The sequence below is a fragment of the Bidens hawaiensis genome, unplaced genomic scaffold (assembly GCF_021521415.1).
Source record: "Bidens hawaiensis isolate Kalapana, Puna unplaced genomic scaffold, B.hawaiensis_p1.1 tig00040113_1, whole genome shotgun sequence".
NCBI lineage: Eukaryota > Viridiplantae > Streptophyta > Magnoliopsida > Asterales > Asteraceae > Bidens > Bidens hawaiensis.
Genome location: NW_027505649.1, coordinates 13,081 through 149,215, shown reverse-complemented (window position 1 = coordinate 149,215; position 136,135 = coordinate 13,081). Strand labels below are relative to the sequence as shown.

Below are 136,135 nucleotides of genomic sequence, written 5' to 3'. Positions count from 1 at the left end.
GCACCGAGTACCTACTAAATCGTGAGTTTCATGACCCTTCTTTTCAAACTGTTTATGAACTTTTGGGGGTGAAAAACATATTTATATACGTTATCTATCTGAAAATGGTTCAGGATATAAATTATCTGAACGTTCTTATACGAAAAGTCCCTATAAACATAATAATTAACTACATGTTGATGAAAGGTGAATAGAATTATTGATGGATAAATTAGAGAAAGACAGTATGAATACCAAAACATTATGAAATTACATGTGACTATATGTCTATACGAACACGCTATGAAATGTTAAACCTAACAAATTGGGAATATCGTGGTCTATGAAAACCATGGGTATAACGCGGTCTGTGAAGGCCATGAGGCTATTATGAGCGGAAGGGGGGGGGGGGGGAGGGCCATTATAGTAACAAACTAAAGTTGAGTATGGCTTGAATGCCAAATTCTGCTGAAACTTAATAAACAAAGTTAAGTATGGCCTAAGTGCCAAGTTCTGTTGCAACTTATTAAACAAAGTTGAGTATGACCTAAGTGCCCAAGTTCTGCTACAACTTATTAAACAAAGTTGAGTATGGCCTAAGTGCCAAATTCTGCTGCAACTTAATAAGCAAAGTTGAGTATGGCCTATGAGCTAAGTTCTGCTGCAACTTAATAAGCTAAAGTTGAGTATGGCCTATGAGCCAAGTTCTGATGCAACTAATCAAACTAACTTGATTATGGTGTGTAACATCCCGGATTTTCCAAACCCGTTTTTGGTACTCATGACCCAACCCGTTTTAGGCTCGGGAATTTTAACAATAAAAAATATTCACGTTTATCGAGGAATTTCTATACAATTTATATTTATTTATTATATTTATTTAATATATATGTATATATATATATACGTTTTAAACGTTAATCCTCTAATGTTTCCATCTCAAATCTCCAAGGACTAAACTGTAAAACCCTGCATATTGTTTTATTACTCTTTGGTCGTTGATCCAAAAGCCCGTGACCCATAACTCATTAACCCGAAACCCGTGACCCATGTAGTTGCTTGAACCACAATCTTCATTCTAAACTAGGAATTGAATCGTGTTTATGATTATTATTACTATTTTAGGCCTAACCTTCATAATTAATTAGGAAACAAGATCAACTATAATACGTATTGATTCATTTGCTAAACCGACTTGACCTAGGAGCAATATTATAACTTAGGGTTCATAATAATTCAATTACTCATGTCTGCACCTCCTATATAACCTGACGACCAAAACCCCTAAACTTAATTGCATTGCTCTTGGCCGTAAAACCATGTTTGATTCCTGTCTTGCCGTCGCAAAGGGATTCGTCGTTCTCCTTGATTTCAACATTAGTCGAGATAATTAAAACATGTATCCAGTTCGTATAACATCATTTAATAATAACCCTAACATTAATTGAGTGAACACTGAACGGATTAATCGATTGTATAATCAAGGGTTTATAAACAAATTGGGTTAAATAGTTCTGTTTATATTAATTTGTTTATAGCTTTTAACCTGCTGACACACCAACGCGTATGGCTGGTGTATGTGTGCTAAACTTCTGAGCCGTGTCCACCCGGGTTCGAGTCCCAGCTAACCCGTTTTTTGGTATTTTATATTTTTTAGTTTTTTTTAAATTTGCTTTTAAATGATTTATGAAATATTATAATTAGTATTAAATATCAAATAAACGTTATTTATTTAAACCGACAACATTGAGTCGTCATTTCTTGTCAATTAATCTCATTACAAGTTTTTGTGTGTGTGTGTGTCTATATATATATATATATATATATATATATATCCTATTAATAATAAACTATCATTATTTTATTAAAACCCGACACTAATATTAAGACTTTTCGTTGTTAAAATGTTTTTATAAATTTGCTCATATTATATATATATATATTATTCGTTTTAAATGAAACCATAATAAACGTATTAAACGTATTAAAGGTGTTAATTATATTTTTACCATCGAATTTCATTAAGGATTTTAAAATATAAATTTTATGATAATTACATATTTAAACGTTTATAGTAGGTCTCATCTCATATTTATTTAAACTAATTGTACGTAAACCCGATTTTATGACAAATAACGATTTTTATAATTAAATAATAATAATAATAATAATAATAATAATAATAACAATCCATAGAGATCAATCTTTCAATCCATAACGTACCAATCATAATTGTAACTCAATCTACATCGAAATCCTAAATTCATTATACGTATCATATCATTTATAATTCGTTCATAATATTATATTATTTAATTAGGATTCTTGTCGGTAATTCTCGACGGGTGTGATTTTTACTTTCTTGTCGTAATCATTCTCGTTTGGCTTATTCGATCAGGTGAGTTTATCATTCCTCTATTTTACCAAATTTTCTAAACGTTTTAGGGAGATATGCATATCTATCCGTATTATATATATATATATGTATATATATATTCAAACAAATGCATACGTGTAATTGTGAGTGACTTAATCAAACATACATGCTACTTGCTTACTTATGTTACTATTCATTCATTCTTATATTGGGATTAATATTCAATCAATCGCATAGCAAGTGTTCCTGCTATTGACCAACGCCCGATTCGCTTGGCAACGGTCTACATACTTGTTTATGGTTTGATTATATTTGCCGCACTTATCACGTTATGCTTAGTTATATTGTTGTGTCAAAACTGGTGATATTCTCACTCAATTTTATGTTGACAAAACTCCATTTTCTACGCATATGCAGGTTGCTTGTATTGAAGATTGAAGTTGGACTCGTAGACAAGACTTTAGGATATAATCAAGTTAATCGTTATTTGAACTTATATTAATATATGTAAATTGTTAGTTATAATTGGATAATGTATGTATTATTTGAATAAAATAATCAATTAGATGTTGTTACTTTTATATTATGATAGTATCTTCGAGCTGTGAGCAATCGGATCACGCTCCGGCATTTCCGACTTAGGTTGGGGTGTGACATATGGCATGAATGCTAAGAAAATAATGTAATTGTATATATTGTGGGCGGAAGGGGGGGCCACAGTGATTGATGGTACGTGGGAACTACTATACATGTTTGTGTGTATATATATATATATAAATATGTAGGGTATGGTGTGACATCCGTGGCAACACCGAGTACACCTTAGTATTCATATAGCGAATAAGCGATTAACCGCTTATTGCGTAACGAACAAACGATTAACCGAACGGGTCTGGTTATGACCCAGATATCCTGAGGGGCCATCTATACGAGATATATGTCTATTATAAGCCAACATACTGATATTAAGGCCTTAGTATGATAGCAAACTAGTTAAACGAAAACATGCTCGTTTAACTACCCGCTATAGACTTAAACGCGAAAGATAGTTACAAACCAAGCATTGTATCATCCGTTAAGCCAAAAAAGACTTACCAAACACTTATTTGAAATGTTTTAAGCGATCCGTGAAAATATTTTCGATTTTTACAAATATATAGTATGTTTTTATAATTTTACACAAAACTAGCCGAAAAACACTCGTTTTCGCGCTGTTTAACGCACCCGATAAGTTTTTCGCGCCAAAAACCGAACCCGGACTAAATTTGGACCGGGCTTTTCGTATTTGTGCTTGAGAATTCAGAAACTTGGGCCAAAATGGGCCCAAAATGAGCCCATGGAGCTCCGGCCGCAGCGCCACCCCACCCCCCTTTGTTTTCCTTTCATATTTAAACTAGATCCAAGATATTTTTAGCCTCATTTTCTTGAAAAATCTGGACATAAGCTCTGTTCCAGCCAAAAACCTTCAAACCCTAAGGTAAACAACTTAAATAAGTAACTTTTATACTTGTTTTAAACTTGTTTAATACCATAAAAACATGTCTTGGTTACTAAAAATCATTCCTAACCGTTTAAAAATCCTAAAAATGGTCCATAAACATTTTTTGATCATACACATGGTAAGGAACCTGTTTTGATAGTTTTTTTGGCCATAAACACGGATGAAAGGGTTGAAACGGCGTTTTTATGGTTCAAAAGTTCGTTTTTGTGCACTAGCCGAAACCCTAAGTTAAGGGCTGATGTTGATGAAATATTGTTTGGTTTGTGATATAGGACTTGTACCTAGCTTGCCTAGAAGCACAAGAACCTGAAAACTTGATTAAAAAGTCAGAAACGAGCCAAACCCGCTAAGGTAATACCAAAACACTCGCTTACGGGCTATTTAGGTTAAGGTTGTGATGTGTATATTGTTAGGACTTAAAATTTTGCAGGGACATCAGGGACCATGTCAATAAGTCCCTGTTCAAATTTGGTAATTTTCTACCATCCGAGAATATTTGGCGAATTTATTACCGAATTGGGACATTTGTTTGGGAAAAATAGCTAAAATACTTCAAAAATTATGAAATTTTTCTGGGAACTCATATTTGATGTATTTTGATCACATATGAATTTTGAGATCATTTGGAGAAGTCTAAAGGTGTTTTGTACATATGCGTTCGTGCGAATCTTTATAGCCGAATTTGGGCCGAAAAGAATATTGAACAAGCTTTGTACATTCTGGAATTGATACAGATTGTTTTGGGACATGTTTGAGTATTCAGGAATTTTTGTGGAATTTTTGAAAATTGTTTGGGGTAAACGGACGATTTTCAGGCGAAATATAGCTGATAAAACGAATTTTTATAAATTAATAAATCAGTAAATAAATTCCAGAAATATTTTTATAAAAATCTACATATTTTAATTGATAAGTGGTTAAATTTTCATAATTTAATAATTAACGGTTAATTAATTATGCTAATTTAAAGATTAAACAAATTCAGTTTTTATAAAAACCGGCAAGTTCGCGACTAGCGAATCTGCGGGAATATCAAAACACCAAGAGTGATCAAAAATCATATTTTCGGATTTATTAAGTAAAAACGAACTTTTCTATGAGAAATCTAGACAATCCGGGTGGATTGTGCGCGTTTCTTCTCAAATCAAACTGAATAAACGGAAACGGGCCCGTGGCTAATCCGGGACCCCAGTATGTGATCCTTCTTTATAACTTAATCATTTTATTAACCAATACATTTACCCAAGCTTATTTTCCCATAACTATTTTCTGAACGTGTAAACGAACAACTTGGCCCAGCTGGGAAAACGGGAATCTGAGCCAAGTTCGGTTTTAAGTATTAGACATTGAACAACATCACAACCTAAGCCTATTGCCACTTTCTGGGCGTTCCAGCTATATCCAGATTAGTTATACAGCCCAGTTTAGTACTGAGATTATAATAATATTAAAATATTAATATTATTATAATATGGACTATAGGGACTAAGTGATAGCAAGGGAAACGAACCCCGTGCTGATCTCGCACTGAGTGCCTACAAAACCGTGAGTTTCATGACCCCACTCTTTAAACTATTTTACGAACTTTTGGGGTGGAAAGCATGTTTATAGACGTTATCTATCTGAAAAAGGTTCAGGATATAAAATATCTAAACATTTATATATGAAAAGTCCCTACAAACATAATGATTGACTACGTGCTGATGAAAGATGATTATTATCGTTGATTGATATATTGAGTGGAGTTAATACGAATTGCAAAACATAATGAAATTACACGTGACAGCATGTTTATACAAACACATTATGTAATGTTAAACATAACCAATTTGGGAAACAACGTGGTCTGTAATGGCCATGGGGATAACGTGGTCTGTGATGATTATGGGGCTATTGTGGGCGGAAGGGGGACCACAACAGTAATAAACTAAAGTTGAGTATGGCCTATGAGCCAAGTTCTGCTGCAACTTACTAAACTAAAGTTGAGTATGGCCTATGAGCCAAGTTCTGCTGCAACTTACTAAACTAAAGTTGAGTATGGCCTATGAGCCAAGTTCTGCTGCAACTTATAAACTAAAGTTGAGTATGGCCTATGAGCCAAGTTCTGCTGCAACTTATAAACTAAAGTTGAGTATGGCCTATGAGCCAAGTTCTGCTGCAACTTACTAAACTAAAGTTGAGTATGGCCTATGAGCCAAGTTCTGCTGCAACTTATAAACTAAAGTTGAGTATGGCCTATGAGCCAAGTTCTGCTGCAACTTACTAAACTAAAGTTGAGTATGGCCTATGAGCCAAGTTCTGCTGCAACTTATTAAACTAAAGTTGAGTATGGCCTATGAGCCAAGTTCTGCTGCAACTTATTAAACGAACTAACTTGATTATGACATGAATGTTAAGAAAATAATGTGATTATGCGTATTGTGGGCGGATGGGGAGCCACAGTATTTGGTGATACGTGATAAATACTATATGTGTATATGTGTCTATATACATGCTATGTGATTAGCCGTAGGAAATACTATGTGTAGAATATACTAATTATTTGCGTGTACACTATATAATGTTTGAGTTTACGTGGAATCATTGTGGGTGGAAGGGGGACCACAGTGGTTGATGTTAACGCGGAACCGTTGTGGGCAGAAGGGGGGCCACAGTGGTTGAGTTTATGTGGAACCGTTGTGGGAGGAAGGGGGGTCCACAGTGGTTGGTTAAACACGGAAATTGGAAACAGGTAGCACGAACAAACAATCACGATTTTACCGAAATTTCGAATTTATATTATAAACTTACATGTGTGCATATGCACACACAAGGATATGGCTGTACATATTTATACAAACGTAAATACATATTTTTACATACGCGCGTACATACAAACTATGACTGTGTGGTACGCAGAACTGATTTCGTTAAACTTATGAAACTCACCAACTATTCGTAGTTGACCTATTTTAACATGCTTTTCAGGTAATCAGATATGAGAAGTAATTTCCTGTGCGTTACGTGTCTGACTGATGATTGATGTCGTGGGCATTTGAGTTAGAAGTAAAATAATTGAAGAACCGGTTTGATTGTATCACCTAGTTTGTAAAAGAGATTAGAACGATGTAATATATTGTAAATTAGTTAATAATGTTACTTTATGAACAATGTATTTGATACCAGTTGTATCTGTTGCATTTCTGTTTTACGCTTCCGCAAATTGTGCTTAACGGGGTGTGACATAAGGTTAAAATAAAACCCACTTAAGTTATGAAAACTCTAGAAATCCATTCTCAACTAAATGTTTTTATTTAAAGTTTGAAACTTGTGGTCCACAATTAAAGTTAATAAAAAATATAAATATAAATATAACTTTTTCTCTTTCTTGAAAACATATATAAAAATTAGTAAAAAAAATATTAAAAAATAGCAAAACAATTTATTTTTAGTTTTCGATGTTTTGTATTAAATGTTATAGCATATATTACGTGTGTAAAAAAAAAAAAACAATGTTACATAGGGTTTTCACGGGTTTCACAACTTAAGTGTGTTTTCATTTTTTACTTCCCCTATACATATAGAGTGGAGTTATAATAAGAAGTGGAGTGTATCTAAAAAGTGTAAGTCTGGTGCGTTAGATTTGATGATCTGATGGTCTAGATGGAAAGTGTGTTTTGTAGGCAGTGTGTTTTTTTTTTAATTTTTGTTTTGTAACATTGTAGGGGCATATTCGTCTAGTGTGTTATATTATATATGGAAACATTATCAATCTATAATTATTATTTTTTATTTCCAATTTAAACACAACACCAAATAAATCATAAGACATATTACAGTGTGTTTTAACTTAATCCAAAATGTAATCCAACTTTAAAACACAAGACCAAGAACATCTAGAACAATAACACACTATGTTGAACATGATGAACAAAGACACAGTAAACATCATACTAATACATCAACTTTAAACACTAAAAACACCACTATCCACAATGCACGAATGATTAGGCTGGAACCCACATTCCAACATCTCATTAAACACATCCAGCCCCTCTTTTAACAACCCGACTTATACATACCCGTTAATCATAACACTCCACGACATGTTATTCCTCTTCGGCATTTCATCAAACAGTTGGCGTGCAACTTCCACTTTCCCCAACTTCACATACCCATTTATCATCGCAATCCACCTAACAACATCCTTATTCAAATTCCCATCAAACAATCTCTGACACCCAAAATAACCGTTGAACAAGATGGTGACGGTGGTAGTTAAAGATGGTGGTACCTAAGGTTGAAGACGACAATGATGATGGTAGTGGCTTTAAATCCGATTGACAGGGAGTTGAACCCGGTGGTGGGCAGTAGTGGTGACTTCCAGTGGTTGAACACGATGGTTGATGTGGATGGCTGAAGAGCGGTGGTGGCGACAATGATGATGGTAATGGGGTCAAAGTTGATTGACGATGAGTGAACCTTGTAGGTCCCCCGCGGGGTGTCGCCGATCGATACGAGATCCGCACGAGGTCTAGGAGTGCGGAATCCTCCTAGACTCGTTTATTGGTGTAAAGATGAAGAACACAAACACGTACACGAACAAATACACAAACAAATACAAGAACGAATACAAGAACGGGATAAACAAATCTGCAGATTCTTTATAATAATAATTAAACAAACACGTTACATACCGTAACATAAACAGAAACACGTCCGACCCGAGGTGAGCTCTACCTCGGGTCGTCCCTAACGACACTCTCTCTCTGTTTGTTCTCTCTCGGCACTCAAACTGTAACACACAACTCTCTGAATTACTGGATTCTTAACCTAAACAAGACACACGTATATATATATAAACTTCAGTAGGCGTCAGTAGGCGAAGTTGTTCATAACTTCGCCTATGGCGAAGTTGTGATAACTTCGCCTAAGGTGAAGTTGTCCTAACTTCGCCGTTGGCGAAGTTGTTTTAACTTCACCTATGGCGTCTCCGCTGGTCTGAATTGCATAGCGACGGTCACAAAATGCACCAACAAACCCAGCGATGGGCAGCGGTGGTGACTTTAAGTGGTTGAACGGACAATGGTGGCGGTGGATGACTGAATGCGGAAGTGGCGGCGGTGGTCGGCGGTGGTGGCCATACACCATCTTCCGGTCGCACATCACGTCCATTGTTTCTTCAGCACCGCCATCTAAATCTCATATCACATGAAGATTCCGCCATTGTGAGGCAGCGGAGGCAGACCTCCTTGGTCGGCCGGTGAAGGTGCCGCCATGAGAAGATGAAGATGAGATAGGGTGATGCTACTGGTAATAGATTTGAAGTAATCATTCTTCATATGGTGGTACTCGATTTGTAAGAATCGATCTTCAGATTATGAATGGGGTATTCATAGAGAGATAGAGAGAGAGGGATTGAATAATTCCCAGATTATGTTAATAGAATTGATTAGTTTCCAAATAAAATAGGAGTATTTTAATAATAATTAGTTTCCAAATAAAAGAAAATTTGTGACGATCATATCCCCGTGTGTTTTATTTAATCCAATTGTCAGAATCACTTCCTACTCTTCTTAGGAAATATTAACTTCTTATTGGAACCTTGCTATACACACACACACACGTACATATTATGTGAATAGGCGTAGGAGATACTATAGCATGGGAAATACTATATATATATACATTGTGTAATGATTGATTTTATGTGGAACCGTTGTGGGTGGAAGGGGGCTACAGTGGTTGATTTTATGTGGAAAATGGAGGCACGTAGTACGAACGAACAGTCATGATTTTATTGTAGATTTGAACTTATATCATAAACATACACACATACAGATGTACATATGTACAAACGTAAATATATTATTACATACGCACGTACATACAAACTATGACTGTGTTGTACGCAGAACTGATTTGTTTAAAACTTATGAAACTCACCAACTATTCGTAGTTGACTTGTTTTTAACATGCTTTTCAGGTAATTAGAAAAGCGGAGTAGATTTCTTATGTGTTACGTGTGTGGATTGTGATCGATGCTGTGAGCATTCAAGTTAAAAGTGAAGTAGTAGACGGACTAGTTTTGATTGTATCTCCTTGTTTGTAAAAGATGTTCGAACAGTGTAATATATTGTAAATTAGTTAGTAATGTTTCTTTATGAACAATGTAGTTGATACCAGTTGTGTCTGTTACATTACCGTTTTACGCTTTTGCAAATCGCTTAACGGGGTGTGACAGAAGTTGGTATCAGAGCCATTGGTTATAAAGGATTATGTTATCCTTTAGGATACCTATAATATAATTGTAGGCTTGATTATCCCTGGGAAAATTAATAATAAGTAACGATAAGTAAAAATGGCAACATACATGTTTATCTGAAATAAGGTGTATGGATATGTGTACGTACGGTACTGACGATAATATTAAATCTTATCGTAACGAATATTATATTCGATTATAATCAATATTAATTCTTATTATTATTAAAATTTTAATTTATTAAGACTAATACTATATTTTATCATAATTAATATTATACCTGGTCGTAACAAATAAAATATTTTATTTTTGCCCTAATTAATAATATTCTTTACTTTGATCAAAGCTATCGAAAAAAGTTATTTTATAACTAACTGTTGCACCGAAAGATATCGAGATCGGGTAGCTTCATAATAGATGAAGAACCAGTGTTGCCAGTAACGAGTTCAAACTGAATCTGGTGATATGACGGAACCACAAAGGGGCTTGATATGCAAGGCCCAGGAAAAAAACCGTGGGAGGTGTGACCTACATATAATCATTTCAAGAGGATATATGTAACACTTATCAGCTTGGGTCTAATCTTTATCTTATATACTCATTTCTTTGACATTAAACTAAACTGTTTTCCGGTCGTCTTTCCATTTCTGTTGTTCGAAAACAAATATTATCCCTAGGAAAATACCTAGTGATGAGTCCAATTTATTGAATTATAAATATAATAATTACCTTATTGAGTCCCCAATTCTTTAACAAACCGTGGCTACCGGTACATATAATGTACTAACGATATTTCAAAAAGAAATACTACTACTACTACTACTAATAATAATTCCCTTTACATATCACTAGTGCAACCGACTCTGATGAACCTCCCTAACTAGCAAACTCTTTAAACCATCTATTTATGAGAACCTCCAACCTCTCCTATATTTTGCTATTCCAATTAGTGTATTATAGAAGAAAAATCTCATGCTCATGAATCGATGGCGTGCCCTGACTTGAACGGGACATACTTACCCTCAACCAGTAAATTACTACTTTTATTAAACTCGGCATACTTATGGATACTGAATAACCTGGTGAAAGAATATATTCTATAGTTATAATTAACAACATCCAGAGGTCGAGTGGTGTATACAAGCGTATTCCTATTATAACACACTAATTAAATTCGTAATGGGCAGATGTCTACTTATGGGAGAGGTCGGACAAAAAGAATTGCCTAATGATGGGATCGTGCCTGAACAATTGTCGTGCGAGTTATCAACCGTTCATAATTGTTATAATGTGTACTTGGAAAGATAAGGATAGTATAGTATTGTTGTGTACAACTTCTTTTCGATACTCCATGCAAGCATCTAATAGTGTGTGCTATGCTGATATGGAGGACAATTTGGCCTTCCGTTACAATACTGACCCTTGCCAGGTTAAAATTTCTTGTCACTTGGTAGCAACTTTTGATATATATACACAGACAAAGGCCTTGTTATGCTTAATCTATATACTATTATTAGTATATAGACTCGACAACAGATGCATGTGATACATATGTGCTATTTGAAATACCGGATTACTTGTTAATGTGATTTCTTTTGTGATGAGTTATGTAGCGAACTGTTATTAATTGATGTATGATTGATTACTGTTATAGAATGGCCCCGAAGAAAGCAAACATACTATCTAAGGCAGTTGTGGCCGAGATGATTGCTCGGAAACTACAGACAGTACTTCCGACTATAGCAGCACAACCGCTGCCAGTATTAATACAACAATGAATTTGAATGAAATGCCGAACACTAATGAGGCCATGAATACTAATCCCCCGACAAATACTAATACAACTATAAATGCTCCCCTGATAAATAATAACACTGTCACAACTAATACTCCCCTGTTGAATACTAATGTTACTATCAATAATGATAATCCCCCACCGAACTTAAAGAATGGTCGTAACAATCTAAATCCCCCACAACAGGGATATCAACTTAAGAATTTCTTGTTATGTAAACCTATAGATTATAGTGGTACTGAAGGACCAAATGGACTGATTAAGTGGATCGAAAAGACTGAATCCATTATCAATATCACTAGCTGTCCACCAGATTGTGTTGTCAAATATGTTACTTTTACGTTTGTGGACCACGCCCTAATGTGGTGGAATACTGTTGTGCAATTTTGGGGACAAGAGGCAATCAACCGTATGTCTTGGGCAGAACTTAAAGATCTTATGATAAAATACTTTTGTTCGATAAATGAAATTCAAAAATTAGAACAAGAACTTTGGAATTTAGAAATGAAGGGCGTAGATCATTTGGGAACACCCACCGCTTTAATGAACTGGCCCATCTAGTGCCATGGTTAGTTACTCCAGAATCTAAATGTATCGAATGATAAATTTGGGGTTTAGCTCCCAATATAAGGAGTCTGGTTAATTCAACTAGTCACTTAACTTTCGAAAACTCCGTGTTACAAGCCGACATTGTAGCTTTTGACTTGGTTAGAAGTGGTGCGTTGAGAATGCCCGGGGAATCATCTTGTACAAAACAAACCGATTATAGAGGGAGAGTACAAGAAAGACAACCAAATAAACGTGCACGCTTTACAATGCAAAATTACGCCATGATCACTTCTGACGTGAAGCAAGAAAAGTATAGAGGGCCTCTGGCAAAATGTGGGGAATGTGGTTATCATCATGTAGCTGAATGCCGCACCAATGTGCGTCACAAATGTGGGAAGATTGAATACTATGCCCGAAATTATAGAACTGTTATGAATACTATAAACCAAACAACCCAACTCCAGGATTCACAACCACCCCGACCTCAACCAATTCGAGAACAACCAATCCACCAAAACCAACCCATATTAAACCGTTATGCATGTTATGAGTGTGGTAGTGTGGAACACATAAAGAAAGACTGCCGTAAATTGAATCCAATTGCATTGAGAAGACAAACGAAAAGACCGGCATCGACGTCCAACTCGACTAGAGGTCGCGTATTGTGATTAAATCGGATAGAGCAAGTGTAGTAACAGGTTAATTCCTAGTTCTGCCTAATATACTTTAGTTTTATTTAATACGAGCACTGATAGACGTTTCGTTCCTACAAATTCTTACTTTGGAAAATATACCGACTAGTAAAATAACAAATCATTATATTATAGAAACCAATAAAGGTATGACTATAAATAATAACCATACTATTAAAAAAAAACTGCCCTCTCAATCTAAATGACTAACTATTCCCTCTCGATGTACTCTCGATGTACTCCATTTTAATTGAGTTTAAAATGGAAGTTGTATATAAAGATAGAACTGTTATCATACCTCTCTCAGATAAAGAAGTGATCCAGTACATGGAACAAAAACCTAGTACCCTAATGCCTTTCGTATCCCCATCTTAAAGTATATATTATAACAGTTACATCAAAGATTCATGTAGATCCCAGCGGGATGAACACTTTTCCAGTATTACCTAAAATTTTATCCTCCTAACTCAAAAAGACCGAGGTTATGAGTGGAAATGAAGCAAAGTAATAGCATATACCCCTAGTGACTAAAAACGGATGAGAAGAACTATACTATCCGCGATCGGAAATATGGAACGATTGCTTTTGTACCCAAGATATGGTGGCATTACTTGCATACTACTAACGGTACAAGTTATACGAACCGCAGAAACCTATGACCTATGAGTGATTAGAAGAAGCTGACTATGAGGCAATGGAGATGGGTGGAATTGTTAAACAATTAAATCTGTGAAAACTGACGAAATACCTTACCGCAAGAACAGAAACTTGAACTTCAAGCCTTTATAACCTTAGTGACCGGGTTAAGGATGAGGAATAGCCAGTCCAGGTGTTCTATTAGACTGGGTGCTAGTGCAAGGTGTAAAGATGTAAGGGAATTTTATGGATAATCTGGTATGAAAAAGATTATAGTCGCATGTGTCGTAAAGATGTACCCTGTACAGAGTTAAGGTTAAGGACCAAAAACGTTTGGGAATGTTATAACAACCTGAAACACTCCAATGGGAGTGGGAACCAATTACAATGAACTTCTTAACATGAATTCCCAGAACATCCTGAGAACACGATGCAATTTGGATACTAATACACCAGTTGATCCAGTCCCCACACACTTCCTTTTGGTTCATAACAACTACACAACTGAAAATTTCGCCCTATGTTAACAAAATCATATCTCGACATAATGAGCTTAATTCAGATATTTCAGGTCGAGATAGTTATTCCACCTATCATCTTTGGTGGGTTGTGCGTGTAACTTTAGAACCCGAATACACTTGAACACGATCAGCCCACCTCTAACAAACAATCAAACCGAATAAACTTTTCAACATTAAAGGAAAATGGGACCGACATCATCGACTGGATCATGCACTAATAGTTATAATAATTTTATACAAGCGGCTATATACCGTATTATACGAGCAAGAATGTAAATCGCCACTTGATTAAACTGAAAATTAGCGACACCCAAAATACAAAATTCGATTCGATTTCGGGAACCATAGATAAAGCCCGTAATATTAAAAACAAACTGAAAGTCGCCTGGGGCTAACCAGAGGACTACCGATATATGTGAGAAGTTAATGATTTTTGATAGGTGTTAGTTCGAGTTAGTGAAACTGATAAGTTAACACCTACATACACGGAACTGTACGAAGTTTCCTCGAAAATTAATCCTACATCATATTGAATAAACTATCTTTAGAATCGAGTTCGATCACAATTTTTGTCCTACTAACAATTTTCTTATATATCGAAACAAACAAGTGTCTTATTGACAAGGCAAAAATCTGTATCACTTGAAAGCTTACATACAACTAAACTTTCTAAAGAAACCCGTGAAAATATTGAACGGAGAAAATCAAACAGTTACGACATAATAAAATTTCATTGATTAAAGTTCGATGGAATCCACAACGGGGAATCAAACACGTTCGGAAACAGAAGAACGAATTTCAAAGCAGATATTTATAACTTTTCCCTAAAGGGGCCTAATTGGTATATCGAAATTCAGGGACAAAATTTCTTAACTGGGGGAGAAGGCGACATTCGTGACAAAGACGGGTACACCTTAGTATTCACACATCGAATAAGCGATTAACCGCTTATTGCGTAATGACAAATGAATAACTGAGCGGGTCTGGTTATGACCTGGATAGCCCAGGGGGCCACCTATAAGTGATATACGCTTAATATAAGCCACCATATTGATATTATGGCCTTAGTACAATAGCAAACCAGTTAAACGAAGACATGCTCGTTTAACTACCCGCTATAACGTTAAATGTGAATGTTAGTTCCAAAACAAGCAGTGTATCATCCTTTAAGCCAAAAAAGACCTACAAAACACTTACTTGGAATTTTTTAAGAGATATGTGAAAATATTTTCGATTTTTACAAACAAATGGTATGTTTTTCTAGATTTACAAGAAATTAGCCGAAAAACACTCGTTTCAAGTTATTTGTCGCACCCGATATATTTTTCTCACAACCGAAACAGAAATAAACTTGGACTTAGAATTTCACATATGGGTAGGAAAAACGATAGTAATGGGCCAAAATTGGGCCCAAAGGGGGCCCAACATGCCCAGCCTGCCAAAGTTGACCAAAAACCCCTTATATATTATTATTATTTTTACTTGCTTTATATCTAAGCAACTTAGATATTTTGACCAAGTTTTTCTAGAACCTAACAAGAACCCTTGCTATTCTTTTACCCCCATCAAAACCCTAAGGTATCATAGCTATTTTAATCAATTTTGTACATGTTTAATTATGTTTGATTTCATATAAATATAGTTTAATTGCCAAAAATCATTCCTAACCATGCAAAAATCCTAAATATGGTCCAAAAATATGTTTTGATCATACACATGGTTAGGAACATAATTTGATAATTTTTTTGGCCATAAGCACGAATTAAAGGGTTTAAACGACGTTTTTACGGTTTAAAAGTTCAGTTTAAAGCCCTAACCGAAACCCTAAATTTTGAGGTTGTTTGGTTGATGGTACATGCTTTGTTTGTGATAAAGGATCCGCACCTATCTTACTTAGAAGCACACGAACGCGAAAATTGGATTACGGGTTGATTAGGATTAGATTGTGATGTGCATATTTTTAGCATGTAAAACTTTTCAGGGATATTAGGGACCATATGAATGAGTCCCTGTCCAAATTTGATAATTTATCGACCCTCCGAGAATATTTGACGAATTTATTACCAAATAGGTGTTTATTTGGGAAAAATACTTAAAATGCTTGAAAAATTATGAACTTTTGTGGGAAATTCAGATCTGGTATACTATGATCACATGTGAAATTTGGGATCATTTGGAAAATCCTAGTTATGATTTGTGGATTCGAGTTTATTTGGACTTTCATAGTCGTTTTTGGCTTGAAAAGGATATTTGGAAAGGTTGTTAGCTTTTGGAAATTTTACAGGTTGTTTTGGGAAGTATTTTTATCACTCAGGAATTTTTCCTTATTTTTCGAAAATTGTTTGGTATAAACGGTTGATTTTCGGTCTAAATATAGCATATAAAATGAACTTTTATGAATTAATAGATCAGTAAAAAATTCCATATATATTTTTATAAAAATATAAATATTTTAATTGATTAGTGTCTAAATTTTCATAATTTAATGACAAACGGATCATTAATTGTGCTAATTTGAACATTAAACAAATTCAGTTCTGATAAAAACCGCCGGGTTTGCGATTAACGAACCTGTTATAAAATCAGAACATCACGAGTGATCAAAAAGCATATCTTTGGGTTAATTAAGTAAAAATAAACTTTTTGTGAGAAATCCGGACAATTTGGATAGATTGTGCGCGTTTTTCTCCAAACCGAACTGTATAAACAGAAATGAGCCCCGTAGCGAATCCAAACCCCTAAACTGTGGTCTTTCTTTATAACTTAATCATTTTATCAACCAACAAGTTTACCTAAGTTTACATACTCATACCTGTTTTCCAGACGTGTAAACGAGCAACTTGGCCCAGCTGGTGAAACGGGGAAACCAAGCCAAGTTCGGTTTCGAATATTAGACATTGAACAACATCACAATCTAAGCCTACTAACACTTTCTGGACGTGACACATATGCCCAGATTAGTTATGCAGCCCAGTTTTGTATGAACATTATAATAATATTAAAAAATTAATATTATTATAATATTGATTATATGGACTAAGGTGCTGTTTGTTTTTTAAGAGGCAAAATATCTACAGTTTGCTGACCTTATCTGAAGGCATCTGCAACAGAAGAGGTGGACCAAATCTCTTTAGTCTGCAACAAGAAGACTTTTTGTTTTTTAACGTTTGCAGACTGCTATATTAAACGGAAAATTAAATAAACCGATATTTTTAAACTTTATTCAACAATAAACTTGTAATAATTGTACAATTTTAACAATAATCAAACAACAAACATTCAAAAATCTTCTACACACTTTAATCAACAACAACCTAGTAATAATTGGTACAATTTTAACAAAAAATCAAACAACACATTCATAAATCTAAACATTCTACAAACTTTATTCAACAACAAACTAATAATAAAACAACAATTACAATAATGGTGAATAGACTATCAAATCTTGAAGAAATAAGCATGCCAAGGTAGATGATGGTGGGGGTGTCAGCTAGGGATGGAGGTGGCGGAGCAGCGTGCGGCGCGATGATGTGGGGAGAAAGGAAGGCAGCGGCGGTCGGCTGAGGTAGGTGGAGGAGCAGCGGCGGCGGTTGGCTAGGGAGGAGCAGCGACGGCGACGGCTATTGCGGCGCCGGTGGTGGAGGTCATGGTGGTGCGGCGCGGAAATGGAGGTCGCGGTGGTGAAGTGCAGGAGATGAAGGGGAGGAGAAGGTAGAATGAAAGAGGGGCTAGGGTTTGGAATAAGATGGAAGATGTAGAAGATCTGAAAAGAGGAAGGTCCATGTCTTATAGGATAAGAGGGCGCAAAGACATTTTTTAATGAAATGTTTTCAGAAAAACAAACAGTCTACAAGCCTAAAGGTCTGCGCGTGGTCTGCGTGGCACAGACATAAGAAGCCAGGAAGATCTTTAGACAAAAAACAAACACCACCTTAGTGATAGCAAGGGAAACGAACCCCGAGCTGACATTGCACTAAGAACCTACTAAACTGTGAGTTTCATGACCCCTCTTTTCAAATTGTTTACGAACTTTTGCGGTGAAAAACATATTTATATACGTTATCTATCTGAAAACGGTTCAGGATATAAATTATCTGAACGTTCTTATACGAAAAATCCCTATAAATAATCAAATGGAAAACTTTACTAAAATACATGGTATTATTCATCAAACTTCTTGTACCCACACTCCTCAACAAAATGGGATCGTTGAGAGAAAACATGAACACTTGCTGAATGTAGCTAGGGTTTTTTTGTTTGAAAGTGGTGTTCCTTTACGTTTTTGGTCTGAATGTATTCTAGCTGCAGTCTATTTGATAAACAGGACCCCCTCGTCTGTTTAGATTGTAAGACTCCCTATGAACAACTGTTTGGTTTCAAACCCTCTTTAAATCACTTGCGGGTTTTCGGTTGTTTGTGTTTTTTGTAAAAATTTAAATGTTTCAAATAAATTTGAAAATAGATCTTCAAAATTTGTTTCTTGGGTATTCAAATAATAAAAAAGGATATAAAGTTTGGACTTTAAATAAACATCAGGTTGTTTTTTCTAGAGATGTAAATTTTATGAAAGTATTTTTCCTTTTAAAACGAGTTCTTTACATAAAAATACTGAGGTATTAAGTGATAACTCAGTATATAATCAAAATTTTTTTTTGATAAATGGTTTGATTATGACTTTATACAACCAGTAAGTGATCAAATGCCCACTGATGAGGAGGGGATCATTCATGATAGCTTGACTAATGATCAGTTGCCTAGTAGCACTACCCAGTCAAATGGTATGGTTGACACAAGTCAGCAATCATTTGAACCGGGGGGAGTTCTAGTGTGGCAGATCATAGTGTCGAGCTAGCTGATGAGCATAGCACTCCTGAGGGTGATTTTTCTAATGATAATAGTGCTGCCAAACAATCAGTTGTGAGGAGATCTACTAGAGGGTCTTATATACCAAAAAAAATTAGATGATTATATGATTATGTCATAGAAGGTAAAGTCAAGTATGGTCTAGAAAAGGTTTTGAATTATTCAAAATTATCTACTGAAAATTTTTGTTTTGTGTCTGTTTTAAATAAGACAATTGAACCTAGAACTTATAGGGAAGCCTCACTTAATAATGATCGGGCTGAAGCTATGAATGATGAAATGGTAGCTTGAATAGAAATAACACTTGGGATGTTGTAGATCTTCCCAAGGGTAGAAAACCCATTGTGTGCAAATGGGTTTATAAAATAAAATATAAGTCTACAGGTGAGATTGAGAGGTATAAAGCTAGGTTAGTAGCTAAGGGTTTTAACCAAAAAGAGGGTGTTGATTTTGATGAAACTTTTTCACTAGTAGTTAAACTAATAACTATTAGAACGGTAATTTCGTTAGCAGTTGAAAATGATTGGCTTTTGTTTCAATTAGATGTAAATAATGCGTTTCTTTATGGTGATTTGCATGAAGATGTGTAAATGATTCTTCTTGAGGGTTATTTTTCAAAAAATGATAATTGAGTTTGTAAACTTAAAAAATCACTTTATGGTTTAAAGCAAGCGCCAAGAATGTGGAATCAAAAATTAGTTGGTGCTTTACTTGACCAAGGGTTTATACAAAGTAAATGTGATTACTCCTTGTTTATAAAGTCTTGTAAAGGTGTTTTAACTATTTTACTTGTATACGTTGATGATATAGTGGTTACGGGTAATAGCTTATCTAAAATTGAAAAGGTTAAAAATGGTTTAAAGTCTTTTTTCCTTATAAAAGATTTAGGTCCTCTAAAGTATTTTTTAGGAATTGAGGTTTTAAGAACACCTTATAGAATCTGCTTGTCACAAAGAAAGTACTGTGTTGAGTTACTTGGTGAGTTTGGGTTAACTGGTAGTAAATCAGTAAACACTCCAATTGATCAGAATTATGTAGAAACAAATGTTTGTAAAAAGGACGAAACCTTATTAAGTGATATTTCGGTTTATCAAAAATTAGTTGGAAAACTTATATATTTGTCAAATACACGGCCTGACATTTCGTATAGTGTTCCGTTTTTGAGTCAATACATGCATAGCCCAACACATGCTCATTTGCAGCTTGTGTTCAGACTATTGAGGTATTTGAAAAAGGGACTTGGTAAGGGCGTGTTGATTAGTAAAGGAAATGGCTTGAATGTGTCTGCTTTTGCAGACTCGGACTGGAGTAAGTGTTTGGTTACTCGACGGTCTGTTACTGGGTTTTGCGTGTTTTTGGGTAAATCTTTAGTTTCCTGGAAAAGTAAGAAGCAGCCCACTATGTCTCGATCTTCAACTGAGGCTGAATATTGAGCTATGTGTACTGCTACTTCAAAACTTATTTGGCTGGTTAATGTGTTGAGAGAATTGGAAGTTAAAGTAGACTTGCCAATTGAGTTATATTGTGATAACTCGGTTGCTGTCTCTATAAGTGCAAATCATGTATTCCATGATAGGACTAAACATTTTGAGATAGATTTATTCTATCTTCGAGAATAAATAGCTTCCAGGATTCTGAAAGTAGTGAAAACTGGTACTAATGAACAGTTGGCGGCCATATTTACAAAAGGTCTTCTTCCAACTCAACATAATAATAAGGTTTGTTCCTCTCTTGGTTTGATTGATTTGTTTCAATAATTGAATTGAGGGGGCGTGTCAAATTTATATGTTGTCAATTCTATTATTGAATATTAATACATATTGCTTATTTGTTTGTGAGGTAAATAATTTTGTATCTGGTCACAAGACTTTGGGCTAATGGGCTGTCTTGCACATGATTAAAGATTTTGGGATTGAAGCTGTTGGACTTTTTGGAGGAGTTGGGCTGGTTGAAGTTTGTTACAATACTAGTGGTAGTGGATAGGCCTGCATATATAAACGAATTTAGGCTCATATTTGTGAAGAGATTGAGATATTTTGACAGCTTTCTTCCTTCTTTTCTTTCTGAGTTTTTAGATCTAATCTGTGTGTTAGGGTTGGATCATATTTTGAGAGGTTCTTTGATATTAGATCATTAATATTTGTAGTTGGTTTTATCGAAGGTGTAATATTTCGTTTGTGTTCGTTTCTTGGAGATTTCTTCTTTGTTCTTGGTTGTGATTAATAAAAAGTGAAGGTTAATTTCTGACATCCAATTCCAATTGTAGATCTCGAAACCGGATCCGACAACGTAGGTCCTGAAACCGGATTTGACAACGAACGGTTTTGTTCTTGATAAGTGCTCGAGACAGGTTCGGTATAAACAAACGATCGAACATATAATGTAAAGATAATATAAAGGGTAAACGATCTCGTAACTGGTACAAAAGATTCATAATATTAAAATAAACCAATCCCACCCAAGGTGAGCTCCCCTTAGGTGGTTGTTTACACACTAGAAAACACACACATAAACAAAGACAACAAGTTTCTTATAGTTTAACACATAATCTATAAGCTTTCCCGTTGAAGTTAACGCGTGTCGAAGCTCTCGTCTCGTGTCCGGACTTATCGCCGACATTAATTATTATCTTGACCGTGAATAAATAATAGGTTTCATAATTTTATATCACAAGTCACAAATATTGGCCTTATAATCACCCCCTTGACTTGTGATCTCAAAACATCGTCAAACCGTGTCTCGCATTTTCGCAAATCATCCAGATAACCGAAGCTTCTTCAATCACCCCCTCAAGGTATGATCCACCTAATTCATTCATGAAGACTTACTCGCTTCTTTATCCATCTCGGATCTTAAGCAATATAGGTTCAGAAGAGCTTGACGAAATATTGGGGACAATGATCAAATGACAAAGATTATTATTTCCGTGAATGAAATTATTTAAGTAACTCACCCCTAATAAATAAGTATCCCAGATACTCGTATCCCATATTTTCGGGTTGAGAGCTTAAACAATTTAATTCCCTATTAAATCCAACTTGTTTAAAAATTATCATCTCAATAAATAAGCATCTCGGATGCTCGTAGCCCACGTTTTCAAGATCTAATTCCAGAACGCCTTGAAAATAACATATAAACAATATTCTTTGAACACGGACCAATAATGACGAAACCCGAACAAATTTGACTTTCGTTAGTTTGGTCAACTCGAAAAATAAATGACTTACTAGGCGAAAAATATCTTGCAAATATATGGCTTGGTTCACTATTACTTGTAGTTGAATTATATTTGTTTGAACAGGCCCAAAATAAAAGATTGATCCACACTATCACTAGCCCATTCAAATTAGATATTGGACCACATTAGTTTTGATGAAGAGCCTAGCCGAAAACAAAAGACAACATAATAGGCCCATTTGAATATCCAGCACTCTTCAAACTCAAACCCTATCATTCTATTTAGCCGACACCATCATTAATCATTGATATCCATGGGGAAAATCATCACTGTCGTCGCCAACCAGATCCAACAACACCAAGTTGCCAGAAAATCGAGCTCTGACCGGCTATCCACATTCCGACGTATAAAGATGATGAGCACCTGAAAACCATGCCACAACCACCAACATTCCTGGACCATCAAAGTTCGGCCACCTTCTGCCGGAAAAACTTACTCCAACCATCACCTATTCATCACCGTCGGGCATCCATCATCCAGCACCGCTGCCTCACTCCACCATTTAAACCGCCATCACATTCTTAAATCTAAGCTCACTCGCCAAAAAAACGAGATCCGACGACCGGACACCCTCGCCGGAACAAAAAGTTATCCTGACCATCATTCATTGCTGTCACACCCCAACCTAAGGCGGAAATGCCGGGGCGTAATCCGATTGCTCACAGCTCGAAGATACCACCATAAATATAAATGACAATATCTAATTAATTATTTTGTTCAAATAATACACAAAATAATCAAATACAACCAAACAATTCAAATAAATAAATACAACAAGTCTAAATCCATATATGTCTTCATTATAATCCTAAGGTCTTTCTAAGTGTCCATCCTTCAACTCAGGCAACCTACATATGCGTAGAAAATGGAGTTTTGTCAACAAACATGTTGAGTGACTTTACCACCAAGTTTTGACACCAAAATAATGTTAATATAATAAATAAGCAAAACATAATAAATACGGTAATGAAATCAAACCATAAGAAAATAGATTTTCGACTAAACCATTGCCAAGCGAATCGGCGCTGGTAAATCAACTATGAGCAAATAAATAGAATAAGACCATTGCCAAGAGAATTGGGCTGTGATCAATAGACTGAGAACCCAATACATGGGGATATTCGGGATCTCTCCAAGCATGAATGCGCACATGAACAAGTAAGCACATAACAAGTAGATTTGAATAGTCACACATAATTACACGTTTGCTATTTTTGATATGTATGTATATATAGATATGTATGTATAGTATGATATACGCATATGTCCCCAAAAAGTTTGTAAAAATTGAGTAAAATAGGGGAATGATAAAACTCACCTTATATTAAAAGCAAGTGAGTATAATTAAGAATAAACGAGTCAACGGATAAGCGAGTCGTCCAATACGCGTCAAACGAGATAACATATAAGAACCTGAAACTTTGTGATATGAAACTATAAATAAAGACGAACTTAATGCCGCTAGAATCAATCCAACCGGATGAGTAGAACTCTAGTTATGTTGAATTAAACGTTTAAGCGAGCTGGTACTGACCAGAATCCGAACAGCGATTCGGAAGTCGGGTTTTGGTCAGTAGCCTTAAAATTTTGTTATGAGAATAAAAGTCTTCTGGACCGAACGTTGAATCTAATCAGAAGCATGAGAAAACGTAAAGTCAAACTTGTTGACTGTTTTACCCTTTAACGGGTTTTAAAGCAATTGACCAGTCAACACCCTTCAATCACTGAACACCCTTCAATCACTGAAATTGATTGAAGGTTATTGACTAGGGAATATGTATGAACGGACCTCTTCTTGTATTTCATTAGCTTGTTCTGAGATTGTTGGAATCGGGCCTATTTATGGTGGGAATTGAGGATGAAATTTTTCATTTTCCTCTTCCTCTTCAGGATCAGAGGAATCATTCATTAACATGTGAGATTGTACTAGGATACGGTGACTAGGTCCTGCTAATATTGAACATTCTGATGTGGAGATCCGAAATGCCACCTACTTGGGTCTAAATGGCAATTCTTCCAACTGGATGAATCAGTGTAAATTTCCTGTTTGAACCTACTTTGAACTTCGACTTCCTCTGTCGGGTAATGTTGTGGAATGTTTCCAACTGTATCGTCTGATATCTCGATCGGCATTTGTTGACTGCCCAGTAAGTATACTGGTTGGGTTCCATACGGTAAGTTAGGAACTATCGGCTGTCTCGGCCGAAAAAGTTGGTATAGTAACTATTGTTATTGCTGCTGGCTATATATGGCGGATCTGGAATAGGTGTTGGGTTAGATTTCCTAGCAACTCGGTGTCTATGGTGAAAGTAGTTAGCATACGACATCTGCACTTAATTAGTCTTAGGGATAGAAAAGATTACCAATCCTATCTTATCCCTATAATAATAATAATAATAATAATAATAATAATAATAATAATAATAATAATAATAATAATAATAATAATAATAATAATAATAATAATAATCTTAAGGTTAAAGCTTAGGTAATATTATCATAATACCTAATTCGCTAAAAAACCGATGACTCTGATACCAACTTGTCACACCCCAAATTTGGGCCAATAAGTGTGACCAATAGTTGGTACCTGTTTTGTAAATATATCAGAGTTTATGGGTTAATTTTAAAGGAAGACTTTAAAGTTATTATAATAATTAATTTACATTGAAAATTTACTTGGGGATTATATACCCAAGTATATGTTTACAAAATATTGTTTTTAATATTACAAGGATTTTTATAACAAAATTAAGCCATCATGCGGTGCGAACTTCTATCTTCTTGACGACTCTAATCCTTGCTAATTACATCAAACTTAGTTACATGCAATGGGGAATAAAATACGTCAGATATGTGCTGGTAAATTGTTATGACTTTAAAAGCATATAAATAACAATTATAATACAAATATAGTTTTCTTGACAAGCTCAGCAAATATATTGCTATACCCGTTATTTGTAACACTGCCCTACACACACAAGTCTCTGAGCCACATAGCCCATTCTGGAGAACTAGATATGACCGTTAGCCCGCGGCCACGTAGCCTTTGACTGTATAGGCTAAACAGTTACGTTTGGATCCAGACACATGTGTATTCAGTCTGAGTTGTTTTATTCTCTAATTTGTATTATGTGCCAGCACTTTCGGGTCACGCAAAATGTGTCTTGTCAAATCTTCGTGTCACGAAAGAAAAGATGAAATCAGAATTTTCTTTTTAAGTCCCTGAACTTTGATTATTGACATTTTTGGCAAAAACTTAAGTCGGAAATTACACAACGTCAAAAAGTAATTATATCAAGGGATGTCAAATATATGGAAAATATTTTTCCATATGCTAATAATGAAACAGAATAGGAAGAGGTCTTTATATTTCATCATAAATGGAAATATGAAGAAATAATTGAAACAAATAGCACTGGGTCATCGCTACATAATGAAGTAAATTGTGATGATTAGAAAGATGGGCTGTAGAAACAACCCAAGATGAGTTGCCACAAAATGTAGAATCTGGTGGGCCAAGTGAAGAAGAAACTATTGGCCCCAATCCAATGCGTCAAAGCCCATAAATATTTCTCAACCAGAAGGTGATTTGGGCCTCCATGAAAATTCCACTGAAAATGATGAATTAGAAAATGAAGAATCTGGGCACAACACTGATTTACCAAAGCAGAAAAGAAACAGGTCTCTTCCAAAGCATTTTCTAGATTTTGATATCCGGCTTCACCCGTCTATAGACCATGAGCAAACCATTTCCAATCAAAAGTCCTCAACGGTGCATCCCTTAGCACATTGATTTCTTATGATAATTTTACTGATACACATAAAGCATTCTTAACCGCCATTACTTCAAGTCTTGAGCCTAAACATTTTAACCAGGTCGTGCGAGACTTGAAGTGGATAGAAGCTTTGAAGAAAGAAATTCAAGCTCTTGAAACAAATGAGACTTGGACTTCAAAAATGTTGCCAAAAGGAAAGCGGGCAATAGACTCAAAGTGGGTCTACAAGATTAAATACAAATCAAATGAAGAAATTGAGAGGTATACGGCTCGACTTGTGGCAAAAGGTTTCACTCAAATGGAGGGGGTAGAATTTCACGAAACTTTCGCACCTGTTGCGAAATTGGTTACGGTTCGAATGCTCTTAACCGTGGTTGTTAAACGAGTTTGGAACATACACCAACTTGATGTCACTAACGCTTTTCTACATGGAGATTCGGACGAAGACGTTTATACGAAAATACCACAAGGTTTTGGCAAGCTTGACGATCATGAGTTTGTAAGTTAAAGAAGTCTCTTTACAATCTAAAACAAGCATCAAGAAATTGGTACCAAAAGTTTACTAGCTCTTTGGTGGGTGATGTGCTAAAAGTAATTATAAAATTATTAACTAAAATTACGCTAATCCAGACACTAAGTAATAATTCTAGACTCTTAACTTAACTAAAACTACTAACCGGCAAGTGAACCGGTCGACTCTAGTACAACTAAATAAGTCCAGATATCGAACCCACGAGACTCTTTAAATTACGTTAACTAGAAAATTAGTCTCGACTAACTGACACGACTATTTATTTATATTAATTAGGGGTTTTTTATTTAAAATACTAAATTTAAACTATTATTAAACACTAAATAAGAAACGAGTAATTTAAACAAAAGACAATTTAACTTGATTTTAATTAGATGATAGTGAAAAATCACCTAGGCTATAATCCCCTAAGTTGCAGTTATTAATTAACCGGGAAATATTTGTTTTGGAACTGGGATCGTAAAGTAGACGCTTAAAAAAACCCTGACAGGAACCCTGACCCTTCTCAAAAAGACACCTATAGGTTTCTAATAAGTTTTAACGCAAACCAGTTTAAAATATTAAGTTTCCTTACGATCACCTAATTAATTATGAACAAATTCCTTTATGTGAAATCCTACCTTGCAGTGCGGAAATCAAAGGCAGTTTAATATAAATAATTGACTCGATAGACAAAGTTAACCAATCAAACCTAGACGGACTCCATACGAAGAACTAAATCTAGCCATCTTAATCAACAAAGACCTATCAATAATCTATCACCTTATAGCTCTTTAGATTAGCAACACACTTAGGTTTATTCAATTGCTTATTATTATTCATATGGTTTTAATGCATATCAAAAACAAACTAGTCAAAAACACACAGTATATGACCTATTAGGAACCTATTATATGATAAACAATCACCAAGAAAACTATTGAATAATAAAACTCATCAAATAATCATAATCACACATATGCATCAATTCAATATAGTCAAACCTTTTCCATAGTTCATAAAGCCATAACTTAAAAAACCCCGATCAAAATCAAACTTTGACAAAGGTTCATCACACCTAGAAAGTCTATAAAGTTTAACCAAGCATTATAAAATCAAACGAAGGAAACTTAAAGAAAATCACGATGAAAAACAATAGAAACGAAAGATTGAGGGCAATAAAACCCGCAGTCTTTCTTGTTGATCAATTAGCACGTCACCGTATGATTCCGAGCCTTCCAAAAGCTTCAAAACTCCAATCTTGAACTCCAAATTTCATCCAAAACGACTAGTAGTTGTTAGGTATCTCAGATTTAAGGTTAAAAGTGTTTATATAGTGCATAAGGCCCAAAACCCTGACAAAAACGTGGAATTTTCTAGAAAATAAAGCTCTAGGCGCCGCGCGGCCAACCCAAAAGCCCCTGGTCGTGCGACGCGACATGGCCAAGATGGGGGTGGGGCGGCCGGTCCAATCCGATTCAATCCTGGTTTGTTCCGGTTCATTCCTGATCCTTCCGGTTCTCCGTTTTAGCTCATTTTAGCTTGTTCTTCGCCCTTTTTAACCAAAATCAAGTTCCGGAACCTACATTACACAAATATGTTAGTAGTATACAAACTCTAATAAAAACCAAACAAAAACTAATAAAATATTATACAAACTACACAGGGGAATTATATATATTTAGCATTATATTAGTGGGAATTGGTTTCAAATAAATACGGGCTGATCATTCTTTATTCGCTTTCTAAGAAAAGGATATTTTTGTTTCTGCACTAATCTATGTTGACGACGGCTCATCATGGGAAATAACTTGAACAACATACATGACATAAAGGCTTTTTGAGATAAAAAAAAATCAAAATTAAAGATCTTAGTTCTTTAAAGTTTTTTCTTGGGATTGAGGTTGCTAGAATTAAAGAAGGAATGGTGTTAAGTCAAAGAAATTACATGCTTGACATTTTGGAAGACGGGCATGTTGGGGTGTAGACCGAGTCCATTTCCAATGGAACAAAACTTAAAACTTGGCAAATTTGTCGAAGAACCGCGAACAGACCCTCACCAATGCCGAAGACTAGTTGACAAGCTTCTTTACTTACAAGCCACTAGACCTTACATCAATTACGCCGTAAAAGTCTTAAGTCAATTTTGAGTGACCCAAGACAATGCCACATGGAGGCAGCGAACCGAGTTCTTCGATACCTTAAAGCCACACCGGGACAAGGAATTCTCATTCCTAAAGACAGTGGAATCGGGCTCATTGCTTACGGCGACTCAGATTGGCTTGGATGTCCATTCACAAGATGATCCAAAACCGGTTGTCTTATAATGTTGGGAGGAACCCTTATCTCATGGAAATTGAAAAAGCAGTCCGTTGTGTCACAATGTTGGTTGAAGCCGAATACCGAGCAATGGCAAATGTGGTTAGTGAAATATTGTGACTAAGGTGACTGTTACATTTTCTTGATATACCTACTGCGGACCAACATCTCTATTTTGTGACAATCAAGCGGCCCGTCACATAGTCAGCAATCCCGTCTTTCACAAACGGACTAAACATGTTGAGATGGACTGTTATTTTGTCCGTGAACGTGTCGAGTCCAAAGAAATACGACCCATGAAAATTGACACCAAGACACAAATCGTTGATCTTTTGACAAAGCCCTTGGGAACACAACGACTTTGAAGCTTACTTGACAAGTTGAGTGTTCATGACCTCCACGCTCCAACTTAAGGGGGAGTAAAGAAAAAATAATCCTCGTCGTATACTATGCTGGGTATTTTGGCCGTAATCTTGCACCTCCAGTTAGCCATTTACCTTATCAGTTGGAACATTCCATATTATATTATTTTAACTTTGGCTTGATTAGAGGCCTACGTGATAGAAGATTGTATCTTGTGTTTCTTGTAACAAAAACCATTGATCCTAATGCAATATACATCTCTCGATCCAAAAGAAATTTTATATCCCAGCCACCCCAACTTGGAAATGAGATTCGTAAGGTAAAGACTTATAAGTCTTCTAGCAAACAAATCCGCAAGTAGATCCGAAGTAGATCTGAAGTGAGACAAGATAATTAAACCGTCTTGAAGCTTCTCGGGTTTACTTTGTTCATGAAAAACATGAATTTTAGCAAGGTGAATAGCAACTTGACAATCACATTTAAATGGAAAAGGAGTATGTCCTTGGAAAATAGACGAGTTAACCAACCTAACTCCTCTGCGTTCTAAGCTTCAGCAGAACTAAGTGAAATAGTGGCTTGTTTCTTGGACTTTGAAGTACGTAATATGACTGCTTCCCACAGAAATGAAATAACCATTAAGACCGTTCGCATCAGTTCAGGAAATGTTTTCCACAAACAGCCTAGTTAGCATGCCACATCAGCTTTTCATTCATTCTTTCCACAAACACTTTTTACCTGCAACAATAACATATCCATTCTTCATACAAACATCCTCATAATTTCCACATCACCAATAACTTTATATTTTTAATCTTATTATTTATATGAAATTTATTTAACAAATAATTATAAAATAAATATAAATACAAATAAAATTGCATTAAATTAAATAAAAAATACCAAGAATACAATAAAATAAAAAATACAATATGAAGTCGACAAAAATATAACTAATGGTTATTCACCCAAATATGCTCCACTAGATCGTTACGTATTGCTTGGTGGCCTCTTGGTTACGTAAACTATGAAACCTTTGCATACGTGTTTAAAATTATGGTGGTGCTCCTTGGTGGTAGATAATTGGTTCAGGATCATTCTCGTTGCTTTCTCAGTTAATTACAGCACGGCCTTCATCCTCTATTATCATATTATGTAGTATAACGCATGCATGCATCATTCTCGTTGCTTTCCCAGATAATTCTCCAATTTTTTTGTTCCAGCTCGTAGAATTTCTCGATTTTATTATCAAACTGCTCAATCACCTTCTTCTTTTCCCGATTAGTCTCTGCTATTTCTTCAACAAGACTTAACTTTATTGCTTCGTAATCACATGAACTCGTGGCCTTACCCTTTTGCTTGGCCTTTAATTTGGCCTTGTCTCTCCCCATTGGACGAGAGGGTGGAACTTGTTCTTCTGGAATATCATCGTTCTCGCTATTAAGTGAAATTCCAAATTCAGGAGTACTGCCAAAGTTGGCATCCGAAGCAGAACTAGTGTATTCATATGTGAAGGGTTGTTTTTTCTTATTGGTAGGATCTTGAATAAAATTCGTCCTAGCTTGATGTATATAGTCTTCCTCTGACCAACCACTTCATATGTTAACTTATTGTCTTATTGTGATTTAATTAACTTGTTTTTGTAAATTATTCTAAATTCAAGTTCAAGAAAAAGAAAAAAGATGAAAAAGAAATGGACCCACTAACTATCATTCTTCATCATCCATCATAAAGGATTCTCAAAGATGGATTACTTCCACCTCAACCTCCACAACACTTGTCTTCTCCATCCTTTTCACAAATTTCCTCCACATAAGCCATGGATACCCTTGATGTGGAAGGTCTAATAGATCATCGGGTATTAGTGTTGAAAAGAATTTAAAAGGAAAAGATTATGGGATCAATCAACCATCATAGCCGAGGCATAATCAATGCTCATTTACAGCGAATCACTAGCCCATAATTATCTATCATTTCCTTTGTTATGTCTTGTAATTTACTATAAATTTATTGTTTCTATTTATTGTAAAATAACACAAAATAGATCAATAGCAAAAGAATTCTCTAATCATCATTGTGAAACAGTTAGGGCATGAAAACTAATCAGAATCGCAATAAGCTGTGACAGTTAAATCCGGCTTGCTATTGAGAAACAATCCCTGTAAAGAAGTACCCCTTAATTCACATAACAAAGAATATGGAAAGTTTCACCCTGGCGAGAAATTCGTTGATCATCAAAAACTAACTCAAAAACTGAACAACAAAAGGCTAAATAAAGTCGAGTATGGGTCAAGTAATTTAGCTTTCCTACTAGCCTTTGATAATCCAAAGGTTTATCAAAAACTGGACCAATATTGGTTTGAAGCTTTTATGTAATTACAGATAATTGGAAAGAGCAAAATGATCATTACCTTGCTCAGTGATGCGTTACTCGTGGAGATTAGCTATTGGTTTATACCAAGAACTGTGTGTAAGGTAGTTATCTTGTTAAATTTACCTTAAGACTGAACGTTATGGGGCGCGGATTGAGGGGCGCGGTGGGGGAGAGGTGGAGGGGAAGCTGGGCGCGGAAGGGGGGTGAGGTGGGGGGCCCACCACCAATGGCTATAATACCGTTTAAAAAAAATTAAATAATATAAAACACACACACACACACACATATATATATATATACCATTCACCAATCTCTACACATATCCCATTCTCCTATTTAAACTTTATAAAACTTTCTCCCCAAATATGTCTTCCGACTCATCTTTCACACCCGTCTTCTAGCCCGATATCGACGATATTTCCAATTCGGATTCAGAGGATGAAGCGATATTTAGTGTCGTTCTAGAGGCTGCCCAACTCGTAGTCCAGCATTGCGAAAGCTCACAACTACTAAAAAGACAGCCTCGTCTTCAACGGGATCGCATAGGTGCGCATGACCAGTTGATGAATGATTATTTTTCGCCGGACGCGACTTTTGATTCGGAACGATTTCGGCGCTGTTTTCGGATGAGTCGCCAACTACTTTTACGAATAGTTGGTGATTTAGAAAGCGTTTATGCATTCTTCCAACAACGGGCGGACGCGAGAGGTAAAACAGGATATTCAACAACGCAAAAATGCACGGCGGCAATTTGTCAACTAGCGTACGGGACTGCGAGCGACGCTATGGAAGAGTACTTACAGATGTCAGAGACAGTGGCTCGTGAAGCACTTCACACATTCTGCGAATGTGAGTATTAATATTCTAATTATTTATTTCAAAACCGTAACATTTTAAGCATGAATTTCATAAAATTTGTTAAACTTAGGTATTCCATAACTATATCATAAAAAATATTTGAGGAAGCCAACTCAAAGCGACGTACAAAAAATATACGAGGTGCATCATCAAAGACATGGTTTTCCCTGGATGCTTGGTAGCCTCGACTGCATGCATTGGGAATGGGAAGCCTGTCATGTTGCTTGGCAAGGTCAATATCATCAGGGTGATCATGATGGCTCAACAGTTATTTTTGAGGCGGCTGCATCATTTGATCTTTGGATATGGCATGCGTTTTTTGGGATGCCTGGTGCAAACAATGATGTAGCTGTGATTAATGCGTCCCCTATTTTTGACCGCCTCACAGACGGAGTATCACCCGACATCTCATTTTCCACGAACAATGTCAACTACGAATACGGATATTATCTAGTCGACGGTATTTATCCGGAGTGGGCCACGTTGGTTCTTACCTTTACGTACCCGACTGACGAAAAACGTCAGTATTTCAAGAAAAAACACGAGTCGGCAAGAAAAGACATCGAAAGGGCATTCAGTGTATTAAAGAAATGTTGGTCTATCATTAGACAACCAGCTCGTTTTCTACAAATGGATAAGTTAAGAAACATAATGTACACTCGCATTATCTTGCATAATATGATATTGGAGGACTCGGGTAGAGCATTTGCCAAGACGAGTACAACGATGAGCCATAGCCGATCTGTACACTAAACGATGATGAGAAACTTGCTAATTTATTAAAAACACGAAAAAAGGAAACGAATTTCAGCCTTCGATCGGATTTGGTTGAACATCTTTAGAGTAATAAGCAAGATGACAGCGAGGACGACGACTAAAAATAGCTTTAATTTTTTTATATGTTTTTTTATTTAATTTATTTTGTATTTTAGTATTATTGTATTTTTTAAATATTGTACTATATATTATTGTATTGGTTTTTCTGTTTTATAAATAAAAAAAAATAGAAAAGGTTGGGCTTCGAAGCCTCCTCACCATAGAGGGGCATCATGCCCTGGGGCTTCGATGCCCCCGGTCCCCACATGACGCTGACATGGCACTGTGAAGGGGCTTCAAAGCCCCCCACTATAGCACGCAGCCTAAGAGCTGTAAACTTAATTTTGTGTGTTTTATATTTGTATTTCCTTTTTCCTTAAAACTCTCTTATAATCAACATATATTTTAACAATAAACTAGGTTTTATAACCCGCGCACGCGCGGGTTTGTGTCTAGAAATTTCGTAGTCATTACAAAACAAATAAAAAATAACACCAGTTGACTCATATCACTCATGTCTACAGATCATTCTAGTCATTACAAACCAAGAGGCTCAAATCCAAATACACAACTCTTCATTGACATAGCCATTGAAACACGGCTCAATGCTCCCACAGTTGCAACCAAAGCTGCCATGTCAAGTAGCAAGCCTCCATCACCGCCCACTTAAACCTTCAACAAAAAAAGATGACTACTAAAACTACAGAAACAGCCTAAACTTGAAGCATACATGTCCAAAAACAATATAGCAACCAAAATCCAACATCATTAAATTGTTAATGTTAACTTATATGCATGGCTTTGATAAAAAGAGCAAATATTAATTGCATTAACAAACCTGGCAACACTAACAAAGAGCTCTATGAAACCGCCAATGACAAACCACCTACACACGAATCACAGAGAAACGCTACCAGCCTTGACAGACTAAGAACTGTGCCCGACAGTAGTCACCCATACCAATACCAAAAAGCAAAAGAAATAGCTTTGTAACATTTCGAGCTTTTTTATAGGCGGTTGATTAATTGCATAGCAAAATCAGCGAGAGAGATGCGGAAATTAGGAGATAGTAGTGAATTACTGAGTCTTGCCTACATATTTTTGTGAACAAATTCAAAATTAACAGTAGCAAGTTTGGTATTTTCAGATTTTGTAATTTGATGTTCTCAATTAGCAATTTAAATCTGGCTATTGAGTTACATGTTTTAAGCCCTGCTTGCGGTGCGCACATATGATGTATGTATGTGTGAACCCTCGGGTGGGTAAAAGTGAAATTGCACTAATTTTGACGTTATTTTACTAATCTCGTGAAAATAACGTTAAAAGTGACGGACGGTTAATCAGGCATCATGTAGTGGCGTTGATAGCCGAAAGACAAGGGTACATGCACCGATCAGCCGGTGTCCCGATGATTGAGTGCTATGTGCCTTATGTCCAAGGCTTGATGCAAAACTACTATCGAGCCGGGGGTCTCACCGGAAGCAGCCTCTCTATCCTTAGGGGGTAGAGGTAAGGCTGTCTACATCTTACCCTCCTCAGACCCTACCATAGCTTTGCTATTGGTGGGATATACTGAGTACGATGATGATGATGATGATGATGATGAGTTACATGTTTTGCTACTTACACTCAAGTAAGTATCTGCACTTGCAGATCAATATAATTTCTTTTCTAGTGCAAAATTTGTTGCAACCTAACTCAGTGTGATCTCCAATTTGGTTGCTAACTCAGTGTAATATGGTGATCCGTTTACAAAATCTGAAAATACCAAACTTGCTATAGTAGATTTTGATTTTTTTCACAAAAATCTGTAGCCAACACTCAGATAATACCCCTGCTATCTTCAAATTTCCATATCAGGTCCGCTGATTTCCTTCTACGGTTAATCAACAACCGATTAAAAAACTCAGAAATATTAACTATTATATAATTGAAAATTTATCTATAATATATTTTATCTTATAATTCTATCTCTTACAGGGCTTTTTTTCCTTTTAATTAGAAGTTGAGCAAAGCAATTCATCCATATTCTATTCTTCAACTAAATCAAAAAAAAAAAAAAAACAAAAGCACAAAGCTGACACTAACAAATTAAAGAGAAGCACAATCACATGTACCAAAAAAAGTTAAGAACACATGCATTTCAGCAAGCAGGTTGTGAGCAATACTAACCTCAGCCGAGCAAATTGCAGGTAAACACACAAACCACCATAATGATCTCTGCATAACTGAAACACCAATAAGATTATAAGAGAGAAAGAATCTGGTGGTACTGACGATAAACCCACACATCTTAAATCAACCCACCGGATCGAAGATAGCATAGATGAGTATATATTATACTAGACTAAAGATTTGTAAAGATACCTAGCTTAGATTCGACTGCGGTGAAAATTATTCTTCTCATATATTATGTTATAATCTCATTTTCATACATGATGGGGGCATGGAAGGTATATAACTCGGCGATATATTTTATCAATATCAACTTGTAAACTTAAAATTACATGGTTTGACACACCGATCAGTTGGTTTGATGTTAGCAATTTACCAATAAAACAATTAAAATTTATGCTAATTGTTATAAACAAGCTTAGGCCCAAGCCCAACTTTTACACCTTCTTATGAAAGATTCTATATTCTACACTAGAGGTGCACAAAAAACACGAACCCGGAACCAGACCCGAAAAATAACCCGGAATCGGTTTTTTCTATAAAAAGTTTATAATGTTAAGTTAAAAAAGTAGTTAAATGAATTTGTTTTGTTGCAATTTATTTATGTAATTGTGTTTATTAATTTATAAAGGTAATGTAATAATACGCAAAAAGCTAAAATAAAAATCTAAGGTTAAACGGATTGCGCGTATCACCCCTTGGGAATACCTAACAATCCTTAGGGCCATCTCATATTCCATATAGGGCTTGGCCAGCGTTTAGAGTACGGTCTCGGTAAGGGGCCTGAAATATTTCAAATAATTATATACATTATGTTTCTTTAATCTTAGTTAATTGGGCTAAAATTGGTTGAAAGAACCCAAAAAATCTGAACAAACCTATTTGACATTAAACATTATTATTTGAGCACTCAAAATCTTGGAAACGGCCCAGCATTCCTTTGTGGTGTTAACCGATGGGTATCTGACAGGTGTTAAAATTAGAAAATGACTGCAATTGTAATGGCTTTTAAGGACTGGGTTGATTTCTGGCTCTCTTAGCGGATAGTTCAAGATAATCTAGTTTCTTGTATGTAAGCCAACCGATGAATATTAATGTCACGATATCTAAGTTAAGACAAATCCAATGTCTTCTTCATAACTTTAAACAAAAGAGTCTAGGTCCTCATTAAACGAACCATACTATTATTACACTGTCAGTGTCATAGGCAGTTGCCACTTGACATAACAATCAAAGTATTCTTAACAAGAATCTCGATTAAACAAGTTGTAGACCATCTAATATTTATTTGTGTTATATTAGTAATTTAGTATGTATATAAAAGATACATGAACCATGGTCGCAACTTGCAACTTGAAGCCAGTGACTCAAATTCCTATGGTCCTACTAAATTAAGTTCAAGGCCCTCAATCACCACACCACATACATGATACATACACCAATTTCAAACTATTTACTTGTGAACCCATGGATTCAGGTTGTGTCTCATCTCAAACGGCCCAAACATCCAATCCAGAAATTCAGCTAAAAAGGGAACGGGTCAAATGAGTTGAAGGTCGTACAAGGTCCATTCGTCTTGTCTACGAACCTTTGAGATTAGTTTATTCAAAGATTATTGCGCAGGGTCGCCTCAATGATGTTGATGTTGAAAGCCTAAATCAAAATGAGATTTTGTGGTTCTTTCTAGACAATTGTGTTAAAGAAATAAAAAAAAATGTGTTGGTAACCGGTCTCAAACTTGTGACTTACCACCAAGCAACACTGCCAACACATTGGCTTGCAACTAGACCAACTATTATTTTTGTTTCTAACCCTCCGATTTAATATATATCAATATATAATGTTTTATTTAATTTTATTTTGAGGCCTTAGTTAAGTGTGGGCTTTAGGGCCTAAAGCCCTAACTTCATTTCGCTGGCCCACGGGCCGGCACTGTTATTACGGAAAACAATATATTAGTATATTTATTTGTCGTAAACACAATTATTAGATGCGATCATGCGTTCCAAGTTTCCAAGCCGAGCAATTGAGCATATCGATTCTATTTATGATAACAACAATGAACAAAGCAAAAAATTTACCAAATTGATAACAAAGAAAAAAATTTACCAAATTTATTACATTTATCAAACAACACTAATAATAAAATTAGTTGAATTTGGTCATATTAAGTTAACTATTGTTTATTGATAGAATACGATCATCTCGAAATAAAAAATGACAATCAATCAAAAACTATAAGAAACAGCATAAGGAAGACAAGTAAGACACTGAGTACACAATATCTCTTATCGTTATTAATACTATTCGGCATCTCCTTGATGCAGCAGCAACTGGAAACAGTTGTGAAGCTTCATGGATGAAACTCAGTGTTGCTCATATGCACCTGTGATATTCGGCTTGATGAGATCAATGGTATGTATACTCCTAGCAACCACAATTTCCATTTCAAAGCAAGTGAACCAACTAATGAATGTTAATGTCACAACATCAAGGTTAAAAAGAGACAAATCTGAATGTCCTTTTCATTCCTTTAAACGGCTGGTCTAGGGCCTCATGAATGATAAACTAATGTCACAAATACATAGTTGCCACAAAATTGGTATCCTTAACAACTATCTAGATTAAACAAGTTGTAGACCATCTATATTTATTTTCTTGTATTAGTATACATATAAAAGATTCATGGAACCATAGTTGCAACTTGCAAGCCATCAATCATCCCGGTATATCACCGCATACATGAACATGCCTATTTTAAACTACTTATACCAATTCAAGTTGTTTCATCTCAAACGGATCAAATTTAAAATTCAGCTAAGAGTGAACAAGTAAAATGACATTTTTTTTATACAAGCGATACAAATCCAGAAATTCAGCTAAGGGAATAGGTCAAATGTGTTTTAAGGTTGGTTATATATTGATTATTTTTATCTTCCACAACTTTTAGATTAACTTATTCTAAGATTTTAAATTTTAGTATAACAATATATTATAGTGTCAATAAAGATTAATTATTAGTCCTAAAAAAATTGATGACAAAACATAGAATCATTTTATTGCATTTATTATCACATACTAATTACAATTGGCTTAATTTGATCATAAGCAGTTACAAAATATATGATATTTAACAAATATTGTAGTATCATTTAAGAAATTTACCAAATTAATAACAAATCATTGAATCATTTTATTACATTTATCACATACTAATTACAAATCAACTTAATTCTCTCATAATAAATTAGGAACTATTGTATATTAATTGAAATAGTGTCATCTTTAACTCAAAAATCTCATAATCGATCAAAAATAACAAGACATAATGCGCTGAAGACGAGTTAGACGATCACTACACAATATCTTTGTTATTATACGATTCGTCATCCCTGCTACACGGAAACAATTGAAAACTGTTGTGAAGCAGCCTCATGAACGAAACTCGGTGTTGTTAGGTTCATGTCTGGTTCTTCTTCATCCGCATCCCAAAGAAACCGCGCATAAGCAGCCATAACATAACTGTATCATCATTAAGCAAACACTAATTGTCAAACAATGTTCATAAAAAAATACCATCAAAATCAAGATGTTTGTATTACCTATAGTCTGGAGAAGCTTTAACCGCTTGATCAAAGTAACTCTGTGCACGCGATGCATCTTTTCGTGTATCCCAAATCAAATCAGCATACATTGACAAAGCAGTTGCGTCACTCGGGTTAGCTAGTATTGCTCTAGTGCAATACTCTTCGGCTTTCAAAGCATCACCTCGAACCTGTTTGATATTATCAATCAAAAGTTAAAACTAGGATTGTTCAAAGCAACACCTTGAACTTGACTCGAGCTTTATTTTCAGCTTGTTAAGATAAACAAGTCAATTCCGAGCCCACCCCGGCTCTGTTCACTTAGCCCTACTAAAACTTAGAGAGCTCGAACTCGACTTGTTTCGAGCTGTGCTATAACTATAAAAATAGCATATCGTTCTTAGTTATATTTATTGTCAATTTATATGTAATAATAATAGTTATCATATAAATACTTATTTAATATATTATATAATAATAGAGTGGTTCAAACTCGTGAGCCTGCTCAAGCTCATTTGAACTTGACTCGTTTTGAGTTTTTAGCGAGTTAATATCAATTGAAATTAATGTTACCTCTTTCAAATACTTAGCATAGTTTCCAAGAACCAACGAGTTATTCGGGTTCGCTTCAATCATATTCCGGTAATAAGCATCTATACCATTATCATAACCACCATTATCACCACCACTGCAAATCTTCCCACCACCACTTCCTCCACCGGACCCATACACCATAACCTGTAACTCACACACCTCATCGGCATCCAAACCCGAACTCAAACAGTTTGAAGTGTTGAGTGAAAGAGTGAGTAAATCAGTGTGTTGATGAGGCTCTGATGATCTTGTTGGGTGAATGCAATGAAAGTGTGGGTGGTTTGTGGATTAAATGAATGAAATCGGGTTCTTGTGACGATGAGAATGGTTTAGGAGTTTGTTGTTGGTACCATGAAGTGAGTGAGGGAATTGATGAGCTTCTGATTAGTAGCATGTCTAAAGTACAATATGAGGGTTTAATGGTGGAAGGAAAGAAAAGATGGTTCAAAGTATTTATAGGGACAGTTTAAGAAACTGGTTGTTTCGTAATTCAATAAAGGCAAATTGGAAAATAAATAACTATACATTTTGTGTGTATTGACCGATAATAATCTCATCTAAAATCACTACCAACAGTACAACTATTTTTGTCTCAATGGACCTCCGTCAAAAAACACTCAGCGTTGTTAAGTTTTTTCGAGTTTCAACCGATAGAAAGATTTGTCTATGACAGAGATCCCAATTCCGTGTATCCGGTTAAACAAAACCGAAGTTCTAGGGCTCATGAACGGAAGAAGGATACAAATCGACTAATGTAAAACCTATCTCGAAACGTTGATCCGAACGACGAAATAGTGTTTTAATTCAGGTGTTCGAATTTCCAATTAACAAAAATTAAGTCTTTTGAATCACCGTATCGAGATAAGTTTTATATCAGTCGATTCGCATCATTCTTTCTATAAAACCCCTAAAACATCGGTTTGGAACTCGGTAAAAAACTTAATTAACGACGTTAAGTGTTTTTTTAACGAATGTCTATTGAGACAAAAATAGTTGAAAGGTTGGACGATTGGTAATAACTTTTAAAGATGAGATTATTATCAGCCAATACAAAAAAGATGAGATTATTTATTTACAATTTGCCTTCAATAAAGCCGGACTGGTTTTTTTCATTTCTTTCTTTTTTTTTTGAAATCGTATTGTCACATTATCAAAGGTGGCTCTCTCAAAATGCCATATCACATGCCATATATATTCCATTATCTAAGCTGAATCCTCCTTACGATGGTGTTGCTTATATATTTCAGAGCGTGTACATAAGCTAGGATTCAAACCTAGACAGAAGGAAACTTTGTGTTCCCGAGTCTCATTTAATGAGGGGGAGTAGAAGGAAATGAGGGAAAAAATGTTAAAATATCATGTTCCAGGGATTTTTCTTAAGGAGAGAATGGGAGGGGAAAGAAAGAAAAATATTAAAAAATTTAAACATATATTCATCCTTCCAAATTGGAGAGATTAGGAGAGAAAATCATATCAATTATTAAATTACCCTAAAAACTAATTTTATTTTAGTTTTACTTAAAGGGTATAATAGTAAAATTATTACCTTCCTTTCTTTTCCTCTCAACTCGGGAACACATAAAATATTTAAATTTCTTGATTTTCCTTCCAAAAAAAAAAATTCATCTTATTTCTTTTCTCTCCTAATTTTTTTTCTTTCCCCTCCTCTCATTTAATGAGACTCTAAAACACAGTGAACACCCACCAAGGTGGTGATGACTAATCAAGATTTAAGACGTAAATAACTGTTATATATTTTAGATTTTTTTTTGTGTATAGGTGAGGGGGGGGGGGGGGCATTTTGGGTAGTGTGATTGATAGTTTGGGAGCACTACTCTTTGCACACTGAGTAGTGAAATCATAGCGGAATTGGGTTCGTGAACCGAAAGAATAATGATTGATGTGTGTTGAAAAGCACATTCGGGTACTTGGGTAGTTTGGGAATACAGCCGTGATCAATTCAAATACTTTTATGTACATTCTGGTAAAAATGAGGTGAATTTGGATGACTAGTATTATTTGGATATATTGGGTAGTTCTAGAACACCCAACTCACCTTTATAAAATCGAACATGCTTTCTTTAATGTAAATATATTATTGTAATAATTCAAAAGGACCTTTTATTTAAGGGCTAGTGCACATTGTACAACAATGCGCCAAAAATCTGTAGCAATGATGTGTTTTAAGTCTATTTCGATGTGCTTCCAAGGATCCACCAGATCCAAAAGGTTTGTATTTTGTTTGATTACGCATATACAATCCTTGAAGATGCATTGTCTAATTGCGTGCATTAGTTGTCAGAAGTTGCGTAATTAGACTGGCGCATGAAACTTTTTTCCCACAAGTACACATCTTGTATGTATACTTCTCATGCCCGGCCTTGAAGGTGTGCGAGCCACATCTTCATCCGGGACACTTTTTTTCTAGAGCCAAAAATTTGTTATATAGATTTTTTATATGTATTTAAAAAAATAATTCTTATGTATTATAATTGAATTTTGATCTCTCTTAAAATTATTAGGCCCAAACAAATTTTTATTCTAAATTCATTGGTTAAAATTTAGGTTATTGGGCCAAACCAAAATGGCAAAATCAATAATAATCAATTAAAAAAAATAAAAGAAAGCATCGATCTAAATAAGGCCTCGGGCAACGCTTCGTCGTTCTCGTTCCCCCTTCCAAGTTTCAACCCACCTTCTTTAGTTCCCTGCCACCAGTCACCACCATCTCCAGCACTGAACAGAACACCGACCACCGCCATACCAACTCAGTGACTCACCAGGGTATGATTTTAAGATTTAACTATTTGATTATTTAATTTTATGGTTGTTCCGTTTTTGGTCGAACGATTGGATATTTGGATAATATAAGCTGTGAATATGTGATCAAACAATTTGTTGTCATGAATGCTAAGAGAGTTGTAGAATCATCGGTTAGTGGTTAGCTATTATTGTATTTAAATTCATTACTATAGTTTTGTTATTTTTATTGTTATAGCGTTATTGTCATTTAAAAAATTAGCTTATATGTTTCGATATTCGTTCGGTATATGGGTTTTTCCTAGATGTTACAACTCTAAAAGTGTATAACCCACCAATAATGTATATTGTATATGAATGAATAAAAACTGTAAACTTAAATAGTATAAACCTTACATAGTGAAGTTAGGAACTGCGATATTAGTTTCTTGTAATCGGATTATATAAGGAAATTAAGATTAATAATTGATATTATAATGAAATGCTCTAGGTATCTTTTAACAAAGGAGAAAATGTTGTTAATATAATTTTAATCAAATTTTGTGCCTTAATTTTTGGTAGACAATAGTCAAGTAACTAACGAAGCCACTATTTGCGGTTACAAATTATTTGAATACTTAACTTATTAACCCTAATATATGAATTAAACAAACATAACTTGTTATTGAAAACAGTTTTTAAAGCATAACAGAAGATTGAATGTGCTTATTGATTAAGGAGAAAATTTTGTTAATATATTTCGAACCAAAGTTTGTGGCCTAATTGTTCTCAGACATTTCTTGTATTACCTAACTAATGATGCTACAATTTGCAGCTAGTAATTATTTAAATATTTAATTCATAAACAATGATATATGAATTAAACAAACATAACTTGTTACTAGCAAAAAAAAAAATATATATTATGTAAGCTTTTTGGTAGGCAATACTCAGTAGGTAACAAAACCACAACTTACAAAACCTAATTATTTGAATATTTAGTTCATTAACAATAATATATGACTTAAACAAACATACATCATATCAAATCAATTAAAAAACAAACAATAGAATGAAATATTGAATATAAAAGATGACGAATTAGAACCTACAAACTTGATTTTCTAAAGTAGGGGTTGAAAATGGAGAAGTGACGACGGCAGGGTTTCTGGACTGGGATGAAAATCATGGCTCTCTGATAATAGAAAATAGGGTTTTTGAAATGAAAGGAATGTTTTTTAAGTATTATGTATAATAAAATGAGTAATTTTGTTATACTAAAATTTGTAATCGGGTTAAAACAAAAACAAAACGAGTGACTCTATGGATATAAAATTAATTTATTATTGAATTATTATATTAGTAAGAAAATTTGAGAATGATTCGTATTTTTGGAAGTTAGAGAAATTAAAAAATAGGATGGGTACAAGTGTTCAAAAACTTATTGCTTTAATAGTATAAGAAGATAGCACAAAATAGATCAATTGCAAAAGAATTCTCTAATTATCATTGTGAGACAATTAGGGCATGAAAACTAATCCGAATCACAATAAGCTGTGACAGTTAAATTCGGCTTGTTATTGAGAAACAATCTCTGTGAAGAAGTACCCCTTAATTCACATAACAAAGAGTATGGCAAGTTACACCCCAGTGAGAAATTAGTTGATCATCAAGAACTAACTCAAAAATTGAACAACAAAAAGCTAAATAAGGTCAAGTACGGGTCAAGTAATTTAGCTTTCCTACTAGCCTTGGATAATCCAAAGGTTTATCAAAAACTGGACCAACATTAGTTTGAAGCTTTTATGTAATTACATATAACTAGAAAAAAAATGATTATTACCTTGCTCAGTGATGCGTTACCTGTGGAGATTAGCTATTAGTTTATACCAAGAAGTGTAAGGTGGTTATCTTGTTAAATTTACCTTAATAGCTATAAACTCAAATTTAGTGTGTTTTATATGTGTATTTCTTTTTTACTTAAAACTCTCATATAATCAACAAATATTTTAACAATAACCAAAATTTGGCCGATTTTGACGAAAATTTTGGGTTGAGCCTCTTGCTACGATTTCAGAAGACGGCTAATCAAACCGGCCAAGTTATGTGTGTCAGCCCAACCTGTTGGTTTGGTGATTTAAGTTTGAACTTGTTTTTTTTTATTGTTTTTAAAATTATTAATTTGTATTAAAAATTTTAAAATAATAAAGATGGTTTACGACTGAATACCCTTAGGTAACTACATATTTCAAAAAAAAAAAAAGATTATATAAATGGTAAAGACTAAACGGTTGGTTCTCTTAGAATCAACCCACCGGATCAAAGACAGCATAGATGAGTATATATTATACTAGACTAAAGGCTTGTAAAGATACCTAGCTTTGGTTCGACCTCTGATGCACGGGGACGGCATGGAGGTTAGAGTACCGGTCCCGTGGACGGCATGGGGACGGAAACGCGTTGGAAACGTTTCCTAAACGAACCCGTTAATGGGGACGGTCAACAAACGATTCCGAGACGTTTCTATAGTCAATAACATGACGGAGCGGCCATATAGCATAATCCGGCGAATATTTCCGGCACCGGAAAACCAATGAAGAAGAAGGAAGAAGAAAGTAGGCTATGGCCTAGCCTGTGTGTTAGTTTCTTTTAGGGTTAAATAAATTTAGTTTTAATATTAACCCTTGATTTTCACTTGTTTATATTAGCCCTTAAAACTTGTTAACTTTTACATAAAATGTTAAATTAGGTTATGCATTTATAAATTTAACCCTCTCTATCTAGACTAGTTTACATTTGGTCCTCAACTTATAATTTTATACATAAGATGCTTAAAATTGACTCTATATTTAGATAAAAATTATGCATTTATTTATTTTTTATTGATAATTAATTACAAATGGTTGATATAGTTTTTTTTTTGTACTTTATATTAGTATAAATCTATTTTCAACTTTGTTTAATATTTGTAATTTTTTTATTTTTTTTTTGTTGTACTCTAGTCATACCCGTATCTTGGATTTTTGATTTTTGCTGTTTCCCGTACCCGTAACGTCCCCATATTCTGGTCCCGTACCCGTTTCCGTGCTACTTAGGGTTCGACTGCCATGAAAATTCTTCTTATATATTATGTTATAATCATTTTCAGATTTTATCAAAATTCTTCTTCTTATATATTATGTGGGTTAGGTTCAAATAAGAAGTTTGATTTTTTTAAGAAGGTTAGAAAGGAGGGTATTTTAGTCTAACACTTAAATATCAAAACACACTTAATTTAATTTCAAAAACCCATTTACATTAATTTCAAAAACCCACTTACATAAAACCCAATTACATATTTACTCTCTACAACCACCACCACCACTTCACCGCCACCACAACCGTCACCCACCGCCACCACCTCGCCGGAAAAGTCCGGAAAAACACAATGAAAAACACTATGAAAAACACAATGTAAAAAACATAATGGAAAAAAACACAATGAAAAATAAAACACAATGAAAAAACACAATTGTATGACACAATGTAAAAAACACAATGAAAAAAACACAATGAAAAATACTATTGTATAACACAATTTTGTAAAACACAATTTGGTAAAACACAATTTGTAAAAAACCCACTAATTTTTTTTAAATTTTATATTACAATATGGTACTCATATGAAAGATAAAAAGACACTCGTTATTATGGTGAATTTGTTTTTCAATAAAAACGTCGTAAAAAAAGTTATAGACATTTTAAAATGATAGGGGAATTTGCATGTGTCTTGCATGTGGAGAGAGAAAGTCAACAAATGTGTTATTCCTTTTATGCCATTTACCATGTGTTCACACTTGATTTCCCCTAAACTAATCTCAACCCTCTATATTTAAAATCAATGGACAAGATTACTTCTTATCCTTCCTACAAAAACTATACTTCCTATTATAACATAACCCTATTATATTATGTTATAATCATTTTCTTATATATTATGTTATAATCATTTTCATAATTATGCGGTTTGACACACCGATCAGTTTGTTCGACGTTAGCAATTTACCAATAAAACCAATTAAAATTTATGCTAATTGTTATAAACCAGCTTAGGCCCAAGCCCACTTATCAGGTTTATTAATGCTCAGGTTCGTCGAGTTAAACCCAACTTTTACACCTTTTTATGAAAGATTCTATAGTCTACACTTGGTGATTGAAAAAAAAAAAAAACAAAACAAAACAAAAAAACAAGTTAGGACGTATATCCCGTATAAACCTGTACTCGAACCTGATCTATATCTGGTTTACTCGATCCTACTTGTTTCATATTGGTTCTCTATTTTCTGGCCATACCTGGTTATTAACCGGTCCGGTTTCATATCCATTCTCATACCCAGGCATAGTCATTGGGTACACATTTGATCATTTATAAAACCAGCTTTATATATATATTTTTGCAATGTATATTGCGATTAATATTTTGTAATTTTGAAAAGTTTAAAAATAGATAAAAGTGAATGTTTAACGTAAATATTTGTGTTGGACATTTTATAAAATTTAGATTTATAAAAAGTTTATAATGTAAAGTTAAAAAGTAGTTAAATTGTTGTAATTTATTTATGTACTTGTGTTTATAAATTTATAAAGGTAATGTAATAATACGCAAAAAGCTAAAATAAAAATCTAAGGTTAAACGTTTGTGTGTGTCACGCCGTGGGAATACCTAACGATCCTTAGGGTAATCTTATACTTCACATAGGCTCGGCTAGCGTCTAGGGCATGATCTCGGTAAGGGCATGAAATATTTAAAAAAAATTATATACGTCATGTTTTGTTAATCTTCGTTAGTGAATTGGGCTAAAATTGCTTGAAAGAGCCCAAAAAATCTATACAAATCTATTTGACATCAAACACTATTATTTGAGCACTCAAAATCTCAGAAACAGCCTGACATTCCTTTGTGGTGTTAACCAATGGGTATCTGACATGTGTTAAAAGTAGAAAATGACTGCAATTGTAATGGCTTTGTTTTTAGGGATTGGGTTGATTTCTGGCTCTATTAACGGATAGTTTTAGATAATCTAGTTTCTTGCATGTAAGCCAACCGATGAATATTAATGTCACGATATCTAAGTTAAGACAAATCCAATGTCTTTTTCATAACTTTAAACAAAGAGTCTAGGTCCTCATTAAACGAACCATCCTATTATTACAATGTCAGTGTCATAGGCAGTTGCCACTTGCCATAACAATCAAAGTATTCTTAACAAGAATCTCGATCAAACTAAAGTTGTAGACCGTCCAATAGTTATTTGTGTTATATTAGTAATTTAGTATGCATATAAAATATACACGAATCATAGTTGCAACTTGCAACTAGAAGCTATTGACTCAAATTCCTATGGTCCTACTAAATTAAGTTCAAGGCCCTTAATCACCACACCACATACATGATACATTCGCCAATATCAAACTATTTAGTATTTACTTGTGAACCCATGGATTTGGGTTGTGTCTCATCTCAAACGGTCCAAACATCCAATCCAGAAATTTAGCTAAAAAGGGAACGGGTCAAATGAATTGAAGGTCGTACAAGGTCCATTCGTCTTGTCTACAAACCTTTGAGATTAGTTTATTCAAAGATTATTGCGCAGGGTCAGCTCAATGATGTTGATGTTGAAAGCCTAAATCAAAATGAGATTTTGTGACTCTTTCTAGACAAGTGTGTTAAAAACAATAAAAACAAAAAATGTGTTGGTAATCGGTCTCAAACTTGTGACTTAACACCAAGCAACACTGCCAGCACATAGGCTTGCAACTAGACCAACTATTATTTTTGTTTCTAATCCTCCGATTTAATATATATTAATATATAATATTTTTTTTAATTTATTTTGAGGCCTTAGTTAAGTGTGGGCTTTAGGGTCTAAAGCCCCAACTTCATTTTGCTGGCCCACGGGCCGGCACTATTATTACAGATAACAATATATTAGTATATTTATTTGTCGTAAACAAAATTATTAGATGCGATCATGCATTCCAAGTTTCCAAGCCGAGCAATTGAGCATATCGATTCTATTTATGACTACAACAATGAACAAAGCAAGAAATTTACCAAATTGATAACAAAGCAAAAAATTTACCAAATTTATTACATTTATCAAACACTAATAACAAAATCAGTTGAATTTGGTCATATTAAGTTAACTATTGTTTATTGATAGAATACGATCATCTCAAAATAAAAAATGACAATCGATCAAAAACTACAAGAAACAACACAAGGAAGACAAGTAAGACACTGAGTACGCAATATCTCTTATCGTTATTAATACGATTCGGCATCTCCTTGATGCAGCAGCAACTGGAAACAGTTGTGAAGCTTCATGGATGAAACTCAGTGTTGCTCATATGCACTTGTGATATTCGGCTTGATGAGATCAATGGTATGTATACTCCTAGCAACCACAATTTCCATTTCAAAGCAAGTGAACCAACTAATGAATGTTAATGTCACAACATCAAGGTTAAAAAGAGACAGATCTGAATGTCCTTTTCATTCCTTTAAACGGCTGGTCTAGGGCCTCATGAATGATAAACTAATGTCACAAATACATAGTTGCCACAAAATTGGTATCCTTAACAACTATCTAGATTAAACAAGTTGTAGACCATCTATATTTATTTTCTTGTATTAGTATACATATAAAAGATACATGGAACCATGCATAGTTGCAACTTGCAAGCCATCAATCATCCCGGTATCTCACCGCATACATGAACATGCCTATTTTAAACTACTTATACCAATTCAAGTTTTTTCATCTCAAACGGGTCAAATTTAAAATTCAGCTAAAAGTGAAAAAATAATATGACATTTTTTTATACAAATGATACAAATCCAGAATTTCGGCTAAGGGAATTGAATAGGTCAAATGTGTTTTAAGGTTGGAAATAGATTATTTTTATCTTCACTACTACAATAATAGGCATTTGGTACGGATTTTTGCTATGGAAAAAATCCGTTGCAAATTTGGCTACGATTTTGCTACAGATTAGGTACGGAAAAATTTGGCTACGATTTAGCTACGAATAATCCGTTGCAAAAAAAATCCGTAGCAAAATCCATGACAAAAGCCGTAGCAAAATCAAGAGACTTTAAATTTTAAAAATAGTTTATACCTACTCGTAGCAATCTTCATAGCAAATCGTGAAAACAAAGACTTTTTATAAAAAGTAATAAAATTCGTAGCAAAGTTCCTAACGAAATTGAGAAAATCAATAATATTTTTTTGAATTATCTGTAGCAATATTCGAAGCAAAATAAAGAAATGCATAAAAAAATAGTTTATACCCACATGTAGAAACAATTATACCAAAATTTAGTAAACTTAAAATGTATTAATAAATTCGTAGTAAAATCTCTAAACACATCAAAATATTGATATTTGAATAATAGTCTATAGCTATTCATATAGTAATATTAAAAGAAAAACCGAGATAATTTTTTATTAATAAAATTTAGTGAAACCCGTAATGAAATGAAGAAATTGAATATTTGAAAGATAGTGTATAACATCTCCAATAATATCCGTTGTAAAATGTAGATTTTATTTTCTAACATATGTTATAGTAAAATCCTTAGCAATTTCAATAAATAACTAACTAACATATAACTTAATAAAATTCACAAGGATCCGTGGCAAAATGAAAAATAATAAAAAATAAAAAACCATATCAAAATTTATAGTTTGTGTGCGTATATAAAAATCACTACTAAATCAAAATGAGCATCGGTCAACTGTTCACAAATGATGAATCATGTTCGTAGTGCACAATAGCGCTTTTTTACAATCTACATGTTTAGATTCAACAAATTTTAGTTGATCATGGGCATAGTTCGTCAACTCTAACATGTACGGATGGCAACGGGCCAGATTCAGGCTAGGTATTTGTAATCCTATGCCATGCCTGTTTGTAAAATCGTGCCTCATACCCGACTCATTACCTGTCAGGAATTGGGTATAACCGTTGGGATTTTAAAGTACAATTTTTATTATTATAGTTTTTTTATACCTTTTATTAATACAACAATTATTACAAATTAAAATATAATATACTTCATATATATATATATAAGCGTTACAATAAATAAAAAATATCATTTAATTTTTATATAATTTTTTATATGTATGCTTTACAAATCACAACCTACAAAATACAAAGAAATTTTCGGGTATACAATTCGGGTATACCATTTATTCCTCATTAAAAGCTATTACGACTTGTCAGACCTCGTATAACTCAAGACATATATGACTCATTATAACTCATTATGACATGCCTTGGTCAACTAAAGTCAAACTTGGTTAATTAAAGTCAACCAACGTAAGTGTTCAAAAGTAACATATTAACACGCAATACAACATAATGAGGCCCAACATATGTTATTAACGTGCCTTGATAGGCTTATTGGATGTCGTATTAGGTCTTATAAGCTTATATCGGGTTGTAGTTAGTAATAGTCAATATTGTAAAACTCCCGAGTTGGCGGCCAAGTACTCCCGATTACTCCCCGCCTAGATTGAGTACTCCCCGCCTCGGCCGAGTACTCCTTAGGTATTTTCCTAGTAATCCCCGACTACTCCCGAGTATTCGCAACTCCCCAGTCGACCACCTAGGACCGCCTAACAACTTTTACAACATTGGTAATAGTTAAGGCAATGATGGTCAATTAGGTTTGAGATCACCAATTAGGGTTAATGCGGTCAATCAGGATCAACGATGATAAATATGTTATAGTAAACTAGAATTATCAACATAATTCGTCACCTGAAAGCCTGTTTTTTATGCTCAAGCAGATTTCAAGACGAGGGAGATGCAAGTTTTGAGAGAAATTATAAATTAATTACATAATTTAGTTATGAAATTTGATTATAAGAATACTAAATACTAAATACATAAATACATAAAGAAATCACAAATTAAACAAAAGAAAACTAAGATGCTTAAAATTATAAATTAATTCACATTTCCCCTAATTTCACCCTCCCCCACCGAATTTCCCATATGCATACATCTCACAGGGGAAGCCACCACCGCCGTCGAACAATAATCACACCACTAAAGTTTAGGTCCAAATTTGACAAGTTTATAAAGATAAAGGACAAAATAAAATAAAATAAAATAATAATTATGAGAAAGGTAATGGGAAAGGTATGATAAAGAAAAGAAAGCCAATTAGATTAAGCTAATAAGTAAGGAAACTCCATCCCACATGGAAAGTGGGAAAGGAATGGAAGCACTTTATAAGGAAGGAGTTTTCTATGGTAACGTTCTTATAGGCTAACCACTCTCACTAGTCCTAGCGGAGGGTGCGAAGCACCTGACGCGCACGGACTCGGACTCGGACTCGGGCGATGGGCGTAATGTGGCGTTTTGATGGCGCACTTGGCACTTCGCATCGCCGGGAGCCGCTTTAGTATTTTTGAACTGTGGAAGATAAACCAAGAAGTGACGAGTTAACAAAGTCCAGGGGTTGAAAATAAAAATTTTGATTTCCTCGACCCATCGCGTTCTACGCGACAGGTAGAACATGTTGATCATCGCGCTACGCGATGGTGTTTCTCAGGAATTTAGAAAAAGGGGCGCCGCGCTACGCGATGGTCTAGAAGGAAGGGGGTATCGCGCTACGTGCTGACCCGGTTAAGTAACCGGATCAACCACGTGTCAACACGTGACAACCTCTGTTGGACTGCGGCGTCGCGCTACGCGATGGCCAGGGGGAAAGCCCCATCGCGCTACGCGATGGTAGTCAAAACTTTGCCTATAAAAGGGGGCTACGGGTTTGAAGCATTCTCATCCCATTTTCACACTCACTTTCACACACATATCCTTGGGGAACGTGCCCGACCATTGTGAGGTTCCGTGCTCCCGATTTCTTGTAAAACGTGCATGAATTGAAGTTCTGACGCTCCGTTGAGTGGTTAAGCGAGTTCGAAACAAGGTTCTGACGATATAAGTAGAAGTGCTACTTGTACAAGGCTTAGGCGAATCAAAATACCCGCGTAAGGTAGGGATTCTGCTTAATTTATTATTTTACTATTATTTTAATGGCTTAGACCCTAGTCAAGGGTATAGTCTATACCTTGATCAAGTAAGTAAGTGAAATATAAGCTTTCATAAGATAAGATTATTGATGAAATGTTTCTCTTTATTTTTATAAAGATATTACTTATGAAAGAAGAAACTTGATATATGCATTTCTTCATGAGGAAGAAACATAACATATAAATGTTTTATAAAATGAATATCAAGGTAAAAGTTATGTAAATAGACTTAAGGTCTATAGCTAGATTGTAGATCTAGATATTTATAGAATGTTATTCTCGTACTATAGGTCCGAGATAAAGATCAGACATCTGTTGGTGAGGAATCTTGAAATCAACAAAAGGTGAATACGTCCAAACCTTTTTATAGTGTGAAATCTTTTATGACGTGAATACGTCTATGTATATTTTGAAAAGATATTTACTCTTTAAAACTATGGACTGTTATCCATACGTAAAAGAGCTATGGAAAGTATTTGCATGAGGGTTGGTTCAAATCCTCTAAAACGTTTTGATACAACGTAGTAGTAAACACTCAGGCTAAAATACACATGTGTCTGGATCCTTACATATATATACTGTAGTGGGCACACTACAGACATACTGACCATGAGGCAAGTGACTGTCTCTAGGGCGAGTGAAGTCCGATTATGTGGTTTGTGCGTATGTTTAGTTCCGATGAGATGGGATTGAGACCCACTGAGTCGCTGAACACTATTGGTGTTGTGTCATTACGAATTGAAAAAATGTTTTATTGAGTCAGCGTATTCACCAGCATATAGCTGACGTATTTTGAAACTGTTTTCAGGTAACCAAGAGTAAGGAATAGTGATGAATATGCCAGTGGAGGTAGAAGATCACTAGGCATAGAATGCAGCTGGTGGCTCAGCTAATTTTGTAATGAAGCATATATATTAAACTTGTTCTTAAACAGGTAATTTTGTAAAACAATCAAGGGTATTTAATTCCCTTTGTTATGAAAGTAAATATTTTAAATTAACATTTTCCGCTGCAAACTTTGATAAATTGACAATAGTGGTACCAACTGTGAGTCACACGCCTAGGCCCGATGGTGGGGTGTGACAGGTTGGTATCAGAGCCATCAGTTTTAGCGAATTAAGTATTTGATAAAAGTACTTAGGCTTTAACCAATTTAAGTGCATGAAAGTACGGATAAGATATATTCCTTTGGTAAATTCTTAGAGATAGTGATTGATATGAGCTAAATTATATATAAATCTTATAAATATTTCCTATATTTTTAATACTTTTGAGCTAGTTTTTCTTAAATATTACATCAGAGGGCTCATACTAGTTTTATATAATCTAAACTTTGATTTAATTAAATTGGCTACTTATGAGATAAGATTACTGTGTATCAAACGAATTTTAAAACCACTTTGGACTCTAAACTTGGTTTGGATGTGTATATGGGTAGAAACTAACAATATAAGTTGTAAACTTTGATGATATTGCAGGCCCGCTAAATCGAGAGTTCTAATATTTGGAAAAAAAAAAACTTGTTATATCATAAATCGGCTTAAGTGGATTGTTGAGAAAGAAAACAAAGCTGGGCCGAAGGTTGGCAAAAGAATTAGGTTACAACAAATATGAGCTAGCTGGGATATATAAACTCACGGCAGGGAGGCCAATCAGAGGGGGGCCACCCCGGTGGTCGCTGGAGTTCGAGAAAAAAACAAAGAAAAGCAAAGTACAGAAAATTGAATCAAGGACGTTGGTGAAAAAAAGTCAAAAAGCTCACGGACAAAAGTCAAGAAATCAAAAAGGAGAATTAATACACAAGCAGACACACAGCTCAATTAATTTAAGCTTACAGGCAAGCAGCTCAATTATATTTCTTTGTTCTACAATGAACCTTGACTTATATTTTATCTTTGTTTCATCAATTATTATGAGCGACTAGTCTGTTATACTGTCTGGGTTCGGATGAATACTTTTTAAACTCGTTTTATTTTTGGTTTTGGATTATTATTGATTGGTTCATGCTTTGATAAAATTTTTATTGTCTTTGGTTATGATGCGTATGCGTATTTGGTATTAATTTATTGTTCCATATGCGTCTTTGTGAACGTCTTTCATGTATGGATGCGTATTAGGTTGCTTACTATGTGTTTACAACTAGTTTATGGTTTATTGTTTACGTATTCCATGGGAACAGTAATTGAGAGTTTAGAGATACCTTATATTCTGCCACTTGAGAGACCGGGAGGTAATTGAGTGTCGTCTGTTTTGGTCTTTTGCGGGTTTGGGTAGTGATTGCACGGGAGTGAGTTGCCCTAGATTCCTTTAGATTCTTACAGATCCGAATTATAACCGAATTCAATAAGAATACCCATTAGGCCTTAGGGTGTTTTGTGATTAGAGAGACCGAGAGGTGATTTAATCTTTGGGTACCTTAGCATAGTTAGGTAAGGTGAGACCGGGAGGTGATCCGAACCATTAAACCGTTGAGCTTACATGATATTTAGGGTTCTTAGGTATTGTTGGTGAGACTGTGAGGTGATCTAGCATACTTTAGTTATTCCCTAAGTTTCATATTTTAGAATCCGGTTACCGATCATAAATTCAATTCCGAGAGTTTACGAGTTGACTAGTAGGATTCTTTACCTAGGTAGTTGATCCCCCCTATATAAGTTCCGGTTTGATTTGTTCGTGTCTAGTTTTAGTTTAAGCATTTTTTAATTTATATTTAATAATAAAAAAACACAAAAATCAATTAATTCAGTTTAGTTTAATTTAGTCAGAGTCTAGTGTAGGTGTCGCTAGTGTCCAGTGGGTTCGACATCCGAACTTCATTAGGCTTTACTACAGTCGATAGGTACACTTTCCTGTCTAGTGGTCTAGCATTTAGAGAGTCTAGATTTATAAATTTAAAACTAGAGTGTCTAAGTTAGTTTAGGTTTTATAGACCGCTTTCAGCACATCAGTGACTAATAGTTACCTCCTATTTCTCGTCTATAGAATGTCGAAAAGAGGAAATTGAAACGTTGAAGTCTATAGTGGACCCTCAAGGAACACGAGAGGGAGATTGAAGAAAAATATCGAAAATCAGGAAGAAAATGCTACCCCTCCTGCTGGTGATCAATTCGTGAAAAAAGAAGATATGCAAGAACTGATTGCAAGAAGAATTGCCGAAGCTTTTCCAGCTATGCTCGAGACTATGAGGAAGAAGGAAACATCCAGCAATAAGAAATCTAATAAGTCTAAGCGAGAAGAAGAAGAAGAAGAAGAAGAAGAAGAAAAAGAACATGTCAGCTCTAACGCTGTTAGCGATTATGAGGAGAAGAAAACCAAGAAACAAAAGACTAAGAAAGGTTGTAGTTATAAGACATACCAGACGTTTAAGCCTAAAGAATTTCATGGAAATGAGGGTGTTATTGCTGCACTGGGATGGCTTGAAGAAATAGAAGCCATTAATGTCATTAGTAAGTGTTCTGAGGAAGAAGCAATTCAGTATTCCTCCCAATCGTTCAAAGGTGAAGCTCTACAATGGTGGAATACCCTTATTCAAGCTAAGGGTAGATTAAATATGTACAAGCTGAGTTGGGAAGAATTCAAGGATCTTGTAACCAGGAAGTTTTGCCCGATGAACGAAAAAGATGAAATTCAAATCAAGTTTTTAAATCATAGAGTTATTGGGACAAACCACAAGGACTACAATACTAAGTTCTTGGAGTATTGTAAGATAGTACCACACTTGGTAACGCCAGAAAATAACAAGGTCACTCGTTATATCTGGGGTTTGCCAAAAGAGATTAGAGACATGGTCAGATCATCTCTGCCTCAAACCCTTGATTCAGCCATGGAGTTGGCTGGATATATGATGAATGGATTATTCAGAACCCGTGAAGAAGAAAAGAAAGAAAATACCTTCAAGAGGGAGGTTGTGTTTAAGAAGAATGAAAGGGACAACAAGGAACCATATCGTGGGGAGATGAAGAATTCTTAATCACCAATCCCGTTATGTAAGATATGTAACCGAAGACACTTTGGAAGGTGCAGGTTCGATCAGTCACTTACCTTACTAACTGTAAACAAGTGGGTCATGCAACAACCGATTGATGGAAAAATAAGATTGCTTGTTATGGTTGTGGTGAAATGGGACATTTTCAAAATGAATGTCCAAAGAAGAAAACTGGAGGAGAAGGTGCAAGTAGTAGTGGCACCAAGAATGAAGGTAGAAAGGGAAATGCACGTGTTTTTGTGCTCAACACCGAGAAGGCAGCTGAGATGCCGGAAGTCATAACCGGTACGTTTCTCGTTAATAATGTTTATGCTAGAGTTTTGTTTTACTCGGGTGCAAACCAAAGTTTTATAGATAAGAAATTTTGTAGCCTATTAAATGAACCCTTAGTTAAGTTAGACAAATCTCTCGTAGTTGAAACGGCCGACAGTAATCAGGTTAGAATATCCGAAGTTTTGAATAGTGGCAAAATTTTATTAGCAGGACATGTCATACCTGTCCAGCTGTTACCCATGACATTGGCAGGCTTTGATATTGTCTTAGGTATGGACTGGTTATATGATAATCAAGCCCGTATCTTATGTGATAAGAAAGCAATTGAAATTCGTGCAAACGGGAAGACAATTCAAATAGTCGGAGACAAAGATGGAGGTCATGTTAGCTTAATCTCGATGATTAAAGCTAATAAATGTCTACGTAAAGGATGTTTAGCATTCATGGTGTATGTAACGGAAGAACCTACAGAGAAGAAATTAGAAGACGTATCAATTGTCTCAGAATTTCCTGATGTTTCCCCAGAAGAATTACCGGGAATACCACCGGAGCGTGATGTTGAATTTAGAATAGACTTAGTACCTGGAACCGCTCCAATAGTTAAGTCCCCTATAGACTAGCTCCAACGGAAATGAAAGAATTAAAGAAACAGTTAGATGAACTGTTAGAGAAAGGATTTATAAGACCAAGTTTTTCACCTTGGGGAGCTCCGATTCTATTTGTGAAAAAGAAAGACGGTTCGATGAGAATGTGTATTGATTATCGGGAGCTAAACAAAGAAACAATCAAGAACAAGTACCCACTCCCAAGAATCGAAGATTTGTTTGATCAACTACAAAGAGCAAGTTGTTTTTGAAAAATCGATTTACGTTCAGGTTATCATCAATTAAAAGTCCAAGAAGAAGATATTCCAAAGACTACATTTAGAACCAGATATGGACATTTTGAATTCACGGTTATGCCATTTGGACTTACCAATGCTCTTGCAGCATTCATGGATATGATGAACAGAATTTGTAAACCTTATTTAGATAAATTTGTAATCGTGTTCATCGACGATATACTTATTTATTCTAAATCGGAAGAGGATCATAAGGTTCATCTCAGGATTTTGCTTAAACTACTTCAAAATGAGAAATTGTATGCTAAGTTTTCTAAGTGTGAATTTTGGCTACATGAGGTACAATTTCTTGGTCATGTTATCAATGCAAATGGAATCCAAGTAGATCCCGCCAAGATTGAAGCGATAGCTAAATGGGAAATTCTGAAATCGCCAACCGAAGTTCGAAGTTTTCTAGGTTTGGCTGGATACTATAGAAGATTTATCAAAAATTTCTCCCGGATAGCAGTTCCCTTAACTTCTTTAACTTGGAAGAATGTTAAGTATGAATGGGGAACCAAACAACAAGAAGCATTTGATTTACCTAAACAAAAGCTAACTAATGCACCTATACTGGCTTTGCCAGAAGGTACAGAAGATTTTGTTGTATTTAGTGACGCATCTCATTCAGGTATGGGTTGCGTACTAATGCAACGAAATAAAGTAATATCTTATGTTTCTCAACAATTAAAAATACACGAAAAGAATTATACAACTCATGATCTAGAGTTAGGTGCCATAATTTTTGCCTTAAAGTTATGGAGACATTATTTATATGGAATTAAGTTTATTATGTACGCTGATCATAAAAGTTTAAAGCACATATTTGATCAGAAAGAACTTAACATGCGTCAGAGAAGATGGATGGAAACTTTAAATGATTACGATTGCGAAATCATCTATCATGAAGGAAAGGCAAATGAAGTAGCCGACGCATTGAGTCGCAAAGAACATGAAAAACCCAAGAGAGTTAGAGCCTTAAGACTGGAATTACAAATAGATTTAATTGAACAAATCAAGAAGGCTCAAAAGAAAGCAATAGAAGAAAACCAAATCTCCGAAGAAAAGCGTAATGGTACAATTGACACTTTAGTCAAAGGAGATGATGACATACTCAGACTTGGAAACAGAATCTGGGTACCAAAGATTGATGACTTACGTGAAAGGATTATGAGTGAATCTCATCGATCGAAGTATATGATGCATCCTGGTAGTGATAAAATGTATCAAAATCTTAAACCTAACTACTGGTGGAACGGGATGAAAAAGGATATTGCTCTGTTCATAGCCAAATGTTTAACATGTTTACAAGTTAAGGCTGAGCATCAGAAACCTTCAGGTTTGCTTCAACAACCTGAATTACCTGTTTGGAAATGGGAGATGATAACAATGGATTTTATTACAAAACTCTTTAAGACTACCCATCAGCATAATGCTATTTGGGTCATAATTGATAGGTTAACCAAGTCTGCTCATTTCATATCTATTAATGAATCTTACTCTATGGATAGATTGGCACGAATATACGTAACCAACATAGTATCATTACATGGTGTGCTATTATCTATCATATCCGATCGAGACAGTAGATTTACTTCTCATTTCTGGAAAAGTTTTCAACAAGCGTTAGGAACTCAACTAAATCTTAGCACTGCTTATCATCCTCAAACAGATGGGCAAAGTGAAAGAACAATTCAAACGCTTGAAGATATGCTCCAAGCTTGTGTGATTGATCTAGGAGGAAGTTGGGATAATCACCTTCCTTTGATGGAATTCTCGTATAATAATAGCTATCACACGAGTATTCAAGCCGCACCTTTTGAAGCATTGTATGGACGAAAATGTAGAACGCCAGTGTGTTGGTCTGAAACTGGAGATAATCAAATGTCTGGACCCGAGATAGTCCAAGAAACAACGGATAAGATATTGCAAATCCGTGAACGACTTAAGACGGCAAGAGATCGACAAAAGAATTACGCGGATGTTCGCCGTAAGCCGTTAGAATTTCAAGTAGGCGATAAAGTTTTATTAAAAGTTTCACCATGGAAAGGTGTTGTGAGATTCGGCAAGAAAGGAAAACTAAGTCCGCGTCTTGTAGGACCATTCGAAGTGTTAGAACGAATCGGTACTGTAGCTTACCGTTTATGATTGCCAGAATAGATGAAAGGAATACATGACGTATTTCATGTATCTAACTTACGCAAGTGTCTGCTGATGAAACTTTAGCCATGCCTTTAAAGGATGTTGAAATAAATGAGAATCTAAAATTTGTAGAAAAACCTTTACAAGTTGAAGATTTCCAAGTAAAGAGACTTAAGCGACGAAAGCTAAAGTTAGTCAAAATAAGGTGGAACTCTCGAAGAGGACCAGAGTTTACTAGGGAGTTAGAATCGGAAATGAGAAAGAAGTATCCACATCTGTTCTAGCGAATCTCGAGGACGAGATTCATTCCAAGGTGGGGAGGATGTAACACCCACAAAGTTTAGGTCCAAATTTGACAAGTTTATAAAGATAAAGGACAAAAAACAATAATAAAATAAAATAATAATTATGAGAAAGGTAATGGGAAAGGTATGATAAAGAAAAGAAAGCCTATTAGGTTAAGAGAATAAGTAAGGAAACTCCATCCCACATAGAAAGTGGGAAAGGAATGGAAGCACTTTATAATGAAGGAGTTTTCCATGGTAATGTTCTTATAGGGCTAACCACTCTCATTAGTCCTAGCGGAGGGTGCGAAGCACCCGACGCGCATGGACACGGACTCGGACTCGGAGTCGGGCGATGGGCGTAATGTGGCGTTTTGATGGCGCACTTGGCACTTCGCACGCTTGCATCGCCGTGAGCCACATAAGGGCCAATTTAGTATTTTTGAACTGTGGAAGATAAACCAAGAAGTGACGAGTTAATAAAGTCCAGAGGTTGAAAATAAAAATTTTGATTTCCTCGACCCATCGCGCTACGCTACAGGTAGAACATGTTGATCATCGCGCTACGCGATGGTGTTTCTCAGGAATTTAGAAAAAGGGGCGCCGCGCTACGCGATGGTCCAGAAGGAAGGGGGTATCGCGCTACGCGATGACCCGGTTAAGTAACCGGATCAACAACATGTCAACACGTGGCAACCTCTGGTGGATTGCGGCGTCGCTCTACGCGATGGCCAGGGGGAAAACCCCATCGCGCTACGCGATGGTAGTCAAAACTTTGCCTATAAAAGGGGGCTACGGGTTTGAAGCATTCTCATCCCATTTTCACACTCACTTTCACACACATAACCTTGGGGAACGTGCCCGACCATTGTGAGGTTCCGTTGTCCCGATTTCTCGTAAAACGTGCATGAATTGAAGTTCTGACGCTCCGTTGAGTGGTTAAGCGAGTTCGAAACAAGGTTCTGACGATATAAGTAGAAGTGCTACTTGTACAAGGCTTAGGCAAATCAAAATACCCGTGTAAGGTAGGGATTCTGCTTAATTTATTATTTTACTATTATTTTAATGGCTTAGACCCTAGTCAAGGGTATAGTCTATACCTTGATCAAGTAAGTAAGTGAAATATAAGCTTTCATAAGATAAGATTATTGATGAAATGTTTCTCTTTATTTTTATAAAGATATTACTTATGAAAGAAGAAACTTGATATATGCGTTTCTTCATGAGGATGAAACGTAGCATATAAATGTTTTATAAAAATGAAATGAATGTCAAGGTAAAGGTTATGCAAATAGACTTAAGGTCTATAGCTAGATTGTAGATCTAGTTATTTATAGAATGTTATTCTTGTACTATAGGTCCGAGATAAAGATCAGACATCTGTTGGTGAGGAATTTTGAAATCAACAAAAGGTGAATACGTCCAAACATTTTTATAGTGTGAAATCTTTTATGACGTGAATACGTCTATGTATATTTTGAAAAGATATTTACTCTTTAAAACTATAGACTGTTATACATACGTAAAAGAGCTATGGAAAGTATTTGCATGAGGGTTGGTTCAAATCCTCTAAAACGTTTTGATACAAGGTAGTACTAAACACTCAGGCTAAAATGCACATGTGTATGAATCCTTACATATATGTACTGTAGTGGGCACACTACAGACATACTGACCATGAGGCAAGTGACTGTCTCTAGGGCGAGTGAAGTCCGATTATGTGGTTTGTGCGTATGTTTAGTTCCGATGAGATGGGATTTAGACCCACTGAGTTGTTGAACACTATTGGTGTTGTGTCATTACGAATTGAGAAAATTTTTTATTTAGTCAGCGTATTCACCAGCATATAGTTAACGTATTTTGAAACTGTTTTCAGGTAACCAAAAGTAAGGAATAGTGATGAATATGCCAGTGGAGATAGAAGATCACTAGACATAGAATGCAGCTGGTGGCTTAGCTAATTTTGGAATGAAGCATATATATTAAACTTGTTCTTAAACAAGTAATTTTGTAAAACAATCAAGGGTATTTAATTCCCTTTGTTATGAAAGTAAATAATTTAAATTAACATTTTCCGCTGCAAACTTTGATAAATTGACAAAAGTGGTACCAACTGTGAGTCACACGCCTAGACCCGATGGCGGGGTGTGACACCGGCGCTACTTTGGCCACTGGTAATTCTATTAGGTTTAATCCAACCGTCTTTCGCAGATCTTATTAGGTTTTAGTTTTAATTTCATGTTTCTTCGTTTTTTTATTACGGCTAAGCTTAATTACATGGCTATATGTATATGTATTTGAATCAAGTATATGTATATAATGGTTGCAGGGGCCGTCTCCTAGGATTTAAATTCCTCGGCCGAGCCGGAAAAAAAAGGCCCATAGCCTTAACGAGTAATGAAATATATAATCTAATTTTTTTAAACTTGGCTTAATGTTATAACAATAAACATAGAAAAATATATTATTAAAATCAAGTACCGTAATAATTAACGATTAACCAATGATTCATGAAACTCTCTTAAGTCCTAACATTGGAAAAAAAATAGCTTGGTCATTGGTGGCTAGCTTGGTCAACCGTGGAGGAGCATGGTGGTTAACAACGAACAAACAGTGGTGGTCGGCTAGGTTGATCGTTGTTCAGCATTTGAAAAGAAGGAAAGAACCAAAGTGAAATTTCATCGATCGCTATTTCTTTTATTTTGCATAGGGTTTTTATTTAATTTTTTTTAGTTTTTAGTTTTAGTTTGGGCCCAATAATTTAAACTTAATTAAATGGATTGTGGATAAAAAATAATTTCGAGCCCAATAATTATAAGATGATAAAAAGCAATTCATATTTTATAAGTTTTATATTTTTAAATGTATATATAAAAAATATAGATAAAAAAATTTTGGCCCATAAAAATTACGTGCCCCGGTTGGCGGTCCAACCGGCGCCACCCTCCAGCCGGCCCTGAATGGTTGTGTGTACATTATTAGGCTGTTGTATGCATATATTTGCAATTGGCTATTGTATTACACATGTATATATATTAGGTTTGACTATGCACACCAACTGCTCATTGAAATGCTTCATTCAAATTGATTTCTATGGGAGATTACTTGATGAGTTTGTTATTTGTTGGGCATATTATCAACCATGTACTGATCTAAATCTTTATTTAATGAAATCAATCACCTCAAATGAAGTTTGAGAGTTTTTTTTGTTGCGGATTTGAATCATTTGATTAATTCAGCAGTAGATATCTATGAGCGTTTCTTGATTTAATCCCAACTGAAGGACATTAAAGGTAATCGTTTATGTCCTAAATTGTTTCGTCACTTGATTGTACACTGAAATTGCTATTCTGTCAATATGATCAATACACATAACAAAAGGTTATTCCTATTGTGTTAATTTTGATAAGCTTGTTAGTTTGTGTTAATTTATAATCGCATATGTCCTAAATTTTTAATCACTTGATTTAAGTCTTGATCATTTCTACTTTAATCTGTTAATCTTGTTAATGTTGCTAGTGTTGTTGACTAAACTTATAACATATTCTATAAGCCATATGGTGTTAAATGGACCATTCCTGTAAGTCTCTAAGGCTAGTTTTCTTACATTCAGGACTATTTGTGACTTCGTTATTTAATTCTGAAACTCTGAATATGCATTTGACTGTTAGTCTCGTGTGCTTAACGGTGATAGAGTGGATGCGTTGTGTAACGAGTTGAAACTAGCAATGTTATAGTATGCGTCATCTGCACATGTGGAGTACAACCATCAATGAGTTCTCTCCGCAACAGACTTCGAGACCACCTCGGTCTTGTTTCTACCCATCCCTCATGTGCTCATGAGCTCATCACTGGTAATAAAAATTTTCTTCCTTGTTAATCTATGTGACTGATTTTTCCTTCATAAAGATGTGAGATTATAGACAATTTATGTATGTATGTATGTATTTATGTATATTATATATCCATTTATGTTTTAACAAATATGCTACGTGATTTGAAAAAATCAAGACATTTAAATGTGGATCTAATGTGTTTAAACAATCTGCCTTGTTGTTCAACAAAAGTACTTTCTGATGCATAAGAGGTGAAATACATGAGACTTTGTCACTTAAAAAACAAACATTATCTTCGGGCATTTGTTATGAGTACATTATTTATATAATTTTATTTATAATATGTAGTTTTTGAATATAAAAATTTGGGTGATTTTTGACATGTTTACCATTGGCTAAACGTTTTAAGTAGACCTGTTTAATAATAAGTGGATTTAATTTACATCTCTACCATTAGCTTGGCACCAATTATTGTTTTAATGATTTCATATGTTTGTTACATGGATTAGATAAGAAACTGATAAGAATCATAGTGCTCCAGGGTGCATTGTCAAAGCTGGGTATGGGCAGTTCGTATCTACCTTGGAGAAGTGATAAGGTTTGCATTCTTCTTTAGTAAAAAAAGCTGTTAAACATCGAGTTAGGTCTTATTTTGTCTCCATTGTTTGAATCTCTTATTTAAAAAGGGAATTTAGGAAACAAAGAAAAGAAAATCGAAGGTCAGTAATTAAACTCCACCCTCAGATTTACACTTTCTAGATTAATGGTGTTGTGTCTAGCATATTATGTCTCGGTAGTAAATTGTTTCTTTACAAGCGTGGTTAGGCGTGGGAAGTTCTGGATTGTGTGATTACAATTATGGGGTGGGTGACATTTCGGGGGGAAAATTGAAATAAGAATTAAGACCACATAGCTTTTTGGTAGTAATCATTCAGATTCATCCCAACTCTAATAATATCATAAAAGGAAAATATCATTAATTATATCATCCGTGAAAAAATGGAAAATTTAAACTTTTTTTCTGATCTTGTTATCATATTTATGTGAGAAAGTTATTTAAATGATTGCTTGTAATGTGTTATAACATTTCATATTTGTGTGATGAATTTATTAAGTTATATTGGCCTATAATGGGTCATAACAGTTGTTAACAAGTCATCGTTTGTTAGAATAATGAGTATAAATGGTTCATATTTGAATGTAGTAATTTAAATTGGGTTATATTTGCTTGTAATTTATTAGAAGTCGTAATAAGATAGTCTTTATATTAGGAATTGAACATGATGTGTGGTTAAGGATAATTCGTGACTTTAATAATTACAGATACACCGGTTGGAGGCAAAAATAGCTGAGTTGGGACATAAAATACAGAGAAACATGCTATGATGGAAACAATTGAAGAAAATTTCGACCAAGTGGAGATACGGGTATATGTTGGTGAACTAAATTTTGAATATTTATTCTATAGATTTTTGGATAGTTATTCTTGTTTTACATTTAGCTATTTGATTCTATTTAGTTTGGATATTTACTGTAGGATATTTTATATTTTGTAAAACGTGAATATAATGTTTACATAAAAATATTGGAAAAAAATATATAAAAAATAAATAAATTTCATACGTAGCTAAATATGTAGCTAAAATTTTAAAAAATTCATCGTAAAATAATACCGAAGTTTGTATCTACATTCGTTGCAAAAATCATATAAAAGTTGTAGTTAAATTTCATAGCTGAATCGGTAGCAAAGACCATAGCAAATGTTGTAGCTAAAAATACCCAAACAAAATTCCGGGTTTCAAAAGCCGTAGCAAAATTCCGTAGCTACAAAACCGTAGCAAAATTTCATAGCTAAAAAACGTAGCAAAATTCCATAACTAACAATTCGTTGATAAAGATCCGTAGCAAATATTTCTCTAGCAAAATCCGTAGCTAACGTAGCTAAAATAGTGACGTCTCTTTTTGTAGCCAAAAGGGTTGCAAAATATGATTCCGTAGCTAAAAGTCGTAACAAAAAAGTTTGCTACGTGACTTGTACCTACGAACTAAATCTGTAGCAAATCCGTAGCGAAAAGGTCGTTTGCTATGGAGTTGCTACGAATTTGACCATAGCAAATGCCTATTTTTGTAGTAGTGCTTCCACAACTTCTAGATTAACTTATTCTAAGATTTAAATTTATACTATAACAATATGTTATAGTGTCAATAAAGATTAATTATTTGTCCTAAAAAAATTGATGACAAATCATAGAATCATTTTATTGCATTTATCACATACTAACTACAAGTTGCGAGAGGGGAGGATTGGGATTGTTTAAGCAATTCGCGTAATCGTTGACCTCTTGCCAATTGATTCTGAGTAGCTTTATCGAGATCAGAAGCAAATTGTTGGTTTAATTTGATCATAATGAGTTCCATAATAAATGATATGTAACAAAATATTATAGTGTCATTTAAGAATAGCTATTTGTAGTGAAAAAAAATGTGATGAGGCGTGTTCAAATGTTCCAATGGCCGAAAGAAGAAATTTGTCACATTTATCACATACTAATTACAAGTCATCTTAATTCTCTCATAATAAATTAGAAACTATTGTATATTGATAGAATACTGTTATCTTGAACTCAAAAATCTCATAATCGATAAAAAATAACAAGATATAACGAACTGAAGATGAGTTAGACGATCACTACACAATATCTTTGTTATTATACGATTCGTCATCCCTGCTACACGGCAACAATTGGAAACTGTTGTGAAGCAGCCTCATGAACGAAACTCGGTGTTGTTAGATTCATGTCTGGTTCTTCATCTGCATCCCAAAGAAATCGCGCATAAGAAGCCATAACATAACTGTATCATCATTAAGCAAACACTAATCAGTCAAACAATGTTCAAAAAAAAAAAACCCCATCAAAATCAAGATGTTTATATTACCTGTCGTCTGGAGATGCTTTAACCGTTTGATCAAAGTAAACTGTGCACGCGATGCATCTTTTCGCGCCTCCCAAATCAAATCAGCATACATTGACAAAGCAGTTGCGTCACTCGGGTTAGCTAGTATTGCTCTACTGCAATACTCTTCGGCTTTCAAAGCATCACCTCGAACCTGTTTGATATTATCAATCAAAAGTCAAACCTAGGATTGTTCAAAAACTTTTGGCTTGTGGCTCGCTTGAAAATGGCTTGATTAATTGACGAGCCAAGCTAAGCCCGAATTAATTAATGTCAGCTTGACTCGTGGCTCGTTTGTTTATTGTTTATAAACCCTATATTATATGTATCATGTATGTTACAATTTTTTTTATTTTTATTTTTTTGTTTTCATATCTATCAATATATATTTGTAAAATAAATAATAAAATAAATAGAAATTAAATAAATGAGCCAGCTTGACTGGCTACAAGTTAGCTCACTCTTTTACATTTCATCTAGCTAAATAAACGAGTCGATCTCAAGCGCAACCTGGTTCGGTTCTTTTACAGCCTTACAGAAAACAAGAGATGCAAACATGCCAAGCCCGAGCTCAGTTAGACTCAAGCTCATCTTGTTTAATATGTGAGAGCTAGCTCAGCTTGTTTAACCTTAAAGAGCTCAAGCTCGACTCGAGCTGTATTTTTAAAGCTCGAGCTCGGCTCGAAAGTAGCTAGTATTTCAAACTCGAGCATTGCTAGTTTGATATTATTGATTAAAATATATACGACTTTCAATAATTTTATATATTTTAGTTATAACTTATATAAATAATGTATGGTATTTGGCTCAAGCTCGTTTAAACTCAACTCGTAATGAGTTTTTAGTGAGTCAATCTCAAGTAGCTCGTTCACGCCTAGGAACTTTATTTCTGGATCTGGTAAATAACTGGCACACAATCTAGCATATGTAAATGATCTTTATAATAATTGAATATTACCTCTTTCAAATGCTTAGCATAAATTCCGAGAACCAACGAGTTATTCAGGTTCGCTTCAATCATATTCCGGTAATAAACATCTATACCATACTCATAACCACCATTATCACCACCACCACCACTGCAAATCTTCCCACGACCAGTTCCTCCACCGGACCCATCCACCATAACCTGTAACTCACACGCCTCATCGACATACAAACCCGAACTCAAACAGTTTGAAGTGCTGAATGAAAGAGTGAGTAAATCACTGCAAATCTTCCCACGACCAGTTCCTCCACCGGACCCATCCACCATAACCTGTAACTCACACGCCTCATCGACATACAAACCCGAACTCAAACAGTTTGAAGTGCTGAATGAAAGAGTGAGTAAATCAGTGTCTGATGAGGCTCTAGTGATCTTTTTCGGTGAACCGGTTGGTGAATACAATGAAAGTGTGGGTTGTTTGTGGTTTAAGTGAATGAAAACGGGTTCTCGTGACGATGAGAATGGTTTAGGAGTTTGTTGTTGGAACCATGAAGTGAGTGAGGGAGTTGATGAGCTTCTAACTAGTAGCATGTCTAAAGTACAATATGAGGGTCTAATGGTGAGTGAAAGAGAAAATGGTTCAAAGTATTTATAGGGACCGTTTAAGACACTGATTGTTTCGCAATTCATAAAGGCAGATTGGAAATAAATAACTATATAATCTTACTTTTAAATATCATTACCAACAGTTCAATCCTTCAATTATTTTTGTCTCAATAGACCTTTGTTAAAAAACGCTCAACGGTGTTAAGTTTTTCCGAGTTTCAAACCGAAGTTTTAAGGCTTTTGATCGGAAAAAGGATAAGGCCTCGGGCGACGCTTCGTCGTTCTTGTTCCCCTTTCCAAGTTTCAACCCTCTTTCCTTAGTTCTCTGCCACTAGTCACCACCATCTCTGGCAGTCCGCCACTACCTGCGCCACCGAACAGAACATCGGCCACCGCCATACCAACTCAGTGACTCACCAGGGTATGATCTTGAGATTGAACTATTTGATTATTTTATTTTACGGTTGTTCCGCTATTTGGTCGAACGATTGGATATTTGGATAATATAAACTGCGAATATATGATCAAGCAAATCGTTGTCAATATCATGAATGTTAGGAGAGTTGCACGAATCATCAGTTAGCAGTTAGCTATTATTGCATTTAATTTTATTACTATATTTTTTGTTATTTTTATTGTTATAGCGTTCATATCATTAAAAAAATTAGCTTATATATTTCGTTACTCGTTAGGCCTACGGCCCTTTGTATTTTAGCTCAAACGAGGACCCAAGGTATTAAAATTCTCGAAGACGTAGGGCCCTGATAATTCTCACTCTTTTATAACTTTTCCTTAGAATAGTCGATGTTGTATGTGAATAAAGTTGTCACATAACTAATGAAATGAAAAGGTTAAGTACAGGGCCGGCTGGAGGGTGGCGTCGGTTGGACCGCCGGCCGGGGCACGTAATTTTTAGAGGCCAAAATTTTTTTATCTATATTTTTTATATACATTTAAAAATATAAAACTTATAAAATATGAATTGCTCTTTATCATCTTATAATTATTGGGCTCGAAATTATTTTTTATCCACAATCCATTTAATTAAGTTTAAATTATTGGGCCCAAACTAAAACTAAAAACTAAAAAAAAATTAAATAAAAACCTTATGCAAAATAAAAGAAATAGTGATCGATGAAATTTCTTTTTGGTTCTTTCCTTCTTTGCAAATGCTGAACAACGACCAACCTAGCCAACCACCACTGTTTGTTCGTTGTTAACCACCAGACTCCTCCACGGTTGACCAAGCTTGCCACCAATGACCAAGCTATTTTTTTCCAATGTTAGGACTTAAGAGAGTTTCATGAATAATTGGTTAATCGTTAATTATTATGGTATTTGATTTTAATAATATATTTTTCTATGTTTATTGTTATAACATTAAGCCTCGTTTAAAAAAAATTAGATTACATATTTTGTTACTCGTTAAGGCCATGGGCCTTTTTTTTCTGACTCGGCCGAGGTATATAAATCCTCGGAGACGGCCCTGGTTAAGTACATATACATCGGTGATTAATGAAATACACGAGCAACAAATTTAGTTGGTACAACTAATGCTATTCATGGAAAGAAGGTACCGACCAATGACCATGCATAAATGCGTTTAGTTTCATTCCTTGCGTATCACGTGCTAAGGGGAAATAGAATATCTCCTATTCCCTTATTTTCAAAATATCTCATGTAAAACCGTGTTTAAGCTAATAGTAACTAGGAGTTGGATAATGCTTATTGTTTTACAGTTATAAAAATATAATTTAGGAGTAGAGTTGGAGAGGTTGTTGTTCAAAAAAACAAATATATAACTCTAACCGCTACGTACATACCAAAAACTGTTGGATTCATGTTATGTTTCGTGTTAACCCGCTTAATATTTGTGAATATAATTATTGCATGATGAAACACTTTTAGTTTAGGGGCATATTTGTCAATAGTAAAATAAGAAGTCCAGCCAAAAGCTAGAGGTTAGAATATTACAAAAGCACAATGCCAAAACTAAAACTATTAATTTGGCCATTCTAACATGTGTTAGATTTGCCCGGTTTTTTACCCATAGTCATGAGGTCATAAACATGACTACACACACAACCTCTGCCAGGGGCAATGCCCTCTTGGAAGTTGGAAACCCCATGGACTAGGAAGCTTCACCCCTATTAACCCATGATGTTCTTATGCACGGCCGGCCATGAGAATTCATATGCCCTAGCTAAGTTGGAAATAATATGCCTCTAAACCTCAACGTACTAAATAATGTAAACATATTTTTTGTACTGATTAAAGTTACATTATAAGCATTCAGGTATTCTATATATAACATCGGAATTTAACATTAGAAAATTTTAACATCGGCCATGTAAAACTAAAAGCATTCAGGTATTCTATATATAACATCGGAAAATTTTAAAACTTTTTATGCCAAAAAAACCGTGCCAGGCCGGGTGCCCACATCGCACATACTTAGAGCCGCCTATGTTTCTGTGTTCAAAATCATAATAGTATCGTACGAACATGCGCTCCACACTTCATCTAGTTAGGGCCTAGGGGTATATATCCTCTACAAGTCTCGTAGTCTAATATGATATGTAGCTCAAGCTACATTATTATGTTAAACAACTCGAAGTCATAACTTGTTATCATCAGACTCTCATTATTATAAGGGATGGTTTATGTTTGCTGGTGGGCTTTAAAGTTTAATGTAGGGTGCCTTAGGCCTGTAAACGAACCGAACGTTCGGTGAACTCTCGTGAACCGTTCGGCGAGAAGTTCATTTATGTTCGTTTATTTAATAAACGAACGAACATGAACAAAAAATCCGTGTTCGTTTAGTTAAACGAACGAACATGAACACATGTTCCGTTCGTTCATTTATGTTCATAAACGTTCGTTTATGTCTGTTTATTTATGTTTGTTTATGCATTAATAGAACAATTAAATATTATCTGGATAGGTCATTTGTATTTGTTAATTTGTGTTCATTGATCGAAGTGTTTTCGTATAAGTTTGTTTGTATTTGTGTTCTTTTACATTTGTTCATACATATTCGTTTATCTTTGTTCAGTTATGTTCGTTTAGATTTTAAACAAACGAACGCAAATACCCAATTTTAAATAAACGAGCATGAACATAAATATTTGTTCGATTAAGTGTCCGTGTTCTTTTAAAGTTAAATGAATGAACACGAACACGCTCTTGTTTGTGTTCATTCGATTCGTTTACCGGCTTTCATTATTCACATTGATGAATACATCGATCTCAATCTCTAGGCTCTGTCGATTTTATTTGTGTTCGTTTGTGTTCGTGAACCGTTCGTGAACACATTAATTTCCTTAATGAACGAACACGAACATAAAATCCCATTCGGTAAGTGTTCGTGAACCGTTCTTGAACACATTATTTGCTTAACGAACGAACATGAACAATGCCTTATTCATGTTCGTTCGGTTCATTTACGGTCCTAGGGTTCCTTATGGATTAATCTGTGTTGGACCCACGGAGCAGATATCTTCTACACAAACATATAATATTCAATCAATTATTCCATGGAATGCTGTCTTCAATTATGAACTCTTATCATCAAACACCAAATTTTTGGAAGAATTAATAAATAATTATGACATGAAGACAAAAGAACTGTAAGAAGTAAAAAACCTACAGTTTTTAATCTTGACTGTGCGAGTCATGTATCATCTCTTTACGTAAGTCTGTCTTAAACTGACTAAATTACACACTTGTAACACTTAGAACATTCTCATCCATTCTCTATTCATATCCATATAGTCACACTAAAAATTACTATATTTTTTTACTTCCTTCCAATTAATTTTTTTTTATATATTTATCATTATATTCTTTCTCTTCCACTCATAACCACTTTAAAAAAATATTAAAAATTTATACATTGTAAACAGTATAAACAAAAATTTAACTACATTATATTTCTTTCTCCTCTTTTATAATCACTTAATATAATTTACTCAGAGAGTATCCGGATATGTGAATGTAAACGTGGATATTCTAGAAATGGTAACGAAAATCATGACTTTTCACGTTTCCCAATGCAGTATGGGTCAAGCAGGAAGTCATTTGGTTGATGTCAACGTTTATGCAAGTGGTGGAGGTTAAATGGTATGGGTCTTAGACCTTTTGGATTGGGTCCCAAATGATTCATTCATCCTAAAATTTATGTCTGGTACAAAACAATATTGTATCAACTTAATGTCATATACTTTCAAAATATAGTAGACGAGTGTGACATTCGTGACAAAACCGGTTACATGTTAGTGTTTACTCATCGAATAAGCGATTAACCGCTTATTGCGTAATGAACCATTAGATAACCAAACGGGTCTGGTTATGATCCAGATATCCCGGGGGAGGGGGGGCATCTATAAGTGTTATACGTCTATTACAAACCAACATATTGATATTAAGGCCTTAGTTCGATAGCAGGCCAGTTAAACGAAAGCATGCTCGTTTAACTACCCGCTATGAATTTAAACGCGAGAGATAGTTCTAAAACAAGCATTGTATCATCCGTTAAGCCGAAAAAGATCTACCAAACACTTTTTGGGGATGTTTTAGGCGATCCGTGAAAATATTTTCGATTTTTACAAAATATCTTTTTCTAATTTTACAAGAAATTGGCCGAAAAGACTCGTTTTCACGCTGTTTGTCGTACCCGATATATTTTTCACGCAAAAAACCATACCGGAAATAAATTTGGACTCGGTATTTCATGTCCGGTCACGCAAAACGAGGCAATGGACCAAAATTTGGGCCCAAGGGGGCCCAAGAAGCTAGCGCCTGCCAACTTTGAATTAGTGTTATTATTTTTTTATTATTACTTTACTTTCTTTATAATTAAGAAATGATAGACATTTTATACAAATTCCAAAACTTCATCAGCTCATGCTCTACAAAAACTTCACAAACCCTAAGGTATTTTAACAAGTTTAATCAAATTCTAGCTTGATTAATCATGTTTAAACATATATAAACATAGTTTGATTACCAAAAATCATTTCTAACCATGCAAAAACCCTAAAAATTGTCCAAAAACATATTTTGATCCTACACATGGTTAGGAATCTGAATTGATATCTTTTTTGGCCATAAACACGGATTATAGGGTTTAAACGACGTTTTTACGGTTCAAAAGTTCGATTTAAAGCCTTAACCTAAACCCTAGCTTCCAAGGCTGTTATGTTGATGATACATGCTTGGTTTGTAATATATGACCTGTACTTAGCTTATATAGAAGCATGAGAACCCAGAAATTGGATTAAGAGAGCGAAAACGGGCGAAAACCGCAAAGGTAATGCCGAAATGCTCGATTGCGGGCTGTTTAGGTTAAGGTTATTATGTGCATATTTTTAGGTCATGAAGTTTTTCAGGGACATCAGGGACCATATTATTGAGTCCCTGTCCAAATTTGGTAATTTTTTGATCATCCGAGAATATTTGGCGAATTTATTACCGATTTGGGGCGTTTATTTGGGAAAAATACTTAAATTGCTGAAAAATTTATGAAATTTTGTGGGGAGCTCAGATTTGATATATTATGATAACATATGAAGTTTGGGGTCATTTGGAAAACCCTAGGTATGCTTTGTGCAATTGCGTTTATTCGGATTTTCATAGTCGTTTTTGGCTCGAAAATGGTATTTGACAAGATTGTTAGCTTCTGGAATTACTACAGGTTCTTTTGGAAAGGGTTTTGATCGCTCAGGAATTTTGGTGGATTTTTCGGAGATTATTTGGTATAAACGGATGATTTTCGGGCTAAATATAGCATATAAAATGATTTTTTATAAATTTATAAATTAGTAAATAATTCCAGAAATATTTTTATAAAAATCTACATATTTTATTTGATAATTTTATAAATTTTCATGATCTAATAATTAACGGATAATTAATTATGCTAATTTCAAGATTAAACAAATTCAATTTTGACGAAAGCCGGCAAGTTCGTGATTAACGAACATGTTGGGATATCAGAACATTAAAAACGATTAAGAAGCATATTTTTGGATTAATTATGTAAAAACCAACTTTTTATAAGAAATCCGGACAATGTGGATAGATTGCTATATTATTATAATATTAACTATAAGGAGTAAGTGATAGCAAGGGAAACGGACCCCGAGTTGACCTCGCACAAAGTGCCTACAAAACCGTGAGTTTCATGACCCCACCCTTTAAACTGTTTTATGAACTTTTGGGGTGAAAAGCATGTTTATATGCGTTATCTATCTGAAAATGGTTTAGAGCATAAAATACCAGAATCTTCATATATGAAAAGTCCCTACAAACATAATGATAAACTACGTGCTGATGAAAGGTGATTATTATCGTGATTGATATATTAAATGGAAATACTACGAATGCCAAAACATAATGAAATCATACGTGACAACCCGTTTATACAAATACGCTAAATAATGCTAACACAACAGGTTGGGGAAATAGCGAGGTCTATGATAACCATGTGGATAACGTGGTCTGTAAGGGCCATGGGGATAACGTGGTCTGTGATGATCATGGGACTATAGTGGCCAGAAGGGGAGCCACAATAGTATTAAACTAAAGTTGAGTATTGCCTATGAGCCAAATTCTGCTACAACTTATAAACTAAAGCTGATTATGGCCTATGAGCCAAGTTCTGTTGCAACTTATAAACTAAAGTTTAGTATGGCCTATAAGCCAAGTTCTGCTGCAACTTATAAACTAAAGTTGAGTATGGCCTATGAGCCAAGTTCTGCTGCAAATTATAAACTAAAGTTGAGTATGGCCTATGAGCCAAGTTCTGCTGCACCTTATAAACTAAGGTTGAGTATGGCCTATGAGCCAAGTTCTGTTGCAACTTCTTAAACGAACTAACTTGATTATGACATGAGTGTCAAGAAAATATTGTGATTATATATGTTGTGGGCGGAAAGGGGGCCACGGGATTGGTGATACATGATAAATACTACATTTGTGTGTATATATATATATATATATATATAAATATAAATATAAATATCTGTGTTTACACATTATGTGAATAGATGTAGGAAATACTGTGTGTAGAAAATACTAATTATTTGTGTATATATTGTGTAATGTTTAAGTTTAGGTGGAACTATTGTGGGCGGAAGGAGGGCACAATGGTTGATATTACTCGGAAAACGAAGGCACGTATTACAAACGAATAGTCGCGATTTTATCGTAATTTCAAATTTTGTTATAACTTATACACATATATGTGCATACAAAGATACAGATATACATATATAAAAGTAATTACATTTTCTTACATACGCACGTACCTACAAGCTATGACTGTGCGGTACGCAGAACTGATTTCGTTAAAACTTATGAAACTTACCAACTATTTGTAGTTGACCTATTTTAACGTGCTTTTCAGGCATTCCGAAACGTGGAGTAAAGTGCTTATGTGCTATCTGTTTGAGTTGTGATCGATGCTAGTAATCTGGTACAAGCATTCAAGTTAAAAGTGAAAAAGTAGACGCACTAGTTTTGATTGTGACACCTAGCTTGTAAAAGAAGTTAGAACAATGTAATCTATTGTAAATTAGTTAGTAATGTTTCTTTATGAACAATGTATTTGATACCAGTTATGACTGTTACATTACCGTTTTACGCTTCCACAAACCGCTTAACAGGGTGTGACAACGAGTTATGGAATAGTGTGACAAATGTGATTTAATTAGCATTATAAAGGTATCAAAATATGATGGATTGAGTTCTCAGCGAAAATTTTCCCAATAGAGTATTTAAATAGTTGTATTCATTTTCGTTTTCCTGATAAAAGTTTAATAGTTGTAGCATTATCAAGTACGTTTGTTAATGCTAATGATATGATTGATCAGATGGACAACAAAGATCTATTCTAGAGCTCATGTCTAATTATTAATGAAAGACGTTGTTCCAAGAAGTGGAAATAAGAACCAAGGTTTATGAAACAAAACAACAAAGATGAATTAATATTTCTTGAATATTTAATCTTACTCCCAAAATTCTTTCAGTGTATTTATGGCTCCATGTGTCATGTATTGAATGATGTTTGAAGCATGTTTCATAACAATCATGGGATCATGAAGGCGTTAAACGTAATGTTGTTACGTCTTACACAAACATATTCATCATTTTCTTGTTCAAAGGATGCATTTGTATACTCTCCACTTATGCTTCTTAAAAACAATAAATGTAACGCCGCTTTATTGGAGCTTTTTCTTATTTCTCCAACTTTTTAAACATCGCTCTATCGATATCTCATTCTTGTGAACTTTGATTTGGACCTGGTTTGGTTTGTTGCGAAGCTCTCAAATCATAGAACATAAACCGAGTATACAATACTTATATTAACCATAATTACATATAATTTTTTTTTTTCAAAGTTAGTGAAAATTTCCTTTTTATACTTGGTGAAATAACTATGTTTTCACAAGTGTTTTCCAATACTTTCTTTCCTATATGATTGTTACGAATAAGTCGGGTAAATTTAATCGTTGATATTATTTAGCAAATAAAGTTACATGTGAAAAATATTATAAAAATAGAAACCAAACACACGGTTTTACACTTTTAAAGACGTGACTCAATGGTAGAGCACTCACTTTACTAGTGAGAGGTAGGGGGTTCAAACCTCACTATCACCAATTTATATGGGAGATATGAGGGATGCCCTGGCTTGCCAGGGTTCGAGTCCTGATCTCACCCGGTTTTACCGGCTCCTCGCTGTCGTGCCGTTTGGCAGGTGTGGGGGTCGGGGTTTATCCGGGGAATCCCTCAATAGGTGGACCGCTAGAGGCTTCGTCCGTCCGGACTCGTGGCCGGCTCGGGCTATCTTTAACCAACAGGGGCCGCGTACGAAGTACCTACGTTACTTAGTTGGTCGTTCCAAAAAAAAAAAGCAGCATGGTTCCACAGGAAAAACTAAGGGATACATGGGTGGTGTGGGCTACATGGTATGGGTTCTCGAACTTTTGGTTGGGTCCCAAGAATTGACTTCAATGGTGAGTCATGCAACCCTTAATAATTTATGAAACTATCACAATGAAAGCATTGCTAGCTATATTAACTTTAATGTATGTAGTCTTATGCTCGTTATGGACAAATGAGTAAACACGTGCTAATAAATGTAACATTTGTGGCTCGAAATACCTCCAGATGAATTAAGTTTGTTGTTTTATACTATTACCATACTAGGTATCAAATTCCTTAGAATAACTAGATATCATATAGTTTTGTTAATTTAAAAAAGAAAAAAAAGAAAGAAAGAAAAGAAACTAAATACTATAGTTCGTTAAAGTTAGTGTCAATGTTTATAGGACCAAAAAGATAAAAAAAAATAAACATTAATATGCACTCATATTTAGGATGTTACTTTTACCTGAAATCTAGAACTCAATTTAAGAAAACCTCTACCCAAAGCCGAACTAACCCAACCCGAGAAACCTGAACCTGAAAAAATGCTAAACTGAACCCGAATCGAAGTATTTACGGGTTGGTTCTTGGGTCCGAATTCTAGGTTTCGGGTCAACACGAAAACCCCGAATAAACGTTTAGTTTTAAAACCATATGTATTTTTAGGTATTAGCCTTAGCTGCTGACGTTATCAGAATTTAGTCCAAATAATATGTTATCATTCTATCTATTATGAATCGATTGTTTATTGTTTATTAATGTTTCAATTTATAACTAAAAGCAAGTATAATCCAACACCCTAGTCATGGCATACTAAAGACGATTTTGTTAGCCTTGTTTATTATGGTTGAACTTTGTTAAATTTTACTTTTTATAATGTTTTATCAGTTTTTTTTTGTTTTTTTTTTTTTGTTTATTTACATTACAAGTAAAGAAGAATATTATGTATTTCAATTTAGCAATGTAGTTTTTTTTTTCTATGATACTCGAAACCTGATTAACCCAACCCAAAAAAACCCCAACCCAAAGAAATAGTGAGAGATTTGGGTTGGATTTCGAGTCTGGATTTAAAACTTTGAAACCCGAAGGGGGTAGGCTCATTTCGGTACGTAATTAGGTAACTATGGTCTGTACATTTTATAAATTTAGATTTTTAAGAAGTGTATAATGTAAAGTACAAAATATAATTAGATGAATTATTTTGTTGCAATTTGTTTATCTACTTGTGTTCATAAATTTATAAATGCAATGTAATAATGCGCAAAAAGCTAAAATAAAAATCTAAGGTTAAACGGATTGTGTGTGTCACCCCTCGGAAATACCTAACAATCATTAGGGCCATCTCATACTTCAAACAGGACTAGGCCAGCGTCTAGGTGTTAGGTCCTTTTGTTTTAAGTCTTTTTTATTGATTTTGTATCTCTTGGGCTTTAATTGTTTGTTTTTTATGTATAGTCCCAAGAGAAAAACTTGTAAATAAGCCCATTGGGCATTGACAATGACATGTTTCTCATGCATGCTCCTCTATAAATAGGGAGTATGGCATGAGAAAGAAGAACCTTTTGCCAAAAACTCTAATCTTTACTTTCTTCCTTTCTCACCAAGTTCTCTCTCTCTCTCATCTCTCTAAAACCGAACATAAAACTCAAGATCCGAGACCTCTTAGGTTGCTTAGTCTGATTTCCGCTAGCACTAAGTTAGGTTGATCCAAGAACGTTGCTAGATCCACCCACGTTGGGACCTATAGTTGGTATCAGAGCTTCGGCTCACTAGTTGAGGGTTTTTGGATCACAACCTTGGGTTTTGATCTTGAGAAGAATATAAGAAAGCTTCTTGCAAAGGAAACCACAAAAACAAGAAAAACAACAAAAATACAAAAAGATCCGGTTTCCAGTTAAAAAGTATGTCTTAAAGAGTGTTCTTGGTGAAAATAGCAAGTGTACCAGCCTTAGATCTAAAAGTTTTTGGTTTAAAAGTGTTAAAGTTGGTGTTACGGATTAGAAAACTTGTTAAAAATGATAAGTTAAAGATTTTGCTTCGCATGACCTAAAAATCAGTGCAACAACCTTTGACCAAAAATGACAGATTAGGTGAACGGATACCAAGAAAGATTTCTTCGGGAAGATTTGAGTTTTTTGCTTCGCACAGCATTTCGCTTCGCATGGCACTGTTTCGCTTGGCTATTTCGCTTCGCACAAGATCTTTTCGCTTCGCGTCACTGTTCAGTGACTTTGATATCTATAAGTGTAACCAGAGAAAACGTTGCTTTGTTTGAGGAAATCCATCTCACCTTGCTAGACATTGCAAGAACTGGCAAAAGCAAAGAAGAGACTTCAATAGTAAGTTTAAGTTTGGTCAGACATTTCCTAAGTTTCCTGCTCAAACTAAGAAAATCCCTAACCAAACTCACACTTCAGTCAGTGAGACGGATTTCAGACCAAAAAGAACTGAAAAACCCAAGAAACCTTTCTGGCTAACCCAAAGGGAAAGGAAAAGGTTAGCAAAGGGGTCTGAAGCTGAAAAGCCCAAATCTTTAAAGATCCAGCCTATATTATCACGATTAGATGATGAATCCAGATCCTACACCCTCGGTATATCATCAAAACACCATGGATCATCCCTTCTTCTTTGTTTCTGGATTCTCGTGGATCGAGACGGCGGTTCTTATGAACTGTCGGCTAGATCTAAGATAGATCTTCATGGTTTATGTTGCTATCATGCTTAAAATCTGTTTTTATTACTTTAAGATCTTGTTTATCATCATCATTTGTTAGTTTTAGTTTTGTTTGTTGAAAAGTTTGTAGATCTAGGCTAGTTCATAGGTTCTGGGGTCCAATCGACCATGATATTCAAAGGGGTTTGCCTTCAAACTCTCCAGAAATATAATTCGAGTAAAGGCGACTCCCAAGGAAAGAAAAAGAAGCAAGAATGGGCTAAGTTAACCTTTTCGCGTACACAAGGTTTTCGCTTCGTGTGGACATGCAAAGCGAAATATATCTATTTCGTTTCGCCTGGGAATGCGAAGCAAAATAAGAACCATGCGAAAAAGTCACATTTAGAAAATTTTTAAAACTATTGGACTCTTTTGAACTTGGGCTATTGGACTGTTTGGACTCTTGTAGACTGATTGGACTATAATGGACATACAACTTTTGTATATACTGGACTTATTGACTTTTAAATAGACTAAAATCAACTTTTAACTTATTAAAACAAAATTTAGACATAATTAATTAACTATTAACTAATTAATTAAAATTAATTAAATATGTAAATGATGTGCGAATATATATATATATATATAATTAATAAAATGCGGTTCGCAACTAAGCTTTAAAAAACAAACAACCTAACCTAATTCACACAATCGACAAGTGTACCGGTCGCGTGTAGCAAAGAGAAAGGAAGTCCGGGTATCGAACTCAAGGACACTAGAGGTGGCTCGGATACTAAACCCTAACTAAGTCCTGCCCTAAAAACAATATTTAATTAATTATTATTATTTTTTTTTATTTTGTTTTAATTAATTTAAACTAATTTAACTAATTTACTTAACTTAACTGAGCTAACAGGAAAACTTAACGACACTAACGGAGTTCACAAATATGATGAAGGGGAACCACCTGGGTAAGGAATCTTAACGACTATCAACGACGCTCGGGTGACAACGAACACAAGAAACCGGGATCTAAATATGATCGAACTAGACAATGATAAGGGAAAATAGGTCTCCATGGTCAGTTTTACTAAAGACCCCTAAAAACGTCTAGAAAGAAAGGTAAAGCACGGTTGATTTTCTAAGTACCCTAATGATTTATTACTTGATCCGTATCAAAATCACAAATTCCTCTAACGCTCGTAATCCTAACAAACCTAGGGAATTAGGGGTAATTCTATATTAAAGATTAAATAATTCAGCTTACAAATTAACCTAATCAACGGCTAGAAAACCGAATGAGGTCTCGCAACGGCTAACTAAATTGACTAGACCAAAGAGATAAACCGACTCCTAAATGTCTTGGTCCAACTAAAAGGAGATGAACTATTGAGATAAACAACTCTAACCAATCAAACCCTATGGTGACGTCTACCATAAACGACCAAAAAAACACCAAGTAATTAGTCTAGCATGCAGTGCTAAACAAAACACGAAACAAATTCATGTAAAGATAAAATCACACGGGGTTTAATTAATAAAATATTGAACAAACTCAATAGTAACCATAAAATAAAATCACAATAATATGAACTTGACAATAAAAAATCAATTATATGTTCGTTAGTCAACCCAAAACAATCGTCAACACATCGTCAATCAACCAAACCTAGGTAGTTCTAATGATTTAGCTACTCATAATAATAATAAACAAACAAGTCATAGTTTTTGCTTTCATAAAAAAAAATAGAGAATATAACTTCAAAACAAGGTTTAAAGATAAGAAACTTAAACCAAATAAACAAGAAGATCCTCAATATTGTTGCGTCGAAGCCACCCAATTAATTTGTTGCTCCAAGCCGTCGTCCAACCCAAGAATAATAATACCTTCACAGTTCCCAATCTTGTGGCTGCCTTTTTGCCTTGTGACCTCCTATCCGCCGTCCCTCCATAATAAGAAAAACACCCTCTCTATTTATATCGGGGCACCACCGTTTATTATTTTTAGAGCCCTTTTTTCAATTAACTTTTGGTCATTCATAGAGTTGCCCACCAAAACCCATTTACTAACCACAACTTCTGCTTCTTGAGCCCGCACTTTCCTCCTTTGTTTTTTTTTCTCTATTCTTTTAAAACTTTTAAAGAGAGCAACAAGATATATCTATTTACTCCATGTCTTGTGATGCATGTCCCACCAAAGCCTTTGACCATCAACTCTTTGTCTCTGTATAACCATTTCATAAATACGTAAATCACGTTATACTCATAAATATGTATAATCATACATACCATTTAAATAAAATCACCATGAAATTAACTTTACTAACTTTTAAAACCCACGACACCTTATTATTTTGGTAAAGGCATCTCTTTTTATATATATATATTTTTTAAGTGTTTATTATTGTTGAAATGTTTTACTCATTTAAGCTCATTATCTCTTGAAACATTTAATTCAAATATGAACCAAATATTAAATATATTCAATAAAAACTTGACTCAAAAGTATCTAAAAGCATAGAAAATATTCATATAATAATATGTATATTTTATACCCATCAGTAAATACTTAAGTTTTACGCATATGAATTATTTTTTTGTTGATTCTCACGATCTAAATGAATGATTTCAGGGTCATAATCTATTTTGTGCTCTCGAGATGCCAAAGGCCAAAGCTGACAAAGTATTCACATCCATGGTTAAGGGGCTAAAGCAATCACCCCTTGCACATGCTATCACAGCCAACTGTAACGCTCGTTAATTTTTGGTTTAATGATTTATATCTTGTAAAGTATGTAAAATTCTCGGGAGTTATTCGTCGTTCCTCGATGACCTTATTATCCTTCTGGTACGTTAAATTACTTAAGCTTTTCTTTCAAGTTGCCATATCCTTTAAATTGGAGGGGCTAGAGCGTAACGTTTATTTTTATAACACAAAACCTAACCCTAACCTCCCTTGCTGTCCGGTCGGCACTTTTGCAGCCTCCCTCACCTACGATTTTTCTTTTTCCAGCCATCTTTAGGGTCCAAAACTTCAATTGAAGGTCAGTTCAATGTTTCCCCAAGTCTTTTACACCTTAATTAATCTTTATATCACGCGTATTGATCGTTAAATTGCGTGTTGTAGGCTTACAGGGTGGCTATCAATTCTAACCTTTTCGGGACTGTTTTGGTTGAGGCTTTTGCACCAAAATCCTCCTAGGTATGTCTAGTATATCATACTTAAAAATCATTTTCATTGGTGTTCGTTACATTGGTCAACTAGTTGTAGTTTGAAAGATTGTGTTCGGTTGACTAGAATTGTTGATTGTTGCGTTTAACGCGAGGGTTGAAGTGATTAACGACCAATTCAGCTCGGGTGAACTTGGTTTGATGTACGGGCTGTTGAAAAATCATTTTTATAAGTTATGGGGCTGAATTGGTTGTCGGTTACTCAAACGGGTCGGTACAACACGTAATTGCGTTTATTGAATAGTTGGTGCGTTGTACTTGCGAATTACCTACCCATTTGACTCGTGTAGCGTCGTGTGGACTTGGTGGCTGTGAATTCATCATATTGGGTCCACACGGGGCTGAGTTGGATGTTAATGGCCTAAACGACTCTTAAACGCGCATGTTAGTGTCACCTAGTGCTTCCGGGGGTAAATTGGGAATTCTTTATTCCCGGGAGTATCTAAGGGTCGTGTTGGTGAATGTAATGCCCCGGGGGCTGTTATGATTGAGTTTGATGAGGTCGAGGCTTTAGGTAACTCGAACCATGTTAGAACATCTCGTAGGATAAACGAGTCCTTTCGATGTCGTTAGTAATGTTTGTATGTAAACCGACAGGTGTTTGAGTTTTGGGATTACTTAGGGGTCCTCTAGCTTGTGGTGAAATCGTACCTTATGTCAGGTGAGTTCATGATGCCCCTTTTTACTCTTTTTAAGTTTTTGTGCAAGCATGCACACCTAAGCGATTTGCATGATGGAATGTTTAAACTATTTTATATAGGCTTACTTGTATAGGGTAGGCCTTGGGATGATGTTATAGTATGTTTGTATGTATTGTTGTATGGCCTATAATTGGCTATGTTTATTAGTCGTTATCGATTAAGGATGTTACGTATGCCTACTTCGTGTTTGCATACGTTGGATGAGATGTTACGTGTTTGGGTTGTACGTGTGCTCAACCCTGATGTTATTACTTGGATGATATATACATATATATAGGGATGTAATTATAAAGAGTTTATATATATATATATATATATATGTGTGTGTGTGTGTGTGTTTGTGTGTATATAAGGATGATTATTTATTGATGATGATGGCCTAACAGTTGTATCCCTTTTATTTTAAAAATCTTGGAATGATTATTATGATAATTATTATAGATGTCAATTATTTAAAACTTGAACTCACTCAGCTCAAGCTGACTTTGTGTGCATGTTAGTTTGAGTTTCAGGTTAGGAGATGGATGCAATACCGCTTGGACGTGCACGAAGCTACTTGGACGGTGGAGGGCATGCTTGGTTGGAAGTTTTAATTAAAAAATAAAAATAAACATTTCCTTTTAACGTTTCATTTAATACATTTCTATTTGGTTTTGGGCATAATTCCCGGGTTTTGGGAACTTGTTTTATTAATCATGATTTTCCGCTGAATATACTCTGGATTGGTTATTTTAATGGAATTAACTGTTTTTGAGTTAAGTATTTTTCTAAACATTTTGTATGAATACCAACTGTAGGATTTCCGGGATTCGGGGTCTTACAAGTTGGTATCAGAGCCATGGTTCGAGGGATCCGAGCATCCCCGAATGCTTGGACTCGAATTGTAAGAGAAGAAACTAGTATGCTCACCGCGAGTAGCTGCACGCCAAGAGGTAACTTTGAATTGTTTAGTCATTCCTTTGAATTTTAAAGTTCCAGTATGTGATTAATTGTTTAAGTGTTAGATAGAATGCTAATGTGGTTAGGGGCAGGGGGTATAGTGCGCATGTGTAATAGTGTGCATTGCATATATGCAAAAGTGTTTGTATTGCATAGAATACAACACTATTGCACATATTTGATACACAATATTGTATATATGCAATATAAGACTAATACACACATCGAATACACATTAGTACGTATGTGTAATACAACATTAACGCACATGTGCACCACATCGACTTTTATTTTATTATTATTTTTTTTCCATATAATACAACACTACTACACATGTACAATACACAAATATTAAATATATGCAATAAAACACAATTAAACTCAAAAATACATAGTAATACACATGTGTAATACAATGGTATCGCACAGTAATACGTATGTGCACTACAGCGGTTTTATTATATATATATTTTTCGAGTGAAATATAAGAAAATATAAGAATAATGGTTAAAACAGAATTTTGAAAATATTTTTTTATTTTTAATTAAAAATAATTCTTTAGGAGTTTTTAGGAGTTTTTTAGTTTTCTCTCTAAAGGTGAGTTTTCTCTTAATCTTCTCCCTATATATGTATATATATATATATATATGTATATATATATAAGGATGATTATTTATTGATGATGATGGCCTAACTGTTGTATCCCATTTATTTTAAAACTCTTGGAATGATTATTATGATTATTATTATTATTATAGATGTCAATAATTTAAAACTTGAACTCACTCAGCTCAAGCTGACTTTGTGTGCATGTTAGTGAGAGTTTCAGGTTAGGAGATGGATGCAATACCGCTTGGACGTGCACGAAGCTACTTGGACGGTGGAGGGCATGATTGGCTGGAAGTTTTAATAAAAAAAATAAACATTTTCTTTTAACGTTTCATTTAAATACATTTCTATTTGGTTTTGGGCATAATTCCCGGGTTTTGGTAACTTGTTTTATTAATCATGATTTTCCGCTGAATTATACTCTGGATTGGTTATTTTAATGGAATAAACTGTTTTTGAGTTAAGTATTTTTCTAAACATTTTGTATGAATACCAACTGTAGGATTTCCGGGATTCGGGGTCTTACACCAACCCAGCTATTTACTCAAAATGGGTGTTGAACTTCTGGGCCTTTGCCAAGGTTGCTGATGATGCTCTCTCGTTCACCACTAAGGTTGCTGGGAAAGAATTGAGAATAACTAAAGGATATATCAGACGAGCCCTAAAGATCAAAGACGAACCAACCTATACTTATGAGAAAGGTGATAGGGCTAAGTTGGAAGATTTTGTTACAAGTATGGGTTATGACACGGAATGGAAGAGTCTGGAGAAGAAACACCTACCACCCTATTGGAGATTTCTCTTCCACATTGTGACTCATTGCTTTGCTGACATACGTGGAGGATTTGACAGTATGAGAGTGGATTGGGTTCGTATAATGTTTGCATTGACTAGACGGGAGGAGTTAAACTATTCAAGAAGGATACTTCTATGCATGTTTGCCAATGCAAAGAACGACTCCTCCTGGCTCATGTACCCGAGATTTGTACAGATGCTTCTAGATGATTTGATTCCAAATGTTCCAAGGCCGGGGTCAAAGAAAGCTAAGGACAAGAAGTATCTTCCCGAGCCATATCATGTCAACGAGATCAAGTTGTCCATCTTTGGTGTCTTGTTGAGTACCAATGGGAAGGAACACCAGTATGTTGGACTAAGGCTGGGTCCTAAATTCGGGTTGTTTGAAGAAACAGATCCTGCTGGGGATGAGGCTTCTGTTGAAAGTGGGGAGATTGTTGAACCTGAGACAGAGGTTGAAGTTGAGGTTGAAGCTAATTCATCTGATGAGGCACCAGAAGATCGTACGAAGGTGAAGCACGATCTGAAGAGGAAGGTTGCCGACAAGCCTTCTGTTGGAAGTGCTTCTGGAAAGGAAAAGATTGTTGAAGAAGAGGAAGAAGAGGAAGATCAGCCACCCTTGAAGCATCTGAGGAAGCTTGGGGACTCCAAGAAGGCTCCCAAGCTTATTGTCAAGCTTCCCTCTCAAGGTAAACTCTCTGAACCACCCGTAGTCACAAAAGAAACCCTAGCCAAAGTCCTACAAGACCTAGACGTAGCCAAAATCCGAATTCCAACCTATAGGAAACCCAAATCTAGAAAGAAAGCCAAGGCCAAGAAAACCAAAACCTTACTTTATGACTCACCCGAATCATCACCAGAATCCCTACAAATGGACCAACCCATATCCACCTTCCTACCTCAAATACCACCCTTACCACCTCAAGACCAATCTCAAACCTCACCACCACAATCACAGCCACAACTCACAACTCTAACCGAACAGCCAACCCAAACCGAGCCCGAGTCATCCCAAACCACAACACCACCCACACAACCAATCATTGAACCTACAACCTCCTCAATATTCACATCATCTATATTCAGCTCACCTATACAAACCACTAGCCTTTGGTGCCAAACCATTATCACTTCCCCACCTACTAAACCTCCACCTGCCTTAAACTTAGAACCCATACCATACACCTCCATATTCTCAAAATCATCCACCGTCACAACTTCACCCACACCAACCCAATCACCACTCACCTCAACACCACCCACATCCACAACATCACCTTAACCAACCCAATCCATTGTCCTACCTATGCAAACTACTTCACCGCCCATCCTGTCCACTACTCCACCAACCACAATCTTCTCACCAAAACCCATTACCAGAGGGAAGTCTTCGACACCTCCAGTATACGCCGATCCTATTCTTGATAGGATCGTCGCACTGGAGGAATCAAACGCGAAGAAGGCGGAACGAGAGATTGTGCTTCTTCGTTTTATCAAAGACATGAAAAAGAAGGAACTCGAGGATGAGAAGGAGAAAGCCGTGTTGAAGGAGAGGGTACAGGTGTTGGAGGAGCAGAAGCAGCTGAACAATACGCTTACTGAAAATCAAAGGTTGCTAATCAACACATTGGATACCCGAATTCAGAATCATCAGCTACTGATGAGTCATGAAGCTTCTAAGAATGCCAACCTGAGGACAGACCACTCCAGACTTGACGATAGAGTGGCCACACTTGAAAGAAACCTGCCCTCTGCCACTGTGCTTGAAGCTAATCTTTTCAAAAAAATTGATGATATAGTGACCAAGTGGGATGTGGAGAGAGAGGCCGCCCACTCCAGGATTTCAGTTCTTGAGAATCAATCAAGCTCATCTGATGTACTCGTTGTTGAGAACTCAAGGCTGAAAACACAGATTGAAGCTCTTCAAGCTAAATTGGCTGAACAGGAAAGTATAAATGAACGTCAGTCAAAGCTCAACGAGGAGTTCATCAACAAACATCAAGCCACATCTGATGAATTTCATGGGCTGGAAGACCGGCTTGATGCTGTGTTCAGGAGTTAGAGGGGGTCCGGTGAGACCTCAAGGATTGGTGGATCACAACCAACCGCAGGAAAAAGCGAGTCCTTATGAGGAGTATAGGTTGTGGGATCTGAGGGTGAGGTGACTGTTGGTCATGTGGTACAACAGGGCGGCCAAGCTGGTGGTAATGGTGGTGGTGATGAAGGTGAAAAGGAAGGTGAAGATGAGGAAGATGATGATGAACCTGTGAAGATGACGAGGAGGAGAACGTGCACGACAGTTTTGATGAGGATGATGATGACGATGGCGATGGTGATGGTGGACATGGTGGAGACGAAAGGGCCGGGGCAGCAGGAGGTGGAGGTGGAGTTAACACTCAATCACCTCCACACACTCAACATGATGATCAAAACCCTGCTGCTCACGACTCTGCTGGCAAAGTCAGGGAGCATGACTCGGAGATTGCTAGTATGTATAACGAGTTGTTCCCTGCAGATTTTGTAGGTATTATAGATGATTTTATTGAAGCAGGAAAGAACTTTGAGCGATTCATTGAACAGAATACGAAGGAGGAGGCAGAAGAAGACTATATCAACTACTCGCCAAATCCAGACACACCTCCAGCTCAAGTTCAAGCTTCAGATACTCCTGCAACGGATTCCGTATCCAATCCAGCCGCTGACCTGTCACAAGCAACACAAACGCAGAAGAGAAAGACACATATCGTGACAAGCAGCGTGAGCATCCGTTCCCTCAACTACCCCTATCATGACGACTCCTTGATTGTATATGCAAAATACAATGAGGGGAATAGTTGTTGGGCCATTCGAAGATACAACGGCAATCTCGTTTATCTCAACCACCACCAGCTGAAGTCGTTGCCAGAGCTAGACCTCCACTATCTATCAAAAGCTCTGGGACGTGGTGAGTATGATGATACACTCAAAGGATGGGTCACCACTCATCTGTATCGTCAATCGAAGTTGGATTACAAAGACTTCGAGTTTAATAAGGGTCGAAAGTACAAAAACCCGAAAGAAATCGACCCAGCTACCGGAGAGCCACGAACAATGTGGAGATACAGAACACCAAAGGATTGTCATATCATCTACCATGGTGAGCCCTATGTTCCTAACATCCTCCGAGACTTCATTGGCTGGGAGTTTGATAACACCACAGGGGAGGCCGTCATACGCTGCAAAGACCTGCCAGAAATTCGCATATTTAACAAGCACGAGCTAATGGGGCTGCATATAGAAGATGTCAAAAAGCTCTACAACTCACCCTTGGGAACCGTCGAGGACATCGGTCGTCAGAACACTGGCCGGATAGTTGAATCCTTCAACAAGTTCGTCCGACAACTTGTTGAACTTCCACTACCCGAGGACGGCTGGCTGGAATACGACACCGACGGTTTTCAATACTAAAGATTAGAGGGAGATTGTTAGGTCCCTTTTGTTTTAAGTCTTTTGTATCGATTTTGTATCTCTTGGGGCTTTAATTGTTTGTTTTGTATGTATAGGCCCAAGAGAAAAACTTGTAAATAAGCCCATTGGGCATTGACAATGACATATTTCTCATGCATGCTCCTATATAAATAGGGAGCATGGCATGAGAAAGAAGAACCTTTTGCCAAAAACTCCAATATTTACTTTCTTCCTTTCTCACCAAGTTCTCTCTCTCTCTCATCTCTCTAAAACCGAACATAAAACTCAAGATCCGAGACCTCTTAGGTTGCTTAGTGTGATTTCCGCTAGCACTAAGTTAGGTTGATCCAACAACGTTGTTAGATCCAATCAAGTTGGGACCTACACTAGGGCATGATCTCGGTAAGGGCCCGTAATTTTTAAAAAATTATATACATAATTTTTTTTAATCTTAGTGGGTTAGGCTAAAATTGGTTGAAAGAAACTAATAACGACCCAAAAAATCTAAACAAATCTATTTGACATTAAACACTATTACTTGAGCACTCAAAATCTCATTAACGGCCTGAAAATCCTTTGTGGTGTTAACCGATGGGTATATGGCAGGTGTCAAAAGTAGAAAATGGCTGCAATTGTAATTGCTTTGTTTTTAGGGATTGGGTTGATTTCTGGCTCTGTTAGCGGATAGTTCTAGATAATATAGTTTCTTGTATGTAAGCCAACCGATGAATATTAATGTCACGATATCTAAGTTAAGACAAATCCAATGTCTTCTTCATAACTTTAAACAAAGAGTCTAGGTCCTCGTTAAACGAACCATACTATTATTACAATGTCAGTGTCATAGGCTGTTGCCACTTGCTATAACAATCAAAGTATTCTTAACAAGAATCTCCATTAAACAAGTTGTAGAGCATCTAATATTTATTTGTGCTATATTAGTAGTTTAGTATGCATATAAAAGATACATGAACCATAGTTGCAACTTGCAACTAGAAGCCATTGACTCATATTCCAAAGGCCCTACTAAATTAAGTTGAAGGCCCTCAATCACCTCACCACATACATGATACATATGCCAATTTCAAATTGATTCGGGTTGTTTGTCTTCTCAAACGGGTCCAAACGTTCAATCTAGAAATTTAGCTAAAAAGGGAACGGGTCAAATGAGTTGAAGGTCACACAAAGTCTATCCGTCTTGTCTACAACCTTGAGATCAGTTTATTCAACGATTTAGATTATTACGGCAAGAATATATTAGTATGTTTATTTGCCGTAAACAAAACTTAATGAGGTGTGTAACAACTTATAAGTTATAACATAATATGAGAATATATCTTTTGGATGCAAATGAGCAATTGAGCATATTGATTCTTTTTATAATAATGAGAATGAACAAAACATTAATCACATACTAACTACAAATCAATTGAATTTGGTCATATTAAGTTAACTATTGTTTATTGATAGAATATGATCATCTTGAACTTAAAAATAACATTAATAGATCAAAAACTACAGGAAAAAACATATGGAAGACAGGTCACACACTTAGTACATAATATCTCTATTACGATTCGGTGATGTTGCAGCAACTAGTAACTGTGGTGAAGCTTCATGCATTGATGAAACTCAGTGTTGCTCATACGTACTTGTAATATTCGGCTTGATCGATGAGATCAATGGTATGTATACTCCTAGCAGCCACAATTTCGATTTCAAAGCAAGTGAACCAACCCATCAAGGTTAAAAAGAGAGAAATCTGAATGTCCTTTTCATACCTTTAAACGGATGGTCTAGTGCCTCATGAATGATAAAACTAGTGTCACGAATACTAATATTAAATTGTCTGTCAAATATAGCTGCCACAAATTGGTATCCTTAACAACTATCTAGATTAAACAAGTTACCATCTATATTATTTTGTTGTGTTAGTATACATATAAAAGATACATGGAACCATAGTTGCAACTTGCAACTAGAAGCCGTTGACTCAAATTCCAAAGGTTCTACTAATTAAGTTCAAGGCCATCAATCATCCGGTATCTCATCACATACATGAGCATGCCAATTTTAACTACTTATACCAATTCAGGTTGTTTCATCTTAAATGGGTCAAATTTAAAATTCAGCTAAAAGTTAACAAGTAAAATGACACATTCTTTTATACAAACGATGCAAATCCAAAAATTCAGCTAAGGGAATTAGGGGTGTTCACGGTTCGGTTTTCGCGCTTTAGGTCAAACTGTAAACCAAACGGTTGGTCACGGTTTTTTATTTTGTTAACCAAAACCAAACCATAATTCTCTTAAACCGAACCAAACCAATTAACTGTTTGGTTCCGGTTTGGTTTCACGGTTTGGGCTTGTTTGGCTTTTATATGAGATGTCCAAATTAAGCGATTTCGGCATTTAGAAAACAAAGGTACATAATCGATTTCAACATGAACTTGGAAACATCTTGTTTTTAAACAATTAACATTACATTACCATGATATTACACCGGTGGAAAATACTTTTTAGGGTCTAAAATTTAGAAGTTAGAAAATACAGAAATGGTCAGTTTGCTTTGTTGTGTTGAGATATGAGGATATGAAACTGATCCCACTTCTGATTTAATTTGATCTAAATAGAGTTCAATCAATTTATTTTTAAATATGCCTAATGATATGAAATGTTTCAAAAAATGTAGTAAGGTAAATTATTACGGTGCGATCATTTTTTATACGGTTGTTTTTCGGTATAAACCGTAAACCAAACTGTTTGATACGGTTTGAAAACATTGAAACCGACCAGCTGAAAGATAAGCAAAAACATCGACCTAAAACCAAACCAATGACTACGGTTTGAAACCGAACCGTGAACACCTTTAAAGGGAATAGGTCAAATGTGTTGGTTGGATATAGATTATTTTTATCTTCCACAACTTCTAGATTAAATTATTCTAAGATTTAAATTTTTACTAAAACAATATATTATAGTGTCAATAAAGATTAATTATTTGTCCTAAAAAATTGATGACAAATCATAGAATCATTTTGTTGCATTTATTACATACTAATTACAAATTGGCTTAATTTAATCATAATGAGTAACAAAATATATATGTAACAAAATATTATAGTATCATTTAAGAATAGTTATTTGTAGTAAAAAAAACGTGATGAGACTTGTTCCAATGACGAAACAAGAAATTTACCAAATTGATAACATATCATTGAATCATTTTATTACATTTATCACATACTAATTACAAATCGACTTAATTCTCTCATAATAAATTAGAAACTATTGTATATTGATAGAATATTGTCATCTTGAACTCAAAATTTTCATAATCGATCAAAAATTACAAGACATAACGAACTGATGACGAGTTAGACGATCACTACACAATATCTTTGTTATTATACGATTCGTCATCCCTACTACACGGCAACAATTGGAAACTGTTGTGAAGCAGCCTCATGAACGAAACTCGGTGTTGTTAGGTTCATGTCAGGTTCTTCTTCGTCCGCATCCCAAAGAAACCGCGCATAAGTAGCCATAACATAACTGTATCATCATTAAACAAACACTAATCAGTCAAACAATGTTCAAAAAAAAAACAACCTATCAAAATCAAGATGTTTATATTACCTGTCGTCTGGAGAAGCTTTAACTGCTTGATCGAAGTAACTCTGTGCACGCGATGCATCTTTTCGTGTATCCCAAATCAAATCAGCATACATTGACAAAGCAGTTGCGTCACTCGGGTTAGCTAGTATCGCTCTAGTGCAATACTCTTCGGCTTTCAAAGCATCACCTCGAACCTGTTTGAAATTATCAATCAAAAGTCAAAACTAGGATTGTTCAAAGCAACACCTCGAACTTGACTCGAGCTTTCTATTTCAGAACGAGTCAATCCTGAGTCCACCCCGGCTCCGCTCACTTAGCCCTACTAAAACTTAGACTTAGAGAGCTCGAACTTGACTTGTTTCGAGCTGTATTTTCTAAAGCTCGAGCATAGTTTTTTTCAAAATCAACCTTTGCTCGTTTATTATAAATTAATTAAAAAGAATACATTATTTTAATAATTTCATATATTATATTATAACTGAAAAAATAACATATTGTTCTTAGTTATATTTATTATCAATTTATATGTAATAATAATAGTTATCACATAAATACTTATTTAATAAATAATAATAGAATGGTTCAGACTCGTGAGTCGGCTCAAGCTCATTCAAACTCGACTCGTTTTGAGTTTTTAGTGAGTTAATATCTACATGATGAATAATAAGATTATTGAAATGTTACCTCTTTCAAATACTTGGCGTAATTTCCAAGAACCAACGAGTTATTCGGGTTCGCTTCAATCATATTCCGGTAATAAACATCTATACTATTCTCATAACCACCATTATCACCACCACCACCACTGCAAATCTTCCCACCACCAGTTCCTCCACCGGACCCGTCCACCATAACCTGTACCTCATGAACATCCAAACCCGAACTCAAACAGTTTGAAGTGTTGAGTGAAAGAGTGAGTAAATCAATGTCTGATAAGGCTCTGATGATCTTGTTGGGTGAATGCAATGAAAGTGTGGGTGGTTTGTGGATTAAATGATTGAAATCGGGTTCTCGTGACGATGAGAATGGTTTAGGAGTTTGTTGTTGGAACCATGAAGTGAGTGAGGGAGTTGATGAGCTTTTGATTAGTAGCATGTCTAAGGTACAACATGAGGGTTTAATGGTGAAGGAAAGAGAATATGGTTCAAAGTATTTATAGGGGACAGTTTTAAGACACTGGTTGTTTCGTAATTTAGTAAAGGAAAATTGGAAATAAATAATTTTATATTTTGTGTGTTGGTCGATAATAGTTTTACCTTTAAAAATCACTATAAACGGTCCAATCTTTCAACTATTTTTGTCTCAATAGACCTCCATTAAAAAACACTTAACGCTGTTAAGTTTTTCCGAGTTTCAAACCGAAGTTTTAGGCTTTTTGATCGGAAGAAGGATAAGGCCTCGGGCGACGCTTCCTCGTTCTCGTTCCCCCTTCCAGGTTTCAACCCTCTTTCTTTAGTTCCCTGCCACTAGTCACCACCATCTCCAGCAATCCGCCACTGCTGGCGCCACCGAACAGAACACCGACCACCTCCATACCAACTCGGTGACTCACCAGGGCATGATTTTAACATTTAACTATTTGACTATTTTATTTTACGATTGTTCCACTATTTGGTCGAACGATTGGATATTTTGATAATAAAGGCTGCGAACATGTAATCAGGCAATCTTTAGTCATGAATGCTAAGAGAGTTGCACGAATCATGGGTTAGCGGTTAGCTATTATTGTATTTAATTTTATTATTGTATTTTTGTTATTTTTATTGTTATAACGTTAATGTCATTTAAAAAAATTAGCTTTCGTTACTCGTTAAGCCTACGGGCCTTTTTATTTTAGCTCGACCAAGATATTAAGATTCTCAGAGACGACCCTAATAATTCTCTCTTTTATAACTTTTCCTTAGAATAGTAGATGTTGTGTGTGAATAAACTTGTCACACTCACCTCTACACTTATTACTTATTTGAAACTAATGAAATGAAAAGTTAATAGCATACGTCGGTGATTAATGAAATACACGAGCAACGAATTTAGTTGGTACAACTAATGCTATTCATGGAAATAAGGTACCGACCAATGACCATGCATAAATGCGTTTAGTTTCATTCCTTGTGTATCACGTGCTAAGTGGAAATAGAGCATCACATATTCTCAAAATATCTTGTATGTAAAACCGTGTTTAAGCTAATAGATAATATTTTTTTTTTTTTATTGTGAATTAAGTTTCATAGTTGTCAAAAAAATATGTGACTTAGGAGTAGAGTTGGAGAGTCTATGAGTTGTTATTCAAAAAAATAAATATATAACTATAACTAGTACGTACATACCCAAAAAATGTTGGGTTCATGTTGTGTTTCGTGTAGACTCGTTTAATATTGGTGAATACAATTATTGCATTGTGACTTAGTAACACTTTGATCAACTAATGACTTCGGTTCAAGTAAAAGAAAAATTTGTAATTGGTGTTTTCTTTATTGTTTTTGTTGTTTATTTCTCATTTAAAATTAACTAACAAGCTTGCGTGTGTTTATATATTTAACTCTAGATTCCATGAATCAAGTGTGGATGAACGTCGAGATAAATCTTTATCAATAGTAAAATAAGAAGTCCAGCCAAAAGCGAGAGGCTAGAATATTACAAAATCACAACGCGAAAACTAAAACGATTAATTTGACCATTCTAACTTGTGTTAGTTTTGCCCGGTTTTTTACCCATAGTCATGAGCTCATAAACATGACTACATACACAACCCCTGCCAGGGGCGATGCCCTCTTGGAAGTTGGAAACCCTATAACCCACGATGTTCTTATGCACGGCCGGTCATGAGAAATCATGTGCGTAACCCGAGTCGGAAAGAATATGCCTCTAAACCTCAACGTAATAAATAATGTTAAACATATTTTTTTATGCACCGATTAAACTTATGACAATAAACATAACAATTAGCAAAATCATAGTATAAAAATGAGTTTATGGCATACTGAATAGGCTAATAGTTAACCGATGATTTGTAAATCTCTCCTAACATTCTTGATCGCAAGTTGGTGAATCAACTCTTCGCAGTTTATGTTCTCTAATATTACGTTTTTTATAGCTACCATCGCTAACATGCTAATTCTTTCTTGGGCATTGTGGATCGTAAGATTTCAAAAACTACAGTTTCGAGAAATTCCTTTCTGCAGATACTATCGTGACTACCGGTGTTCGAAGTCAACTTTGTTGTTATCCTGCCTATGCTTTTCTTTTTTATTTATTTATTTAACTTTTATTGATTAATTAAAAGTAATGAATCTTTTTGAATTTCTAATGAGCCTATAAATCTTTGAATAATTTGAAAAAAGTGGGTCTAATGAGTCTTTTGAGTATTATAAAAATTGTGAGATTATAAACATTCAGGTATTCTATATATAGCATCGGGAAAATTTAAAATTTTTTATGCCCCAAAAAAAGCGTGTCCAGCCTGACGCCCACATCATACATCCTTAGGGCCGCCCATGTTTCTTTATGTTCAAAATCATAATAGTTTTGTACGAACATGCATTCCACACTTCATCTAGTTTGGGGTATTAGGTATATAACCTTTACAAGTCTCGTAGTCTAAGGGATAGTTCATGCTTGCTGGTGGGCTTTAAGGTTTAATGTAGGATTCCTTATGGATTAATCTGTGTTGGACCTACGGAGCAGATATCTTCTACACAAACATATAATATTCAATCAATTATTCCATGGAATGTTATCTTCAATTATGAACTCTTATCATCAAACACTAAATTTTTGGAAGAATTAATAAATAACTATGAGATGAAGACAAAAGAATTGTAAGTAGTAAAAAACCGAGAGTTTTTAATTTTGACTGTGCGAGACATGTGTCATCTCTTTACATAAGTCTGTCTTAAACTAATTAAAATACACACTTGTAACATTAAAAACATTCGCACCCATTCTCTATTCATATCCATATAGTCACACCAAAATCACTATATTTTTTCAATTTTTTCAATTAATTTTTTTTTTCATATTTTTATCATTATATTTTTTCTCCTCACTCACAGCCACTTTCAAAAAATATTAATAAAATATACGTTTATGAACAGTGTAAACCAAACTTTGATTTTCTCACATAACATTTTATCTTTTCTCTACTTTTCACTTCATATAATTTACAAAACTCACTCAGAGTATCTGGATATGTGAATGTAAACGTGGATATCGTAGAAATGGTAACGAAAATCATGACTTTTCACGTTTCCCAATGCAGTATGGGTCAAGCAGGAAATCACTTGGTTGATGTCCAAACTCTAAACGTTTATGCAAGTGGTGGAGGTTAAATGGTATGGGTCTTTGGGTCCCAAATGATTCATTCATCCTAAAATTTTTGTCTGGTACAAAACAATATTATATTAACTTAATGTCATATATTAGGTTTTTTAGTTACTTTTACTAGCATCATCGAATGTGTACTTTCATAATATATTAGACGAGTTATGGAATAGGGTGACAAATGGATTTAATTAACTTTATAAAGGTTAAAATTTAAACCATCGTGTGGCAATGTTTCAAAATATGACGGATTGAGTTGTTACTGAAAATCTTCCCCCATGGAGTATTTTAATAAGTTGTATTCATTTTCGTTTTCTGATAAAAGTTTAATAGTTGTAACATTATCAATTACGTTTGGTAATGTTACTGATATGATTCACATGGACAACAAAGATCTACATAGAAGTGGAAATAAGAACCAAGGTTTATGAAACAAAACAACAAAGATGAATTAATATTTCTTGAATATTTAATCTTACACCCAAAATTCTTTCAATGTATTTATAACTCCATGTGTCATGCATTGAACAATGTTTGAAGCATGTTCCATAACAATTATGGGGTCATGAAGGCGTTAAACGTAATGTTGTTACGTCTTACACAAACACATTCATCCTTTTCTTGTTCAAAGCATGCATTTGTATACTCTCCACTTATGCTTCTTAACAACAATAAATGCAACGATGCTTTATTGGAGCTTTTTTTTATTTCTCCAACTTTTTAAACATCGCTCCATCGATATCTCATTCATGTGAACTTTGATTTGGACCTGGTTTGGTTTGTTGCATGCAAAGCTCTCAAATCATAGAACATAAACCGAGTATATAATACTTATATTAACCATAATTACGTATAATTTTTTTTTCAAAGTTAGTGAAATTTCCTTTTTATGCCTTGGTGAAAATAACTATGCTATCACAAGTGTTTTCTAACACTTTCTTTCCTATATGATGGTTATGAATAAGTTGTGTAAATGTAATATTTATTTAGCAAATAAAGTTACATGTGAAACATATTATAAAAATAGAAAAGAAACACATGGTTTTACACTTTTAAAAGGCCGACTGGTTCCACAGGAAAACAAAGGGCTAAGCAGGAAGCCACCTGGTTGATGGCTAGTCGTTTATGGGTGGTGTGGGCTACATGGTATGAGTTCTCGAACTTTTGGTTGGGTCCCAAGAATTGACTTCAATGGTGAGTCATGCAACCCTTAGTTATTTAATAATTTATGAATCTATCATTGCTAGCTATATTAAGGAATGTATGTAGTCTTATGCTCCTAATGGACAAATGAGTAATCACGTGCTAATGAATGTAACATTTGTGGCTCAAAATATCTATAGATGCACTAAGTTTGTTGTTTTATACTATTACCATACTAGGTATCAAGTTACCTAAAATAATCAATTAATCAATCATACCCAGTATTTCCCACAAATAGCCTAAGCTATCATAAGTAGAGTCTGGGGAGGATGGGATGTAGGCAGACCTTACCTCTATCCCTAAAGATAGAGAGGTTACTTCCGGCGAGACCCCAAGTTCCCTAGATTAACTAGATATCATATAGTTCCGTTAAAAAAAAGAAAGAAAGAAAGAAAGAAAAGAAACTAAATACTATAGGAAGTATAGAACCAAAAAGATAAATAGCATAAACATTAATATGCACTCATATTTATTAAAATGTTACCACCTTTAATACAACCTTTAATAAACATGTCTTCTTATTAACATCCGGAAAATGTCACAAGAAAAAAAAATCCTAGATCAATCATGAGGATCCATCGAAACATAGAGGAATTTTGAACACCATGATGTTCTTTCAGGTCAAATACAAAAACTTCCTAAAATTGTATAGGATTATAGTATTGCACATGTAGCTAGATTCACAATTACATTTTTAATATTTGTTTTTTTATTTAACGGTTATATTTATAAAACTCACATCGGTAAAAATAAAACAAAAACCAAAATTACATCATCAAAAATGAATTTTTTTAACTAATCAACAAAACCTGTTCTAGCTAGCTTTAGAATCGGTGCTAGAATACCATAAGAATGAGTAAATAACATCATCAAAAATATTATCACGTTTGTTTAGGCTCGAGACGAAGATCATATCGTTTCTAAAATCATTTACCAAGTAGTAATTACAATATTTTCTATAATCAATATTCTTTCTTTATTATTAATGGTAATAGTATCGATCTAAAAAGCATAATCTGAAGAGCCAAAGACGAAAGAAAGGTCACTTCAAGCCAATGAGCAACGACATTTCAAATCCAAGCAGCTACATCACAATCTCCAAAAATATGCTCGGTCGTCTCAGCATGTTTCGAGCAACACGAACACGATATCAAAGGAATGTCCAAACCATAATCTTCATACGCATCATTTGGTTCCGCCTAGTGGAACTTTCCCCATCTGGGGAATGCATAGGTAAATCACATTTTTAACCGACTTAACCGAAAATCCATTTAGAAACTCCAATTCCCTATTCAAACAATCTAGATTCTTATTGAAATTAACCTATTGAACATAATGACGTAGAATCACCGTTTTTCACCATTCTCCAAACTATAGACATGGGAACAAAATCTTTAAAAGTGAAGAATAGTAATGGATTTAACAATACGACTCTGGACACCACTTTCACTACCCACGTTTGAACCAACCCAAAAGCCAACCTGGCCCCATATATCAAATTTATAGCTTTAACCCAAAGAAAGTGTAGACTATTATGAACCTCCCATGCCATTTTCAAAGTAACGAAAATTAAAACTTTCCAAACTTCATATTCCCATTCCCTCCTTTTGTTTTAGAGGCTATCATTAAATACCATTTGACCCACGGGATCTTTCGACCATTAGTGTTCATCATATTTACAGACTTTTGAACTTGTTAGGTAGTGGCAGATCCAGGAAATTTTTTTCAGGTGGTGCACTCTCTTTAAATGCTTCGATATCATGGAATCGGATATAAAAATTTTGGGTCGGTTTGACGATTCGGGTCGGTTCGACATTCGGGTCGGTTCATTACATAATAATGCTTTACCAGTTGTTTAATTTGCTAATTGTAATCTAAACTTTAACAAATAACTTAACAATTAACATATGAATCTAAGTAATTAATAATATCAAGAACAATTAACAAATGAATCTAAACTCACCGCCACGGTCGGAGGATTCGAGGAAGAGTAGCAACTAGCAAGGCTGTGTAGACGGAGAAAGGCACGAGCCCGCACCGTGCGGCGATGGTCTCTGGTCGGCCGGATGCCCGGACTAGCCAAAGAAGGAGGAGTGGTGCCTTTGTAATCGTGGTGGAGAGTGGAAAAAGGCAAAGAACGTCGTTTGTAATTGTGTCTTTATTTAAAAGTTTTGGTTTATGAAACCCTAAAAGACAGCATAAAAAAAATTTAAAAGAAAGTAACCTTCACTTAACCAATTAATAGGAGTTATCCATCAAGCCAACAACTTATATTCAAATCAAGATGGTTCCTTTTTAATTTATATAAGGTGGTTCACTATATTATTTTCTATACAGCAATACTCTATTATTTCAAAACTCGGATGGTTTCTGAGAACCATCCATCTAAAAGGTGGATCCGCCCATGTTGTTAGGATCGAACCCAAGACTCCAATAGGAAACCTTATAGGAAAACTTTGTGAACATCTCACCATAGTGATGATGAAGTAGTCTATTGGAATGAATGTTTTAGAATCTCTTGATGATTGGCAATCCATGAAAGTGAAAGAGGGGGCTAAGTGGTGTGGTGTTGGTTCAAACAAAATCAGTTGGGCCCTAAAATTGACTCCAACGGTGGGTTTTTGTTAACCAATGGGCTGGCGCTAAGTCAAATAATGGCAGATTGATTTTGTTCAATTTCATATTAAATAAAATAATTTCAAAATGATTTAATTGGTCACCTGGTGGTTTTTAAGATAGCATAATTGAGCTAAACGAAATAGATAACTTTGATATTTTGCAAAAGTAGTCACTATTATTTTTAGTTAGAATATTATGAGTTTTGCTACTTTATGACATAGAAAAAAAGTATACATATAATGTATAAACTAGTTTAAAACCCTATGTGTTACACGATAAATTGAAGAAAATTTTAAACTTTAACTATTAAACAAAATACAGTTAACACAAATATCATATATTTATTAATACAATTACAATTTATATTAAAAATTACAGGAATTACAAAACAGGCATTACACAAATATGTTACAAATATGTGTAATTTCCTTGTACACTACATTTGTGGTTGTATTGGTCAATATGTCTTGTTTATCAGATAGCTAATACATAAAAAATAAATATTTATGTAAATATTAAATAAATTTAAAAAACAGTTAGATAAAAAAAAGTTGGAAAGCAATTAGCTACAACACAATTACATCCATATTGAAAAAAAATTGCGTTAGAAAAAAGTGATGATATTTTACATTAAAGATATATAGCAGTTAAGTTTACATTAATACAACATAACGTATCAATTCAGTCATGTAACCATCTCTAGTTTATTTTTATTATTATTTTTTTTTTGTAAAATCTAAGAGAAGTTATAAACCAAAGCAAGTTACACAAATAAAACAAAACTACACCTATAAATCATAAACCAAAGCAAGTTACACAATCAGTTATGTCGCCTACAATTTTTTACCCTAAAATTCATGTAAAATCCTAAATATGTTGATATCAATCTATAACTTCCACTGTTAACATCCTAATTCATGTAAAACACTAAACCTGCTTTAACCTGAAATTCATGTAAAATAACTATAAATCATATAAGTACCATTATCTCACGAAGCAGACTCACATGGATAGACTCCAAACGGATCATCGCTGGAAAAGTTACCAGAATTGGAGGATTTGATAGTGAACGAAACGGAACATGACGGCGAGTGGCGATACTTGTATTGACTGGGGTACCAAGTCCCTAGAGGAGAAGGAACTGGTTCTTGTGGTGGCGGTTGGTAAGATTCCTGTGCTGGCAGTGGTGGTGGCGGTGGCGGTGGAGAAGGGCGATAGAAGTTTATGGAGTTGGGAGAGTTTTGCAATTTAGGGTTTGACTGGAATAAAAGATCGTAGATCCGAATAAAACTAAACTGAGTGGGTAAATGACCCATGTGGGATTCATATTTTGAAAATGGGTTAAAAAGTGTGAGAAGGATTAAGAGAGTGACAATTAGCATGAAGTAGTAGTATTTTATTAGAGTAGTAGATATATGAGCTCATTAATATCCTTGGCTTTTTGTTTATTTGGACCATAATAAGAAGGAAACAAATATAGGTTTTGTTTTGTAGAATACAACTCCAGTGGATGAAATTACTTCATGACCAGAAAAAACATGTAATTGAAGTTCTGGATTATTCATTTTGAACTTTGTAAAAGGGAGTAAGCATTATTTCCATTTTTGTGTGGATGATTAAATATACCTAACACATCAAAGACTTCATTTTAAAGAAAAGGGAGGTTTTGAGTTCAAGTTAAATTATGATAAATAAAAAAATATAGAGGTTTAGATTGAGTCCGGGGGTTTCTAACTTATGGTAGGTTTCGTCCTAGGATGGAATGAAAATGATCACATAGGTCAATGGTCCGTCAATGATCTAAATAGTCGTTAAACAAATAAAGCAACAAAGATTAACAATGGTAAAAGTGGTTTTTATCTTTATTTTTTATTAGACAAATATCTTACAAATAAAAGCTAGTTCTATATGAATAATATTTTTAAGGTGTATTGGTTTTTATTAATCCCAACTATCATCTTTTGAAAGTTGTTGGTCCCAACTAACGAATTGGCTGATAACGATCCCACTTTTTATCATATTTGTTCCCAACGGTCCATGACTAACAGAATTCTAACGCCGTTAGTTGTAGGTCGCCGGAAAAACATTTTTGGCCGGAAAACTCGTATGTAATCGGGAAAACTCAACATTTTCGTCCCAAACATCCGTGTAACCATAGATTGGATCTTTAAAAACCTTTTTCTAGTAAAATTCCCAATTATTGAGGTCGTCGGAACCCTAGAACCATCGTCGGAATTGGTTGGTGGTGCTAAAGTAGTGGTGTTTGGTAGGTGGTGAGTTAGTTAGTGGTAGTGGTTAGGCTGTATGCTATGGTGGAGGGCTTCGAAGCCCCTCCACAGTGCCACGTCAGCGTCACGTGGGCACTAGGGACATCAAAGCCCCAGGACATAAAGCTCCTCTATGGTGAGGGGGGCTTCGAAGCCAACCTTTTTTCTTTTTTTTCATAAAACAAAATAATCCAATACAATAATACTAAAATACAAAATAAATTAAATATCAAAACATATAAAAAAAATTACAGTTATTTTTAGTCGTCGTCCTCGCCGTCAGCTTGCTTATTACTCCAAAGATGTTCAACCAAATCCGATCGAAGGCTGAAATTCGTTTCCCTTTTTCGTGTTTTAAATAAATTTGCAAGTTTCTCATCTTCGTTTAGTGTACAGATCGGCTCTGTCTCATCATTGTACTCGCCTTAGAAAATTGCTCTACCCGAGTCCTCCAATATCATATTATGCAAGATAATGCAAGTGTATATTATGTTTCTTAACTTATCCATTTGTTGAAAACGAGCCGGTTGTCTAATGATAGACCAACGTTTCTTTAATACCCCGAATGCCCTTTCAATACCTTTTCTTGCTGACTCGTGTTTTTTCTTGAAATACTGACGTTTTTCGTCAGTCGGGCACGTAAAGCTAAGAACCAACGTGGCCAACTCCGGATAAATACCGTCGACTAGATAATATCCGTATTTGTAGTTGACATCGTTCGTGGAAAATGAGGTGTCATGTGAGACTCTGTCTGTGAGGCGGTCAAAAATAGGGGACGCATTAATCACAGCTACATCATTGTTTGCACCGGGCATCCAAAAAATGCATGCCATATCCAAAGATTAAATGATGCAGTCGCCTCAAGAATAACTGTTGGGCCATCATGATCACCCCGATGATATTGACCTTGCCAAGCAACAGGACAGGCTTTCCATTCCCAGTGTGTGCAATCGAGGCTACCAAGCATCCCGGGAAAACCGTGTCTTTGTTGATGCACCTCGTATATTTTTTTAAGTCGGCTTCCTCAAATATTTTTTATGATATAGTTGTGGAATACCTAAGTTTAACAAATTTTATAAAATTCATACTCAAAATGTTACGGTTTTGAAATAAATAATTAGAATAATAATACTCGCATTCACAGAATGTGTGAAGCGCCTCACGAGCCACTGTCTCCGACATCTGTAAATACTCTTCCATGGCGTCGCTCGCAGTCCCGTACGCTAGTTGATGAATTGCCTTCGTGCATTTTTGCATTGTTGAATATCCCAGTTTACCTCTCGCGTCCGGCCGTTGTTGGAAGAATGCATAAACGCGTTCTAAATCACCAAATATTCGTAAAAATAGTTGGCGACTCATCCGAAAACGGTGCCAAAATCGTTCCGAATCAAAAGTCACGTCCGGCGAAAAAAAATCTTTCATCAACCGATCATGAGCACCTACGCGATCCCGTACTGGAAGTCGGGTGTCAAAAATGAGTCGGAAGACATATTTTGGAGAGAAAGTTTTAAAAAGTTTAAATGGGAGAATGAGATGTTTTTAGAGATTGGGTGAATGGTATATGTATATATATGTATTTTATATTATTTAAAATTGATTTTTTTATAACGGTAATAAATCCGTTGTGGGGGTGGGGGGGACTCCATCTTCCCCTTCACCTTCCGCGCCCGCCTTCCCCTTCAACCCACACCTTTCCGCGCCCCACCCCAGCACGCCCCCGGCGGTGTTCGCACCTCCACGGCACCCTTCTCCCCTCTCGGAAGCGCCCATAGTGTATAGTCTTAAGGTGTTCATGTTGAGTTTTCCAGCAAAAAATGTGACTTTTCTGACCGCAAACATTTTTCCTGCGATCTGTAACTAACAGCATGAGGATACTATTAGTTGCAGACTGTTGTGAACAAATACATTAAGAGATGGAACCGTCAGCAGCCAACTCGTTAGCTGAGACCATCAACGACTAAAAGATGATAATTAGGATTAATGAAAACCAATACACCTATTTTTAAAGACCCTACATTAATTAAAATTAACAAAACAAAACAAAAAAAGTTTGTATTAGAAAGAAAAACATTTAAAGGATTTATTATATATTATTTTAGAAACGCTTGAACCAGACCTTTTTGTTTTCTTGGGCTCTTGTTGGGCTTTAAACTATTGGGCTAACCCACTTTTAGGCCTCTTCGAACTTTCCTGGCGCTAGGCTAAGTTAGGTTTAAGTAGAGGTGTAAAAAAACCGGTTTGGGACCGGTTTTAGGCAAACCGAACATAACCGGTTTGCTTTAAAAACCGGTTTCACCTAAAGCGGTTCCCAAACTGACCTAAACCACCATTTTCAGGAAACCCGGTTAAAATTGGTTAAACCGGTTTGTAAACCAGACCGAACCGACGTGACCAGGGCAGCCTATTTTGCTTCTAAACCAGTTTATAAACCGAACCAGTGAGTCAAACCGGTTTTGACCAGCCGTTGACCAAATCGGTTCGGTTTGAGTTTAAAACCGGTTTTGTACACCTCTAGGTTGAAGTCTGTTATCCAAAATTCTAGATTGAGTTTAAAACCGATTCGGTTTGAGTTTAAAACCTTAAGGCTCTAGCAGTTTAGCTAGATTTCATGTTTGTTGTCATCCAAAATTCTAAACGTAACTAGTGGGTAATTACCCGCACAACATAGATAATGCGGGTATGTTAAAATTTGTAAAACCCAGTTTCAACAACTTTTACAACAATATTAACCTCATGAAAAGAGTCATGCCGATAAGTTAATTTAAAGAGAAAAAACATTTTGCATTTCACACGGTGAGAGCTCATTCAAAGAGGGGTGTGTGTTGGCCCAGACAGATCAAACAATCAGATTAAACAAATGAACACAAGATATAGGGATGACAACCCTCGACTCTTTTCATATAACCAAACGAACTTATCAAACTTACATGGAGAAGAAAGAGTTCTCTTGACTTACAAAATAAACAATAACCTAGACCCCTATTTATAGTTCTACTAAACTTGCTCTTCAAGCCAAACCTAACTTCGAAAACAAAACAATCTTATTTTAGAATAATCCATAATATTCTTATCATGCTAAATAAATATTAATATAAAACTTAACAAAACAAACCCTGAACTTTAATCACTTAACAAATCAAGATTAAGTCTTCAGTGTGTAGTATGGTTCGGTGCGATCTTGGGCTAAAACCAAACCGAAAACCAAAGTTTCAGTTTTCGGGTTCAATTCACTTTTGGATTTGGTTTTTTCGGTTTTGCTAATCGGGCTAGTAATTTTTGAGAGAACGAAACTTAAAATATTTTGAAATTGGGCCAAATACATTTAAAAAAATAAATAATTAATATAGTATTGTACATTTTGATCTAGAATATTAAGAGCTAATAAAAGATACTTACATTTAAAATGATTTAATTTCATCCAAAACGACAAAGCATAACCGATTAACATTAAAAATAAAACAAATTTCCAAGTTTATAAAACATAAAGATTCAAAACCGGTTTTTTGGTTCAGTTTGGCTTTTTCGGTTTTTTTCACAACACAAACCAAACCAAAACCAATATTTCAATTTTTACTAAAAAACAAAACCGAACCGTCGGTTTCTAATTCAGCTTGGCCTTTTTAATTTTTTCGGTTTCACACACCTCTAATTAAAAGTGTTAAGAAATGGCTTCTCTAACATTCCAAACTGCACAATGAAAGTGTTCATTGAAGTTACTAATAATAAAATCCAAATTAAACGGGTTAAACACGTTAAACATGTCAAAAGTGAATAGCAACATAATAGCTTTTTTCAAACAAGACAAATTAAACGGGCTAAATATGTCAAAAGTGAATAGCAACATAATAGCTTTGTAAGACTCGAATGAGCTGAAATCATTATTAATCATTTCATAAATCAAATCATAAGACATACACAATACATACACAATGTTGCAAGACTCAAAACTACAATCACTCAGGCAACCCAACCAATGATCAATGACAAAAGTAACACCACCACCCCCGAGTGACCGAACATCTGTGACCGCCACCCTGCCGCTGCCACAGGACTCCGTGCCTTCTCGTGCTTCCCAAGATCTATCATAATCTCATATCTACAATTCACTTTTCCAGTTGTCGGTTCTATTTTTGTAATAACCGATAAATTATTAAAATTACACGATCCTTGTTGTTGATTAAATCTTTGAAAATACTTATTAAATGCGTAAGATGCATTATTTCGAGTGTCTAAACCACCACAAGATGACCCGTACCCTAGATTTGTACAATCCGCATATGTACACGCGTAGTTAATACTGTCCACCAATTTAGGGTCTGTTTCACTTGCGTCTGGTGCTAGCACACACCATTGTCTTGGTAAGTATCGGACCCCCTTAGCTGGGACCAGGGTCCGGTTACTTCCCAAGTCTAGTCTATACTTAACCGTCCCATCATAATTAAAAATGCCCCAATGTCGTTCAAAATTCCCCGGATCAATACTTTTCGCGTCCTCATCTATAAGTCCAAACATGTAAACATCTGGTGGTGTTTTTCGTTTAGGTGTACCTAATAATGAGTATTAAAGTGATAAGTATTTGAATATTAGATAGTAAATCTTAGCTAAAGGTAACAAAAAGGAAAATCCACTAGTAGCATATGTGCTTGAAGCGAAAAAGTGGGGGAAAAAATGAGGGTTTCGTTATGTTTTCGTAAAAAGCAACTTTTTTTGTTCAGTTTCGGTTTTGTGAGTAATTATAAACCGAAACACCAAACCAACCAAATTCATGAATTTTCATTTTATATTTTAATCACTAAAGTAATTTATAAAAATTTAGTAAACAGCATAATCCAAATATTTTGGGCCAAATGTATGACGATCAAATATTCATTAATTTGTAAATAGATTTAGTCCCGACGTTCATTATTTGAAGCCAATTTTTCAGTAAACGTTTTTAAGCCCAAATGATAAACCCTGAAATAACCAAAATCAGAACCGAACCCAAACCAAAAATCAAAGAATTGAAAACCGAATGCTTTTAAGAAAACAAGGATCAACTATTCGGTATTTTATTTAGTTTAAGATCAAAACAAATCAACCTATCCGATAAAACTTAAAATCAAACCGAATTTATAGATTTTCATTGTTATCTTGAACGTTAGCTAATTTATTAGAATTCAAAAAACAATATTACCCAAATATTTTGCCTGTTTAATCATTAATTAACAAGAAAATTTAAACCCAAAGTTATTCTTTTTGGTCAAATATTTTTCGACCCAAAAATTTCATGTTTAAATGACAAAACCAAAAAACCAAACCCAAATCAAAAATAAAAAAGAATATAAAAACAAAACCAAGCACTTAAAAAATACTCAAAAACCGAATTTTCAATCTTTAATTCAATTTGAGTTTAAAACCGACTCATAAACGCCTATAGTTATTAATTTTCCATACCTTGTCCTTGAATGATCCTGCTTATTAACCCTTGATTAAACTTCCTAGCATACTGAATATTAGCATTCACATCTCCATCCGTTGGCCACCCAATCTCCCCAACAATAATCGGCACCGACCCGAACCCATTCTTCTCTAACGCCCATACAAGCGTGTCATAATTTGCATCAAACACATTCATATAAGAAACAGACCCATCCACCACCGGTTTACCCGTACCCTCAAAAAATGCAAAGTCCACGGGAAAATGTGGGTCCGCGTAGAGACTAAGGAACGGGTAGATGTTAATGGTGAGTGGGGCCCCATTGTCGCGTAGGAACTTTACAATGTTGATCATGAGGTCGTGGATGTCAGTGCGGAAGTTGCCCTTGGAAGGGACACCAGAGTCGTCGCTTTGGTAGACGTCAGCGTTTAAGGGGACGGTAACTTTCACTTGTCGGCCGAGACCAGCTTTTATTAAAGCGGCTTGGATGTTTTGGACTGCGGGGAGTGTGGAGTTTGTGAACATGTTTTTGTAGGTTGTTAGGAATGGTTCGTTTCCAACGGCAACGTACCTAACAAAAATAAAAAATTAAATTTATTAATTATTATTATTATTATTAGTTAACCGGGTTGAGTTGGATAGGCTCGCTTTGTAAATGAGTTGAGAATATTGTATTACGTGTCTGTTAAAAATATTATTATTTTTTAACGGCAAAAAGATTTAAATATATGTGTGGTGTGAATGTTAAAAATATTAATTTTCAGTTTTTTTTTATATATCTATGTTTAAAAAATACAAATATTTATAAAAATATATTATTTTTTAAAAAATAGATGAACCATTAGCTTTTTACGAGATGATTTCGAGATAAACATTTCAGCCCGTTAAAATAAAAGAGACTAGACGAGCTAGCTAGTTTAACTTATCTTGTCTGTTTACATTACTTTTATTCCGGTCCAAAAAAAAACCCCACAACTTTGTTAAAATTTTATTTAAAATAAATAATAAAAATAGAACATTACATATATGTGAGCTAACCTTATATCAACTCCACGTGAAACATAAGAGGAAACATTTTTCGTCACCCAATTCTCAGCAATAGAGACACCACTTGCCAGCGGGGCTAACAAATCATTAGGTATCCCAAGCATAACTTGAATCCCCGAGTTTCTAAGTGCATCCAACACCCAAGGCTCAGCTTCAAACAACTTAACCTTATTAAACCCATTATCCTTCATCAGTTTCACCACAATATTGGGTGACAATGGGTGCGTTGCACGTGTACCCCAGTTAACACCAAGTCCTTGAACCGACGAAATATTTATAATTAACACGAAAATAATCATTAAAGCCCACAAAAATGATGAGTTTTGAGATTCCATTTTTGTGTGAATGTTATGGTGTGAATGGTTTAGGTGACAAAAATTGTGATTATAAATTTATAAGGGTTGAGATGAACTTTGTATAAAGGCAAGGAATTGCATAAAAGGTGAAAAAGGGATTGGGTGCCATGTGGGGTACGGTACCAAAATGAATCAATCTTTGGGTTAACTTCTTGTAGAGATTATTTGTTCCAGATAATTTGGAATATAGTTAGTTTGTAACTAGTTTTCTAACAAGTAAATACTTAAAATTTATATTTCTAATAGTATTTTATTAAAACATCATGTTGATCATTTGATTGGGCTACATAAAGGTTGTTTAGTTTGTTGTTATATTCTTGTCAAAACCTTTAAGTCAAGGTTTGGCTAGAATCTACATGTGTAACCATGAATGCTTGCACTTTTGAATAGTTTGCATATAATAATAATAATAGTAATAATAATAATAATAATAATAATAATAAAAAATTAAAATGTAAAAATTTTAGAATGTTTTAAAATAATAAATTAAAATGTAAAACTTTTAGAATGTTTTAACACATAAGTTGAGATGAATTAAAACACCGGACAACTTTTTTCTTTTTTATTTAAAAAAATATATTCTGTATTCAAAATTATTTCAAGAATTTTAACACTATTAACAAAATAATATATTATTTGTTTATTGTCATTGTTACAATTGTAATTTGATACTAAATGTATCTTTGGACAACCAAATAAGTAAAATCTTACAAAAATATATGTATACCCTCTAAGAGCATGTTTGGGATTGAGTTTGAAAAATGCTTATTGGCTTATTGGTGTTTTTAAAAAGTCAATAAATTAAAATGCGTGTTTGGCAATCACAAAAATCTTTCTTATTTTAGTTTTTTTAAATGGTTAGAAAACAGTTTTCCAAAAGCTTCAAATCCTGGTTTTTTAAAATGACTTTTTGAAAAAGCAAATAAGTCAATAAACATTTTTCAAACTCAATCCAAAACATGCCCTAAATTTTTGGTGATGTACAAATGTATTTTTCTAAAGATTTTGTGATGATGTTCAATTAATTTTGTTGAACTAGCACAACCAAATAATCTATTTCATACAAATTACCCTCTCTATTGATTTGTATTTGGTTAAATCACACACATTGGCAATCTCTATTTGGGAAGCATGATCATAATATTAAAAGGTGCAATAAATAGTATAAATTAAAAAATAACTAAATAACATAAAGAAAAGTGTAGGAACAAAACTAAAAGGAAAATAAGAGTAAAGACATGAGCTTTTGTATGACAAAAACCAACGACAATGTTTTCTTTTGACTTTGACACCAACCAAAAGTCAACCATCTGGTCCAAACAGTGTCTCTTAAGTTTTAACAAAAAGATTCACAAACAAACCATTCAAGCCTGCAAAAACTGGACCATTTCGCCAACCTGGTCCGATCGGTCAGGACTGCTCGTTATATTCTTCAAGAAAGTATGTCACACCTCCAAAGGTTAACCACGAGTGACTTGATCACACTACTACTTATCGAATTGCACCCTTGAAGATTCAATCCCACAAGGGTCTTTCCCAGTTTAACTAAAGAAAACATACTCTCGTTAGTAACCCGAGAACAACCCGATAATGAAAGAACTTGCAAGTTCATATAACCGCCACGTGTCAAATAAGATACACCCGAATCAGTAATACTAGTCTTTGACACATCAAGATCTTTTAAACTTATACAGTTTTCCGAAATTGCTTGCAGGCTTTTGTCACCGATCTTCTTGCATCCATCAAGATTAACCATTTCTAGGGTCCCACCATGGATCTTGACCAAATTTACGACAATTTTGTCGGTCAAACATACGCAGTCGGTAAGGTTGACTTTCGAAAGTCCAACTTTGCAGACTTTAAGAAGCTCAAAAACACCTGTGTCGTCGATCTTGTCGAGCCCAGTTAGATCAAGATTATGCAAATGTGGACATAACTTCCCGATCATCACCAAATTAGTGTTTCCGAACCCGATGCAGTTCTTGATCGTTAACGATCGTAAAGTTTGACTTTCACAAAAGTCAACGGGTTGGTGTTCAATGTCTTTGATTCCCATACCCTTTATAAGTGAAAAAGATTTCAACTTCGACGCTTGATTCGATAAAGTTCCCAAAATCCCGAGTTGGGTGATCCTATTACACTCTTCTAACTGCAAACTTTCAAGAAACCGAGCGGCTTTCGTGAACGAAACCAACCCGTTATCCGATACAAAACAACACTTTTTAACCACCATATGTTTCAACACCCGACACCCGTGTCCAATAGCTTCGAGGCTAAGATCCGTCACACCACAACACGAAATTACCGCTAAGGACGTTAAAGATTCAAGATTTTTCGCGCTACCCATTGCCCAAAAGCCTTTATGAGTCACGAACCGGAGACCCGTGAGGGCAAGATTGGTAATTGATCTCCCGTAACACCCGATAACCGCAAGTGATGAGTCGGTTATGTTTAAAGATTGAAGCTTTAACTTTAAAAGACCCGAAGATGATGATAATATAGTAGTGATTGCTTGATCATTAACAAGCGGGCAGTCTTTGATCGATAAAGATTGCAGATTCGGGCAGCTTCTGGCAACCGTTTGAAGACCCTCGTTTCCTATGTTTTTGCAAGATTCGATCGTTAAAGAACACAAATTCGGGCAGTTTTTCGCGATCGAAGCCAAACCCGTGTTGGATATTAAGGGACACTGTGAAAGATCAAGACTTTCTAACAAGTAACATTCTTTAGAGATGTTTATTAAAGATTCGTCTCTGATCGAAGGAAGATTCCATAAAGAAATAATCTTTAAGCTCGGGCAGCTACGAGCGATTGCCAAGAATCCGATACTTGTGACTTTAGTACTCCCCCTGACCGAAAGCTTGCCCAATCCACCCCGGGCAGACGTACCAACAGCAATGGCAGCAAGTCTAGTATCAGTTGCTTTCTTCCCATTTAAACACCTCGTGAGATACCCGTCGTTGTCTTGTTCATCGTCACTCGATAACTTGTTGACTTTGACTTTGGTTGACTCGAGTTCTGAGGTTCGGATATTACTTATAACCATAAGCCAATGTTTTGAGACACAAGCGGATATGCTTCGTGTTTGGCTACCAGATAAACGAATAAAGATCTCGTATAGACATTCATCCGGGAGGATTTCGATTGACGGATTCTTGTTGTTACTGGAAAAGAGACTAAACGAGTCGCAAATTCGGGCCCGTTTGTAAGGTCGGGCGTAAAGATCATGAACCGATAATAAACGGGCCGAATCCATGGTACATAGTGATATTCCCTTATGATGTTCATCATCACCTACAAATAAAAAAAAAATCATTAATCATTGCAAAAAATAATAATAATAATAATATCATCTGAATCATCATAAGTATGTTTAGTGTTTAACTTCTTATCAATTTTAACATTTTCTTGAATTAAAATTAGTTCATATTGAAAGTATGATTCAAAGATTAATGTTTAACTTCATATTCAAAGTTCATAATACGCATGAATGATAATAGAGTAGTGATTGCTTGATCATTAACAAATAAAAAAAATCATTAATAATAATAATAATATCATCTGAATCATCATAAGTATGTTAATGTGTTTAACTTCTTAATCAATTAGTTCATATTAGTTCATATTCAAAGTATGATTCAAAGATTAATGTTCAACTTCATATTCAAAGTTCATAATACTCATTATACCATTTTCTTGATTTATTAATCACAAAAACTTATAAGATAATCTTTTATGAATATGATCATAAGATAAACCCTAAAGTTAACAACTTCAATATCTTTTACTCATTTCCCCAATTTCCCATATTAAAAAAATGCATAAATCATTCAAAAATGCATGAAAAAAATGAAAAAACAGAGAATAAACAAATTCAAGAAACACCCAGAAACCAAAACTATCCCAATTGAAAAACCCATCAAGATCCAACACTAAAGTTTCAATTTTTATCCTAAAAAAAACTAATTTGGAAATGCAATAATCAAGAAAAAAAGTATGAATTATGATAAACTTACCACTGCACTTGACCAATGTAGGCATCTTTTGTAATTCTTGAAATGAACCCAACAAAAAGATCAAATCTTTAATCCAAATTCAGCAGTTTTGATTCAAGATTTGTTTGTAAATAAGCTAAAGATTTGTTTTTTAGGCTGAAAGACTCATGTTTCTGTTGGAAGGATGGTTTCAGGATTATATATATACATGTGTGTGAATGTATATTAATTATTTAAGAAAAATTGGATTTTAATAGTAAATATTTTTGCAATAAGCCGATAATAATTCAATTTTAAAGAATAGGTTTTACCGGTCCCATGCTTTACACTAATTGTTTTATTAGACTTTCGTTTTTTTTTTAAATTTCAATTTCAAACTGATGTTGTAGGACATTTGATCGGAATGCTTATGCGAGTCGATTCATGTAAAACTTACCTTTAAACGGTGTTCCAAACGGCTTGATTTTATTAATTGAAAGTTTAGACATCCGAATTGAAACACCGTTTCGTCATTTGGATCACCGTTTCGAGGTAATTTTTACGTCAATCAACTCATATATCATTCTAATCAAAAACCCTAAAACACCATCTTGAAATTTGGAAAAAAACTTAACGACCTTAAGTTTTGTTTTAAATAAAGGTCCAATAAAAACAATTAGTATGAAAGTCAGGACCGGGTAGCAGCTATATTCTATTTTTTGAGGTGGGATTATTATCGGTCAGCTTCATGGATGCGAAATTATTAAAATCAAATTTGTCATCATTTAGTATTTATTTAATATTTAATATTTAATATTATTATAATAGAGATATATATACAAGTAGATAGATACGCAGTGATACATGTATATAAGAGGTTTAGTCTTCAGATTCATTTCACCCACCTCACCAAAATCAGTCACCAAATTTGTTAGTTGCTTGTTGCACATACATTCATTGAATCTTGTTAAAACCATGTTATTTGAGTTACTTATGTGTTAATACCATTGGACCAACACTAGGAGCCCATCCATCTTATTTTATTTTTAAAGTCATGATTAGAATGAATTGTTGAAACTTGTAAGTTGGAACTAGAGAAGAAAAAAGATTGAGAAGATAAGCTTAAAAAAGTGTTGGTTGCCAATTGTGTGACAAATTGATTATATTTAATCAAGCACAATGAAAGGGAAAAACTTCATCCTTTTGTTAGGTTTGGTTTAGAAAACTATTGGAAAGCACACAACAAAATTATGGTTAAGTTTGGTGTATTTAGTGTGCTGGAAACAACAAGGTGTTATAACTTTTTTTATTTTTTGATTTACTATTTTTTTTAGGAAAAATACTGTATATATCTCTTCTCATTATATAAAAACATCCAAACGATAGAATGATAGTTTTGATGTGAATTTGATGTTATGTGAAAAGGTAACTTTTATTTTTGTCTTTCGTCTCTGGCATGTTGCTAGTGTCTTTTTTGATATAATCATATTTACCGTTAAAAAAAATATGAAATAAAAAGAGATTTTTAGTATAGATATAATAAAAAGATTCAATGGCACCATTTTTTTTATCTAAATTAGTTTTTCTTTTAAACAGATTCTAGTTTAGTTGATAAACACTTTTATACATATAGTTGTAATATTATTTTATTTGCATAGGCAAATATAAAAAAATAATATCCTTCATAATAGTTGGTAAACACTCTTTAATATAATCTAAAATTTTACTTAGAAATCAACTCAACCGTTAAACGGTATTGTGACTAAGAACAGAGCCGATTTCGACTGTATTTACTCCTTGTAGGAAAAAGAGTAAGTAGTTATATGATGTGCATCCTAACAAGTCAAACGGGTGAAAATGACCAAAAGTTAACTCAACAAACTTTCTTCTCTTGTAGAAATCATATCAGATTCTTAGAACTAAATGCCCAAAACATTCAAAATGCTACACGATACATATACTTGGTGCCACCGCATAGTAAACCCATGAATTCAACAATCCAGTAGGTTACTCATAGAACACAAAAAAAAAAACAAAAATGATTAGGTCACGTTTGTTTGTATTCATTATATGCAGTTTGGTAAAATAATGCAAAAAAAATGAAAGTATAGACGCCTGAGAGACTCGAACTCTCGCAGGAAAACCCCATGTATTTAGCAGGCACACGCCTTAACCACTCGGCCAAACCGTCTTTGTATTTCAATATCCACACTGAATTTATTTATATTTTCAATATTAGAGTAACATATTGCTTGGGTTGTCACGGTTTTGATTTTCAAAGTAACACAAACACATCCATACATGCTGATTCTTATTTCTTAGAAATTTACAAGAAACATGCACAACCATATTATTAGTCAAATCTAAAACTCCATTAACTTCAATAAAAAAACAACCACATAAATAGCAAAATAATAATAATAATAATAATAATAACAATAACAAGAAAATACATTATTATTTTGAAAACAAGCCATAATAAAGACGACACGTTTCCGTTATTATTTTGAAAACGCTCTTGTAAATAGTTAGTCTCGCATCCCAAATGGGTAGCGGATCAACTCTATGAATAAATTAATTTACAAATTTACATCTTTAAAAATTACAAAAATACAACTAAGTATCAAAAATGTAAATGAAGTGTCTTAACAACCCTGATCCCACATTTTTAACTCTTCTAAAACGGATTGCCAACAATTTATCGGTATCCAAACAATCAAAACTTAGCCTTAAATCCAAATTTTCCTGAGCATTAGCCAACAAAGGATCCACCATTCATCTCCTTTGTTTCTCACTTGTTTCATTCTCTATTAAATCGTTAATCAGATATACTTACATGTTTCATTAGTTCACTATGACACTATAGCCTGCAAAAGTAATGGTTACTTTACGATTACTTCTTCAACAGCTTCTGGGCCGTAATGTTTATCATCTGATCATTTTTGCATTGGTATTGATCAGTATGATTCGTCTACAAATAATATTCTACCTTCGGCTTTCTTTATTCGCATTTTAATGTTAAAGATTAGTTTTTTTTTTTTTTGGGAATATGGGATTCAACGGGACGTGTGGATGTGAGTGTGAAAAGATCCATATGACCCGCTTGGGTTAATTTGGTCTTTTACACTAGGAAATGTTACAAAGTAAGTTTTTTGGAATATGAGGTTCAAGCAATCGCTATAATGGTTGTGCCAAGCGTGAAAAAAATTCATACTTCTAGTCAAGGGTATTCAATTCTTTTACACCATAATATGTTACATTGCAAGTTTATTGTAATATGGGGTTTAAGGGATCACTTTAATGGTTGTACCCCGTGTGAAAAAAAATAATACTTCTTGCCAAGGGTAGTTTGATCTTTTAACTTTATAAAACACTTACTAAATGCGAATTGCGAGAGCCTTCGTGTTGGACATTTGGTTAAATTAGATTAGATGTACAATGAATTTAGTAATTTCTATTTTTATTTTTAAAGTACTAAATGTGAATTGACTCAATTGAGAGAGCCTTCTTGTTGGACATTTGGTTTAATTTTTATCATACTTTTCCTTAACAAATATGACTACAGACATTGGATCAGCACTCCTTTAAATATAAACTTAATTTGGTCACATTCTTTACAATTAGGATAAGCCCTCCTTTAAATACAAACTTAATTTGGACACTTTCTTTACAGGTTGGATCATTATTACAATATTAATAGTACATGTGTATTTTAACCTATTTAATTGCTGACCATATGAGTCAAATAGCATGCAAATATAATCATATAATTAGTATTTTTGTCCGTTCGTCTTATAGTTTTAATGTTAAAAAATTATATATATATCTCTTTAATTGGCAGATGTAAAAGATTATGGGTAGGGGTGTGCAGGTCACTGTTCCAACCCGTGAAACCCGTGTACCCGGTTTACAAAACCCGTATAATGGAACCGTTGTTTGAAACCATGTACGGGTCCGGTTCTGAAATTCAGCTTGAAACGGGTAACGGATCGGTTCCGGGTTGTACCCGCCGGACCAAGTCGGAACCGTGAAACCCGTCTCTTGGCTTCTCTATGCTTTTCTCAAACACCTATTTGTCAAAAATTTAAACATGCATTGGTGAGGCATATGCATCTTTTATATATTATGGTTCTTATAAATCGCTAATATTTTAATTTTCATTGTTCAAACCTCATTTCTTTATTGTTTATACTTTTTATCTTTCTTTAATTTCAACTTACTGGTTAAAATACTTTTATCATCTGCTCCATGAAAGTTCCTCTTTGTTTATTGGTTAAGTTAGTGTATCCGTATTTAGAAACCCTAAAAGTATAACTAAAGAATACAGCTAAACGGCTAAGCGACGGCGAGTGTGGTCTAACCCGTGAAATCGCCAACTCGTCCCGTAGAACCCGTTTCAAAACCCGGTCCGACCCATTTGTAGATGGTCCGGTTCCGGGTTTCAAAATTCCATGTAAACAGTTCTGGTCGGGGTTCCATGTAAACGGTCCGGGTCGTACCCGTTGCACACCCCTAATTATAGGTATGTTTGGCAAAACTAGTTGGTAGCTTGTAGCTTTTTCTTAATACTACTAGTAGGAGCTTCAAGCTTTAAGTTTTTTCTCATTACCTAAAAGCTTCACTCCTTCAATCAAACAAAGTTTTTTTAATTGAGTAGGAGTTTTTTCTTAAAAGCTTGAATCTAGAAGCTTTTAAAAGATCTCTGCCAAATATGCCCTATATATATATTTAATGGGCAAACGGCCGATGCAAAATCTTTTTCTGTTTTTTTCTAAAATGTATCGGTATTAATTCAAATCCCTTAGATCAGCAGTTGTATAGGAGTATTAAGATTAATAATATTTACGTTTTGAGCTAAAATAATCTACTTATAAAGAAGTAAAAAAAACATATACACATATATAGCATTACAACAATATTGAAGGATATATAAAAGAAATGATAGAAGATAAAGCACAAAGGTGATAAATCAAAAACCTATCCAGTATCTATGATAAACATTAGTCAAAAGTATATATCATCACTTTCATGCTCATTCTTCTTTTTCACATGTGGATTTCGGTTTTAAAACACGAAATGAAGCTTTTGAAAAATTCGAAACGTTGATAAAGGAAATATCAAGCTTACTTGATTGTATGACTAAAATCACTGTGCGACCGTGGTTAAGAATTTGATAAAAAGACGTAACCAGGAGTATTTTATGATACTCAAGGAATCTCTTATAATTCCGGCTCTTCACATTCCTCGATCTAGTTGAGAAAAGAGAAGTTGAACACTTAAAAATAAGTCATGCCATTTTAAATGAACAATCAATACATCAAAAGCTTCGGTGTGATGTCGTAGCTAGCTATAGTGACATATGCTCCTATATGGTATTAGCAAGACATATTTTATATAAGACAATATATGTGTTAGTGAATATAGAAAACCCTAGATATGATCTCTACTCTCTAGGAGTGTTTGAATGTAAATGTTTGATACTTGATACAAAATACCATGTTATTTATATAATCCAAAAGCTAAAGAAGGCAAAGTTTACACATACTAAAACATATAGGTTTCAAATAAAGAACCAATAGTAGTAGAGAAATTCCTAAATCTCTCATATGATCTAGTTATATATTGTCAAAATTACCTCAAACTCTAGATGGACCAAATATGCACTCATTTTATATAAACTTTACTAGTTACGTAGAGTACGTTCTATCCCCCCCCCCCCCTCTTTGTATCGAGACTAATGATTGTTACAATGTGCATCCTAGATAAATGATCACGCTCGTGGTTACACTAGCTCACCAACATTATATTCAGCTTTGAACCATTGTTAGACATTATTTTGGAATTCTTTTTTAATATATTTTCATAACCTTATACATTTAGAATTATATAAATCAGTTTGGAAAAGTAATGCAATCAACTATTTTTGCCTAACACGTAATCATAAATCTGTAAACTAGCTTTTAGCAACCAATTCAACCTAACTTAATACGTTGAATCCATGCAAAAATGACTCACTTTTGTCTCATCTACCTCAATATGCCCTACACAATAGTATACATGATGCATCAATGACTTTTGTATGCACTAATCTAAGTAACAGAAAATAGAAAACCCCACAAGACAAGGGGACAGCACAACCATTCCAATATGATGATTGATGCACTTTTTGTCTTCAATTTTGTAAAAACTTTAGATCTTACTTTGCATATATATTTTTTTTAATATTTCATCACATAATAATAAATTTAATACCATTCAAACGACAATAAAGTGATAGATAAACGGATAACAAGCTGCGCTCTAACCTTCTTTCAGATAGCAAACCCAATCTAACTAAAAATAAAGCTTTGGTTCTTAGATGCCGAAAAATTACTATGCACAACTCGTTGAAACTAATTTATAAAGTCCATGACCTATGGGGCTAAAAAACCAAATGTATCAAAGGCAAAATAAAAAGACATATGTAGATTCTCTAAACAAACCAATTGTCCCTAAGCTCAGCAATGCTTCCCTTCTTCATTTGTTGCTTAAACTAGGGCTAATACCTCATGTAACACCCTAGGCAAATCCCACATCGGCTTTGTACATGATTGATTCTTGGTTCATAAGTAAATGTCATGTCTTTTAAATCACCAACGCATTTAGGGCTTAATGCTATTAGACGTGAGGAGAACTCCTCAGTAAGTGTGCTCGGGCGGGATTAGTAGCAGGATGGGTGACCTCCTGACAAATCTCTAGTTGGGCATCCGAAAACAAATCTGTGGGCTCTTCATGGACAAAGCGGGCAATATTGGTGGTATGAGGGACCGGATATAATAAGCGGTATAAGAGCCACTCCTGTGCTATTCGGGGTGGTGGGGCAAACCTCATTAAGGACGGTGAGTCCTCAGGGGTGTCGGGAGATACACCGTAGGCGAATCCCACATCATCGATTGCATGGTGGGGCAAATCTCATCGAGGACGATAAGTCCAAAAGGAGGGGTGCTTGTAACACCCTAGGCAAATCTCACATCGCTCGTGGACAGAAGAGATTCTTGGTTAATAAGTAACTGCCCTGCCTCTTAAATCACCAACGCGTTTTAGGCTTAATGCTAGTGGATAAGAGGAGAGCTTCACAATTAAGCGTACTCAGGTGGGAGCAATAGCAGGATGGGTAACTGCAAACAAATCCGTGAGCTCTTTGTGGACAAAGCGGACTATATTGGTGGTACGAGGGGCTGAATGTTACACCTCAATAAATCAAAGCATTCCCAACATATTCATATGATAACACTAAAAATCACTACACTCTCTCATGTTCAATAAAATAACACTTTTTATACATTTATCATTATTTTTGTGACCGGGTTCGGCCGGGTATTGGTAATCCCATGTCATTCCCGTTTGTAAAAGCGCGTCCCATAACCGGCCCATTACCCGTTGGACATTTATCGGGTAATTACCTGTCGGGTATCGGGCATACCACGGGTATCAGGCATACCGTTAGTTTGTTAAAAAAATACCTGTTAGAATTTTCAAGTATATTTTTTATCATTATAATTCTTTTATGCATTTTATTATTCATATAACAACTATTACAAATTATTACATTCTATATATATATATATATATATATATATATATATATATATATATATATATAAACGTTAAAATAAATAAATAATATCATTATAATTATTTTATACATACTCCACAACCTACAAAACACAAAAAATATATCAATAACTAAATATCCATTAGAAAAAAATATTTTTATTAGCTGTGTACCTATTAGAATGGAGCATTAATAGACAAATGTTAAAGTAAAATTAAGATTTTGTCGTGCATGTGATTCGTGTAAACGGGTATGTGATTTAGGGTAATCGGGTCGGGCATCACCTAATCCCATACCTTCACAAAATTTCAAATCCTAATCTCTCAGATGGCCCATACCCGTCGGGTTTCAGGTATACCCATCCTACTTGTTTCGGATATATCCATCGGCTCGGGTTTTTTTTGCCATTCCTAATCTTTTCCCTCTCCTCCACTCACTACCACTTTTAAAAAATATTAAAAAAATTATACGATGTGAACGATGTAACCCCAAATTTAACCATATAAGATTTTCCCTCTACTCTGCTCACAACCACTTATAGCCATACTATATAATTTACAAAATTCACTTACGTATTTATATTTATAGGGAAGGGGCCTGGATTCATATATGGCATCGGATCCCTGTCCAATTATTCATTGATTAGTAATTTTTGTAAATACTCATAAACCATATTTATTAGGTCACCTTCAAGTCTTCAACGGGAACTATAGATCACTCGAGTTTGCCCCGTTCCGATACATTGCCTTCGCTCCTATGGATGAATAATGGATCATTTAAGCCAAAGATATTAATGGCATGCAAGTTAATAACCAAAACCATTTTTTAAATTAGACGTGGGTACATTGTGTAGGACATTTGGATAGATGAAATGTACAATGAATTTGTTAACTTGGGCCTAATGATAATATTTAATAACTATGACATGACCATTGCCTTTCAGTGTAAACTTAATTTGGACATTCTCTTTTGCAGTCAGGAACACGGGACTCTAATTTTTTTCAGTCGACTTTTAAAGATGAGACCCTTTTATATAAATTTATGTCTAAAGCCATTTTTAAAATTGACACTTTTATACCAAAATGAAAAAGAAAAAGGAAATTTCTTAGTACCCTAACTTGTGGGATATGTTGGCACACGTTTTTTGTTACGGATGTGTTCATGTTCGTTTGTTTTAACTACTAAACAAAAAATTTGTTCATGTTCGTTCGTTTATTAAATAAACAAACGTGCGCTGACTAATTTTGGTTATTTGTGAAAACAAGGATGTGTTCCGATGCTTTTATCAGACCATGCAGAGTTTCCATTTCAAAATATGTTTTAGACTATTCTCAAATATTAATTAACTGGCCATCTTCATAACTGATACACGGGTTTTGGAGTATTTAGAGTCCATACAGGGTTTATCTTCATTCATTTTGGTTATAATATAAGAAAGTAATTGTATATTAATGACATTTTTTATATATACATAATAATATCTTTATGATATAAGGGACTGCTGGTGTTTTGGCATATAAAAGTAGTTGAAGATGCGGAGTGGCCGGAAAAGGACAGTAACACTTCTGAGTTAACGTTGAATTTAGACCGAGCTAGCAATTTAGACGAAATTGGCAACGGTTGAGAAACATCAAGGGTCTAATTGCGAAAAAAAATATTTTTGGACGAAATTTGCAAATGCGACCAAACCTTAGGGACGATTTTGGCACTTTGCTCATAATAAAGAAATAGTGAAAAGATATGCATACCCCTGACTTAACGATTAAATTTAACGACGTTAGTGATTTGGATGTAATTGGCAAAAATTGGAAAACGTGGATGGTGTATATGCAAAAAATAAACTTTTTGGACTAAATTCGCATTATTTACTAAACCACAAGGACGAAAATGACCGCTTTACTCTATTAATAATTATAACAGTTATAAATGAATTTATCTTATTGAGTTACTTTATTATGCAAGGGTATCAACTAATTGGAAGAAGTTTCATGCCCTCTATGCATTCTTTTTTTTTCTGAGGATAACACTAGGTCACTTTTTTCTTTTACTGCATAATTATCCCAATAAGCATTATGGTCTCTAGAAGTCCATCTTCCAAAGGCTAGCCATATATATTCATGCAACAATCACCCTTTTGAACTCACATTGTACTTTAAGGTAATGAATCCCAAAATAAAGTAATAAACTGAATTAAACCATAAAAGAACTCAATAATTAACAATTTAATGTTACGTCTTGCTTCACACAGGTCACCGCACCTTCTTGTATTATGGATCCTGTTTGAAAATGTCATGTCGTTTCATCGATCTAAAGCAACATTTGTAGGACTTTTGGGAGCAAATCGAGTCAGCGAACGGGTCATGACTGAAAAGCTTTAGACTGCAACAAAGGAGAGAAGCGATGTTAGGAAACCAATGAGAACAAGGTCATGTGTTTTCCGAAAGGTAACTTAATAAAAAAAAATGTTAAGTAACATTTTAATCATTTACATAATTGCATGATGCTAATAACTTGAAATGATAAACAAGCTTCTTTCCTCAGACATTTTGCCAAAAACGTTGGTATTATATCACATTTTAAGACGCTTTTATATGTTTAATCGGGCGACGGCCTTGTTTTGGCCAGTTCGGTAGTCGTGCTTGGGTGTTAAGTATTGTAATCGATTACGGGTCTGTTTGGTAATTGAGTTTGGGTCAGTTTCGATAATAGATTACGGCTACAAACGGTGCCTGGCTAAAATTGAAAACGAAAAGAAAAAAAAAACAAGTTACACTTGAAGCTTTTTATCAACCTCCTCTGAATTATGGTTATAAACAATGCTGACAACTTCACAGGTGTGTTGTTAAAATATAGGAAATTGCAAAGTGTAATAAAAGTTTTTGAGGTTGAGAGACATAAAAAGTCAACATTGTCAAATGTACTGTCACATCATCACTTTGTTACTTTATATAATGGAACAAGCCTTTAAAAGAAAGCTGTGATATAAGTTAATATGAAGTTGTATATATATGTATCTAACCTTAAAATTCAAGATGAAAATATCTGTTAAACGGAACCATGTATCATCGCGTTGTATGCCATATGGGAAAAGGAAGGATTCTTCAAAGGTTTAAGAGCTTAAATCCTTAAGCCGTGCTAGGTTCGGCTTTGCTTTTAATAATAAAAGAAAAAATCACGAGTATGTTGATCAGTTTCTTCTATTTGATGATATAATGGAAACGAGTAAGGATGTAATACCTGATAATCCAGTGATGTTGGAGATCGACATCTTCTTAATCTGATTCGGTTCCCCTTTAGGGTGTATCGGTTAGGATGGAGTTATGTGTTCTTGATGAACACGATTTGAGAGAGAGAGTTGTGGGGTGACTCTGAGGTGTTATGATTAGCCAATTAACCAACCTTAGACTCTCTAATTATCTCTCTATATATATACACCCAAGGGGAAACCTTTTAATTAGTCTTAAGGGTAAAAGCGTCCATCAAGCTTTTACCTATTATCTAATAAGGCTTATGATATTATTTGATCAATTATAATAATATAAATAATCATAAGGGCCATAAATAAATATATAAATATATTTATTCTAACATTCTCCCACTTGGCCGAGTGATTATTTATTATGAGCATTAGGTAAGCCTGCGCAGGAATTAATACTCATTTTAGTTCTAAACCCAAATGTAGCAGAGAAATACAGTCATTGAATCAGTAATCGAAACAAGACCCCCATTAATCATACCACAATCCAAATTTAAAACTTAACATTAGGATCAAATCATTCCCTTAATTTTGACTTACATATTAGTGTCTATATGTCATTAGGCTAGCGTGAACATATTAAGAGACAAGTAAATCAAGTAAGTGAGGAAACTTTTATTAATAAACGTAAGTAAGTACAATATGCCATTAAATAAGATCTTTAAATAAGCCCATTCTCGAAACAAATTCTTCGAATACTTTAGATGGGAGACCTTTTGTCATCGGATCCGCAAGCATATCTTTAGTACTTATATACTCAATACAAAGATTATTTTCCTCAATTCGTTCACGTACGAACAAAAACTTTGTATCAAGAAATAGTCCAGCGCCAGTCGAACTGTTACTGTTCGAGAAACTAACGGCAGCTGAGTTATCACAGTAAAGCTTCAATGGTCTAGAAATGGAATTGACAATTTTGAGTCCAGTGACAAGATTCCTAAGCAACATTCCCTGACAGGTAGCGTTGTAAACAGCTATGTATTCTGCCATCATGGTAGAAGTTGCAGTCAACTGTTGTTTATGACTCTTCCATGAAATAGGTCCGCCTGCTAACATAAAGATATACCCTGAAGTGGATTTCTTATCATCTTTGCATTTAGCAAAGTCAGAGTCAGAATAACCCACCACTTCCAAATGATCACTTCTTCTATAAGTCAAATTATAGTCTTTCGTCCCTTGCAGATATCTTAAGACCTTCTTAGCTGCTTTCCAATGAGCCAGACCAGGATTAGTCTGATAACGCCCAAGCATTCCAGTGATGTAGGCGATATCTGGACGAGTACAGACCTGAGCATACATAAGGCTTCCAACTACTGATGCATAAGGTATCATTCTCATTTGCGCCTTTTCAGCCTCTGTTTTCGGACTTTGGAATGAGCCAAAAACATCTCCTTTAACTACTGGAGCTGCAGAGGGGTTGCAATCTTTCATGTTGTAACGGGTTAGGACACGCTCAATGTAGGCCCTTTGGGATAGACCTAAGATCCCATTGTGTCTATCTCGGTGTATTTCGATGCCAATAACGTAAGAAGCCTCTCCGAGATCCTTCATGTCAAAATTTCGCGAAAGTAAGCGCTTCGACTCACACAACATGTCTAAGCTATTACTTGCCAGTAGAATGTCATCTACGTAAAGGACAAGAATAGTAAAATTGCTCCCACTCATCTTGAGGTAGGTGCATTGATCCACTTGATTTTTTTCGAAACCCTGTTTCTTCATGACTTCATCAAACTTTAGATACCATTGACGCGATGCTTGCTTTAGCCCGTATATAGATTTCTTTAACTTGCAGACTAAGTGTTCTTGCCCTTTGGGTTTGAAACCTTCAGGCTGTGTCATGAACACGTCCTCATCCAAGTCACCATTAAGGAAAGCAGTTTTGACATCCATCTGATGTAGCTCCAAATCATAATGAGCTACTAGAGCCATGACAATCCTTAAAGAATCTTTTCGAGAAACTGGAGAAAAGGTCTCTTGATAATCGATTCCCTCTTTCTGAGTATAGCCTTTTGCAACCAATCTCGCCTTATAGCGTTCAACGTTTCCATTCGGATCCAGTTTTGTTTAGAAGACCCATTTACATCCTACGGGTTTGACACCGCTGGGTAATTCAACCAAATCCCAAACGTCATTTTGCTTCATGGATTCAAGCTCGTCAGTCATAGCTTTATTCCAATTAGAAGATTGATCACTGTTAATGGCTTCATGATAAGAGGTAGGATCATTAAGCTTTCCATCATCCATTTCTTCAGCTTCAGCCAGAAAGGTTACATAATCACCAAAATTAGTAGGCTTTTTGGGCCTAGATGACCTTCTGGGTTGATTATCGGGTTCAGCATTGTGTTGATATTGATCGTTTAATGTGACTTCATTTTCTGGTATGATAAGTTCTGTAGAATTTGGTGCAGTGACATGCGATGCAGCATTGAGTACAAGAGGAGTAATCGGAGTTAATGTGAGCGAGGAATCCCTCTCCCCCGCGTCTTGTGCTTCTTGCAAATCAGCATTAGGATTTTCACTGCTCCCACTGACCTTAAAATCCTCAAGGAATGCGGCACGCCTGGTTTCTACAATTCTAGTAATGTGAGAAGGACAATAGAAGCGATAACCCTTTGAGTGATCAGGATAGCCGATAAAGAAACAGCTGATCGTTTTCGGGTCAAGTTTCTTTAGAAAAGGATTATAAAGCTTTGCTTCAGCAAGACAGCCCCATACTTTCATATATCTTAGATTCGGTTTCCTCCCTGTCCAAAGTTCATAAGGAGTTTTAGGGACAGATTTGGAAGGAACCCTATTTAGTATATGAACAGCTGTCTTTAAGGCCTCAGTCCAGAGAAATTGAGGTAAATTAGAGTTGGCCAACATACTGCGAACCATGTTCATTAGGGTTCTATTTCTTCTCTCAGCAACACCGTTCTGCTGAGGAGTACCGGGCATGGTATATTGGTTCACAATCCCCTGGCTTTTACAAAATTCATAAAATGGGCCAGGAGCTTGTCCAATGTCAGTATGTCTACCATAATACTCACCTCCTCTATCTGATCGAACAACTTTAATTTGAAGACCTAATTGTTTTTCAACTTCAGTTTTATAGTCTTTAAAAGTTGTTAATGATTCAGATTTTTCCTTAATGAGATACAAGTACATGTAGCGTGAATAATCATCAATGAAAGTGATAAATGAATTATGTCCAGTTATTCCAGCGATAGTGTAAGGACCACTGATATCAGTGTGAATAATTTCTAATAAATTAGAACTCCTTGTAGCACCTTTCTTATTCGCTGATGTCATTTTACCTTTAAGGCATTTGACACAAGTTCCAAAATCAGTGAAATCGAGAGATGGTAAGACTTCATCCTTCACGAGTCGAGATAATCGTTCTCGTGAAATGTGGCCTAAACGTTCATGCCACAACTTAGATGAGGTTTCTAAGTCTCGTTTTCGTTTATTCTTTGTTAGTGATTCATTAAGATTATATGATAACAAAGACTTGGTAAAATCATCATCCAATTCTAATTTATAGAGACCATCCAGATAGCCAAAACCAACAACTTTAGATTCAAAGCTAATAGTAAGTTTGCCATGACCATGAGAAATTACATAACCGTCATTGTCTAACTTTATTCCTGATACAAGATTCCTGGTAATTTCAGGAATATATAAGGTATCATAAAGTTTAATACAAAACCCAGTTCTCATGCGTAATTCAAAAGTTCCCACAGCCTTGACTACTAGAGGCTTTCCATTAGGCATCTTTAGTGTTCTTCGGTTTCCCTCCAGCTTCTGGATTGTAAGGAATCCCTGTAAAGAATTGGATACATGAACAGTTGAACCGTTATCAACCCACCAAGTATTAGATGGAACTTCTAAATTAAAGGACTCAAGTATCATAAAGAGATCATTACCTTTCTTAGCCAGCCATTCCTTAAATTTTGGGCAGTCCTTCTGCTTATGATCTGTCAGACGATAGAACTTGCAGAAAAACTTCCCTGAAGGATTCTTAGAGCTGGAGGCAGTGCTTGTACTTGGATTGTTTTTCTGGAACTTAGAAGCAGCTTTCTTTTTGAAACTTCCTTTCCGCTTCTTGAAATTATCGGTAGTCATAAGGTAAGCCATCTCAGGTTTGTCCACTTTCTGACGTTCCTCTTCTTGGACACACATAACGATCAACTCACTCATTGACCATTTTTCTTTCTGTGTGTTGTAATTGACTTTAAAAGTCTCATAAGAAGCAGGAAGAGAAGTCATAATGAATTGGACTAAGAAACCCTCACTGATTGACATGTCCAAGTCTTTAAGCTTGTTCGACGTGTCTTGCATCATCATGATGTGCTCACGAATACCGCTCCTTCCATCATACTTTGTAGTCACCAACTTAAGCATAAGAGTGCAAGCATGTGCCTTAGACGTTCCCTTGAATTGTTCCTCCATAGAAGCCAGATAAGTCTTGGCGATAGTTGAATCAGGAATGGCTCCTCTGATGGTAGCAGTAATAGAGTTCTTGATCAGCATAAGTGACATCCTGTTACACTTCTCCCACCTTTCATGAGCAAGTTTTTGTTCAGCTGTGCTCTTATCAGTAAGAGCAGGAGGAGCTTCATGTCTGAGCGCGTGATCATAGTCCAGCATACCAAGTGTCAGCGTAAGGGAGTCTTTCCAAGCAGTAAAGTTAGCGCCAGTCAAGGTTTCAATCCCACAGTTGGGAGCTGGTGGAAATAAGATGAGAAAATAAGATACTAATCTAAATAAGGCATCTAGTTGGAAACTTAAGGAAGAATTTAGAGTGATCTAAGGGCACTTAATCTAAAGCAGGCAAACAAGTAAGGACCATTATATAAGGAAGCTGTGATATAGTCTATTATAAAACACCAAAATAACAGACTTAAATTAAGTTCTACTTAAATAAAAACACATCACCGTTGGGCAGAAGTGAATATATTCAAGCAATTATGAAAATTAAAGTTTTGTGCAAAATTAATTGTAACACATCACCGTTGGGCAGAAGTGAGACAATTAAGATTTTAGGCACTAAGTAGGTTCGCAATGCACTAAGTATAACACATCACCGTTGGGCAGAAGTGAAAACTTTTGTGTATTTAAGGCAAAACTAAAATCACGCGAATGTCTGATAATGTTAGGACATACACTTTTAAGTGACATACTTAATTAGACTTAAATAACAATATTAGGTTACACATCACCGTTGGGCAGAAGTGAACTAGAAGTGTTATTTAAGTTAAGTAATTTAACGGGGGGTGCGGGGGGCAGCGCCCCCTGCTTGGGTTACCCCTAAAAAAAAACAACAGGGCCCCTTAATCAGTTAGGTTATCATAAGGGTTTCTGATCATCTCGCAACATCTAAGATATAAGAGAAGTTGCGATTACTTCGAAATAATGTTGCGAATTTGGTTAGGGGATTTTAGATGTTGCGGATAGTGAGGTCATAAGTAATGTTGCGATTGATGCTTTATAAGAGATGTTGCGAATGATGTTGTTGCAATGTAATCAGCATTGTTGCGATTTGAAGTACTCGCAACATAATTGTTGCGATTAAGAGTACTCGCAACATAAGGTAATACTCGCAACATCTCAAGGCCGATCGCAACATCCATAGGTAATACTCGCAACATCTTAAGCACTCGCAACATTAGTGACCTTTCACAACATGTGTCCCTTTCGCAACATTTTGTGATGCCAGGTTCTGATTCGCAACATAATTAGTGGATAATCGCAACATGTTACTCGCAAGATTTAAAGCACTCGCAACATAGTTGTTGCGATTAAGAGTACTCGCAACATCATGCGATTTCGCAACATCTTGTTTGTTGCGATTGGAGTCCATTTGTTGCGAATGGATGCATTGATTCGCAACATTAGCAGAATTCGAAAAATTAATTTTAATCAACCTGATAACCTATTTCCTAATTTTAAGGGATTTGGGAGATTCTGTTAAAATTTTAGATTATCTCAAAATTTAATAAGATTTCAAAATAATATCTTTTATTTTATTTAAAAGATTTTGAAATTAAATTTAGAGATAACATTATCTCGTTAACAGATTTCAGTTTCCCAAGTTAATCCAAATTAGTGTTAGTTTTTCGAAAATTATGATGTTCATCAAGAACATCTTCGAAAATAAGAACAGTTTCAAAAAATAATGAAACTGATAATTCGATTATTTTATCAGATTAATAACACTGGAATCGAAATCTTAACGTTTTGTAAAACAGATTTCGAAAATAATCAGGTTTTGATAATAAACAGGTTTTAATCAGACCTGACAATTCGTTGGAAGTAATACGAACATCAAATCCAATCAATTTTATGATGATGATCAAAACCGTAAACATAAGGGTTTTAAACAAAAATTCGTTTCCGATTTTAATTCCAGTTTTATGGACATCGAAGAAACTGATTAATCAACATCATGCTCTGATACCACATGTTGATCAGTTTCTTCTATTTGATGATATAATGGAAACGAGTAAGGATGTAATACCTGATAATCCAGTGATGTTGGAGATCGACATCTTCTTAATCTGATTCGGTTCCCTTTTAGGGTGTATCGGTTAGGATGGAGTTATGTGTTCTTGATGAACACGATTTGAGAGAGAGAGTTGTGGGATGACTCTGAGGTGTTATGATTAGCCAATTAACCAACCTTAGACTCTCTAATTATCTCTCTATATATATACACCCAAGGGGAAACCTTTTAATTAGTCTTAAGGGTAAAAGCGTCCATCAAGCTTTTACCTATTATCTAATAAGGCTTATGATATTATTTGATCAATTATAATAATATAAATAATCATAAGGGCCATAAATAAATATATAAATATATTTATTCTAACAGAGTATATGTGTACTGTTGATTAATTTATACTTCCTATAATTATATTTAGAAAATGTGATGTTTTAATACTTTATTTACAATTTCATTATTTAAACTAATATTTAAATCTTACTTAATACTTTTTATAGTTGATATTCAATTTTTTTTTTTCATATTCTTATATGATATTAAGAAAATAATTTTTTAAAAGTTAATAGTGTAATAACTTTTATTGTCCTTACTCCTTAGTCCTTCAACAACGATAACGGTTAATCTTAATTCTTGTGCAATGTATTTAAAGTATCATTTTTAATGAGTGTTTTATCAATATGCTTATTTATATAAACTAATAATGTGTTTAAATAATTCAAGGTTTAAAATTGTTTCTTTACATTTTTTAATAAGTGATTGAGAGTGCATGTTTAATAACTTATAATGTTGTGTACTGAATAAGTTATTTCTTTATATTTTCGTCTAACAATATAATAAATGATTATATGAATTTACTAATTTAGATATTAGAAGAATATAAGAATAATACTATAATAGAGATAACATAAAAACTACAAAGATTCATGCACACAGCGGCGAAGCTTGGACGTTAGGGCCAGGGGGCAGACTCAAAATGTATTAAAAAAATCATAAAACAGGAAGGGGGGGACCAGTGACGAAACCAGAACTTTTCAGCTGAGGGGGCCGTAATAGAAAATTCGCTACGCCGCTAATTCAATTTATTCTCTTACTCTTTTATCGTTGCTATCATTTTAACAGATTTGGTGAGGCTAATTGATTTAGTTTTTTTTTACCAAAAAAAAGTCATCCATCTATTATAAGAAAATTTTATTACGTTATGTATATAGGTATGACAAAATTATACAAAGCGAGAAAATGATATATATATATATATAAACAAAATGAATTAATTATCACTGATATATATAGACTAAAAAGACTTAAGAATGGGTGGCCATTATTTTCTTTTAGCCTGGGCTATATCTTTAATATAAATTATTTTGTTTAATCTATTATTTTATAATTAAATACATTATTTTATCTTTTCATCTTCTACCTCCGGTCCTCTAGTAAAAGTACAGACACGTCGGAAAACTCCATTGATGCTACTTCACTCCTTCCTGCAATCTACTTTTCCACATGGTATTAGTATATAACGGAACGCTTATGTTCATGTCTAGACCATATTGGCTCATTTGATGGATGGTAGGAATTATATATCGGGATGCTATATGGGCGAATGAAGGTTCTAATCCTAACATATATTTTTTAATTATGAATAAAACATCTGTTGATGGGTTAGTTGAAAAGTACATACTATAGCGAATGATGGTATTATAACGAACCAATGTTCGTTAAGTTGAAAAAGATAAAATTTAATACGTAATTGTGCTTAACTTAGTTTTTATGATAATGCTATATATAAATTTCTTATTTTTTTTTTATAATTTTACCATGCAAAATATCGATACCTTAATGAACCAACCCTCTATTGACTATATTCCCCTTGCGTCCCCGCCGAAGCACAGACTCTTCCGCTAATTATACATTAACATAAGTTATATTATGTTTACATAGTAAAAAGGTATGATAACTTAGGTTTTAACTATTGCATAAGTTATATTTATGCAAGTTACATCTCTCTAAAAAAAACATTTACTCAAGTTACATTTCTTAAAAAAAATGTTTAAATAATGTAATAACATTTACACAAGTTTTGTCTCTTTTAAAAAAGCCTTTACGCAAGTTACATTTCTTAAAAAAATTGTTTAATTTATGTAATAACATTTACAAAAGTTGTGTTTCTTTTAAAAAGACCTTTACACAAGTTACATTTCTTAAAAATATTTAATTTATGTAATCACATTTACACATGTTAGGTTCTTTTTAAAAAACCTTTACACGAGTTACATTTCTTTAAAAAAAATATGTAAAAATATTTACACAATTTGCCTTTCTTTAAAAAAAACTTTTATACAAACTATATTTCTTAAAAAAATGTTTGATTTATATAATAACATTTACACAAGTTGTGTTTCTTTAAAAAACTTATTTACATAAGTTACATTTCTAACAATCTGATACTCGTCTTAAGATATAAAAAAAATACTAAAAGAATTTTAATTCAAATTAAGTAAAGGATTAAAAACTTGTGTAACAAAATTTCTTCTCAAACAAAATTAATAACATTCCCAAAGAAAATTGATTAATAAAATTTTGAATTAAGAAAAATCAGTTGAGTTTTATTTTTTATATTTTTCAAATTTTGCAATGAAAAAACAAATAACCACCATTAAGGATTTTAATTATGGTTGGGTAGTGATGAAGAATTAGATTATTAAGTTATTCAACGACTATGTTTGGTAACCGTTGGAGATAGGGAGCTATCCAGAAAATAACACTAGTGACGAAGCTATGGTGGTTTTGAAATTAAGCAAGTGAAAAATAATTTAGAGAAAGAGAGAAATAAATCTTTATAAAAAATAGGTTTGAGAAAGAGATAAATATAGATAGGAGAGAGAGTATGAAAATAGTTAAAAAAAAGCCATATATCTTTTTTTAGTGGATTAAAAGTGTGATTAAATATAAACCACATAATTAATTCTAAGAGAGAACTTTGATTTTAGTCTCTGTGATTTCTTAAAATTATCAATTTTGGTCTACTAGTTTATTTTAGACTTTTATGGTACAATAGTTTCAATTAGCTATCAGTTTTAGTCCAACCCATTAATGTCATAAACCAACCGTTAGTTAATACAACTTTGTGGGGGTTTTTTTTTTGTATTTTTCACAAACTTTTAATCATAAAAAATTTTGGGGTTTCTACAAAAATTAAGTTTTATACTTTTTGTTATTTTTTATATTACGGTTTCTTATATTTGTTTATATATAAATATCTATACACTTTTTATTTTTAATAAATATAATTTTTTCGAAACTGACGCTTTTATGCAAGTGTATATTTTTAATAAATACAAACCAAGACGTCATTCCCATTTTGATGGGCTGACAAGGTGATTAAAATGTGAAATAATTGTTTCAAACTCTATATAGTACAAAAATTTAGTTGTTCGAAAAAAAATACAAACCAAGAATTAAAATTAGTAAACAGATTTTCAAAAACCCTCTGTTATTTGAAAAGCAAAAAAGAAAAATATAAAATAAATATATGCTCTTTTTATCATCGAGAAATAAAAGCAGAAAAGCTACGTTTTCTAAATCATTTATAGTTAGTAGAAGTGCATAATTAAAATGGAACTTAAAAAAATAAATATTCTGTATTTTAAAGCCTAGATATTATTACGGCTATAAAAAGTAAAAATAAAAGTATTCAAATACAAATAAATAAATATACAGTATCATAAAAGCTCCCGTTTTGAAAAAAATATTTAAAAAAGGTAAAAAAGTACATATATATACTTTTTTGTTATTTTCTAACTATTATGGTTTATTATATTTTTATATAATATATATATAAACCATAATAGTTAGAAAAAAAGAATTATTCATATGAATTAAAGGTTAGTGAAAAATATAAAAAAGCTCCTCGAAGTTGAATTAACTAACGTTTAGTGGATGACGTTAGTGAGTTAGACTAAAACTGAATAGTTAATTGAAACTATTGTACCAAAAAAGCCTAAAATAAACTATTGAACCAAAATTGATAATTTTAAGAAATCGCAGGGGTCAAAATCGAAGTTCCCTCTAATTTAAAGTTCTTACAACTCAAAAGGATTTTTAACTAAAATCATATACATGGCTGATTTAATTTGAGAACCACTTTGAGTTTTAAAAACTCGAAAGAACTTAAGGTAACATTTTTTATTTA

General features: G+C 34.6%; 3 protein-coding genes, 1 non-coding gene and 1 pseudogene across 4 annotated transcripts; 1 reads left to right on the top strand and 4 right to left on the bottom strand.

Annotated features, from left to right (window-relative positions):
- The first annotated feature begins 32,791 nt into the window (after window positions 1–32,791).
- LOC143614506 (uncharacterized) lies at window positions 32,792–34,085 on the top strand. The gene is made up of 2 exons (XM_077087927.1): window positions 32,792–33,191; window positions 33,940–34,085. Exons 1-2 carry the CDS (start codon window positions 32,792–32,794, stop codon window positions 34,083–34,085), a joined length of 546 nt encoding a protein of 181 aa, XP_076944042.1.
- A 4,900-nt stretch (window positions 34,086–38,985) lies between these two features.
- LOC143614505 (uncharacterized) lies at window positions 38,986–94,505 on the bottom strand. Its single transcript, XM_077087926.1, has 3 exons — window positions 94,095–94,505; window positions 93,432–93,604; window positions 38,986–39,112 (listed from the first exon to the last, which is right to left on the bottom strand). The coding sequence occupies exons 1-3, from the start codon at window positions 94,503–94,505 to the stop codon at window positions 38,986–38,988; spliced, it is 711 nt and encodes a 236-aa protein (XP_076944041.1).
- Window positions 94,506–107,776: 13,271 nt separating this feature from the next.
- LOC143614504 (glucan endo-1,3-beta-glucosidase 5-like) lies at window positions 107,777–110,746 on the bottom strand. The gene is made up of 3 exons (XM_077087925.1): window positions 110,274–110,746; window positions 109,253–109,806; window positions 107,777–108,366 (listed from the first exon to the last, which is right to left on the bottom strand). Exons 1-3 carry the CDS (start codon window positions 110,615–110,617, stop codon window positions 107,777–107,779), a joined length of 1,488 nt encoding a protein of 495 aa, XP_076944040.1. The 5' UTR covers window positions 110,618–110,746.
- A 1,324-nt stretch (window positions 110,747–112,070) lies between these two features.
- LOC143614507 (EIN3-binding F-box protein 2 pseudogene) lies at window positions 112,071–113,943 on the bottom strand (annotated as a pseudogene).
- A 2,778-nt stretch (window positions 113,944–116,721) lies between these two features.
- On the bottom strand, window positions 116,722–116,803 carry TRNAS-GCU (transfer RNA serine (anticodon GCU)). The gene has a single exon. It is a non-coding gene; the product is annotated as a tRNA-Ser (tRNA).
- Window positions 116,804–136,135: the final 19,332 nt, after the last annotated feature.

What these genes read in the sequence shown, in the direction of transcription:
- LOC143614505 (XM_077087926.1), bottom strand. Translation starts at nt 94,505, where the DNA reads ATGCTACTAATCAAAAGCTCATCAACTCCCTCACTCACTTCATGGTTC. An exon ending in ACGCCAAGTATTTGAAAGAG is followed by an intron (nt 93,605 to 94,094) that starts GTAACATTTCAA and finishes AATTTCAAACAG; the next exon opens with GTTCGAGGTGATGCTTTGAA. An exon ending in AAAGCTTCTCCAGACGACAG is followed by an intron (nt 39,113 to 93,431) that starts GTAATATAAACA and finishes ATGATGATACAG; the next exon opens with TTATGTTATGGCTGCTTATG.
- LOC143614504 (XM_077087925.1), bottom strand. Translation starts at nt 110,617, where the DNA reads ATGGAATCTCAAAACTCATCATTTTTGTGGGCTTTAATGATTATTTTC. An exon ending in TCACGTGGAGTTGATATAAG is followed by an intron (nt 109,807 to 110,273) that starts GTTAGCTCACAT and finishes TATTTTTGTTAG; the next exon opens with GTACGTTGCCGTTGGAAACG. An exon ending in CAGGATCATTCAAGGACAAG is followed by an intron (nt 108,367 to 109,252) that starts GTATGGAAAATT and finishes ACTCATTATTAG; the next exon opens with GTACACCTAAACGAAAAACA.
- LOC143614506 (XM_077087927.1), top strand. Translation starts at nt 32,792, where the DNA reads ATGCATTGGGAATGGGAAGCCTGTCATGTTGCTTGGCAAGGTCAATAT. An exon ending in ATTCAGTGTATTAAAGAAAT is followed by an intron (nt 33,192 to 33,939) that starts GTTGGTCTATCA and finishes TCATGTCTACAG; the next exon opens with ATCATTCTAGTCATTACAAA.